Genomic DNA, 124246 nt, shown 5'->3' with positions numbered 1-124246 from the left:
TTTTAACACAGCAACATTACTATTTCATTGCAAGTATAAGCTATATAAGTATATAAACTACAAAAGACCATTGCCATTGAAGTGATCCCGATTTCAAAGAGTACACCGTTTCAGCCTCTCATAGCACCTTTACAAAACATTGTGAACAACCATGTGAATATTGTTAACTGTTATTTAGATCTAGGCTATTTCATGTCGAATGGAGATCTAGAAAAACTCTGCTACACAAGGTATCTTCTTCCAGTATTACCTCATGTAATTTACAAAATTAATTGGGAATGCACCGAAATATGCAAGTTAATCTGACGTAAATTTGCAAATTTGCTAGCAAAAAAATTTCAAAGCTATATTCCTGTTTTTGACCATATAGTCTAAAAATTATCAGGCTTTTCTTGTTGATTGATTTAGGTTGATGAGGGTTAAAAATGCATGCGTAAAAGTTGTCTTCAATTGGTTTATAAACTTTATTCCCAGTTTAATAAATTGTATGTTTCTACTTTCCTGCTTTATTTTTGAACAGTTTAATCAAACCAATAAAATTACTTTCACATAGCACACAAAGTTTTATATTGTCAATATTTGTATTGGATTCCACTGAGTAAGCACGAATGTAGTATCCAAAGCAAATTGTCAATTTTACAATTTTACCGTCAATGTCTATTACCATAGCACTCTCTACACTGGTAGTGCAACTCCATTGCTCCATTATGATATTGTATTGTTTGTCACGCCTGATAGCTTCTCCGCTAATTGCGTGATTTGGTGGATAAATCTCCTAGACTAGTAGTCTATTATATTTATCTCAACCTAGTGTAGTATTTATTAAATCAACATAAGAATAAAATGGAAAGTCAGACGGCAGATTGAGCGAGGTAGAATGGGAATTCATTCCTGAAGAAATTTTAAATGAGCTAATAAGCATAGATTTATCTTGTGAAACACTGTCTACTACTGTCAATGGAACCAGTGAAGTCAAGGTTGAGAAATCTAGGAATCTAGAGTGCGAATTTGAGATCCTATGAAAACCAATTTAGAAAAATTATCAGCTCCAAGATATTGGGAAAAAACAATTACAATTTGGATTAAGGATTTTGCGAAAACTAGAAATAAGGATAATCTTGTGATGCAATTCCCTGAAGTATGTTGTAACGCTGATACTTTTTTTGCCAATAATAATAATAAAGTTTATGCCTTAAAAAACTTTTAGATATTATTACAACCACATGTAAAGACAAAGTTTCGGAATCTACAAACACTGTCGGGGCAATAAAATCTTTTGAAAATGAAACTATCAAATATTTGGGGGGTTATGTGATACAAAAAGCTCAAAAAGCTTAAGAAGTTCAATTCAGTAGATGTTATTAATCAGTTACGTCAACTGTTCCCTAAAGGAAAACTTTTATTATGAAAAAAAATATGGTGCTTTACATTATCTATCTGAAAAATTTTTTAATTTTATTAAGTGGATTTACTTAAAATACAGTAGAGAAAGCTTCAAAGTTCCAACAATAATCAACTTTACTGGTGTTATTTCTGAAGTGCTCAGTTCTACTTATTATGTTAATTATGTGTCCAGTATATGTGCTGTACAGTGGAACTTTCTTCTGGTGGTGTAGAGGTAAACGTTATAATGCAATACATAGTGGATTTATTTGTTTTTTGTACAACTTGATCATTTCTTGTACAACTAATTCCTTAAAAACACCACAAATAACTGAAGCGATCTTTCTAAAAAAATAAAAAAGGAGACACTGATTTTTTTGAGTCTAGTATACAAGTGCACAACTAGATGACGTTATAATTGGAGTAATATACAAAGGTGTCCAGTGGTTGTGCACTTGTATACTAGACCCAAATAACTTACAACAACTACTTCAAATGGTATAAACTTACAATTCATGCTGTGAAGTATTTACAAAGTTTTTAAATAATTTAAAAAACAGTCAATAAACAATGAAACATCACAACAACCCTTCATATTAATCGACAAGTGCTTAGCGGATCGGTCAATATCTTCCATACACTTATATGTCGTACAGTTTTGTGAAAGACCCAATTGAACTGGTGCTTTTCTGGGTGCACAGCAATAACTATTCTTCTTTAGCAAATTCCTGCAAGGTTTTGCCTCTTTTCTCAGCTGGACACAACTACTATTTTTATCAACATCCTTTGGGTCAAAGTGTACTTCACAAATTGCAACCCTATTACACATTTAAGTTAGCATCTGGCCTAAACACAGTTAATCTTGTAAGACTGCCCTAGGCTAACCTAACTTAATCTAACCAATTAAAATTTCTTACATTTCCCTATGAAGCATTTCTTCTATTCTATCTTCCATTTTATGATCTCGCATAGATAATATAAAGTTTGCTAGTTCTTCACGATGCTGCCTTTCCTGGCCAGATCCGGTCGATAAATAGTGAATAATGCTCGCATTTCCCCTTGTTATTTTCTTTTTTGTGTGTCTATTTGCATAAACTACGCAACACTGTGTAGCAGGCATGATTATTTATTAATTAATTAACAAAACTGCAGTAAAAACAATTTTCAAGCGCACGGTTTGCAATTGAGATGTTGTCGAAAACAGGGAAATTACCAAATTCGAAACCTTTTCTTCACATTTCTGTATAGTACAGCATGTAAGAAACAAAAAAGCAAGAAAAGTTTTGATATACATGTGGCAGTTGGAACCATGTCACCATCAATTTTTTTTAATTTCTTTGTTTTGTTGAAATTTTACATTTTTTAGCTAATTAACGCTAATTATTTTGTTTTGTATAATTTCTGCTCACTGACAGTTCATTCATTTACTCAGTTATTTAGGTAGGTTATTATGAAGAGTATTATTTTCTGTGTTTGGGCCGATCTCTTAATGTTTTGGTAATGTTTATCCTTGGAATGGGGTGGTAAGCAAAAGAGCGTGTAACATTGTTGAACAACAGCCTGCTATTGCTTGTTGTTCGGTCACTTACAGGCTGCTATTGGTGACGTAACAACAAGCTGCTGTTCGTAACATATAATTAAATCAATGACAGTTTAGTTTTACAACTAATTGAGCGGCTGACGTGGATTCTCTTCAAAAAAAGTTTACATTGGTTTTTAGGAGATAATATCTTTTCATATTAGTTGTGCAGATAGAGATAGCGTAATTTATGTTCACGACCTGAACGAAACCCTTAATATATACAAGCAGCAAGCTGTCCAATTTTCAGCGCAAAGTTTTGTTTCAGCAATCACAGTATGCTATTTGTTATATCTCTATTAGCGGCCTGGCTGGCTCTCTTAGTCGGTCATTACCAAGTACATGACGTCCCCAATAACAGGGTGCTAAACGTGTAAAATAATGGTCTTTCTAAATTTATCGGAGTGTGTAGGTGTGCGGCCGGTTATAGGTTAGTTTTACTTTAGAAAAACAACAGTACCCAGTGCATTTTAAAACCAAGCAAATACGCAATGCAAATTAAATACTTGGAAAATTTAAACTTCAGCTAGGACAAACTTTATCTCTAAATTAGATGAACCTTTATTGTATTTTCGTTCCGTTGTGGTACAAAGCAGACTGTCAGAGAAAACTCGTACGGACCTTGGCCCATCTCTTAAATCTTGTCCTAAATCGATACGATCAGGTTTTTGCCTCATAGCACTTATAACTTTACATTCTTATACATAACAATACTGTGTTCATCAAATGGGTAGGAGTGTAAAAAAACTTTGAATAGACGACCTGTCATACTGTATTGTAGCTTAGTTTAAAGTTTGATAAACCTATTTAAGAAAGATTATTTAGTGATAACAAATCTGCAATAAAAATCGACCAACAAGTGCATATCAATTCAAGTGTTTTAAAAATAATCATGTACACTGGATTACTGGAAAATTAGTACTTGAATACCACAAAAATGGTGCTCGGATGAAGTATTTTTCTCGAGAAAATCAGTTCAGTGAGTGGCAGCGAAATATGTTAATTTCGAAAGGTTCAGCTTTTACCACTATAAACACCCTTGACGAAGGTATCAAACAAATTAGAAACTCTGAAGTTACAGGTTAACTTTTTATTTGGAAATGAGAGTTGTTGCTTGGTTCTGGTATGTTACTGCTCACGCGTTTGCATATATGCAAGAAAACACTATCCACAAAAAAATGCACTAAAACTTACGAAATACAACTGTAAGATTGCCTAAGTAAGGTTAAACTATAGTCTTAAGCTGGTGTGGTCAAATGATACCGCGTGATTACTATCTTAATAAATTAAGTGGTCCGAACAAACACGAGGCGAGCAAGGAAGAAAAGCGCGAAAAGTGAAATATACAAAAAAAGTGGGCAACGACATTAGCCAAACTGGAAGGTAAATCCTCCGGGGAATCCCCCACCGCTGCCGCCACCGAAATTGCTTCCGTCTGCAAAACACATGGTCGATGATAATAAGCCGATAGCGGAGCAGTATACAAGGTTGCCCTTCTGAATCGACGTCTCAAAGGCAGTGGTGGTCAAAGTAACTACATAAGTTACTTAAGTAGAAGTAATGTTACTCCCGAAAAGATCTACTCCACTACAAGTACAAGTAGGCCTATTGCTGTTTAAAACTACTGAAATGTGAGATAGGAAGAAGAACATTTTAAACTGCTCAAGTAAGTAATTTGAGTGGTAGCTAGAGCATTGTTATATGAAAATCAACTTGTAGACGGTATATAAACGCTTTGTGCCGATGTGATTGCAAATGGAAATTACCACAAATTATCTTCGAACTAAAACAGTGACTACTGTCTACTTCAGCATTTGGTAAACCTACTCCAGTAGGTTAGGCCTTAGGCTTAAAAACTACTTAAGTAGAAGTACCCATGAATAAAACTCCTTAAGTAGGCTAAGTAGAAGAAATCTACTTAAGTAGACCACCACTGCTCAAAGGGCTGTTGTAGAAAAAGTGTTAGTAACTTACGGGAGAATCCGGAGTGTCCCCCACCGCCTCCACCAAAAAACATTTGGAAGATATTGTTGGGGTCAAAGTCCATGGACGGGCCATCCAAGTCTTCACCGCGGTCGAATCGTCCCCTAAAACGCAGCAATGGCACAGGTTGATCACAAGAGGCCTAGATATTCTGACAGTAACTCATTCCCCAAACACAGCAACTAATAAGCGTCGAAATGAATTTAACACAATTCACCTCTTTTGCGCGTCAGACAGGACAGCGTATGCTTCGCCCACTTCCTTGAATTTATGCTCTGTGGCCTTTTTCTCCGCATCAGTTGCGTGTGCGTGGCGATCTACCAACAATTAAAGACAATTAAACATAAGTAACCAGGACAACTGTCCTCTTTACTTGCAGCGTTACTGAAGTGTTAAAATTCAAATGTTGTTGGCGCCAGTACAAGTTTCAAATGATTTCAGACTGGAGCTCAGTACAAGCATGAAGCCTTAAATTTAATTTGCATTCACAACTGATTTTACCAGGATGGTGGACCAGCGCTTGTTTCCGATAAGCTTTTTTTATCTGCTCATCAGTTGCATCTCGTGGAACTCCAAGGATCTTGTAGTAATTTTTTCTCTTGCTCCTCTTCAGAGCCGCTTCTGCTTCTCGTAACAACTCTTTATTTTCTGCACAATGCGAAGCATCGTTTTACACTCTTACACTCAATTTTTTACTATTTAAAATGTCTTTCAATTGCCATACAATAATAAATTCTGTAACCTCGAGTCTTTTCCATTTGAAAAGCTTTCTGACAGTCGTACACCGCCTCGTCATACTTTTCGATCTCCATGTAGCTGAGAGAAGACAAAAGTTAGACTAATAACTGATCATACAACCTTGTGGAGTGAATACACGGATAAAGCTCTTACCATTTTGCCCTCCTCTGATAGGCTTTGACATAATGTTCATCGAGCTCAATTGCTCTTGAGCAGTCTTCGGCTGAGACTTCGTATTTTCTGAGCTAATTAACAAAGTTATTCAAATGTGTTAATAACATGCAGTAATTGGGAGACTTGACAATATTAGGAATTATGTTCCACAATCAACCAGTAGAGTATCAGGTAAAAGTTTAACTCAACTCAGCATTAACATAGTATTTGAATTCAATACCTTGGTCCCAACCAGTGCTCTATTACAAAACAACTTGGCGTTGGTTTTTCTGTTATTGGGGTCGATTGCGAGGGCCTCGGTGTAAAGGTCATATGCCTTTTGCGTCTGACATCGCTTGAAAGCATCATTCCCTTCCGCTTTTTTCTTTGCCAGAAGTTTTGCTTTCTGGTTATAGCAAGACTCGTATTTAAAAAAGCATTAAGCTATTTAGGTAACATATTTTTAGACAAATTCAACTATAAACTGGAATAGGTAAAGTTTGCCATGAACTGCTATCTTTTTCAATTCTACTTATTTCAAATAACATAGTACCTTTACCAACCTTTAAAGTTATTCTTGCATTGTGATGATCTGGGGACAATTTAAGTGCTTGAGTAAAAAAGGTGACAGCTTTCTCGATGCTGTCATCGTAATAAAGACAAATTCCTCGAATATAAACGGCATCAGCATTCATTTTGTCAAACCGTAAAATATCACTGTAGACAAAAAATATGCACTCTTACAAAAAACACTTAACATATAGAACCGAAGTAGTTAGAATATTGTGATGATGATAGTGATCATTTTGCATTAAAGATATACCGAATCGAACACAAATCCAAATGTTACACAAACATTTTGAGCATTTTTGACACCCTCACAAATTTAAATTTTGCAAGTAGATTTGAACTAAATCTGATATTTTGCACAAAGTACAGGTTGATTTTCTTTGATTCACTAACAACATGACAAGTATAATCGCTTCTTTGTCTGGTAATTTGACAAAATAAAATAAGCACAGTCTGCAGAGCTGGATTTGATCTGCACCAATATCAAAATCTGTTACATAATCTCTGAAACAAAATCCACTTGCAATTTGGGACATCCCTAATCCCTATCCTGCAAATAGTCATCATAAAGTAGCCTTACTTACATAGCAATGTCTTGTGACTCTCCATATTTACCCATTAATGCAAGGTATTCGGCTCTCTTCAGCTTGTACGTAACACATGCTGGTGCAATTTCTAATGCTCTTCGCATGCAATACACCACCTGATAAAAATATTGCATATCATCAGCGATAGATAAGAGTAGAAGCATGGGGAATTTTCAAAACACGTCATCCAGTCATACATACCATAATAAACATGTTCACAAAAAGACAAATTAAGACAAAAAGATAAAATAGTCTTATGAGGCTTACTCCTCTATAATCCCTTTTTTCTGCAGCAACGTTTGCCCGATCTTCAAACTCTGCTAAACTGCTCGCTGCATGCACCTGCAAGAAACATGGATATTGTCAAATGCTTCATGAAATATATCAAACCATGCTAAGCAACACTAATTGTCATCTGTTGCTTCAGATTCATGACCTGCCTTAGTTCAATGTAGAAGAAAATTGTATTTATAAGGTGTTAAAGATTTATTGAATGCTAAACCTTTTCAGCTGGCTTACATCTGTAAGGATTGCTCGAAAAAAATACTGTTATTGCCATTTCACGTTTTACACATGCTGAAGTAAGACAAATGGTTTGCAAAATCATGCGTAAGAATACACTGCTTTACTTCAGAAAATGCTAATCCAGTTGGTCAAAGCATTTAGGTTAGAACTATGAGTAAAGGCGTTTCATATACAGATTCTGTATTACTACCATAAACAAACTTAGTATATAACAGTAAACAAAACATTCATTTATTGTTCAGGTTCATTTTAACCAACAAATTCTTCAGCAATCCGGTAGCGTCCATCTTTGCAACGAACCCACATTTTTTCTACAACTTTTTCACCTTTTCGCAAGAAAAGATTTTCATTGGGTTTCATACCCATTATTTTTCTTGCTTTTCTATCTGCAAAATTTGTTTCTATTTCCTTACGGACACGGTCCAGCTAATCAAGTCAGCTACAATATCTTTCACTTGTGCAAGAATTTCAGTGGCTGTGAGCTATAATAATGATTCCTATTCAATAATCTGAGGGAGAGTTCAACCTCAATGTGATGGTAAGTGGAACATTTATTGCTACTTTGTACATTTGTCAAACATCAAACACTTCAAACAAAATATTACAAGGTAAAACTTCAAGGTTCATGTTGGTCATTATTAACAATCTAATATGCAATAAAGTAAATCAAGATACCCTCTAGCAGTGTGTTATGACATAAGTCTAATACATACAATTGAACTACCAGAAAGTTCCTTCATAAATTTTTCTAGTTTTAACAGTTTAAGAATGTCAATACATAAAACTTAACCCATTATATTCATCTGCTTTTTTGCTTGACTCCATGTATACATTTTCCATGAATTTTAGCATGAAAAAGTTGCTTGCAAAGAGCTACCTTTCCTAAAAACTGAATGATATTTCCTGTGTGAATTTTTAATTATCTTTGATAATATTTTTACTGTACTTAAACAGTACCGGTAGCATCTGATCTTAAAGTCAACTGCATTTTTGCCTAGCTGTTGAATAGCAACAATTATATTTCACCAACCGATTGCAGAACCTAAATAAAGAAAATATGACATATAACCTGAACACAAAAATAGCAACATGGTTTCCCAGTTACATAAAATCTTTTAAACCAGAAGTGAGCATCGGCTTAAGCATATTAGAGGTTCTAACATGCTTAATAAAATAGTTCTTGTAAATGTATGTATACATAGGCAGAATATAAGAAACAGAATACGAAAATTTCTACTTCTCATTGCACCACTACAACAATACCAACTGTGGCCAAACCCAATTGTCAATATGTAAACACTGTAACTCACCTCAGCCATAACTGCTTTGTCACATGACGCATCTAGTTCTTTGGCTTTTTGTAATGAAAGTAGTGCCGCCTTGGAGTTTCCAAGTGCTATGTGACATTTTGCTTCACGCAAATATGCCTGCGAAATTAAAAGTTAACTATCAACAACTGGAACTTGCACAAATGATATTCCAACATACAAAGAGCTTTGACCTTATAAAGGCAGACAAAAGACCAATATATACTTATTTCTGTGATATATATAAATCCTTTGTACAAACTTTTGCGTAAAAGTTGTCAACTTTGATAGCAACTTGAGCATCCTCCAATGCCTCTTTGTATTTATTTTGCATCATTCGAGCAGCACTTCTGTTGCTGTAGTAGCTTGCATTTTGTGGCCATAAATCTATTTCAAACATATTCAACTATCACTAACTAAACCTGATTATTGTCTGTGTTATAATACTAAATTTTATCACTTTTTAACATCTAATGTTTAAATCAACATTAATTTTTAGTGAAGAAAAATGCCGTGGAAACAATAGTTAGAAATCAAAACCGGTGACAACATATCACAGTGGGCTTCAGTGATTGCATCAACACAAAACATATATATACACAACGTATTTATTTGTAAAAAAAATAACAAGTTGTACTTAAACTAACCTATTGCATTTGTGTAGTGCTCAATAGCATTATCGTACTCTTTGGCTTTGTAAAATTGATTTCCTTGATCTTTTTCTTTTTCAGCAGCTCTAAAACATATAAAACCTCATAATAGACAATCCAAATTATGCTGAAACGCTCTCAAAATAAAGAAAACAAACCATGAAACCAATGTTATTAACTACTTACACTTTGTCAAACTTATTCTTTGGATCATCAATTTCCATAGGTTCTAAATCTGATTTGCTGTTTAAATGATTCAAATGATTTTCAGTCATAATCGTACAGGCCATAACAAGACTACTTTGCTATTTAGGCATGTGCTATTGGCTGCCGATAAACAGAAAAGTTATGTCTAAATAGTTAAAACGTTGTGGTAAATCGGTATTAAAAGTATGGGATTTGCATAAATGTATCTTTTATGTGCACGCCATATGTTCACATCAGGCTACTAACTAACCAGGCTGAAAAGCAAGAAAATTTTCGTTAAGATCTCTGGGGTGCAAAACTGCACTAATTGGGGTGTACCAGGTGTAAGTTTGGAGTCTACCAGGCTTACGCTAAACGCAAGTCTTGTAGGCCTATTTTTTTAATGGTAAACTGCAACATTTAAACCATTTTCTTGATTGTCTCTGATCTTTTCTTCTACAAAAGCACAAAATTAGAAAGTTTAAAAATCAACATCTTGTTTAAATGCAAGTGCGGTGAATTGATTGAAAGGTTGCACTTTTCTCAGCCAAACCTAGACCAGTTGACATTGGGGTGCAGCAAGTACGCTTACAAAATAACTCAACCATTTCCACCACAGCCATATAACCTATTCTGTTATTGAAATGCTGTTTTAGAGATTGAATAAATATTTACTTCATCGGCTGCAGTTTACCGAAGTAAGAAAATACCAATTATGTACCTGGCCAGCCGTTTACCAAAGTACCTTTTTCCAAATTCGGTAACCAGCAGCCTGGTGAAATAGACACTGCTTAATGTATATCAATGATATGCCAAGAGCTGCTTGTTTGCCAGCAAAAAAGCAGTAAAACACAAATTCAAAACTTTTGACTTTTGAGAGCAAATTCTACAACAATTTATCGAAAAGAAGTGAAGAACACTAATTTACAGAAATAACTAAACTACTATAGTCTACACAAGTCACAATACAAATTTAACCTAAAATTTAACTAATACCAACAGACCCTCACTTTTCATGTCTACATTTCAGCCAAAAATTCCCTACTTTTACAGATTAGCAATGCTACTTCTGCCACAGATGATCAATCCCGGAAAACTGGCCACTAACAGTATACACTACCTTTTTGGTGTAACTTCACAAGAGCACATTAACTAAAGTCCATACGGGCCTACTTTACTTTTGCACTCCCATGCATATCAGGATCTTTGAGGAGTCATTACGTCATAAGTTTTCCAAGCATGTTACATTTAACCTTGTAGGCTTGTACAAACATGTACAATTTTTTCCAATAGGCTAGGCTTACTCCTCTCCAGCTTACCGCATTTACCACAAATGACCAGACTACATTCCCGATGATTCTATTTTTTTCTGCCTTTAGCCTACGTTTCTGAATAAAACCAGAGATCTTGTTGGAGAATGAAACATTTCTCACCTTTATTGAAACAGATGTTCATTTCGATAAAAAGGTAAATGAATTGACATTTTATTTCAGCGTAAATTCCATAATTTTTTTTCAAATTGCAATTTGAAATACAAAAATCTTCATAGAATCTTAACATTTTTTCATGCAGTTTGTTTATCACTGAGTGGTAATGGAAATCCACTCACGTTTTACAGAATGCCCAGCTTAGTGATATTTTACAGTTTAACCGTAGTGAAAATAGATGGCACTTTCTAGAAAACCCTTTGGCTCTGAAAACGCGTTAACACGTTGGTTAGGAATATACTGAGTCGGCGTAGAGCTATCCTGTCAGTCGCAGTTGTTGGTATAGTGACATGATATCAAAGGTAGTCTCCAAAAAACGGTTGGATGACAAGATTTTCGTTCCACGCGAATTTACTTTAACACTAAATACTGTACCAAACAAAATATCGATAACTAACCTACCGGTACCTGGTCTGCTTGCCCCACATGATTAAGTGTTTGCGAAATTGGTTATAGTAATAGGTGTGCAGAGACTGGATATTTTAGAAATATCACTAGACTCTTCTGCAAACAAAGTAGCACTGGTTTTTGTGGAATCAACTTTCGTTGTCTACCTTACCGTCACCATAGTGTGACGTTTTCTTGATAAATGATATTAAAATGCATAATTTTTTTAGCACGCAAACAACGTTTATTGACCACATTAGTTAAGTGTATTAAGATTTAAAGTTTCTTTGGAATTTTTGCTGATTACTTACGTATCCTACACATGTTTCTGATTAGGTGAAACTAGATACTCCAAGTAGGGGATTTCCCAATTTCAACCTACGTCCTACACTAGAGCTTCAGGAGTTTTTGGTCACAAATGTGAGCATACGCCATTGTGCAAGTTTAAGACCTAGACAACTCGTGCCACCAAAATAATTTATGTTCAACCAAAACATTCATGGTAAAATATCTTTAAAAACGAGTTAACTGTAATAAGTCACAATTATAATAAAATTGCTATGAAATGCACATCTGTTGTACCAAACAAGTCTGGTTTGCTTTTAAAATGGAGTGTAAATGCTAAAACGTAAAAGCTAAGTCCATAAAAGTGGGAAGACGTGTGCAATATATAAGGTTTCATCGTACATACAGAAACAGAACAATTTCAAAACATAAAATCATTAAAAACACCAAAAACTAATACAGAGTTAATTTAAACCAAAATACTGAGCTATATGCTGATTGTTACATTAAAGTCGTCAATCATAATTAATTCATCCACCATACATTCTACAGCAAAATATTGCTGCTAGCCTGCTACATTTGTAAAATTTGTATTTACCAGTATGTGATTTATTTCAATTTATCTAAAGTGTAATTTGTAAAGTCAAATTTGGTTTAACTTACTATTGGGGCCTAAAACCAAATGCAATCATTTATGGATAACTGATTTATCTGTAAATTTTAGAAGGATAATTTTCAGCAATGTTTGTTCAAATTGTTGTAAATATAATGACATTAGTTTTATCTGTCATAACGAATTTCATACGTGGCATAATAAAATTCACAGTGTTGAGATATAAACAAATATCTGATGCTAACTTTCATTTTGAATTGCACCATCCTGTTTTTTGGATTCTTCAGTTTTATTTTGTTGTTTCTTCAAGACTTTTCCACCCTAAAATATCAAATAATATTCACACATTAACAAGTTAAACTTAAAAAAAAGTGAAATATTTGTCATTAAAAATTGAAGTGTGCATTGCAGTATAGCCTACAGCCCTACACATTAGAACATTGAAGCACAACTTTTTCGCTATTGCCGGCCACATTATAGATTTTATTTTACTGACGGCCACCAGTGTGTCAAAGTTATTTTTTATGAATTATTTCTGATATAAAGGAATAGGATTTATGATTACAATTTGTCGTTATCACACTACACTACTGCAGCTTTTGATTCATTGCACGCCACTACTGCTTTGATATTCAACCATTTACTGCCTACATATTTATATTTATTATTATTCGTCTATTCATTCTGTAACACTTCCAGGTCACAATCCACATTGTTACGCTTTGTGTCGCCTAGCTTAAGGCCAACAGTTGGAGGCACATATCAGCTTTGCTTGTAATATAGAAACTTTGCTTCAGAAACTTGCATAGAAACTCTGCGTTCGGTCTTTCTAGACTAGTTTCAAAAGCTAAATATCCGCATACAGTAGCAAAAGAGTTTTTATCAATGCACAGTCATCACAACTTATATTTAAGTATACAAGTGCACGGACGCATAAGCTATTATCCACAGCAGCAAGCAAACAAACCTGATAGCCAAGGACAGTTCCTGTGACTCCGGCCACACCAATGCAACTGGTAACACTACCAAGCTTTAGTCCTACTGCAAAACCTAATGGACCACCCACCACGCCACCCACAACTGCTCCAACCACAGGAAACATGGCAGCCTGGAATGCAAGAAAAAAACAATTCACAGTTAATTGTTTACGTCAAAGTTTTATGTGATAATTTTCAAACTGATGGAAACAAAAACCCAAAAACATTCCAGTACCAGGCCAGGTAGCAATTATTCAGAACAGGTACTCGAGTACTTTATTGTAATATAAAAACTATGGAATAATTTTTTAATTCCTTCATTCTTAAACATAGTAGGCAACTATAATGGTCAAAGGGTAACAGTGTAAAAAAAAACTTCAGATGGAGAACCACTCATAACAGTGGGTGGTTTAAGCTTGTAGATTTATAACCTATTCAAGAAAGATTAATACCTGTATGCAATAAAAACTTAACTACAAAAATTGACAAACAAGTACCAATTGAAGTACAGCATTTCAAAAACAATCAAGTACACCCAAATCTCGGAAAATTAGTGTTTGAGTGCCATTTTTGTGGTACTCTACGTAACTCAAACAATATTTCTTACATAAGAAATCTGGTTTAATTAAATTGAGGGGCAACTCCAAAAACAAGTTGGCCTTAAATCAAAGAGAAGTTGTCAGTAAATATATTGGTCAAAGAATTTGTACTAGTATGAAGCGATTAAGCAGTTATTGCTATAAATAAGCGGAAAAAAGCAAATTCATCACTTAATTATGACGAAAATGGCTGTTCTTATTACGTCACAATAACAGAAACAACAGGGATGGCTCAGGTATTTGGATCAAGTATAAACAGAATGTTTTCTGCGACAGAGAAGTGAAAAGTAATATATATAATTATAGCATAGAGTATAACAGGAACATTGTGTGTTACATAAGCCTACACTAGCTTACTGTTGGTGTATTTGTGCTGGTTAATGTAAATGCTAACCTACAGTACAGGTCAGTCTTAGCCGTTGGCTCTAGCCTACTCAGGTACCGGTAACTGCGGTAAAATCAAAAATGCTTTACCAGTAACTGTCATCTATGGCATTCCTATGCTGAAAATAAACATTACCTGCTACTAACCATCTACCTATGAAGAAGTATTCCAAACAAAACGCGTCAAAAATACAACCCCAGTCACTAGGCACACTGTAACCTCATAATAATCGCTTTCTGGGTCATAAAAAGAAGCCAAATTTGTGATGCAATTTTGGCAATAACTACTTGACTATTACATAATATTAAAAATCCTTTCACAAGTATGTTTACTGGCAACTACTCTTCGACTTAAGGCCAATTTGGTTTTGGACTTGCTCCTCACTTTAAACTTAAATTTTAGTTAATTTGGAAGATAACTTCAGTGAAGTCAACCAATAAGTCCATGTACGTACAAGTGAGATCTTTTAAACTACGAGACACAAATGAAGTCATCACAAAACCTTAACCTGTGCTTTTCCATCATTAATTTTTTGATGGAATAATTTTGGACAACCATAACTATTATTTAAAATGTATGCTATGCTGAGTCTTGATGCTGATCTTCTGAAGCATTTTGGCAGCTAAATACAAGCAATCTGGGAAACAAGAACTTTACATAAGCCTCAAAGCTTTATACCAGGGTTATTTAACGAGGGCAATACTGTCCATCAAGGGGGCAATTGTGACAATTTTTGAAGCTGGGGGCGATTTCAAGTTGTGATTTTATGATTATGTATCTGTTATTTATCGCGCTATTATTGCATAAGATCATACTTGCTTTGTTTCTGATTATTCTTTCTTTTTTTTGATAATTTGAAAGCATATTGTACATCGCAAGAAGCAAATATATTCGTAGAAAAATAATCATAGGGGCAATTTTGACCCAGAACTCCGAAAAAGGGGTGATTTCACAAAAAAGGTTGAAGACCACTGCTTTATACAGTGTAAAAAGTGCACCATGTACTGAAATTATGACAAAACCTGCACTATACGGTACCTTAATAATAGCAGATTTTTTCAATGACTTCGTTCCTTCTGCAATATTTTCTTCAGCAGATTCAATGTTTTCAGCAATGCCATCAACAACTTCCCCTTGCTCTTGAACAACTTTATGAAGATTATTGATCAAAGCATGCAGGTCTACAAGATCCTAAAAATCGCAGAACTTATGGAGGATTTATTATGCACTAAGCATAACGATAATCAATATAATTACTTTGTTTAAACAAAGATGGTAACTGTCAGGGGTTGAAATGTGCATTAAGAAGTGGGCAGTATGCAAACACATATTATACATATTTCATACACACTTGACACAAACATATTTTTACATTTTATTTTACTGTTAACATTTATTCACTTTTAACATACTCTGTTCAACTTATCAAGTGAGGTTTCGGCTTCTTCATATTTATCAAAGTCTACTTGCTTCAACTCTTTCAAAGTTATCTCTTGAAATTCTGCTACAAACGCAAAAAAAGCAGCAGCAAGATTTAAAATTTAAAAACATTAAATATAAACCTAAACATTTTTAAACATTTACACTGGTAGGTTTTCACATTACTTTCTTCACTTGTACACTGGTCGCTACAATTTCCATTTTGATTGGAGTTGCTAGCATGTTCTTCATCTGACAAAAAACTAAGTAAATCCCTTGCTTTAAGGGACCGTGGCGATTCTGGAGTTTCTGGTAACAACAATCTGCTGGGTGTGGTTCCCAGAAAATGAATTATTGCATTGTTTATTTTGGTTTTGGTGGGCTGGATGCGAAGATCGAAATCATCCAAATCTTCATCATAAATGTGATCACGAAGGTTGTCCATTTCAACAACTTTCTGTTGTAATCCCTGAATATTAGTATTCAAAAATTAGTTTAGAACATAAGGATTACAATAACTGGAATGCATAACATTTCGCTGAATACTAACACTATATTGAATGATAAGAACTCCAACTTGCACCTGTAACCTATCGTATATATACGATATACTACTTACTTAGTAATATATTACTTACCAGTAACAAATTTATGATGCCCTAACATCAATCTTGAATAGAGACATTAAGACTTTGGATTATGCACAGTGTTTTGAAACCGTCATGAAACCCAAGTGAATTGTACTACTTACAAATAATGAATTTTGTATCATAACTCACATGAACTACTTTAATAGCATGATCACATCGCTCTGTTATTTGTTTTTTACATGAGTTTGCCTCCTTCAATGTCCTTATCTCTTCATGCAACCTGTAAAGAAAAAAAGCATTAAACATTTTTCAATGTGACATCCTTATCAGATATGTACCATCTAACTGCCACACAGCCTACAAACTAATCTTAATATTTCATGATGAAAAGTATATAATAAATATATCATATATATGCAGTTGAATTCATCTATAATGGCTTTGTTTACAATGTCAATTCACCTATGTTACATTTCACTCACATTTGTTCACAAATGTTCACATTTTGTTCGTTTATAACCACACTATAGGCCACCATCTCGGCCATGAACAGTCGTTATGTATTACATAATAAACAGTACTGCACAAATTACACTTCACTATACATTATTGTAACAAAATTTTCTTTGTTTACTGTATTTTCTGCATGATTTTTGCCAGTTTGGCGTTTTTTCATTATTGGCAGATGGAAAAAGCTGACTGCATTATACACTTTTTTGTTTAATTAAAGAACAACTTTAAAATGGTTTGTGGTATAAAATCGGTCTATATCTATATAAAAATCAAATAAAAATATGGTCTATATAAAATTGGTCCGATCGGTCTGCAGAGTTGGGCAAGGGTGCACTTAAGTGTTTTTTTCATTAAATTTGGTAGTGCACTTCTGGTGCATTTATGTGCACAAATATATATATAATAAGATGTATTTTAAATCGATTTAACATTGTAGACACATTTTTTATGCGTTTTTACTTGGTTTATTTAAAGTTTTATAAAAATCATCTAGTTCGTATATACAAAGACTTACTAAAACATCAAAACCGGCACCTGAAATCCTGTGAATGCACAACTGAAGTGCACTATTAGATCTTATCAAAAAAATGCAGTCTACGTTTGAGACAAGTTTGATTGTTTTAGCACTCACTCATGATAAAATATAAAAGTAATGCTTGCCCTTACACGAAAATCTGTAATGTCTGCATACAGGGTAACATTTTGTTGAATACAGCCATATTCCTGACTGAAAAGTATAACAGACTTCAACAAGAAATCCCGAGTGTAAAGGCGCAGATTTTGGCAGTTAGTGAAGTTTCAATTATTTGTTTATTTATTACAAATTGGCTTTCAAACAACCATTTGCTTTTCTTGTATTATGAATCAGCGTGAAGATAAATAAAATCAGCAGTCTGTGGGCCTATGCATTGATGAATCCCCTGCTTGCAACTGTCAAACTTTCCATTATTAGCGATAGGTTTTAATCTGGCCCAATACAATCAGATACTAACAATATTAATATAGACAGTATTGAAGACATTATTTTACTTGTAGACTTCTTCAATGCATTGTGGCACAATATCCTCTACAAATGCATCCACCATATATTCCACTTTTTCAAAGTGCACCTTTTGTCCTGGCTTGATGGATAGTTCAGTTAAAGCAACATCTTGGTGAACTGGTTTTCTCCAAAACACATTTGAAATAGTTTGTCTCATTGGTGGAAACTTCCATCCTTTAGTAATATTCATATCCTAGCCTACAATCAGCATAGTTACTAAACCACACCCAGTTGTTAGTAAACTATTTCACCACGGACTGAACTAGAACTTCACTCCGACATGTATGTTCACAAACAAAGTCAAAGGAGCGCAAATCGGCCTCGGGTAGGGAGTACTAATTTATGTCTACTATGTACTTTGTGTTTCCGCCAAGAAGAAAAAAATAAATCCCCTTCGTAAAAATTAGTAAACCTTTGTTTTGCTCATAGATATCTTACATAAATAGACATCGCTGTACATGCAATAACATATGATATCATAGGGTTGGGACCTCGTTTGAAAGGGGACATTTTCTCTCAAAATTTGAATAATTTTTATCATAGTTTATCACAATTTATACTGTATTCTGTAACTACCAACACATATTACTCCAAATTTATCCGCTGCTGCCATACATATTATATATTATTTTATATAGCCTACATATTATAGAGCAACGAAAGAGACTACGTACATACTATATACTACTACATATATGTTGTTCTTGGTCCACAATTGCGGCTAACTTAATATTATTTTATTGGCAAATAACATGTGCCAAAGCAAAGGCTTAACTTGACGTAAAGAGACGTCTCAGAAAGCGTCTGTGTGCCTCTTTGTCTTAAACACGACTGGCTCGTAAAGCGTACTGTGAATAAAAAGAAAAACACAATTACTTTATCCGCAAATAAAATTGGTGTTCCGCCGCTATTTAACGAACAGGGTGGCGAACACTACACTATAAAACATATATACTACTTTTATATAGCAGTAGGCCTATGTGATATAAAATATCTATAGTTGTCCTACGCCATTTGGTGGGTTCGGGTAAATTGATCAAAAATTGAAACAAAGCACTTACTCATTGGTGTTCACTAAAATTAATAGAAAAATGTTTTCAAACTGTTAAAGTTTTGCAAAATAATTCGTAGCTTTAAATACAGCTTGAGAAGAGCAAGCTACATACATTTCAAACTTTTAGTATTTGGGTTTCCTAGTTGTACGGACATGTAACGACGTTGTATTATGCTAATTGTCATAATTAGCCTTTATTTCTACGGAATTCTTGTGCAGATCTGATGATATTATAATGTTATTTGTGTTCTATTTCGTACTTGGTTTATCAACAAGCGCTTTATTATATTTTGGCCGTGTTTAGTATACAGTGTGTACTATTACACGACACGGTTTTCATTACTTCCGAATCGCGTCATTCGTACTGCAGCGCTTAATGCGTTAGTTCTGATATTGTCAGTCTGATATTAGATTCTGTGGTTTCACAGTCTACTGAATGCAGCTTTTTTCTGTGATCTGGAAACAGTAACCAATTCGTTGAGAACTTATAATAAATAATTATTCAAGACATAAACAGTTTGATTCTGGTACTGTGATGTTTAACTGGCTATCAGGGGTTAATGAATGCGCTACCAATGGGGTCAGATAGCTAACAATCGATCAAGCAATAACTAACAACAGTTCACAACCCCAACAATATGCCCAGTTAGCAGAGTATAATTTTTTTCCATTGACATTTGCAAAATCTATGGTGCTAATAAACTTTAATTTATTTCTATCAACTTTTACAAGCTTGAGCTTGCTTCTTCAGGTGACTATATGCAGAGGTGGGCAGTACCGCGGTACTATAGTACCGATTTACTGTACCGCGGTACTTTTTTAGTACCGATACCGATAGGCTACCGTCGAATCCCTGTGCGAAATTACTTCTTTCAAGAAATGTAAGTCGGTCCCGGTACTCGGTACTTTGAAAACGATTACTTCAAGGTTTTCAGAAGTATGTTTTATAAAAGTTCATTCTAATTACAGTAAAACTTAATTTCAACTTTAGCACTTTTTGTTATTTTTTAGTCTAAAAATGTCAAATAAAGTTGCATAGAGTGAGTTTACATATTTTTTTATCTAAAGTAATCTTTACCGGGCCCATAACATCAGCAACACTTGTAACAGGATCCGATGTACAAAATGTACCGGAACCGAGTGCCGGCAAGGTACCGAACTACTTTTTTAAAATAGTCCCGTTATAGTACCAGTAGTACTTTTTTGAAACAAGGGTTTAGCAATGAATTGTTACTGCTGTCGTACCTGCAGAAGATATAACATGCACCACCCTATTTATGACAGGCCCATTCTTACATCGTTTAACCTCATGAATAGCGATAAACTTAATGAACGTGAAAAATATCAAGTTTAGGTTTTGTTTGACTTGCATTTATCAACGGCATGTTTGTTTTGCAAAATTAAGTTTGTTTGAATCCTAATTTTTTAATGTCACTTGTTTTCTGCAAAATCAAACTTGGTTCATGGCTTTCATCTGGGGCGCGTTGTTGAACTGTATTAACTAATCAAACTGTACAAAACTTTCGTTCATAAGCGCTCACTCCAAAACATAGATTGCCGAGCAACATACCAAAAATTTAGCAAACAAATACCTTGGATTTTTAAAAAATTTATGTCAGGCTTATGTCGTCCAACAATGTACAACAATTAGTTGATCCCAATTAACCAAGGAACAATAAAAAATATTGCATTAGAGGTAATTCCCCTTAAGTGCAAACGCCGTTTAAATTCCTAAACCAATAATACAGGTATAGGCTAACTTAATTTGCCCATCTAAACAATCAAAATTTTTCATATGATTCATAGGGAACGTGTTGATTAAATATGTAAAAACGAGGAGTTTTTATTACATGTTTCGGGAAACGCTGCTTGTGAATATTTTGTATGCATTTTATTTTATGCTGATATTAAATGGTTGAGACAAAATCCCGCGTAGACATTTTGGTACCTTTTAGCCCACCCTTTCAGGCCCACCACGGTATTCATTCAGCTTTGATTACCGGTACCGATAAACGAGCGAACAACTTTATTGTAAAATACCGGAAACGTCGATAGCATGCAATTTTGGTCAAGCACCGGTAGGCTACTGTCGCTGACAGTACTTTCAAAATACCGACTACTTTCTCTGTTTTTTCTTGACGGAAACCGTGTGTGCCAAATCTTGATAACGTAACTTGATGATGCAGACCAGGATTTAGGGGAAGGCGCTACGCCCCCACTAATTCTTGGTCCTCACCAATTTTTTGGCCAGTTCCATTGTGTTACAAATTAGCAAAAAATAAACTGATGTATAATGCAAAAATATTTACCAAATTTAAAGTTTTGCCAAAATTTAACCATTAATTTTCCCAAAATTGCGTATACATTTCGTTATAATAATTTCAAACTGCTTCATTAATTTCAAACTTTTTTCTTAAACTAAAACTAATTGAAAGCCAGCTGCACACGTAGATGACTAAAAACGGACTTGCTAAGACTAAACTATTTACGGAGGAGACTATAACTGGAAAATAGCTCCCCTAAAACGGACTCAATTTTTGAAGACCATAAGTTTTTCCACGTCTTTTTGTTCATTGCTTTTTTCCTTTGCGACTCCTTATCAGCAATATCATTGCTATAATAACCACTGCAATACTGTATAAATATTAAGTAAGATGCTATGATAGGAAAGCTTCATATAGCATTGTTATAAATTAATAAAACAATGACCAAAGTTAAAAACGTAATTGGCTCATCGTGAAACACGACAGGTTGCTGGTCGTTCTGGTTATCAAGCATCGAGAGAAAGTTTCTAAAGAGCTTACTTCCAACAATGCAAATTACGCAATGCTGTTGCTGATACGGAATTGTCCACTGTTTGATCGAGTCGTAAAAGCAAAATAAGGTTACCAACGTTGTACAAAGTAGACGTTAGACGAAAATAGTATTACAAAACTCATTGTGAAGTGAGTACGGCTACGGTCCCTGCCCATTACAAGCTTCGTTGAGTATTACGCCTAGATTTTTTGTTAGCATGTAAGTGGTTCAGAAAGCATTAAAGTTTCGTTTATGTCGCTAATCGTGGTGTAGCCTACTATTGATTTGTATACTTTTGTCCCGTATATTTTTGGGACAAATCTATTTCAGCAGATTGACGTAAAAATACCGTTCAGAAGAACGTCAAAATCGTAAGACATTTTCAGAGATTCTGTTATTTACTCTCCCAAATACTATTTTTTGCTAACACTAGCGTATTGGGCCATACGCCCTTACGAACCTAACTTTTTTAACCATAGGCTTTTTTACGTTTTCAGTCTTGTTCGTTTAGTGCATTTCTTTGTTAGCGACTACATATCAGCTATAACTTACACAGAAAACCGTATAAGATTAATAGGCAGGTTTACGGCGTTTTAAAATCGATGTAGGCCTATACGTCTGTACAACTTGTGCACCTCGTCTCAAAAGTGTAAACTATAATTTGGTGGCTGTTATATTGCACACATAGATATAAAAATATATTTCGTTTAAGGCGTTTTAAAACGGTATTTAAAGCGCAGAAACACAAAATTTTTGCGCTTCGCGCATTCTGGCTGGGTAGGCAGGTTCGGGAATCAACGCAACCTTAAATTTGTCACTGCATACTAACTGTACACAGTTTCACTTGCTAACGCAACATTACAGTTATGGTTACCGCCTTACCGGTGTTTTTTTTACAGTGACGCTGCTAATTTAAGTATTGGCTAGTTGCGCAATTCTTTATCGATTGAACAATAACAGCAGCTAGCTAGTCTTTTTTGACCTAGGCTACAAAAAGGTGTTGGAGTTCATAAAACTACACTTGACTCATACGCGGTTAAATTGTAGAGGTTGGGGTCGTTTTAGGATGCCGAGGTTGATGCCGACAGATGCAGATACAAAAATTTATCGGTCTTAGCTTACGTTATTGACTTAGTTAACCTACTACATTAGTATCTGACTCTATTGTTGCGTGCGGTTAGAATTCTCTAACCTTTCTGACAGCCGAGCGTTCTTATTATATTATAACAAATACCGTTTGCCAGAAAAGGCTTTTATTGTAGGTGCTGTACACTTTCTCAATATTACAAATAACCAAGAACACAAGTCATACGACTGTTTACACTATGTCTACTGATTTGCGATCACCACGACTGCAGTAGTACTGTATTACATAGGTCTATAACTTCACGTCTGCGTCAGCGTTTGTGTCAAGGCTCTGAGGGAGTCTCGCGCAGAAGTTCAAGCTTATAAAACGTGCTGCGATGTGGCGGAAAGATATGACAAAAAAAGCATGAACATTTCAAAGCGTGTGAACGAGAAAAAAAGTGCGTTTGCAATGCAAATTACATTCGGTTAAATTGGAAACAGTTTCTTGGAAACGACTTGGTAACGTACAAATAAGGAGCTTTCACACGAAGTTATTCGTAGCAAGTTTTCAAATATACCAACGATAGTTTGCAGTGTTCTGAAAAAGTAAGTTTATGAACTCCAATTACTAGCTGGAAAACTCTTTCCTAAGAATGATGTGGCGGGACTGAAAGTTTAAAAACTCCAATTGTTCCGGAAAACCCATTTCTAAGAATGACGTAATGATTTTACAAAAGCCACCCAGGCCTCCACAAAATTATAATTTTCTTAATGAAAGTTCCTTTAGCAATGCTGGGCCCCAGAACACTTCAACATGTAAACCCGAGACTGACTGATGTGAAGGAACGTCCCCGAAGAGCATCTGTTTGCTTCCGAGAATAAATGGAGATGTTGCGAAATAAGAATTGTGAAAAAGGAATTCGACCATACACACATCGACCTTTTGCGGCAAATGAACTTTGTGTCCTGTCCCTAGCCCTCTACTTTGCAGTCAGTTTGACAAACATTAAATACTAGGCTAACGATTTTTTACGTTATATCTCAAAAATATGAGATGTGATTATAGTTTTTTACTGTAGTTGATTTGATTATAGTAGTTCTTAATCTTTGTTAATCTATCCATTACAATAATCACCGCCAGAAGTTGTTTATATGACGTAATTGTGTAACGTGGGAACCAGGAAGTCGTGACGCAGTTAAAAACGTCAATTGATCAAAAGCTTCTCTGGATCCAGTTGTGAATACTTGAATAGCGATAAGCTGAACTTTGAGATTGGTTGGTTCATTCTTGTAATTTTAATCAGTAAAAATGGTAAGTTTCCAGTTGAATTTGAAGTTTCTTCTGATAATAATAAAAATGTTGTAACTATGTTTGAAATAGGTCTTATATCGGTATAGGCCTAGTACCCGATGGTTGACTGGTTGCAAAAACCACAGGCCTATAAATGGAAAGTGTGGCAGCTGTACACTCAAGATTTGTCAACGTACAAGCCGAACTTCTTTATCTTCACGCCGATTTTTAATAAATAAACAAAGCATTAAAGTTTGTGTGTACGCCTTCACGCCAAAATTTGGGTTTTTGCAAGCACGATTTCTTGTCAAAAACTTGTATTTTCCAGTAGAGGCTGTAGGCCATAGTAGAAAGTGAGGTATTTACGCGAAAGAGATACATCAAAGTGCACGCCTATTTATAATAAATAATCAAAGAATTGAGGCTTCAGTGCACGACACAAAATCTGTGTATTTGCTGCTTTCTCATCAAAGTGCCACACTTTTGTCGGGGCCATAAGCCTACCCGATCTGCTGATACATCGTTTGTTCAAACAACTGTTGATCTCTAAGCATAAATTTCATTATCACATGAGATAGATGGAAAAAAAATTGTTATTTCACTGCTTCAAAGAGATCGCTTCGTGACAAAGTTTAAATTTTCTACACACTTGTATTTTTGTCTTTAGTCAAGGATGTAGATTGATGCCTGATTGTGCAGTTTGCCAACTGTGCGGGGGATAAAAATTGTTTATGTGTATAATGGCTATTGTTTCATCTTGATTGGGCCAGCGATTTCTCACCCAAAACAGCAAACTTTCCAATCTGAGATGTCTGCATAGATTGTATTGCCTTATTAAATTGTTATTTTATGCTTTTATGATAGCCACTTCCGTCGTCAAGCTCTACTAATGTTGGTGGAGGAGGCAGATCACCGGGTCGTGCAGCTACTGCAAGGTGAGAGTTCTTTGAAAAACTTGGTTCCCACAGCACTTAAGTCGTAACAAAAGAAACTTCTACAAATGTATCACTTGTAGAAATACTAAATTTACACTAAATGCGTTTTCTTTAGTTTTACAATTATGATGTATACAGGAAACCAGATGTTTTTGCTACTAAGCTGTAAATATCCGATCAGTTTACGACGTATAATTTTTGAGTCATTAACGAATGAAAATTTGTGTGCAGTGTCGGCCACACATAATAAAAATAGTAATGTCGCGCACCCGGTTTAAATAGGGTAAAACCAACATCAGCCAATATTAAAACCGTAAAATGAAGTGAAACTTAAATTTAGTATTTATTTAATAACCAGGTATTTTAGTAATTAAGCTAATTGTATTGACGCAAAATGAGTGGAAAAAAGAGAAAGTATGACCAAAATTATCGGAAGTATGGCTTTATAGATACCACAGTGAACGGAAAAGTCGTACCGCAATGTGTGATATGCTTAGAAAAGCTAAGCAACGACACTTTGAGACCAAGTCGTTTGCAGCGTCATCTTCATGAATATAAAGACAAAACCTAGGAACAAACTTGACTGTGAAGCCGACCTAAGATGTGCATTATCTTCTACAAAGCCTCGAATTAAACGTTTGGTTTCCCAAAAACAACTGCATCCTTCACATTAATGAAAGTTAATTGAAAATAAATTGTTGTTTTGTTTAATGCTTTTTATTTTGCAATGAGGTGGGGCGCGGATTTTTTAAGTACCGTCAAGGGGGGCGTGTGCCAAAAAGTTTAAGAACCCCTGACATAAACTGATGAAATTTTACGAATGTCCAAACTTAAGTAAAACGATAGAAATATTGGTAAAAATGAAGCAGGGTACTGTGTTGACATTTCATCAGCAACTTTACACTACACCACTTAGGCTCCACACCTATTTATGTGAACAGAAATGGCCACACTCGCAATGAACATGCAGCTGATCAGGTTTTTTTAACACGATGATGAGCCTTCATTTGACTCCAGTAAAGCTGCATGTTCTTTTTGGGTAGCAAAACTACTTCTTCACCGGAGCATGTTGGCCGATGAATAAAAAAACTTTATTTGCAAACTGATTAACATAACGTAAAATAAGGTGCTGAACCAAGTTGAGAACACAAAGGTATAAGGAAAAGTAATCAACGAAAGAATGTTAATTAAGGCAGAAAACAAGAACTTATAGGAAAATGTCCAAAGCGTGGCGCTTGAGATTTGAGTTACTGGGATATTCAATTATCCTTATTTTCATAGGCAGTTTTTTAATGAATGTGTTTCAAACTTTCAATTATCCAAAATTTCTTATTACAATAAATAAAGTTGAGTTAACATGCTTTCTCTGTATAAGTAAAGTCTATGTTCTAAATAGGTGTATAGCATAGGGAATTTAAAAAGTGAAGTTTGATGGATGAGAATGTTACGTTTGCACAGGCTGTTAATTTTACTAGCAGCTAAAATTCAACACCAAGTTTACTTTTGGTCATAAGCCAATAATTAATATTACTGATTTAGACCAGTTTTAGTTTTGTCTAGTTTTATTTCAAATTTAGCATGATGTATTATTTTTAGGTTCAATAACGCTTCATTAATATGTTTCAATCAAAGATAAATGTGTTTTTGGTGTCCAGAAATGTTTTTTTTTAAAAGCAACCTATTTTCTGTCAACTTTTTGTCCACATTACTACCCAGTACCACCACTACAATAAAATATTTTTGTTGAATAACATTCATGCTTAGTATATAATAAAAAGTAGAAAACTTGAAAGCACTCCAGGTTTATATTTTATTATTTTTTGACTCTAAAAATTCTCGATAAAAGTTCAAGTTGAAGTCAAGAGTGCTTTCAGTTTTCTGTGTAACATTTTATTACATTGTATATTGGGTTAACACTGTTCAGATACCATCGTCCATTAAGCCAAAGTAATTTTTGTAGCGTATATGTTTTATTCATCAAGACACAACAAATACATGCTTGTAATTTTTTTCTCCAAGTATAAAATCAGTTATCTCACGATGACGTGCTATTCAGTATTTCAAGCTACCGGTTCAACTTAGCTCCATGCATTTGGCTGAATTAATTATAAATTTATAACATCTATGTTTGCAAACTTCTTTACAACTTCACGTTGTAATTAGCCGATGTTTGGAATTAATTATTAACTTCCAGAAATTACTACTTGCTGTATTAATTTTATTTTGACTGATTTCGTTCGACTCTTGAGACTGAAACAATAAACACTTGTTTTCAGAGGTGGATCTGGTGGAGCAACAGTTCGTCAACGGAAGGCAACACCAACAACAAGGGCAAAGAGTACTCCTGGAGGTGGAACCAGCAGTGCAGGAGGAGCCATGTGGAGGTTTTACAGTGAAGACTCCCCAGGACTTAAAGTGTAAGTATTTGGCTGATGTTAAATTGGCTAATTTAATATTTTGTTTTGTTTTTTTCTACTTAGTGGAAACGGTAGCTTAATAATAGACAGCTAATAGTAGTACTATTGTTGCGGAACACTTTGCCTGTTCTAGAATGCAATTACATTTCAATGTTTTTATATTTTCAATGCATAACAGGGGCCCTGTCCCAGTCTTGGTGATGAGTCTCTTATTTATTGCATCAGTATTTATGCTTCACATTTGGGGAAAATACACCAAGTCCTAGTCGCCATGGTTGGAGTTGAATTGTGTTGATCATTACATTGCCTTGCGTTTTTATATTGTAAATTTGTGACTAGTACTTTTGTAGTACACGCTGCAATGATTTGTGGGCCTCCAGGCAAGTGTTTTATGTGCAAATTATGGTGAAATACAAAGTTTTCTTGTGGTATAAGAGTGTTTAATTGAAGACAACTGGTTGCGATTAGGGGTTCGTTATACAAGAAGTTTGACAACAATATAAAAGTACAGTAATAAAATGTTGAAAATTTTTCACTCTTGAAGCTGTCACTCTGGACCCTGAAACCAAAAAAAAATTATTTTAAATTGAATAGTAAAAATATCAAGTTATAAATAATTTGGACAAATGCTATCTTTATAAAATGTGTGAAGCCTAAAAAGTTGTAAAGGTTTTTGGTTCATAAATTCAAAACTACCACGGATTAGAAGATGTACGTTTTGAATCCACTATTAAAACTCAACAGAAACGCAAAAACAATCTAAACATGCTTCAGCTAAATTACTTAAAGTCAATGTTCCCTCTAATTAACAATGGCATAACAATGCAAAAAACTAGCATTGTACATTTTTCTTGTACCAATCTCACAGTGATTATGAATTTCTTTTGATAGCTGATATTTTGTTTGCTATGATGCAATAAACTTTGCTTAAAGTAACAGCAAGAAGATAATTCTTCAATCTGAAACAACTAAATCTGGGATGAAACTAATTGTTTCTTTGTAACCAAGAGCCAAATTGGAACTTAGTCTAACTATAAACAAAAATATATTTCTTGTAGCATGCAAAATTGTCGTGACAATTGGCTAAGCTCTCAGTGAAACCTAAATTAATTTACTGCTAACTGCAAAATGTCACGCAAAACCACATGGTTCACATTTAGGATTTTCTTGATGATGACGACGAGGATGAGGAAGATGAAGAGGAACGTCTTGAACTCTGAGCGGTATGCTCCTGTTCAAAATTACTTTTACTATCTCGGATTTGATAAAAAAAAGCCTAACAATCGAGGAAGACCTGATCTTAGTTTTTTTCAGCCGGAAAATAATATTTCCCTCACCTCTTCAGCTGTAGCAGATGTTTCTTCATTTTCTGAAGTGACGGCTGGTTCCTCCGTAGTTTCATTTTCAGATGGAGGTTCAGCTGCTTCATCTGTTGGTTTATCAAGTCTGCCAACGTTGGTAGATAAATTTAACCCAAACTAAAATCATAGTTACAAGTTACACATCAAAACAATAATTGACAACATCTGCATTTTATAGAGTGATTAAATAACACTTGGTTAAATCGAAACAGAAGAAGCTACAATTTGTAACTTTGGAGATATGAAATGATTTACTTTCCCCTGACGTCTTCCAGTGCTTTGGTGATTGCAACTACAGCAGCATCGTCTCTTTGTGACTTTGCTGTCTCCAAGGATTGCTCAAATGACTTCACGGCTGCTTCATATTCACCCAATTTAACTGTTATAAAAACAAAAGTTAATATATAGCCGCTATTGATAAATATAGTGATATTACAAAAAATCAAGCAGTATAACATGTCATATTTTTTAAGTATAATTATTCATGTATTCTGCTTGACAGGCACTGCAAACTGTTACTTTTCTTCATGTTTTTTGAGATAATATGGTCAGTGACCAAAACAATTTAGAGGTATTTTCCATGCAAGTTACCTTCAGCTTGAGCAATTAAGACGCCAGCATTTAGTTGCCAAACTTCATCTTCTGCGTTTTTGGCTTCATTTAAAGATTTTTGACCAAATTCCTTTGCTTTTTCACTTTCTCCAAGTTCTAAGTGACATCTACCAATCTCATGGAACAGCCAAGTGCTTTCAAGAGCTGACTTGCTAAGTGGAAGTTTCTCCTGCCAGCTAAAACAACACTTTTATTCTTAGACCAATAGATAAATCATATTTATGCCACATGAGCAAGTGTTTTATTGCATTTGCATTTCAATAAACATCAACATTCTAACACTATTGATGTGTAAACATTTTCAATTAATTAAGCACTTTAGTAATAATACCTTAACGGTACAATAACTTACCAACTGATGGCTTTCTGGTAATTTCCAGCTCTGGCATGAACTCTTCCCAGATTATCAAGTGCCCGAGACTTTGCATCTTGTAAATTACTGCAAAAAATACATAAATGAGATAAACCTTGAGATTAGGAAATACACAACTTTATCAAACCATCTATTACAATTTTTTGATCGCTGTAGTAATGTTGCAATTTGCAACACATGCACTACCTGACTTACAAACAAGTTACGATCCTAATGGCTGTTCAGAAATTTATGTGCAGAATGCTGTATTGGATACCTACAAAATTGGCAGTACAGAATAAGAACAGCAGACATTTTTCATACATCATGCATGTAACGCATAAGTGTTGTTCTCTTATTTAAAAGATGAAATGAAAATAAAAATGTTTATGCTTAAATTTTGGCGGGTCAATAATGTCTGTCTGGTTGAACAAGCTTTGCTGTGCAACCCTAAGGCTTGTAAAATGTAGCAGGATAACCATTCATTGGTATAGAATATCACTTCACTATGTGTGCACAAAACGTTCATTTCAAAGCACAGAACACAGAGGTACTGAAAGCAAATTTGCAAATATTTACAAATGCAACATATGTTGTTTGGACATGTTTGTAAGTAAGGAAGTGTCACCATAAAAATAGAGCACAATTTTTCACTCAATGGAGATGATAAATTTTGTAGAAACCCCTACTGTGCAGTAGTGACTATAACAATATTTCTTTCATGAAAATAAATATTAACAGGAACTAAATATGAACACACAAAGAACCTACTGTTTTTCAGCTATTTCAAGATCCTTTTGGTGATGGTCAAGTGCTTCATCAGTCTGTCCAAGATCAAGATAAGCATTGCCAATATAGCTGTGTAAGTTGGCAACTACGTCTTCTTTGTTTGGAATTTCGTGATCTGACAGTCGATTTACACCTCGTAATGTTGAAATTGCAAGTGATAAACCTTCTTTTAAGTCTTTAGTGCCTCTTCCATCAGCCAAATCTGTCAAAACAGTAATTTTCATGTAGTAAGATGCTGTAGTTAGTAAAATTTATATTTTTATTTATAAGCTGTGATAATGGAACATATTATGAATTAGCTCTCTTATTCGATATTAAAACTAAGAGCATGAACTGACGAGTTTGTTGGCATTGGTGTTTTTATTCCTAACAATAGCTAAATTTTTAATGTTTCATCAATGACTTACGCTGGTCAATTTCATCAAGATTTTTTAGTATAAACTTGGTGGGGTCAGATATCCTCTCTGTCTTCCTGTTTGACCATTTCTGTTGCATAAGCATACGATCACGCTTCCTTGCATACATTGGTTTCTGTTGACGCCAGAATTCTGTCCTGTTGAATTATAAGACGCAAATTTTGTATTTTTAATAAAAAAATGCATTTGAAATTTTTACGAAAATCATACTATTTGTACATGCAAATAGTCAGAATGACTTACCTGGTATCAAGATAGTTGATTCCTGAAGTTACGAGGTCATAAATGCTCATACCACCTGCACTGCCCTTCACAAGATCTAACAAATTTAGCACTTTGTTAACTGTTTACTTTCAAAAACTGGCTAACAGGAAACCATGATACATTTTATGTTACTGTGATTAATAGCTAAGTCAACTCAATTTAAACAATACAGTTTCAGTAAACAATAAAGTTTCAGTAAACAATACAGTACAATAACAATACAATACAGTTTCAGTATAATTAAGCAGTAAAATATCATGTTTACAATAATGCAAACACTTGATTATTTTCTTACCATCATCTTTTAGCAGTTTCTCTAAATATTCTTTATCTGCGTACAATTCACCAAGCAAAGCTTTGGCGGTTCGATGACTGGTTCCAGTGTGTGATTTCATTGTACGAGTTGCTTTTGCGGCTGGTTTTTGTGGTGGTCTGCTTAAGCAACAGACAAATCAACAATAGCTATTTGAATTTTCACTCGCACATTACAAAGCAACATTGATCAAAATCTTACCTATATGGTCCTCTTTGCTTGGCTTTTCCTTTTCCTTCATCCATCTTATTAAAAAATGACAAATCTCCTTTGTTCTCTAACTTGACTGATGATGGGCCTAGTCAGAAAAAACTATTATGAAATAAAAATTGCAGAAAGGCTTGAATTGCATATTATGTGTACTGTTGGTATTTATATGTTAATGAGTACAACATAAAGATTACATAATGAAGTAAAATTTGTAATACTCAATTGTCTTACTTCCCACACAGTTATCAATGGCTTCTTGTGCCTTCTGTATGCCGAGTCTAAACTCTTGTAACTCTGGTCTGAGTTTGTGCCCACGATGGTAAAAGACAAGTGCGTATTCAAAATCTCCCATTTGATACAAAGCTTCTGCTTTTTGATATAATCCCTGTAAAAAATCATAGTTTTTTTTAGAAAACTATAGCCTTTTTATTACAGAATCCTGTGGTTGGTGGTGAAATAGTGTTTGGTGTACAAATCTAGTTAAGTTTAGCAGCAATTTAAATGTGCTTTTTTTCGTTCTTTTTAATTAATTAATCAATATTAATAGCATTATTTCCATTCCCAATTCCCATTGAAATCAGTCAATTGAATATAATATAACACCATTTTAGCCACATCTGACAAAGCAGGCTTAGACCGTGAAAGCTGACATAAATAAATATACATAAACCTTAAAGGAACTACCATGTTCGGCTCATGCTTTTGTATAATAGCTTTAGTAATTTTACTTGTACATGTCAAGTAGGAATAGTATGTTTTACAAGTGAACATACGTCAATAAACTCTAGCAACAAATTCTTCGTTTAGCAAACAGCCAAATGTGCATCAAATACATGACATATAAATGTTCAATATTACTGAAATCAAGGCAACAAATAAAAGCGTTTTAGTTGAACTGAGTTTCACAAACACAGTAGTGAGTAGTTTATACGTTTCCATTGGCATTTACAAATTTGATCACCTTATGAAACTCTTTGTTCTCCATAAGTGAGGCTTCTGCATCTTGCAAGGCTAACTGAGCATCTCCGATTTGTAAATAGCATTTAGATCTTGCCACAAGTGCAGTATTATTTGAAGCTTCTAATTCCAAAGCCTATGATAAAAAGGTGCAAGTTTTAGAAGGACGATTTTAGCTGTTTCTTAGTGTTACATGAAACCAGATAAATCAAAATGTTAACATTGTACATGATGATAATTGTAATGCTGAGTGTATGAGCAATTCATTTACTACTTTACAAGTCTCTTTCCACATTTATTCTAGTAATTTTTCATTTTCTAGCAGTTTCCTCTGTTAAACAGATGTGTCAGAGTGTCATGTTAAAACTCTAGATAGATCTAACTACAGTGTCATATCAAACTCTGGTCAGACAACCATGACTTGACGTCCAAGATGAATGGTGGATAAAGTTGAAAATATCTGGCACGCTAAACGGTGACACATGAACTATGTGTTGTGCAAATGGGACAACCAATGCAGTTGTCTCATATGAGTGTTTATATGACTCCATGCTGGATTACAGGATTAAACCTTCATCCTGTAATATTGTTATGGAAATTAGATAATCTTATTTTGTAGCAAATATGTATAAACTGGTTTTTTCATTTCATGTTCTAATGTTTTTTTGAAACTTTATATCTAACATGATATCTTGGTTACACAAAATATCAACAAGACATGTTCATTTATTATTCATTTGCATTTTTTTAGTAACCAATAGGAAAAAAGAGTGCTAAATGACTTTAATATTTCAAATATATATAAAGTAAGTCTTCAAAATTGTTGGTATATTTCTATGAAACATTGTTGCTAATTAAAAAGCTCAGGCAGTTATAAACAAGTTTTTATTTGCAAATTGGTCTGATTTCACAAATTTACAACCGGTCTTCAACCAGGCATATAATATGAAATCATACAAATGAATATAGTAAAGTACTGCAATGCCCGACCGTGAGCTGACTTAAATATATAACGCAACGACACCTAAATAGATAAACAATATTTCATTTCCTTTCTATTCTAACATTGTGTATATATGTATTTTTTTGTAATTACATGTAAAATATACAAAATTTGTAACATTTGAAGCTTGTTGTGCTGAAGTTTTCTCCAACAAAACCAAAACAGAAAACTTGTCAATAGCCTATATTCTCAAACTATTTTGTTTGGAATCTGTAAGTTTCAATCCAAACTACTTGCGTTAAGTGTCAACTTTTAAGTCCTAAGTTTACAAAATTCTATAAACATCTGAACAGTCACAGTCTAATAGGCTCATTGTTTTGATAACAAAAGTAGTTAGCCTAGGCTAACATATTTGGGTATTCATAGAAGCTTATTAGCCTCAGTAAACAAGCTGTAAATCAACAATTTCTTTTTAAAATTCTGCAGGAGTTTAATAAAAAATGCAACCATTAGTTAGTAGATGCGTAGTGCAATAATTGTTGACTAACCGTTGTGTAACTTTCCAGAGCTTTTTGATATTCTCCTGCATTGTAAAGTTTGTCACCTTCTGCTAAATAGGTTGTAAAAGAACTTTTAGGGCCATCATCTCCGTCTTCGTCGTCATACATTTTAAAAAAATTAGTAAATTAATTAATTGCGAGAGTAACTATATGGTACAAAGAAACGATACCGTAAATCCAACAAACTCTAGCAAGATACAGACAAATCTTGGCTCAGGTTTAGCTTTGGTGTTATAACCATGGCAACTTTTATAAAATGCTGGTAACCGTCGTAAATCAAGCAAAACACTCATCGAAATCTTTTAGAGTTTAAAACCATTTGTTGTTGAAGAGTTGAAAGATACAGTATATTTATTTTACGAAGTGTCTATTTCACCGTATGTAGGTCACGCAGACTGCTGTTAAAGATAGGCGAGGCGTAGGTTCGGAGAATGGATATGCAAAAAGTTGATTTTAGCTAATCAAGATTTTATTGAAGTTAGATTTAGATTAGAAGGTATATTTGGTTAGGTTTAGGTTACTGTATTATAAATTTTAAGTTAGGTTAACAAGAATTTGCGAAAAAATAGCTTTGAACGTAAGACAGTGAAATAGATGGTGAAATGGTGGAAGCCTACATTTTATAATGTACTTTCAAACTGTGTCTTGTTAACCTTTTCTTTGAGAACCAAAATTGTTATAAAATGTAGAAACAGTGTTGCCACATATTGAAGCTTCAACATGGTCCAGTTAAACAATAGACTAATAATTCTAATAGGGGGTATAGGTATAGGACAATATCTCCAAAACTATATTAAATTTTCAGCGTCTCACCTTTGCTCGATGCATCACTACTGGAATATCCGTCACATTTACCGTTGTTGGGTGTGTCGCATCGCGACGTGAGACCGTGATCTTGGATAATTAATTCCGATATTTCTTCAACAAAAGCTTCATCAACAACACCAGCATCGAACATGAAAGCCACTCTTCTCAAACGCGCTCTGCCCTCTCTAACATCATCAGGAACTGTTGGTTTTTGAAAAAACGTAGTCTTGGCCTTAGGCCTACTACTTCGGGCAGGGGCGCTAAGGGTAGAAAACGCTCGTTTTTTTACAGCTAATTTGGTTTCTGTATTAAGTAAAGCATCAGGGGCAGTGACTGGCCTTGTTTTGGTCTTTCTTTCATCCTGACCACTGCTAGCTCTCCAAGGATACTTTGGCGTCGACAAACGCTTTATAGCCTCTGTCCTGGTCTCTCGTTTCTTCTTAAATCTAGTTTCCAAACTGCCAAACTGATTCATGCTGTTTGATTATGAAGCCAAAGAACGCGATATTATGGTCGTCACGGATTAATATGTCTCTTGGAGGGTCCTTGAAGGTTGCATCACAAACGCTTCTCTATTACGTCAACCGTGAATACCAATCAAACGCGTGGAAACAATAAATAGCGACAAAAGTTGAAGCACTTTATTACATACATTATACACGACGGTATATAAATAGAAACAAAAAAGCAGTTACAGTGAAGGTAGTGCTCGATCGGCTCAAAAACGTTCCATAATTCAGGAAATAACTGCTTGATTTCAACAAACTTTGAAGCCCTACTGCAATAATATTCAATCTAGCAAAGCTACTGGTAATAGAAGCTTCTAAAGAGACTGCTGGTCTAATATCTATAGCGACGTTACTGCCCTGATGGAAGAAATATCGTACCAGGTGAGGCTTCTAGCTAATGATCAGACGTCAACTACAAAAGCTGCTTTGTGCAAATTGGTGTTGAAGGTGGCAAGTTGTGTAATATTGACATTGGTCCATGTCCACAGTTGATTGACATTGTTATGGTTGCATTCGCGCGCGTAAACCTTCGACTCCCCTGGCGATGCTTCCAAGCATGACGACGACACAGAGTGGTATAATTGTCGGAGATCGTACTGGATAAGTAAAGATGACATAATGATGATGATGTATTAGCAATTGAACGTTCAAACGAACAAGTAAAATTTAGACAATGAAGGTTTATCTCATTCATATCGATTCTTTACTTTTTTTACAAAGGAAAAATCAGTAAAACACCACACCCACTCTTATGCAACATTCATAAAAAGCTGATGATAGGGCAGAAACTTATTTATTTAAAGAAAAATTTCGTTAAAACAAAGAAGCATAGTTTACATACGGGAATCATCCCTATATCACTTACAATATACTTCCAAAGTTGGTTTCCTTGCATGTGATGACATTCCCAAAAAGAAGCCACGTTATCTCGACCAACACAGTCAAGGCAAACTTTTCTGGCATGGTCAGGGCTACCAATGCCTGGTCTTATATCCTCATGCCACGTCAACCACCAATTCTAACAAATTAACAACTAACTTTAGCTGACTGTGCAAATGAATATTGATATCTACAACTAAAATTTGGTAACGTTTTTTGTTAGTATGGAAAAACTGGAAAACCGTAAAAAAGTATTTAATATTGGCATTTATTTAACGAAACCAGACAATCACCCTCATTGTCGTGACACTATGATTTCAAGTAAAACACTTGCTAGGACAAAAGTAGATAGAAATAAAATAGTTTAAGTTTCAGGTTTTACCATAAGATAAACGATGCGAAACAACTTTGAACAGAGCACCGTGTTATTACTTGCAGTTAGAAGTGCCACACCCGGAGTGCCTGTGACATTGCGCTCAAAGGTGATTCAAACATGATAGGGCAACTTTTGCAGTACAGTATTTATGCAACTAGATTCACCATGTGTAGCAGCATATTGCGCACTGACGCTAATCTAATTGAACGCATGTTGTTTTTTACTTTTGTAATTTAAACAAAACATGGAGTAGGTTTAAATAAAATGAGATAATGAAAGGTATGGTGGATTGAAATGTACACTGCTTCATGTTTCAATCTTAAGGTGAAGTAATGCTTGAAAATTGAATTAAAAATGACATGGAACTGCATACAAACTTAAGCATGCAAAGGAACCTCCACAGTGCATTGTGAAGCTCGATTTTAGAAACTAGTAAGCCGGAAATCATACACCAGCAGTTTATTTACAGCGGTAAACAATCATATACATGGGGGTGTAGATTCTCAAAGATAAGCTTACCAGTTCACCTCCAGCCTTGTCACAATCACTGACATATATCGGAGAACCGGAACCACCATTTTTTCCATCCAAACATTTATTTGTTCCAATATTTTTCAACTGACCAGATGCACCACTAGGTGGCTCAACTAACGGGAAATGCCTGCGAAAAGAATGAATTTCTCAAGTGCAATTCTACTTTTTTACAACTATGTTTTTAAACAATATACTGAAATTGATAACTAACATTAACGTTAGCATTAGGTAATAGTTACTAACATTAGTGTTACTAAATCGTACTAGTACTAACGTAATACTGAAATTGAATATAGATGCTGTAAGACACATTATACATCTTTTATATATATAAAGTCTTCGCTGATATTCTTAAACAACTAACAATAAAAAAAGTGATGGATTTTGAATTAAAAGTTCAAAAAAATCAATCTATCTGACCAAATGATAAAAATAATGGTAAAAAACTATGTCATGAATTTTACTTTGGTATATCGTAAGCAATTTCCTTCATGAACCAGTCAAACGAACGACATTGTAATGTCTGCCGAATTGCTTTTTGTTTCGTTAAATCACCTGTGTCGATTCTTTTCACTTCCGGACGTCTCCTGAAAATAAAAAGAAGAAAAACTTTGTAGTTAAGTAGTTACTTTGTTGTAAGAGATACTTTGTAGTTTTCATGTATTTATCACCACATAGTATATATAATTACATACACACCGTCTACGAAGCTGATGGTGGCTGAACTGTGTTAACCCAGCATATAGTAATATTTATCAATGTAGAGCAAAACGGATTTTGTTACAAAATAACAACAGATATAATCAGCGGAAATAATTTCAAGTTGATATATAAAACTTACATATAAAAATATTGGCTGTATTCATCCCACCAAGTTTCAATGACTCGCTTGTAGTTCTAAAAATGAAACATAATTTTAAACAATCGCGAGCAAAGCACAGAATCGCTTGATTGATAAAATTATTACATTTATATGCAAGTTTGTCAAAGTAAAAAGCTTTAGTGATTTCATCTTCAAAGTTCTGATAAAAAGCATTTAAATGACAAATGATTAAATGGCCAGATCTTGTAGGAAGAGATTTACCCTGAGGACAGCATCTTTAGCCACATAAGCAGGCGGGGGATTACCATTCCAGCCTGGAAGCCGATAAACGTGACCAACCCTGCTGCAGGGGACAAACAAAAGTTGACCGCCACACATCCATACCTAAAACATAACAACCCTAATGTTGCTGTAGAAATTGCTAATGACACGTTCTCTGATCTCGTTCTTACAAAACAACTAATTAAGCTTATTTTTAAATATTGTGTAAATAAATACACAGTTTTACTTACAAAAAATTTTATACCATACATTTAGTTATTGAGGAGAACATTTATGTTTGAATGGAGCATTTTAGCTACACTTGTACAAGAACATAGAAACTGTACTCTTGGAACATCAAGAGACATTTTCAAATTACCATAATCATATCTTTCTACTTTTTTCCTCATGTTATTAGCACTACAGAAGACCAACCTTGTAAGAGAGCTCAAAGTTTTCACCACCCCAAATTTCAAGTCCATCATCGTAAAGCCCAATCTCAAAAAAGAAATCTCTATCGATTGCAAATAATCCTCCAGCCATAGCAGGTGATCTAAATTACATTTTTGCCATTATTTGGCATTTTGTTTGCCTGTTTATAGCATCAACTTACAAATCTGATGTTGTGTTAAAGCTGTAAGGTATAAATCCAAAAATATAATGCAACCAACCTGTATGGCTGAGTTAACTGCTTTCTATTTGCTTTTTCGACTTTAGTAAGTGGAATTCTCTTCCATTGAAAACTCCAGTCCCATGCACCCCTAGCAAGCCCATCAGAATCTCCGCCTGCTTGCTCAGTGAAAGTGTATTTATTTCCATCAATCACATCTATCAAGGGGACCGTGCACGCTCGGCGGTCATTCAAAATTGGGGTAATAAGCGGAGGTAGCCAGTTGGGCTCTGCTTCACAATGCGCATCCAAGTAGATGAGAATCTGCATGAGTATAGGAGAATGTTATCTTAGAGGTTGGAGTCTAAGAATACATATTTTTGCCTGAGGGTGTGTGGAAAGTGGACCTTAAAGCTAAGTTCACATTTTAGATCACATACTACAGAATATATACTGTATATATATATATATATACATAAAAAATATATATATATATTTTATTTTTAACTTTAATGAAAAATAAAATAAGTAAACATTAACATTTAACAACTGAACAAATACGAAATACTAAAATGATAGACTGCACTTTTATCCCCTACTAACATTGACAACTCACAAATTTGGAATGACATTTTATGGCTAATTGTTTATGTATTGTAAAGTGTGGGTACTGGTTATCATGTAAAGTGCTGCAAGATGTGTATTGTAACATACCTCTTGCATTTAAAACGTTTATTATAAATAAAAAAAAACGAGCCAAAAACCCATACACAAACATATGACTGAATTTAATCACACATAAAACACCATGTAGCTGTTGCATGACAAAGGAAAAGAAAATAAAAGTTCTACCTCTCCTGTAGATTTCTTAGCACCAATACTTCTTGCTCTAATCAGACCTTCTCTTCTTGAGTTACGATAAAGTTTGACCAAACCATTAAATTTGATAATGTATTCATCCAATTTTGAGCCGAGGTGATCTATAAATAAATTATAATTGTACAGAAAGTGTTTACCAAGCTGTTACATTCACTTATTTATACAAAATATAATATATGATGCATAGCAACATATAGGTTATCAACTATAAGCTGAATGCAAAATTGTTATTACATGGAAAGCACTGGAATACAGATAGTAAAATTAGATAAAAAAAAGTAGTAAACAATTTACTAAATATGATAAAAAATTTGCAGTACTGAACTTGATGCTGCATTACTATATACCATATTACTTTGAAAACAATACACACCACACTACCGATAAAAAGATAGATAAGTGATAAAATTAGTACATTAGCCCCAACCTGTAACTGTGCCAATCTACTAACCTTTGTGGCTGCCATCATCAATCATAACGATTTCATGCAAGTATTCCTTTGGCGTGTAGTTGATAACATTGTGTACAGTTCGCATCAGTGGTGACCATGCTTCATTATGAAATACGATCACAACACTAACTGTGGTAAGGCGAGGCGGATAATCCCAATGCTTACACCTAGATGACAATGCATGTTAAATGGGAACAGATGCTCTGCAATTCACCTTAAATACACAAATGAAATAAAATATACGCAAACAAACATAATTTAAAACATGGAAAACATTCTTACTGGGTATGGCGGAGATCTTTTGGTGCCCGATCAAGCGAAACTCTGTCGCTTGCAATTGTGTTAAACCCAAACTCAGCAATGACACCCTTCACTGCAGTTTCTAACGATGCGTCCAGCAATACTTCTTCACCATATTCGCCAGCTCCAGCCCGTCTGTTGTGTTATGATAACAGTTATGACATGTGGGTAAACGTAAAGGAAACAAATGTCAGATCACAATGAATGAATCAACCTACTTCTGATCTGGGGTTTGCGACTCATAGTTGCCCAATCGATCAGGAACGTACTTTGGATAGTCAAAATCACCAGGCCCCTACTAACAAACTATTAATTAATACTAACACAAACAGTAAAAAGTTAAATTAACTTAACTAAACTGATCAAAGTCAATAATAACCACATAGATGTGAAAGTATTTTTTAATTCTATGCCATTTAGTTATTATATTGCTTATACGTCACAATAAAAAACAAACGTTTTATCGGCTTATAAAGCGAAATTTGATATGCACATAATAAAAATGAGATGGTTATAAATGTGGTATCATTAGCATAGAGAATTACATTGACTCTGGGCAAGAACTTAGCTTCCAATTAACAATCAAAACTTTATATAACATCTGCACTTAAGTAACAAAAGTCATATATAAATCATTTCAAAAGCTAAATATGAAAAAACATAACAAGTCAAACTTCAAATACAACAGAAGACAAGTAGGTGAGAAATTAGATTAACTAAAACTAAAAAGGATGCTTACCCTTTTTTCCCAACTGAAAGGTAAAGCATCTTTTCCAACAGGTAACAATTGATCGTTTGGAAAATTTTTATGACCAGCATCATTATGGTATTCCTGCAAAACATAATCGTAAGATATGGTTTTCAAATCGTTGCATGACAAAAAATATTTGATAGAAACCGTTTAATCAACTGCAATTTTATTTGATTTTATTTACCTCTTTTTGTGCGCGTACGTTTTCATGATAGTCAAATTGGTCTGGTCTATTACGACTTGTGTGTTTCGTTGCTTCATCTTGATGAAACATGAAGAAATAATAAGCAAAGGAAACACAGGAAAGTAGGAGCACAATTTTGATTAAATTCTTTGCACGCCACCTCATGATTGGGGTTATCTTATTATTCTAATTGAGCCTTTGAGGACTATAGAAGACAAGCTATTGCCACTACGAATACAAGCAAAATGTGACAATGACTGCTTGCCTGATTAAGTAGAAAGTAATTATTTCACCTTAAGTAAGTCACGCCTTTTGTTAAAGATAAGCGGTTAGGTTAGGAGAATGGGTATAAAAAAGTTGATTTTAGGTATTTAGGGCCTATATCACGCTAGATTTAGGTTAAGTTTATTCTCTGCTATTACATTTAAGTTAAGTTAACAAGAAACTGTAAAAATTACATCAAACGTACAATTTATCCCAGTGAAATAGTGGCAGCCAATTAGTTAATAATGGCAGAAATGCAGAATACCAAGTAAGTGCCATATTGTGTTAAATCCAAAATTTTGTTTTCAAACAAAATTAGAAGTAATTATTCAAATCAAACGTAAGATAGCAAGTACACAAAACCTAATCAATTTACGTAAGATACACTAGGTAAAAACCAGGGCTTTGGAGCAGGAGCAAGGAGCCGTGCATTTTCAACGGAGCTGGAGCTCTAGGAGAAATTCAAATGGAGCTGGAGCCAGTTGTTTGAAAAATAGCTCCGGCTCCGATGTATTTCGTAAGATTTAAGATGCTCGATGAAAAAAGACTTGATAGAGGCAATATTATTCCTTCAAACGAATGGTTTTTGAACACTTCTTTGTGCAGAATCAAATATTTTGTGTTCATTGATTGTGTTATTTTGTTTGTGATTATTTTTAAACGCTAGATATTCCAAATTGAGCGTTTATCCTTAAACCTCAGTTTTTGACGTAATGGAGCCGGAGCAGTGGTATCAATGAGCTCCGAAGCTGGAGCTGGAGCAATTTAACACTTATGCCAGCTTCAAAGCCCTGGGTAAAACAAAAGTTTAAAAATAAAGGTAAATATATGCTATACTGAAAAAAACAAGTGCAAAACAACACAGAGTAAATGTAGAACTTGTCAAAAATGCTCGAAGTATGTAGGCCTATATTAACTATTGGGTCCAGTATACAAGTGCACAACCAGATGACGTCACAATTTGAATACCTGGGGTCTGGTATACAAAAAGGCATCTTGTGGTTATGCATTTGTAAAGTAGACCCGAATAAATGAATAGACCATTTCCGAGTTACCGACGCCATTTTTTGTGGGTAGCAAGATTTTTTCGATCGTTTATACTTAACAATGGAAATTTTCGATCCACTTTGTAACGCACAAACGTTCTGGGCATTGGATTGTAAAGATTTCGCACAGCTGAGTAGCATATGAATTCCTTTGATTCCTAAAATAAGAACTAGGCAACATACTTTCAAACATTTTTTTATCGCTTAAAGGAATTCATATGCAACTCACCTTTTGAAATCTTTTACATCCAATGGCCAGAACGTTTGTACTTTACAAAGTGGATCAAAAATTTCCATTGTTAAGTATAGACGATCGAAAAAATCTTGCCATCCAGAAAATAACTCGGAAAGGGCCATTTCGGCAATGGTGGTACAACAACTAGGGCTATTCAATAAGCTATAAACCTACTAACACCCTGCGGACCACCAGCCTTCTCAGGCTTCAAATATGCCTACGTCAGTACGTCAAGCGCGATCACACATCAGTGATCGCAAGTCAAAAATAACAACTGCCAACTCGTCAACAATATCTTCCGGTAGCTGGAGATAGTGAGTTGTAATCATAGATATCCCATACTGCATACCCAAATCAAGATGTTAAACCAAAGATCACTAAGATATCTGAAATATATGAAAATAAAATATTGGAGAATATCTGAAAGGTTCCATTCACAGTTTAATTTATCTAGAGCGGCATATTAATAATTTGGATTAGATGTTGTTATTTTTGATCAGAGATCAGCTAGGCCTATGTGCGAGTTTTTGCAGCGCGATCAATGATCTGATTCATGATCTGATCTGTGATCCGACATTCTGCATAAAAAGTTTATAACCAAAGTATAGTAAAACATATAATATTTTATGTTGCAGACATTATCTTTTTGTATACTATGCTATAACCCTTTTTGTCCGTACACGAAAGATAGAAATCTGATAGATCACGGTGCAAACCTACTGTAGGCTTATCTACCGGTTTAAACAGGTGCAGGTGCCAGGTGGCTTGCAAGATATGCCAAAAGTTTTTCGATAAGTATAATGCCGCAAGGGTGTTCTGCAGTTTTATTGAAGGGACCAAACAGAAGTGCTTTCGCGTTACAGGTATGAAAAGTGCGAAAGCCGAACAATCTATTACTATTAGGCTAATTGGAAATGTGGGCTACGCCCAGCACACAGCGACACGGTCGCCCAAGCCGCGCAGTTACTAATTGGCACTTGACCTATGTCAAGATATTGCAAATATTAATTTAAAGTGAGAAAATACTGAACTATGTTATTCCAACTGTTGCAGTGATTGGTATTGCATCGCGATACTAAGGGTATAGTTAGTAAAAGCTGGAGGTCCGTAGATGAGATTAGATATAGCCAAAAATGCTTTTTAATTGAACATGCTTATGCCCAGGTTTTGCTCAATTTACATTTGAGCACAAGAACAGTGTTAAGTGTAGAAAACTGAAAGTAAGGAAACCTAAAGACCAGCAGACTGCAGAATCCCGTATGGAAAGAAAGAGTTGTGCACCGGACATGTCCGATGCACAACATAGCTATCTGGTGCAAAAAATGGGTCAAAAACGCTACTTTGTATAAGCTAACTAATTCCCAAACTGGATCATCTGGTGCGCATTCGCACATACCGGTGCACACTTTTTGTTGTCTACTAGTGCACACCAGTCTTTGAAAATTACGCTACCCGGTGCACAAAAAACTTACATTTCGTACTGGTGCGTTTGTTACTTTGGCATAGGTGCACTCAATATTGCTTTTGATGAGCTTCAGTGCCGCACTTAAGGTGCGTTATTTTTCACTTTATATCGTGGACAAAACTTCTGTGCACTCAGTTCTCAATTGATTTAAAAATTAAATAAGTCAAACTGTGTAATTACACGCTTCAGTGCACACTTGCATTGCGTCTGAGCAGTTTTGCGTACAGCACTTTTCATTTCTGTTTTTTTAGCACACCCAAGATTTTGCCGAAAACGGTCGTACTTGGGCTAGACTAGCTTTTAGCTACCTGTGGCAGATCCGGACATCCGTGATTTACTATGCACCGATACTAAGCGTAAAAGTCAGTACTCAAACTCCTCCTATATCGCTGTGCACCATAGTGAAAAGTAAGGCACTTGCACGCCAAACTTTTTTATCTTCACTCCAATTTACCATAGTGTTGTAGTGATTGGGCTCGCCTGCCACTTGGCAATATCCAAAGAGATGCAGTCGGCTCACACCTCGGTAGTTATTAGCAATGGCCTCTGATAACAATCTCAAACTGTCTCAAACATTGTAATTTACCATTGAAATAGTTTGATACTTTATTCCGTCATTTCTTGCTTTTGTTTCTTACCATAGTTGTGAGGGACAAAATATTGTACTGAGGATTACGGTTGATACCAACATATTAGCAACAATCACAACTTTTCATAATAGAGCTTTCCATTACCTTGAATGTGAGCTTTTCAATAAAATAAAAATAGATCACCGATATAGAAATCACTAGAGTTAAAAATTTTCTCTTTCAAACTCTTATGTTTGATTGTTTCCTGTTTATTAAATACTTTCTGCAATCATTGCAATGGAATCTCATTAATCCAAACAATTTTCACACCTGAGTATTGAGTTGCTTAAGTGAGGTTTCCAAAATAATGAAGGTTTAAATAAAAATCGTAACTTATGGTGATGGTGGATGATCACAACTTATGGTTTCAGATAAATGACTTCTGGAATAATGAGATTCTGAAACTTTTTTGTTTTTCATTTGCGCTGTTTTAGGCAGTATATTATATATATGGGTGCAAGTATGATTAATATAGTTTTATAATTTTATCATTGTGTCCATAGATGAAACTGTATTTAGCACTTTAATGCAGCAATTCAAATGTCACAAAGTAAGCTAATGTGATAAAATTAGTTTGTTATTTGATGAAATGTTAGAACAGAAGTTTCTGCTTTTAAAGATGATACGTTGGCATCATGCAATGACTGCAATACCTGTGAAATATTTATGGGGATACTCACAATGTCGGAGTTCTATGCCACAAAGTAGAATCATTGCATGTTGCAGGCATTCGTTACCTCAAGCACAAGAAAGTTCTTACACTGTCTGGCCTCTTCACAAGCAGCTGGATTTTAAATACGGTATACCTCTGACTCTTTTACCAAATGACAACTCTGTGAAATGTTATAAATCAAAACGCTCCAAATCTGCAAGCAAAGACCACCGTCCTCAAAATTTAATGTGCTTGAATGACTTGTCTTCAACCCATGCTGCGATTCTGCAATCATTAAGAAACACTCAAGTCCCTTCTGACAAGCAATTACTACATGCAACAGAATATGGCATACATGATTGTGACTTTCTCCATGAACATATCAATAGCCTTTTTAGTGAAAGCATAATTTCAACATGTATAAAAACTGTTAACAAAGCAGATGAAGCAAAAGATTATCGAATGACATCTTTTTCTACTTCAGCATCAATTAATTCGAAGGAAAAAGGTAAGCGCTCGGTAAAAAGGGTACCCGTGATATGTGCCAGTGCTGAATAAGTTTGTGTTTATGTCCTGCACTTTTTATGATAACTTCATTTGCTACTTTCTCTGTACTACATTACAGTGCACCTGATAAAGCAAGCTGAACTATGCAAGAGCTCATGTTGAGTTACAAACAAAACTTAGCGAAGTTAATAACTGAAGTTAACAAAGTTCAGCCGCCATTAATTTCGTCTGCTACTGTTTGAATGTTTTTTGTAATTAAGCTAAAGTGATTACAAGATTTATATAAGTGGTACCAGTAAACAGAGGAAAACCTTAATACTTGTTGTTTTTACAGCTAAAGAACCTGCTGATGACCCAAAGCAGAAGCTTTTAATGCTTACTGAAAAAATAAGATCTGAGGTAAGATCTTTAATTTGAAAGCGGTGTTTGTTTGTAATTTAATTTTGTTTCAATTAAGTTGCTTGACTACTGAGCCAAGCTTGGTAATGACTAGCGCAGACAATGAAGCTAAAGATTTTCGATCCGGATTGATTTTCAATACCGGTAATTCGTAATTACAATCGTTTCAGGTACCAGGCATTTTTGACAAAGCGAGGGATTATCATGATTTTTCGATGTATACGAAACACTTAGAGTTATATGTAACCTTGAAGAAATACAAGTTCTCTACCAGGTAAGACAAGCTTTTTCCACTAATTCACAGCCCTAATTTCATTAAAGGTCAACGTTTAATAATTGAATTTAAGTATAAATGAATGACAGCAACTGTATCTCGTTTACAGTGGTCTATATAAGTACAAATTTGTGGTGTCCTTGTTTCGGAGATTACATCTTCTTTATCTGAGTAAGGCTGATGTAGAGCTTTTAAGCATTCTTCCAAATGAGGAGCAGAATACAGTTGAAGTAAGATGGAGAGTTACTGGATGGCCTCCTGTAGCAGTTCTCGCTACTTTGCTCTTTCGCTTACCGGCTAATCAAAGGTATAATATAGAGATATTTTAATTGACTTACATTGACCACGTAAACGAAGTTAAACATATTTATACTTGTTTTTGTTAGCAGTATTTGGTTCTGTGGACTTTTCCAATGAATCTGAATTTGCAAATCTTTATTATTTTTAGATATTACGATTATGTGTCCACATTGTTTGTCACAAATGATGGCCTCATTTGGCGGCATGATGTTACCAAGGTTGTACCACTATGGATAGTTATTCAAGTTTATGAAAATTGATTCCTTTTTTGTCGTGTTTTGTGCATACAAAACGTAACTTAACTGTTTTGTATATGACTGATACAAGTAGATTTGTTTTTGCCGAAGTCATTATTTTAAATGCTAAAATTTTATTTAGATAAGACGACTTTCCGATGGTGTTCCATTTCGCACAAGAGTAGAAGCTCTCAGGCAAAGAACAATAGGGGCCGTAGCAAGTTGCATTTTGCCCCATGCGTCCAGCAACTTTCGCTATAAACATCGCTTATCAAACAAAAACGTTCAAACGTAAAGTTCAGTGTTGATATCTTGCATTACTTTATTCGTCATTTTTTATTCATTCACTTCGATGTGCTACCTAAATGTGTTTAAATCTGAATGAAAATTCTGCACAGCTGTTGGTTAAGATACAGAATGTTCTGCTGCAAAAGTTTCTAACATCCTCAAAAGAGCTCTTAGTTTTCAACCTATGATGACACATTTACAATAAATGATTTATTTCCTTTAATTCTTTTTAGGTGTTGAATTTATACTTGTTGCAAGCTATGTTTGATGTCCTTGTCAGAGTCTTATGCCAGTTTTTCTATGGTTTATTTTGCAAATAAACAGATTTAAAAAATTGTCGAATTTAAAGTTAACACTGCTAATTAATGTTCCATAATCCATGCACGTTGTTGTCATAGTTTTGTGAATAACACGCTTTCTGCTTATGTATAAATACGCAAACAAATTTCTATCATCAAAACCTAATTTTGCTGTTGGCTTTTTCAATAGTATAGTATATCCTTAACAATTACTACATTTTTATTGAATTCTTTATCTACGCAATAATTTATTAGCATAGCTTGCTGTGTTGCTCCATCTGTTTCTTTTTCTCTGCAGGTATAGTTGTAAATATGTGTACATAGGTTTATACTTGCTAACAGCTGGTCTTCCAATGCACCATTGTTATGTTTGTAAATATTTTGGAAAGCATGTGAAGCCCTACAACAATGGCTTTGTTGCTGAATAATTGTACTAACGCAAAGTGGAATGTCATTATTGCTTATTTTATTAGCCTTGCTGGAGTTTTGATATTTGCAAAGGTGCGTTTACCTACCATTATGCCAACATGTACATTATACTTTAACCAAAGTTTCATAATCAATCGAAAATGTGTTACTAATCAGTAAAAACTAACTTTTGTGACTATGATTACGCAGGGTTTCTTCCCAATTAAAATCTCAACGCCAGGTCATGCTGATTACAGTGACGTTCCTCCTGTTCCTCTAGGATCTGAAGTTATCAGCAAATTACTAGAGGAGGATTTTAGCAATTTTCAAACAAGCAAATTGAGTAAGTCGAAAACTGTCATTTTGTGGTCTTCTGACGTTAGCCACTGCATTATATATTTGGCGATTTTAGCTTTCATTATTTTTTTGAAATTTATTGCTTTCTAAGTGCCAGGCAGTATTAAATAAATAAATATGTACTGTTTACCCCAAAAATTTGACTGTTGTTTTCCAGGACAAGGACAGCCCACTTACCAACAAGCACATTACAATAAATTGGTCCTTGTTGTGATTGATGCCATGAGGAGCGACTTTATTAGTGATGCTCCATACAAAAAAAACATGCCGTTTCTACAAAAGACACTTAGCAATGGAAATGCGATGGTCTTCACTGCCAATGCCAAAGCCCCCACTGTCACCATGCCTAGGTTAAAGGTTAATCATCAGCTTTTCTCTAATTTGCTTTTCTACTTCAATAAATCAGGTTTGTTGGTAGATGATGATAGATCAATAATACTAACTTGAATTGGTTACCAGGCACTTACCACTGGAAGCATTCCTGGTTATATTGATGTCATTTTTAACATGGATCAGTCGGTGGAATTAAAATCCGACAATCTAATTTCTGGACTTAAGAGAGCTGGCAAAACCATTGTTTTCTACGGAGATGATACTTGGATTCGACTTTTTCCAAACAGCTTTGCAAGATATGATGGCACTACCTCATTTTTTGTCACTGATTATACTGAGGTATTACTAAGAGGTTATATACATGAGAGGCACTAAAATCAAGTTTTAAGATTGCAATTGAAGTATGCTATATGCACATGATTATACCAAACTTTGACAATGGCCTACTATACTGCATTACGAACATGATTGTGTTCTTCGACAGGTGGATAATAATGTAACACGTCACATCGATGATGAACTGAACAAGAACAAAGACTGGGATGTGATGATATTGCACTACCTTGGATTGGACCACATTGGTCACTTAGCTGGTCCAACTTCTCCGCTAATGCCTTCTAAGTTGAAGGAGATGGATTTGGTTGTAGAAAAAGTATACTCGGCTTTGGAAAAAGAAGTAATTTTGGTTTAAATAATCTATTATTATTCTACTGGTTTATGGCTTGATCTTGTTTTACATTGCAGCAAAAATTTATTGGAAAATTTTTTTATCAGTATATAATTGCCCCTAAAAATTGACCATGGTCCACAAATCAAATATATATGTTATGATATGACTTAGTGTATAACTTGCCTTGTAGGTTTATTATTTGTTCTGATCGAAATAGTTTGATTCATTCTCAAATATAACATAATAAGTATAACAGATTGTAAAATGTTGCTGTCTAAGTTTATCAGTTATTTAAGCATTATAACTTATCAGATCACATTCTATTATCACATTCTATTTCTACGTCTTTTTAATCCATTAATTAATTATTATTTTAAGAAGATTTGGATGGTAACATCTGCTTATATACAAACCACAAATGCTAGATTGTTTTTTAACTTCAAATTTAAATGAAACAAAGTGTTAGTTGTTGCTCAGTTTTTCCCTGTATGTTCTGATTGTGAACACTGTAGGTGTAAAGTGAGCATATAACCACTCACAGCTTTCTGCTTAGGTACCAATTTGTAAATGATTGGCCACCTCAATATGGCTGTGGACAGTATGCTTGAATTTGCCAAATTTATAAAATTTGTTTCACCAAATGACCATAACATATCTTAATGTTGTTTGTATTTAGGACAAGCCTTTGCTGGTAATCACCAGCGATCACGGCATGAGTAGCCAAGGAAGCCATGGAGGGACGACCCATCCTGAAACTGCCACACCTCTTGTGTTTCTCAGCCCCAAAATTAACGAAATGGGGTGATTTATAAAGCTAGTTTAAGTAGTTTCAATTTTGCATAGTGACAGTATTCATCCATGAAAGATGATCAAGGTGCTATTGCTCCTGTTAGTTGCTTTTTTCTTATGTTATTAATTTACTTTGCACTATAGTATTCACAATAATACAAAGACAAATGACGTCGAACAAGTTGACTTCGTTTCAACCATCTCCCTCTCGATGGGTTTACCTATACCACGTGACTCCATGGGAAAACTTATTCCAGATGTTTTGCAGGTAAAATAGCTGACTGGTCAATGTCAAAATTTGCAGTAGTACCAGACCAGTTGTTTGTACTAAACGTTAGTTTGTAAACATATCTGGATATTCTTGTATATTTTCAGTTCATGGAACAAGAAGAACTTCTTCATGCAATGCAGTACAATTGTCATCAGCTGTTATCATATGCTCATAGATCGGGTAAGTTGCCTGATCCTGAGGACACTGAAAAGAATGATCCTGCTAACTTGTACAGGTAAGCTACATTGGTACTTTTCACATATAAAAGAAACTGAACAATGAAATGGTTGCTTTTTTAACTGCCTTTTACTGCCCCTAAACAATGCTACATACAACTATCAGTCTGTTAGAGAAGGGATTTTAACAATGTGGTTATAAAGTATCTTCACTGAAGATCTAAATTATTGTATATTACAGAAATGGAGTACAATTTCATAGTGTGTTTTTGTCACAAAATAAATCTGGCGTGTTTGGTGTTGCAAAGGATTATTACCAGAAATGCCAGCAAGTTACTTCGAACAAGCTCACTTCAAAGCTGGCTTCATACAATTACTTTGAAATGTTTTCAGGCTTTATTATTCTTCTGATTGTAAGTATGTAAACCTGCTGTATTATCCATGCTACTTCGCCCTGCACGAGTTTTAAACATTGTTCTGGTCTGTGAAGCAAGCAGAACCAAAGTAGCTTGGTTCATCGGCAATACTTGTTATAGGGCCTTTGTTGTGTGTTGGGGTTATGGATGGAAGCACTCCTGCAGTCTCGACATAGAACCAATGGCAATACACCATCGGCACGAAGAATAACCAGAGCAATGGTTGCTTTGGCAGTGGGTTTTTTCCTTTTCATAGCAACGTTGCCAGGAAGTAGTTTTGTTGAAGAAGAACACCAAACCTGGTACTTTCTCTCAATCTCGATGAGTTTGGGCTTGTTCATTGCGCTACTGAGGACCATCGCTAGAGTAGAGAGTAGTTCAAAGCCGGCTGCTCTCAAGACTTCAAGCTTGTACGATGCTCAGATACGAGAGGGAGATGTAGCCTTGAGGATGAGAAAAGTTGCCTCCTCAAAAACTAGAGCGTGGCATTTGGTGCAGGAAGACTCTTCTGTAGATACTGCTCACCTCCTGGAAAACGAGTCTTCCAGAGACAAGGACTTCACGGAGGATGAGAAAATAGAAGAAGAAAAGCAGCATACGGTGATAGAGCACTCTCATCGGAAATACGTAATTGCCGCTTTTGTGTTTCTCATCATCCACAGATTGTTGAGGTCGTGGAATCAGAGTGGAATCAAATATGCCACTGACCCCGATATAGGTGAACCTACAATCGCCACATTTGTCTTTGTAAAATGCGTTAAAAGTTTGCTGGCTGTAAGATGCTTTGCGGATGACTGTAAAAACCTGAGTATTTTTATAGGAGATTGGTTGAATATTCCTCAAAACAAGGTCCTTCTCTCTGGAACATCTTTCATATCACTAATGGCAGTTTTTCTTTTACTGCAACTACTTTGCTCTACAAAGGACATAGTTCGTACAATTTTGTTCGCGTTTGGAATTTGCGGAGTGTACATGTACAGACTGGCCATTGGCACTGTGTCATTTCCATGGTATTACAACACTTCAAATATGTAAGTATTTACCAGCAGGTTTTCATCGCAGGCAATTAGAATGTTTGGCTGATGCATTGAAGATTTTTTCAGCAATGCTGGAACACTCTTAAAGAACGGCCATTGCTTGCTTTAGCGATGTTTTTTTTGTTTGATAGGGGTTTAAATGAAGCGCAGATCGTTTATCTTACCATTGGCCTTCTACTCATTAAGATGCTTTATCACTGTCTCTTTCAAATTTGTGATCCGAGCCGAAAGCGCACTAGAACTCATTCCTGCACGGTGCCCGGAATCTGCCCGTGCCTGCCGCCAAAATCCAATGGAAAGTCTTTAGATTGTCTTCAGTGCGCAGTTGTTATACTGTCGGCTTTATTGCTTCGTCCGCATAATCACTGTGCTTTGGCCTTTATCTTGGCTCTGTACTGGGTCATGTTTAGGTTATTGTGGCCTCTTGTTATCGAAAATAACTTGAATATCTTGGAGCAACCGCTGTTGAAATTGAGCAGCGTCCAAAAAGATTATTTTCTTTCTCCAATTCATCTTGTGGCCCGTGTTGTTCTCTCCCATTGGTTTGGACAGATGGCTCACTATGCACTGGTATGTGAACTGCGGTTGTAGCTATTTAGTAATAGTAGTAGTACTAACTATGTAGTAGCACACGCTGAAACGTTAGATTTGAGACAAGTTTAATATCTACACTCCCACAGATGATAAAATCAGTGTCACTAAACTTTCTTTATTTCAAATGTTTATGAAGTATACAGACCAAACTTCAATATACAAACTATTAGTTAGTTATCTTATTATTTTTAGCCATGTCCAGTAAAATATTTAGTATATCACGCATTGCGCTTTGACCAAGAGTTACTGGGTTTAGGGCAATTCTAACAGCTTGGCCAGCGTCGACGTATCAGCTGCTTACGTTGGTTTGTCCGGAAGCGACGGTTGGTTTCACTTTATATGTGCTGGGATTTTGGGCGTGTATTCAACGTATGTCGGTCCAATTTTGTGGACGACTTTGTCCATGTTGGACATAATAAATTTAAATATGAACGGTGAGTATTTATTAATCCTTAGCGTCGTGTTCTTTTTTGTGCTGAATGATATTGCGTGAAATTTGTATATTAAGATTATGACCGGCGTGTTACTTCCAGGCGTAATTGCACCCATGGATGTGTTTTGTTTGTGTGGAAAAATTCTTTAACTGGTTTAGTTTCAATTATTATCTTGTAAGGCCAATTATGATTTGTTATCAAAAGTAAAAGTTTCACAATTGTTGAGTTGGGATTTAAATTTCGGATGGGTGCAATTGCACCTTGGTCCAGTTCCAAGGGATCGGTTAACATGTGATGAAAATTCTGAAAGACATAACCTTAAATAAAGCGCATGTTATGCACAACCTAATACGTGAGTAGTTTCGCGCAAAACCGAGAGAATCAAACGGCAACGAGCCCACAAAAATAATTTTTTCCATTTATGCAGAGTTCGCCGACGCAACTTACAGCCCTGGCACGGTTTCTTCAGTTAACGTGGCCATCAGCACGTTTGCGGCTCTCAGATTATTCACTCTCGCGGTCTACGTGGCAGTCGCAACCGGACACCGTTACCATCTCTTCGTGTGGAGCGTATTCTCACCAAAGTTGCTTTACGAGCTCGTGAGCACTGCTCTTAATGGCTTCCTTCTCGTTGGATTTGTCTTGTTATTGTGATTTTGAGCGTTTTTGTGGTTGATTTACGCAGTTTCGACCTATTTCGCTGTTGTAATTTGTTTTGAGGCGCAACCTTGCGGAAGTTGCCCTAGAAATGTTTGCACCTTTTTTCGCCCGATATAGCTAAAAAGTGTCCTTTTTTAGATGTAACGTATTTGCATTAGAAAGTAATTTTGCAATAAATGTTATGTTTGTTATTTTATGTCATGTTTTTTTATGTTTGTGGTTGGCAATTTATGTTACACCCAAATATGATTTGGGAATTTTTTATGGTAAAATTAATTGACAGCTTTTTTATGTGCATATGTTCACGCATATTAATTCGTTAGGTTTAGTAGGTAAGTCGGCACCATAAAATTACACGTATTTTAAGCCGCTATTATTCTCCTCCATTACTGTTTTCAGATTTCCTTTGTGCTAAAAGAGTTTCTCATGCGTTCAAACACAATAAAAGTCCCAAATGTCTACCAACTTAACTTCCATCTGACTCTTTCCATTGCTATTGCATTGGTTCCAATTGCTTCCGCCCGGCTGGGTCTAAGTCATATCCTGTGCCCGATCAAACTTGCTGGATTACACCTGAATGCTTTACGTCAATCGTGGGCAAGTGTTGGAATTCCGCCGGCCTTGGCTGGCAGGGGTGCGCTGTCGCAAAAAAAAAACTGGATCACGTGATCTTGTCAGATTCCCACGAGTTGCTTTTTTTCTTTTGAAGTAGATAACTACCGCAACAAAATGTATGTCGGCATTTCAGTTGTGTTTCAGTCTAATTGATAGATCTAAATTCTGTAATTGTGTGAAATGTACCTAGACACGATGTTCTGGTATTCAGGCCTCGTTTTAACGGCTATTTGGGGAGCAGCGATCGGCACTTCAGAAGGTAAATTTGACAATCGATGCTCAACCAGTTAGATACCTTGGTTGGTATAAACACCGTTTTAATAAAGGCTCCCAGAATGATGAAAAATTTATGTTAGTAGCCTATTGTTTGATACCAAATTCCCAAAAGAAAAGTGTAGCCTGCAACTTTGATTTTAGACATTTGCGAGAGAATGCAGATTATGATAGGCCTGACGTCCGAAGGAGAAGGAATTATCGTCCATTTTCCCGCAGCCAACGTTGGTCAGACTTCCGAATCTCTGGAGAAATGTGAGAAAACAGGTAACAAGTTAACAATTGTACATTTTACGGTATTGGTTTGTTTAAACGCATCAAAAACAAACTACTACTTACTTTCAGGTCTTCCTCTGGCTAAGGTTAAATGCATCAAGCTACGGAACTGGGTAGTGTACGACACTTTTAATCTTACAACGAAACCTTGCAATGGCTCAGTAATAAAGGTATCAAACGTAAGTTTTGATGCGTTGTTAAGTTTGATCAACTTGGGATTTTATTATAATCCCTTCTGTAATTATAGTATGAGTATCTTTCTAGAAACCAAACGGTTCTACTACGACGGCACCGGCTCCAGCGCCAGAAGTTACAATGCAGGTTAGAAATTCTTGATCGCAAGAGTGTGTCGTTTACTTCAGTTCTTAAAACTATCGTGTTTTTAGGAAGTAAAACCAACAAGCGGCACAGCTTCAAGCAACGAAACACAGAAATTGGTTGAAGGTTTATTGAAAGAAATGATGAACATTAAACAAAATCAATCCATGGTAACTCTTTGTTTCGTTTTAATAGCTTAATAGGTGGTTTTACAGATCGCTATTTGTTGAAGAGGTTTTCAAAAGCTCTTCATATTGTCAAATGATCGGGTGCGTTGGCATAACAATAGCATTAACATCTGCAATGCATTTCGTGATGTATCATAGCCGTACATTATTTAACCACGTTTAGCGCTTTGTGAGGTCCTACAAGTACTTTCACACCATCATCATGGAAGTTCAACAATTTCCTGATAGGCGATTTGCTTGATATTTTTCTGGTAAACAAACTAGTATTAAAACCCCAAATGAACCTTTTCTTAAACACCTTAACAATAGATTTCTCCCATCGAATTCCATGACGTTACCGCCAAAGCCGATAACCTAATGACGTCATTGTCTGCGACGTCAAACTCGGGCGTCCGACAAGCAAGTGAGCAATTCCTCTCAGCCATAGTGGACACCATAGATGTCTTGGTGGATAAAGTTCAGCTACCTGCGTCTGGAAGTTTAAACGTCACGACTTCTAACTTCGTGGTGGAAGTCCATGACGTCAAAATGAACGAAAACGGTAAATTAAAAAACTTAATTTTTAGCTGATCAAATTTTGCAAACAAGGTCACTTGTGTGACAGCATTTTGTAAATTTAAAACACTGTGCTGCTGTTTGTCTTAATTGTACCAGGTCTTTTTACGGAAAACTACGACATATTACGCAATTACAAATTAAATGACAATTATATAGTAGATTCTTTTTGACGCAATATGCTTTTTCTTGGAATGAAATTCTAAATTAAACAAAGGTTAATGATTGTTAATATTAAGGTATAATAAAAATAACACAGACGGCAGGTTGTTGTAGGAAGTAGTATTGCATTTCTGACCTACATCATCGTTTACGCCAAAATGTAAATTTTGTTGTTTAACTGCCGACTTGATCGTTTTGAGAATAGGCTTTTCACACCCTCCCGGTCTACTACAGCAGTCTACGTTTATCCAGTTCGCACGCTTTGCTGTTACGTAGCATGAGAATCTATTTTCATCTCCCTCAATTCCTGGCAATCTTTAGCTTTGCGGTTTTGTTTTAAGTGCCAGGGAGGTAGAATGTGGCTTTAGGTTTTCTTTGCTTTTCTTTAAAAAATCGCCATCGCCTGTAATCCGAGTTGTCATTTTGTCATTATGCGATTCGCAATATATCATCACTTTGATGACTGCGCGTTGTTTTCAATAATTGTAACTTCAAAATCGTTTAATGCAACCAATTGATTATTATTTATTTATGGACCGATGCATAGTTTGTAATTCACCTTGCTATATTTATAACAATTAACGAAATTTGGGTTTAAAACTTTACATTGCTTCCTAAATAAGAGCAATGCTTCCGCAATCAGTCAAGTTCAGACTGAGAAAAAATTGCTTTTGACTTCAAATATTCACCACCGCATTAAACCTTCCATTTTGTCTTTGATAGGTCCCCTTTTAAACCAAAGTCTTTCCTTTGTCGACAAAGAATCCTCCCTGTCATTTGACATCCCGATTTCATCTATCCAGGGCGTAACAAGCAAACACAATAGATCACACGCCAGAGTCGGGTTTGTTCTTCACAAGACCAGTTTCCTATTCCGTTCGTCAACTTTCCGAACAGACCAGGTGTGAACTGTAACCATCTGGGGGAATACTTTAAAACATTTTAGAGCAAATTGTAGCAAATCATCAGCTTTGTAACTATTCCCTGCGAGTGTTTGTGATATACATATTGCTGCTGACATTTGTAGGTCATATCCGCCAGTATTTCGGGATTAAAAGAACACACTAAGCTTGCTGAACCAATATCCTTCAAAATGAACAAAAGTGATATTCAGGTGAATTTACGAATTTTGTGATCGATTCTCTGTTGGAAAACGAGGAAAGCGTTGTCGATTCTTAACTATATTACTTAAACTTACTGTATAGTTTGATAATGCCACCGAGCACTTGACTTGCGGGTTTTGGGACTTCAGTTCCAGCGACTGGTCTGAACAAGGATGTAAGTTACAACAAGATGGGGAAGATACTTTTGTGTGTCGATGCTCTCATCTTACTAACTTTGCCATTCTCGTGGTGAGTACCATTCTTTCTCATTAACTTTACATTTTGGTAGAAGCTAGTATATGCTGCAGCTTGCAGGCCGTATAACGTGACAAAGATACTTTCAAATCCGCAGAGAAAATTTGGGTGTTTTGGAAAAAAAATAATCTCTGTGAAATAATGTACATAATTCGCCACTTCTAAGTTTCGTGGGGCTTGGCCTTGCTGCCGCCAGGTTTGGCCACAAAGGAAGTACAGAAATATACTATTGCTATTTTCATATTTCCATGTTGGGAGTTTGTTGTATTTTTTATTGAGGTCAATAACATACTCAGAGGTGCCGTTACTCTGTGTAGCCTTGCCAAGAGAGTCGCCATTTTAGTGTAAATATGTGGACATTTGGTGAAAAAATATAAAATCGTTTTCAACGCATTGGGCGCTTTCCAACATTGGAACTTTTTAAACCAAATATGGAAACCGTAGATTATTCCAGGAACTTCAAACGGTTGCAACAGCTCTTTTCATGTCCGCTGTGTCTGGCATGTGCGCCAAAGTTCCTATACTAGTGTATTTATATAATTTCTATGATGGTCAAAACATGAATCCGTGAATCATAAACCCTGGTGTTTGGAAACTGTGGCTACATCGAGGCCATTTTGGAAACGCCTCCAAACCAGTATGGCATTGATCCAATAACTGATTTCACCAAATCTTTTATTGAAAAACAGGATTTACATCGTCAAGAAGCAGGAAATAAAGCAAATGAGTTTAAAGAATCGGACACCATGCAATTTTTTCACAAGAATTTGATCGGGATTGTCAGTGACGTTGGTTGCCTTCTTTCAATTTTAGGACTTTTTCTTACAATCGTTATACACATGTCGTTCAAGTGAGTTGGAGGGTGTTGGCACGGGGATAATTAGATGACACTTGCGTTAAGGGGCATTAAATTGTTGCAGCAATTAATCACCATTTAAAAGCAATTCGCGACCTACAACTTTTGTACGGTCATATTCTGCCATGGCGTTGCAGATGCGCCAGATGTGACTCTGCTTTTTAATTTTGCAGCAATCTTAGACAACGCAAGCCACAGAAAGTCCTAATCAATTTGTCCCTTTCGTTACTCTTCGCTTACTCGATCTTCTTGATGGGCGTTCGAGCCACCGAGCACTTCCTGATATGTGCCTTTGCAGCTGCATTCCTGCATTACTTCTGGCTCTGTGCTTGGTGCTGGATGGCGGTAGAAGGATACACCATGTACGGTCTGCTTGTTAAAGGTCGGTGCTCCATTTCATTTATTTGAATGTTATGGAAGCAAGTCACTTTTCACCTAAGTAGCTTGTTTTCAGCAAATGAATCAGTCGAAACGAGAATAAGTAAATAAACAATTAAATGTAATTTCGCACGTACAACAATGTTTCTAAAATTCCAATATTTTTTCTTTTATATTAAAGTAATGGACTCAAGAACCGTAAATAATTACACAAAGAAAGCATCATTGTTTGCATACGGAGCACCGGCACTGATAGTGTTGATCTCGGCAGGACTATCGCTGTTCTATCTGGACATCGACTTGAGTCGCAACTTTGCTAGGTGATATTTTGCACAATTTTCTCACATTTTTTTACTCAACAGACATGTATAGATATACGTTGTGGGAACGTGTATTACTTTATAGATTTTTCCCGATATTCTTAAAAAGTATATTTTTGTCAATTTAAAGATATAATCTGTTGCTAGAAACGGAAGTCTCTATTTTTTCTCTCATAAAAGCAACGAAAGGACCTTGTGGCATTTGAATGTCACCGTTCAGGCTGTAAATAACCATTCAACGCATTACGACATTGGTATGTGCTGATTTGTCCAAAATGGTGATAGGCATACTTTAATGGCGTTACCAAATTCAGACCTAAAACATTGCAATGTTCTATAGATTGGCAGTCGACTTATGTTGGATCAGATGCCTGCTGGCCATGGGGAAATGCTTTTTATTATGGGTTTCTTTTACCTGTTGGTCTCATATTCGTCTTCAATTGTCTCTCCTTCTGTTTCGTGCTTTTTGCAATAACTAAAGGTCGAAGCAAGGTAAAACGTCCAAGCGCGAGCTCATAGCAGTCAGTAAAATATTTGATTTGTGAGGTCAATGCCTTTGCTTGTGGTCGGTTACTAGTAATTGCCATTGTCGTGTCTTTTAGATACAGTCGACTGCCAGAAAACAAAGTGCAAAGCGGCAATTGAACAACGCCGTCACCATGACAGCACTTCTCGGTATTTCCTGGACATTCGGTTTCTTGGCCATGATAAGCACTGACCCTGTCTTTCTTACCGTCATGCAAGGATTGCATGCCATTTTCAACTCAACACAAGTAAGCAAAACTTCGCTTGTTTTTGGCCAGACTTCAATTGTAGAAGGGTTATTGTTTTTGTTGGCATAAAGTGTCTGTCTCAAAATAATCAAAATTCAAATTTTTGGTAGTGATAGAGATATTTTCTTGATATTTTTCACTGCCAAATATCCTCATTTCAAGTTAACTTGGTATAATACATGGTATGTGATAAAGAACTTGACGACAAACGGTTTAGTGAACAATGCATTGTAGTCTACCTTGTAACCACTAAGCCAGCGAATGATTGGTTCTAGACTTCTTGAAAGGCTTAAATGTCGTTTCAAACAAATTTGAGCAAGACTACCGAATCAGTGCTACAAATTTTTTCTCTTCTCGTATTCTTGCGTGATTACATCCGTAAAACGACGACACCTAAATCCACGTCCAGTGAGAGACTTGCTTCAATGTCAATTGGTCACATAGTGTGTGTTTTTTATATTTCAGGGTTTCTCTATATTTGTTATATTTTGTGTGCGTCATCGCACAGTCAGAACGACGTGGATGAACGCCCTACGTCGTCGTCTGCGTTGCTGCCGGACGAAAAACACCTCCAGCTCCATCTCGCGGATGACGCCAGGCGCTAAAGACAAGCGTATGAAACATGTAAACGGGTCAAAGCTTCGTCCGACTAGCAGTGGAACAACAAAAGAATCAGATCTTTCATCGTCACGCAGCGGACTTTCAGTAAAACGGGCTCCTTCCGTCTTCAAATGACCTTGAGTGGATGTACAGATTTTGTCTTTCTACTGGATGATGCAAATTTCACTGCCATTTTTATGTTTCGTGACTATAGTGCTGCCTGTGTAAGTGTTGCTGTATGAAAGAATTTGTTGCAAAATGTAATAATTTTTAAAAGGGAAATCTACCTGCCTTAGTTTTTGCTTTTCATGACTCCCATTCCTAAAGATAAAAAAGCAAGCAGGGACATATTGAAACGTTCATGTTTTTAAAAGGCGTAATTAGTTATGCCAGCAGATATAAACGACAGTAACAAAAGCTAAAACATCGATAAAATGTTGTGAGTTACGCATATAATGGAGCGTTGAAGAAATAAGAAAATATTTATCAAAACACAACAACTGAACGTCATTAAAAAGATAAACGGACAAAAGCACTGTGAACTCGCCATTTGTTCACTGATTGTCACTTTAATTTGAGACATGAAACCAACCTGCAACCCCAGAAAATTTACATTGTTTGGGGTGAGTGAACAAAACCAAGGGTTCTTCCCATAGAAACCAGTTTTGATTCAGTCGGTATAAACAAAATGCCCGATCTGGGCCGGTTATACGGTCAAAAAAGAAACAAACTAAACTGATAGTAAATCGGCAACATAAAATTTTATACAAACATGATATCATTCTACCGAGAAACTACAAAGTAAACTATTAACATTACTATAAATCTAGGTGCGCGTCGGTGCTTCGATGCTCGATCGAAAAAATGCATCAAAGCTTGAACAAGAAAAGAATGAACCGATTGCAAAACAAAAAAAGAAAAATGTAAGTTTTGGGATTCTACAGAAAGCGGTTGGCCGAGCATATGAAGAACCTCTATTGCGTCACAAGTGGCAAGAAATACTGATGGTGCAAGCCAAGAGTGCAAATTATCAAGGTGTTGCTTATCTATCGACAACAAAACTAATATTAGCAGCCAAAACCAAGTCATCAAACGATAACCTGTTCAAGTTACTGAATAGCCTACATTCCAACGTGACGTGAAGAAAATAACACAACAAATATTGGGGTAATGAAAAAAATTAAAACATCAATCAAATTGGTACTTTCAAAACGTTTGCTTCATTGAATTTACCAAAGCAATCTGTAAACCCTGTTCCTGTAGCAAAATTATCTAAAACATCAGACCAAAAAATAGAAAAAATAGACCAAAGAAAGGCTAACACTACGTGATAATAAAACCGTCTTGCAATGGCAGTTGATCCAGTATGCGCCCTGTTGTTATTTGCGAATTAACTGTTGCTTATGAAAACACAAGTTGTGTAAATGCCTGAGAATTCTATGATTCTTGTGTGTGTGCTAGGGTGTACAAAATAATACGGTTGAAGGAGAGAATGGGTGAGTACAACACCTTATACGCCATATTGGAATGAACAAAACTGAAAACAAAATTCGCATAAGCGAAAAGAAATCATCATTAACGGAGTAAAAAGGTTTCCAAAATATCATTCTAATACACCGTACTAATACAAATGAAGAAACATAATAATTGTTGGCGCACCGTAACCGCGAGGTGACGCAGCGGTGAAAGCAACAGATAAATATGAACCGATTCAAAGTGACTACTTGGTCTCTATATGCAAGATCTATTAATTATCTTTGCGTGATATTTAACACTAGCGGGGCTCACAAGCCTGTGAGTCAAGGAGGTAGGTCTTCAAAGCGGCCAGAGAAACCTGTCATGATGGGCCATACTTGCTTATTCTGCGGGAGATTGTTCGCCACCGGGGGCCATCCACTTAAAATCGATTTATTTGCCGAAAATATCAATCTCTTTGTTTGCGGGGGCACAGATGTGACAATTTGCGAGTGCATTGAAGTGTAATGTTTGGCCGAAATAATAGACAGCCATATGCCAGAGCTCTGAACCGACGGTTAAAGGTGTACAGTCCATACTTTAACCTGATTTTTCTCTGAGTCTAAGATTGTGGTCGTTTTTATAAATTTTCCGTTTGCTTTGGGAAGCGAAACAGATGTGTTTGTCTTTAGCGTCACCATTTTAAATGTTGGGCAATCTGTGGTGAGTTGGAAATTTGTGACGTAATTGTGAACCAAGCCCGTCTTTTCCGTGGGACTTTTGATCCGGAGCCGGAGACGAAGAATTGGAGAGAGGATTTCCGGTAAGCATGGGTAACAGGTTCTAGGAAAAAAATAGAAGAACTCAAAAAGTCGTTTATGAAAATATTTTCTGTTATCAAATATCACAATCACACAGCAGTATCCTTTAAACTGCTCTATATCACGAAGCAAAACGAGATATGAGAAAAGATAAAAATCTGGTATACTTCGACTATGATAAACGTTAAATACACAAAAACACCAAGACAAGAAGAAAAAAAAACAACGGACGGAAGTTTGAATCTGTCGTCAGCACACAAAAGCACACAAAAACAACAGCGTACAAATCGCTAAAATGTAACCCAACGCAGAATGTACATAGTTATAAGGTTATAATTGTTTACAAATCCAAAGCAAATACCCACAGGCGGTAACAAAATCAAAAAAGAAAAATTTAATCGTAGGCTGAATTTGCGTTTCCATTGAAAAATCTGTTTGTAATACAGCTAGATTTAAAGATAGACGCCTGTGTTCTGCAAAACGGAGTTTATTGTAATCACAACAACACAAAATGTATAGCTAAAGTCGCGGTATGTTTGAAGAGTTCAGAAAACTTTTGAAACAAACTCCGATATTCAAATCGCAATATCACTAATTGTACTTCGAATCTTGGTTTTCATCTCGCTAATTTGTTTGATTTTGATTCCACCAAATTTGCTTAAGGTCTACGCTTCAATTTTAACAATGCCTTTTTTCAGATCAAAAAGATCTTTTATTGCGCAAATAATGAGAGCTGGCTGTTGCCATGGGGTCTCCGTATCTAAAATTCAGTTACGGTCATGAGTCAAGGTGACGTCGACGCCTTAACAACGATAAAAATAAGAGCAAATTACCAGGTTTTAGCGAGAGAAATTCATTATAACTTGTGCTCGTTCAATTCTAAATCATTGTCGCGGTCGCCGTTAAATAAAAATGATAAGAAATATCACGATATCGCAGGTGCCAAAAAATCAACAGAGACAACTGTATAGTTGCGCACAATTGTCAAAAAGTAATAAAGTCAGCGGCGGGCTCCAAAAATACCGCAAGTCATCTCCTGAGACCAGCATACTTAACGGGAATCCAAGCTGGTAATACAGTACTTGTAATATCGTTTGCAACTCTAACAATTTACTGGAAAGAATGTAACATATTGGGCGGTAGGATAGAAAAAATCATACATACGCAATGTGGTTGTTTCGCCTGATCTATACCTGAGAACCCACGAGATATTAAACGCTTATATCAACAATAGCGTGAATAAATCTATTAACAGCCAAAGCTTTCAATACCATTATTTTGCACTAACCACAGTGTCTACTAATATGATAACCGGGTTACTGTGACATCAGTGAAAACCACAATACCCAAGCGAGGTGCTGGGTCAGCTGAAACCCATTAACTCCTCACGCAACTTTTTCAAAAAGCGAATATTTGTTACCTGTGGAAACGGTAAACGGGTCATGGATGAGATTGTTATTATGGGACGACGACTCGGCGCGCATACGGCAAATGCACTTAAGTGGATCCTTTAAGCGCACATAGCTTTCAAAAACAGGCCGCAAAGCTCGACAGATATCACTTTGTTAAACCTACCTACGTCAATCCGCTTGGTAAGTAACGATTACCAAGCGATTAAAGATTAAACGATTTCGTGGTTGTAACAAATTTTTAAATGTAATCTTAAGCGACAGTATATACATTATATCAAAGTGATTAAGTGTATTACAAACTATTAACATTGGTGGAATTTTCAAAACTCCGCGTTTTACTTGGCCTTAGAATCCATTATTTACCTTCAGCTAATCTTGTGGTAAGATCGTTGACCTATTCATAAGACCCACGTTTCGTTTTTGATAAAAACAAACGGTGACGCAAACAAGCAAGAAAAAGGGTGCGCGACACGCATTTAAACAGGAGTGACTTACAATTGAGCAAGCACCAAATATTTGCGGGCAGACCCATGAAAAGCATTACATACTGCAACTGGCACGATTCATCCGGTGCTCGTTGTTGTATGACAACAAGGGCATTTTGCTGGGGCAAACGAGTACACAATAGCTTAAAATAGCAAATAACTTTCGAAAAGCAATGTTGGCTTGCTATTTTGAATACCATGGTTACTATGGCTCACATTGCCGTTTACCCGTTCATATTTGCAAAAGTTCAGACAAACGCCGACATGAAATAGCGATTTAGCATTTGTGTCAGGTTATACAACAAGACATTTATGACACAGGCTAGCTAGGCGTCGCGGGAGCTACCAGGCGAAATCTTGGGTATTAGTTGTTCTTTGTCTGATGTGGCTGATATGTACACACTATAGCGCGGCTTTTTTGACGTACGAAGATAATCCAGGCCGAATGACAGTTGTCAACACCTTTCGACAGTTTCCAGCACCGTTAAGTGGACAATTTCTTCTCGGTTATATTGCATCGCAAATACTAGCTCGGTGGGGATAAGTCGACATATACCCCTTGACAACGCGTGTTTATCGCAATGTGACATCGGTTACTAGGAACTAACCAGCTGAGAGGCACAAATGCTACGATGTCGAGTACGGTAAGAGATATATCGCTCTTCACCAGCATCATAAAACTAGCCATTGTTATTAATATTGGTAGGAGAGAGTGGCGTGCCGAATGGGCGTGTACTTCTTGAATGTCCGATCTGGTTTGAATGGTTAAAAGTAATATCCGGCGTAAATTATAAACTGTTTGATGGATACTGTTGCTACTACAGAATCACAACTTTGGAGTACTGTAGCGTTACGAAAGAGTTAGCACCATTTTTTCAAAATGTGATTGTAAATTCAGAAATTGGCTTTCATAGAAACCCACATCACCACTCAATAACTTTTTGTGCACTCAAAACAATAATATTAGTACGAAAAGGATAAACTAATCAGTTTCCATTTGTGACTCGTAAGCATGTTAACATTTTGGCCTCTATAAAACGGAGGTAAATCCAGAGACAAATAAACAACAAAGTCACAGCACACAAGCAAAGCAATACTACTTGGTCCGTAAACAAGGGATACTCAATAACGTTCGGCGATCCATTGCTCACGGTGCTTGAGATCTCTGATCTAAGCCAACATTCCACACAATACACTTTCGGCACATTGTGACATAACAAAAGAGCCTACGTCGAAACGTATTGTTAGCTCACATATGTTCAACACAGAGCTTTTCTTTATCTTTGCCAGTTATCGAAAATGGCCTGATATTTTAATGCCGTTTGTGGTAAAATAGCGGTATAATAGAGCAGATCCCTTCAAATTAACCCACAACCCTGAGCAAATATACATTGACTAAAGCAAAGCGATATAATTCACTCAAGGGTCCACAGTTACGATAACCATCAAATAAATATAATTAAAAGTTGATTGCTTTATCACAAAAGTCAAACTGAGGACCGCCTCAGTCATTATTAAATTAAGGGCTTAAATGAAACTCTGAACATTCCTTTAAAGAAATAATGGCACAGGGACAAGTCATAGCAGAGCAAGCAACTTTTGATAAATTACCTAAAAATTATCCAATAAATCAATTACTATCCTACGATATATAAATTCTGGCTTTTAAAACTACCCTGAGGCCTAAAAACAAACATAACCTAGCTTTTATATGAAGTTAACTATTAGCAAAAGTAGATAATGCCTTGATCAGTTGTCAGCTACATTAGTATTCACAGCACTCACTGGAAAGTGGCTAAAGTGGTTATGCGAGGGCACAGTTACCCCTGGATTTCTGTGATTTCTTCTTCTTCCTCCCTTGTGAGGGCGATGATGATGAATATGCTGCTGTTGCTGCTGTTCCTTGATCTCCTCACGGAACGTGTCGAAGTAGGGATGATCAAGGAGCTCCTCGCAAGTCAATCTTGCATTCGGATCCATCTGAAGACAAGCCTGTAAGACAAAATAATCAAAATTAAATATTCATGAAAATCATGGTTGCAGTATACTCATACCGATTACCTATTAAATGTCACCTCTTTTGATTAATTACCAACTATTAATCTTATTTAATAAAATTAAATTAGATAGCGTGATGAATTATATTGCACAACTTTATTGCCGATTTAAGGCCTAAAACAGAATATATTTTTCTACCTTCATGAAACTCAATGCCTGAGGATTGACATTTGGATGCCGCATTTCGAGAGGTTCCTGTAATTGAAATGAATAATTCATCATTATTAAGAGTACCACATTCCTTGAGCTGTTTAACTCTTTATGTTCCGAATATAGAATTAGATCTCAAGATTATGTCACAAGGAATTTTAAACTTAAACTAGCTTTGAAAGATTAACAAGGAATTTGTTAGTACTTTCAAACATCACATGTCCTGGTAAATCGATTTCAACATCAACAGATGAAAGTGTTTCATGTGCTCTCTTATACAGGGTTTAAATTAATCTTTCCAAATAAACTCCATAATATCTCAAACAATATTGAAAAAAACATGTTTGTTTTGGTGACAGTTCTGGCCGAAAAACAAATCATAAAAATATTTTCAGCTTTTAAGTAATTTAGCAAACAGTTTTAAAACATCAGCGCCCCTTTGTTGTTGACACAAGCATGAGCAGATTAAAGACCTCTTTTCAAACTGGACCAGACTGCAATACAAGTTAGAATTTTGACCCCACTTGAAATCACCACTCAAAATATTAATCATTTTTGACTCAAGCAGAACCAACATTTGGGACTCTTGACTTCAAAATTCGTTTTATACCTACCAGAAACTAACAAACACGAGAAAGAAATATCAAATAAAAGTTAATATTTAAATATACAAAACAAATCCCGGTAATTATTTTCTGGGAAAGTTGAAGGTGATCTTCAATTATTATTATCAATGTCCTAGCCAGTGATGAAGAAAAAGCAGTTATTTCATGACAAGGAGAAATGGTGTTATAAGTCACTATGTATTATAAAACTTGAAATTGCTATAACACACCAGTGACAATGTGACACAGAGACAGTAATAAACTTTTCTTTTACAACTTGGCTGTTAACAACTTACTCTAGTGTCAGGTTCAGGTAGTGTCAAACCATGAAAAAACTGATTGGTACTAAATATCTGCTTGTGCCTTGGTATCAGGTCACCTAGAAAAGAGAAAAAGTACATTTTTGAAGGAAATTGTCACTTTACTTTTTTATAACAATGAAGTAAATAAGCTGGCTGGGTTAACTTGTTTGAAATCACATGTCAGTCGTGATTTAATATGATCATTACAAAAGAGCAAATACTATGAGCCACCATTTTCAAACAATAACCCACAATCCTTCTTCAAGAATTCAGGGCACTCTAAGTGCAGTTTATAAGAATACGAGTTTTAATAAATTATACCCAATGTTCTTTGGATTAAGTATAGTTGATCAACGTCTGATTTTCCTGGCCAAAGAGCTTGACCATTAAGTAGTTCAGCAAAAACGCATCCAATGGCCCACACATCAACTGGAGGCCCATACTGTGTGTCGCCTACTAATAATTCAGGAGCTCTGTACCATCTGGTTGCAACATAGTCAGTGTAGTCATCTCCAGGCCCAGCTGTATAAAACAATTTTCGCAATGTATCAGCGGTACTAACCAATTCAGTTTAGATTTCCAACAACGTTATAGTTCTTGTCAACACATTAACATTAAAGGCACTATCAAAAAGAATTCGTTAATCAAATGCAATTAGACATCTCGTCTTATAAGGACTCTGACAAAAACTTACACTATTAAGTATCTATTTACACACATTCGTTAATCTTATCATTGCTATTTAGTGAAATTGCTCTAAAGTAAAATAAAATTCTTTTAAAATACATACTTAAAATTCTTGCAAATCCAAAATCACAAAGTTTTATCACCCCTTGCTTAGTGATTAAAATGTTTTCTGGTTTGACATCACGGTGAATACACTGTGAAAAAGAAAGAAAAATAAAATGAACAACAGCACAGTGCGAAAAATGTATAAACCAAAACAATATGTTAGAAGGACAATAAGCAACAATAAGCCGGCAAGAAGAATCAATAAAGAAAACTTACATTATGTTGGTGACAAAAATGTACAGCTTGCAAGACCTGCCATACAATTCTTTTCACATGCAGCTCTGGTACACTGCATACATAAACAAGTTAAATCAGAAAACTATACTTCACCGAACAAAAATGCCATGTACGGGAGATGATCAGGGAAGTTATGATAATTACGGCAAGTATTTTAACTTCAATAAAATTCTATGACAATGAGGCTCCAAATGAAATGGTGACACGGCCCTTAAAGGAGTAACCTGATATTTCTCTGGCACCAGTCATGATATTTGATCTCTTAAACAACAACAACGGTGATTTCCACCATAGAAGAATCCTTGTGGAACAACGTTTAAAAAATTATAACTATTATTATCAGTCATGTCATCAATATTATGTAGTTTTTTTGAGGATTATATACAATTTACATGTACCTTAACAATTACATGTTATACAGTAACTGGAGTTGGGTAAACTTTAAATAACCATACGTTCTGTGACGAAATAATTGAAAAGAAAACTGAGTACACGTTAAACGATGTATCTCCCCAGAATAGCACAACGACTATATATCACAAAAATCTAGATTATTACTAGTTTGTTAACATAATTTTTCCTCAAACTTCAACTTTATTGCATGAAACTACACAAAGATTTGTTGATTTATTAATCTGAATTGGCAATGTATGAATAAATTTTACATGACTTTTTGCAGCAAGATGTTAGACATAAGATTGACAGATTGTAAGACAAACTTACCCCCTTGTGTGTTTATCAAGTTCATTTAAAACTGTGTGATCACAATATTCAAATACGAGGTGAAGCTTTCTCTTTCTTCGGAATACTTCTATTAAGTTTACCAAGTTGTTGTGCTTGAGTTGCTGAAGTAAAAAATATCACATTTTATTTATTTTTTATCATTTTTATATTTGTATATCAAGAATATCTTGCTGCATGTACAAATATTAAGGTAGGCCTACTTGAAGGATACACATTATAGCAATAGTACAAACTACCTTTAACATTCGTATCTCCCTCAATGCAATTTTCTTAATGAGTGGATCATCTTCGGATTCCACAAATTTTTTAATTGCAACGATTTGTCCTGAATCTCGATTTCGACATTTGAATACAATTCCATAGGATCCTTCACCAATTTTACTAATTTTTTCGTATTTTTCCATAATGTACATTGGATAATGTTGGTGTTACAAAACTACCGCTACTGTTAAAAATACATTGGCTCAAAATGAAATATTAAGCTTCAATTTGATTTATTCTGTTCAAATAATTGTTATTTTAATATTTTTATAATCACATCTTATTTTCTAATGCTACTTGAAGTTTTTAATAAACAAAAGTTCACTGATGTTAATGGTTAGTTTTGCCCTGTGCACTAAGATATGTCTATCTATTTTACCTATAAAATGAAAGCATACATACTTTAACACACACATGCACATACATGTATGTACATGTTTATATGGTATCATAGTTTAACAAAAATATTACATATATATATACTTCAGTTTCAAACATACTGCATTGCATAAAGGCAAACTTATATCAAGAAGACAAAAGACACATTGCTCATGAGACATGAAACTAATTACAGTCTTTGTCTGAAGTCATATCAAGTTTCAAATCTCTGCTATATTTTGAATCCAAATGTCTCCAGTTGCCGAGGTCTCATAACCCTTTTCAAACCCTCTCATCTATGAGCCACTCATGTTCGTTGCTAAATGAGCACACTGACAAAAGAAGAGAATCAAAACAAGGAGATTTTATATCGTGAGAAATCTCAAAACACCTGCTCACGCTAATGAACACTTGCCAAACAAAAAGATCCAACACTATTCAGGTCATGTAATAAACTTTAAATGTTTTGTTTTTTCCTATTAAATATAAACTCTAATTAATCATTTTAAGGGTGTATATTGCTTTATGTCATAACCAATTCCTCAGTAATATCTAGAATCTGGGAGTCATACCGTTATAGTTATATTTAACAATTTAAGTTCTCAAATCAAATGTATTTATTCCATTTGCATTCATGCTGATAACTTGATATTTGATCTATACTGTAGATATTATTGACGTTTAGACTAAAAGGTCTTGACTTAGCCTTTTATTACTTGTTATTACTAACAGCTTAATTGAATTTCTCATGTGCAGCTTGCACTAAAATTTTAAGTAACTATTTTACAAGTATTGGTAGTAGTACAAGTAGACTTTATTTTGACCCTAGAACTTTCTGCATTATTAGACGACAAATTTGTGATTTTTAGCGTTAAATAAGTAAAGATTATATAGTTAAACAAAATATGAAACCTTTATTGAGTCAGTTTTTTTCTTAACAGTTAAACAGAAAACAACATGTCAGTGAGGCTAAAAGCGAGAAGATTTAAAAGAGGAGATATTGAAAAACTGAATCTAGTGTAGAAGTGCACAACCACTGGATTCATTTGTATACTAGACCCCAGCTATTCAAACTGTGATGTTATCTGACTTTATGCTTCTGCACTAGATCCAAAAATCTGGTCAAACACAATAACAGATGAATGAAAGTTGCAACCAAATGTTATTTTCTTATCTAAATTGGAACATTTTGGTAGGATTGGTAGGTAGATAGCTATTCAAACTGTGATGTTATAGAATAGTAGAATTATAGTAGAATAGAATAGTAGAATAAATTATAGAAGATACGAATTAGGCCTAGGCCTATAGTAAAAAATAAACTGTAACATTCTGACCTGCATGTAACACTGAATCAGCTTAAAGTTGCAAATTATTCGACTACACCTACTGACCTAGGCCTACGTTGAAAAACAGAAAGGCACCAAATTAATATGTTCCATAGTGTGCTTGTGTCACTCAGTTGTTACTATCGTAGTGTCATGGCGTTCAAAAGTCTAATATCCTACGCATGTACTTTTGCAAACTTCTACTTTGATTTAGCAGTTTTGGATGTACCGTTACTGCTTGCCTCGCAGACTAGGCTATTAGTTTACTTGTTTGCGTAAGGTACTTCTAAATTCGGTAAAGAAAAAAGGTTGAAGCTTTTCAGACACAATGATGCCCAGTATCGTTTTTCATGAGTACCTCTTGTCGCCTAGCAACAGATTTAGGATACTGTTCAATAGCGCTGCTAGTGGTTAATTTTAAAACCTCGCGCAAATCACGAAAATTTGTGGTGCCTACTGCCTACATATTGCATGGGTCTGCGTCCCCAAACGGCAGCACAGTCACAATAACAAAATCGCAAGGAAACGCATCCGTAGGTGATGCCAACTAGGCTACGTGGTAAAAGGATGTAGCCTACAAAGCTGATGATACAATCGAAATGTAAAGTTAAGAAAAATGAAACTGTGGTGTTTGGCACCATGTCACTAACGATATAATTATATCGTTGATGTCACCCTCACAGCATGAACAATTCCTTGTATTTGTTTTTTTTCCGAAATCTGTACATTCCAGTAATTAACTTTGATTACTTTACTTTATATTTCGTTCATCGTTTGTCAATTCATTCTCTCGTTCATTTGTTTCTTACGTTCATTACCAATTCAATACAATTTCATTCTCTGACGTTTTGGCCAATTAATCTCTATAGAAGTGCAGCCGAAAAAGATATGCAGCTACATAAGGAGTTAAGATGAGTTTTTTCGTGCTATCAGATTTGAGTCGCTTTTGCTCTAGGTTTTGATGACGGTCAAGGAAGCTTTGTCAGCCATCGTCTCAGTTGGCTAACACAATAGAAGACTGTTCGTTGGGAGAACGTACGGTGAGCATCTGCAGAGACCGCCAAAAATTACATTAAAAACGACGTCTGAAACTTTTAAATGGATGAAACACCATGGTCTAAGAAACTGATGTTGATAAAACTTATGATCTTTTTATTACCTAATACAAAACTTGTTTTGATAAAAGTTTTCCCTTAATACAAACAAAAAAGAGAAAAAATAAAATTTGGTACAATGAGGCGCTTCGTGAAATATAAATGTGAATGAAAGAAAACCACCAAACGATACTCCACCTATAAGGCCTAGCAGAGATCAGAATCCGGTTTTTGTATTGAGGATTAATGCACTGTTGTATTGAGGTACGCAAGCTCAAAAAAGCATGCCAATAAACGAGAAACTTTAAAACAGGGATTCCCAATCAGTGAAATCTAGTGAAGGCCAATTACTTTTAAGTTTTAAGTTTTGGAATCCCTGCTTTAAAACAAAGTATTTTTCAACCTTCCCGAAAACACAATTTATAGGCTATAGTCCTAGGTTTATTTATATATCTTAAGATTATTTTGTAGACAACATTTGAGGATGTTCCGAAGAACAGGAGTACCTAACTTGACCAAGAAGAAATATTTCTAAAGAGTATCTGTGTTTCTCCATCTCCAAACGACGACTTATACAAAACACAAACAGTGAAAAAGTAAAAACACAATGTTTTTTTCGGAAACAGAACGTGGTGCTCTGCCGCTAGCTAGCGCTGAAGATTTCGAGTTTAACAAAATATCTTCCATAATACCTTACTGGCCAAACGCGGAAGTAATTAAAGGTCATGGCCAGGGCCGGATTAAGACCCTCAGAGGCCCGAAATACTAAAAATAATTTGGTCCACCTATACAAGGGTAATGGAAAAATGAACAACGATGAACCAATACAATTAATTGATCGAAAACTCAGAATTAGAAGAGTCTGTCTTACTGCATGTAACCTAAGCAAAAATACTTACATTTAGTGATTAAATAGATTTTTTCTTTTTTTTTCAAGTAAAGTGTGATTCTTTTCTAGTATCTAATAAAATTTATACTAATTTTAATTTGTAATTATAATATGTGATTTATTTCAGATTTGAAAAAAATTTCGAAGTTATTTAAAATTATATTAAAAATTTGTAGTAACAAAGTAGTTCTCAAGTAGTCTATTTAAGTAAATTTCTTCTTCTTTGGCAACTAACTTAAGTAGTTTTGTTCATGGGTACTTCTACTTTTACTTGAATGGTTTTTAGGTCAACGTGACGTAAGCCTATAGCTTACTTGAGTAGGTTACTAAATGCTGATGTAGAAAGTAGTCAGTGTTTTAGTTCGAAGGTAATTTGCATTGATTTTCATATGCTATCACATCTGCACAAAACTTTTATATACAGTCTGCAACTTGATTTTCACGTATTTCACGTAACAATACTCTGACGAACAACAAAAGTATGACTGAAACCATCTAGTTTCATAACAGTATGTACTTCCCTGCAGTTGTATTGCTTTTAGCAAGATCTTAGTACTTTGTGCTTTCACAACCTCATATTTTAGATCGATAACTACTTCCCAAACTACTTCTTACTTGAGTATAGTATAAAATATGTTACTTTCTACTTCATATTTGAGTAGTTTTAAATAGCAACACTTCTACTGGTAATGAAGTAGATTTTTCGGAAGTAGCAATACTTCTAGTTAAGTAACTTTTGTGGTTACTTTGATCACCACTGCCCGCTGCGTATTTGCATTGTGATTAACTGACTCCATCGTCATTAATGTGACGAGTAAGGCATGGTATGGTATGATATTTTTTATCCTCTGTCCAAAAAACTGTTTGCACGACTAAAACCTGGCAAAAGCTTAATTCCTCATCACTCGAGCCCCAGCTGTTACGAAGGTAATCCTTGTGAAAGTTATGATCGTTACGCAGTTTTTTATTAATTTTTTTTATTGGATTACCCGAATTTAAAACTGTTCAACTTCACAAGGCTCACTGAATAGGAGCAAACGTCGTTAATGCCTTGCCCAAGGTCCAATGATATTACATCAACGGCACCACCGGATATCGGACAACGGAACGGACAACAACTTCTACCTAGCCGACAAGTACTCGTGCTTAACTCGACCGAATAAACAATTTCGAGTCCGAGAAATTATGTTTTTGTCTCATCTGTACACTAAAACCCGCGTTTCTACGACTCTAATCTTGCATGCAAAAAACTGCAAAATTTAGGAAATAATCCATTTTTTTATTTTTCGTTCCCCACAGTCAATGGCGAAAAATAAACGATAAGATATGATGTGACATCAGCGCTTGCAGTAATGCTACAGTTACACACCATTGGCTCATAAACAAAGACGCAGAAACGTTTAAATTTAAAGTCTTATGGATGGCGCATATAAGTGCATTGGTATAAGCACATTATTTGCGCAATTTATGGTGATTGTATAGTGTTTCTCTAATAGCTAGTCAAGTCGGTCGTACTCCGCTTTATGCTGACCAATAAAGTTAACGTGCCATAGTTCACATAAACATTGTCTGGCGCGTTCCCGCCATGTTTGTGGCTCATGTTATTTTGTGAGACACTGGGCGTAAAACAATGGCTCAAAGCTGCACAGATGAGCGATGACCATATAAACCGCTAATTGTTAAGGTGTAAAGTAAGTGCGCTAGGACGCTAGGTTACACTTTTTACAGGCTCTGCATTGTTCATGCACTTTCATAATGTCCTTGTGTTCCAGTGTACCATATTCGGTAAAGCATACCATGAATACCAGTTGTTCGACTGTCATGCCAAAGATTACTAAGAATTCTTACAGAGAAATTTTTGGTCAGTCTGCTATTAGCCTAATTTACGAAGTAGGCTAATGCATGATGAATATCAAATGTAATTCGGTTCAGCCGTAGGCTAATTTAGTACGTTATATCGATTTCTCTACGATAATCTAGAATCTGCATTATCAGAAGATCATCTATCAGTCCATCAGAAACTTGGATGTAAACGATTTTTACAAAAGCTTTTTGGCCAGTATGGAATGTATGATACGTTTTTTTTGTGAACCGGACAGCGTAATTTTAAAAGACTGGTGTGCACCACGAGGTTTAGCAGCAAATATTGTGCACAAAATATCGCTGTTTGGGAATTAATTAGCTTACAAAGTAGCCTAGCTTTTTGACCCATTTTGTGCACCAGATAATTATATATCACCAGATATATATACTAGACAATCGGCAAACTGCAGTTTTGTTTATTAATTTGTGTCCAACTTTTACCTGGTAAGCCAGGTGGGTACTGCTTCATTGCTTCAGGTTTTGCCATTGTGTCCGAAGTAACAAGTAAAGTTAATTTTGTTAAATGCATTTTCGCTTTGCCTAGTGACTGGTATATTGATTGGTAAATTTTTTTATGCAAATTTGTTGTTCTTTTGCACTTTGCCTTGAAAGCTGGAATGGAAAGGAGCTATGAGTTAATAGGCTAGTAAAAAAATTATGATCTAATAATTCCTCATTACTCGATCTTGATATAGGGAGTGCAAAAGCAATAAGATATTCAAAACATGATAGGCTGAATGACTATACCCTTAAGGAAAGCTTTTTCTGCAGATATTGCATAGCCAATGAACAAGTGAATAAGGTTATTTTCAGACATATAAATATACTAAGGTGTTGATTTAATTTTTTTGATGTGTGGTAAGTACTGGTAGACGGTTGTTTTATGATCTAATTGTTATTAGCTTGGTTGCTGGATGCATTTACGAAAGCATACTTCTTTGTACCTCTGTGATATTGATATCAGAACAACAAAAATAGTTCAAGTTTTTGCTGACTTCTATTTGACTGGGTTAAGGTTTTAAGGTCATGGTTTTCATTGTGAGATTGTTACAAGCATGTTCATATGATTACATTTTTCGTAGTGACTGTTTCACCTTCATTAGAGACCACAGCCCATTGTTAAAGATAGAAGATGTGGTTAGAAGAATGAGTATGCAAAAAGTTGATTTAAGCTATTTACGGTTTAATTGAAGTTAGATTTTGGTTAAAATTAAGTTTTAGAATAGTTTTAGGTTACAATGTTATATCACTCTAGTTAGCTTGACAACTATGAAAGATAGCATTGAACGTACCTTTTTTTTCCGGTGAAATAGTGACTGTATATATTTTTGGGAGTATTGATTTCACCGTAATGACATTACCCGCATTTAATTTAAGTATTGTGATTGTGAACAGACCATAGATAGTACAATCAGAACCATTAATTTTTTGGCTTTCATTAATTTGTGGATAGTGGACTTATTGGATATATATATGTTTATGAATAATGTGGGATTTGGTGTACAGGAAAATATTATGTGTAAATGACTTCCTGTATTACTCTTCTATTGATCATGATTGAAGCTGTTTTGTTGTTGGCATAAATAGGCTATATATACAGTATATATATAGATAACATAGTAAAGTTAAATGTAACTATCATTACATCTGCAGGAATTAAAAACTCCTTATTTTTTGTAAGTTCAGAACACCTCACTACAGTCAAATTGTTACCAAGTATTGTTGATTTTCTGTTTTTTCTCTGACATGTGGTGCGTCTCGTGGTGTTTATATATATTGCAGTTAGTATTCTTGCCATGATTTACTACCAGCTTCCTGTAACTTTTCAATTTTATTGTTATTGATTAGCCTACCTTGCTGTCTTGTTGACACTCATGTAGTGTAGTTGAAATTTACTGCAATTTATCTACACAAATTCCAAAACGTAATCCTTGTTCCTGTAGAATATCTAAACGTTTATTTTTTACTTGTTTGTATGTTTTTATTAGGTATGTAGTGACTTACATTGTGTTGAAAGTACATTTTGTAGCTGGTATTCTTGCCATGATTTATTAGAAGAACTTGCACCAAGTGTACAAACCATAATGAGGAGGGGTGTGAAACTATTGTATGCCGTCATATGGTGTTTATTGACCGGTCACATATCTATTGCAGGTAAGAGACATGTCGGTTTTAGTTGTTTTTAATAGATGTTGATTGACAGGAATTTGGAAATATCTTTTGGACTTTAAGTTCTAATTTTGCGTTACTGATAAATTAAGCTAAACAAATGGTAATTTATTAGTATTGCTGAATAACTATTTTATGATTTTTACTTTGCAGTACCCGATGTTTCTAATTTCTTAACAAATTCAAGAAATTGTAGTGTGTTTACCCATTCGTGTGGAGGAAAACAAAAACACTGCATACCACTCAGCTGGGTGTGTGATGGGGAATCGGACTGTGATGATGGCAGTGATGAGACTGATTGCCGTGAGTAATCTCACTTCTGTGACCTGTGCATAACAGTTAAATAAAATATTTTTATTCTTTGGTTTTTGAGCTTCATTCTATTTGACTGGAACTTTCACTTTTGTAAAATCAAAAATGATGATCTGAGAATTACCGCTGGAAATTGTTTTTAGCTAGGTGTAACGAAAATGAAATGAAGTGTACTCATGAGTGTGTTGCGCTTGGCTGGACATGTGATGGTGATGAGGATTGTTTAGATGGCGCTGATGAAAATCCTGCAATTTGTAAGCTATGGCACTTTTAATGTTTGTCAGTTGCATGGTTTTTCAGGGTAGTTATTTTTTCTAATATTGTCATGATTTACGAAAAATTAAAAAAAGCTAATCATAAATATTATATAATAGGTTTAAAAAATGAGAATTGTGAATATTTTGGTGCACCATGCCTCAATAATCCCTACATCTGTATCAACTTTACGAGTCTCTGTGATGGTGTAGTTGATTGTCCTGACCTCTCAGATGAAGGAAGTCATTGTAAAGGTAGCATAACTTTCCAATCCACCTTAACTCTAATTCCCAATATTGCAAGGCTCCAAAATCATGCATAAAATGTTTTCGACAATGGATTTTTGATATCTATTTGCAGAACTAGTTCCTGGATATCGTGGTCAGTCCTTGTGTGAAGAAATGCGTTGTGAATATAGTTGCACAATATCGCCGGCCAAAACAGCTTTGTGTTATTGTCAAGAGGGCTTTATGATTAATGACGCTGACAACCGAACTTGCACAAGTATACTGCTAACTATGGATTGATAATTGCTGCATCATAGTGGCACTGACATACTTTTATGAACTACTCTCAGGGTTCATTTTTATTCATGAAACTTAATCGTATAATACTGCATTTTATATGTATATGAGTATGTTGGTCATATGTGATAGTTTATCAAACAATTGTTAATTACTCTTACATATGAGTCATATGTCATCTCAGATCCCAGCATCCCAAGTTGAAGATTATAATTATAACTTATGTCTCTTGCAGGGGTACCAGTGTGTGATATTTTAACTCCATGTGAACAACATTGTCATTCGGATGGAAAGGGATGGTCCTATACATGTTCTTGCGATGCTCAATTTGTACAAAATCCCCAACATTCAAACCTCTGTGACCCTTCGACTCTTCTTGACGATCCATATCTTTTGGTTTCCACTAAGAATTTTTTTCAGGTGTGTTTATTTATCCATACTTTGTCTTGTAAGTGACTTTGTGAACATATTTGTTTGTGATAAAGCAAGTGGATGCAAATGGAAGGATTGAATCAACGTTCGCCAAACCCAGGGCAACTTGGACAATAGATTACAACTGGAAAAAGAAGGAAGCCTGTTGGATAAAATATTTTGACACACCTCCGTCACCAGCCATCTTGCTTTGTGCTGACATAAGCAATTTTGCAGCGCCTCGCAGCTTTCCAGTAATGCACGACGTGCACGGTAAGTGCGGTCTCTTCATGTTTCTATGATCATTTTGTTGACTTTTCACTTAAGAGGTTGCTAGTGTGTTGCTATTAGCAACATTGTGTTATATGTACTTTTAAATACTTTTTGCGCTGTTACATAGAATCAGAACCTTTTAAATTTTGTGCGCTTTATTTTTCAGCTGCACCTCAAATAGCAATTGACTGGGTTACTGGAAACGTCTACTTTTTAAATTCAGATTTTCAAAACATTTTTGTATGCAATGTAACTGAAATTCCTGTTTGCGTTACCATCTTACAACAACCTACGCTTTCTATGTTGTATGGTCTTGCTTTGGACCCTTTGGTTGGGTATGCGTAAAATATGTTGATTCTACTATTCCATAATCTACGTTGGTACATACTGACTATCACATGTTGATTGACATACACGTGTGAGTGCTTTAATGAACTAAATTGCCAACACAATTCATCCATCGCCATAAATTGATCCTAGTGCATCAATGTTTCTTATCTTTTTGTTTGACAAAGTATTTCCTTCATAACATATATTGGCTGTGGAACAATTAGCATTTACACAAAACTTACGTGACTGCGTTTTAAAGTTTCTTTTTTCTTTTAGTTTAATGTTTTTCAATGACTATGGCAAGTATCCTAAAATGTTACGAGCAAGCATGGATGGGCAAAACAAAATCGCAATCGTAACCCGCAGGATTGTCAGACCGATGGCGCTTAGCTTAGACATTTACGGGAAACGTATTTACTTTTCCGATGGTGACATAGGTAATGTAAAACAGCTTTTTGCTCGCATGTAACTGGCCCAACCACGTTATTTAGTTTCCTTCAAGCCTTTTTGTTGGGCGATAACCATTCATTAAATGTTATGCACTGCACCCTTTATTAGGTATCATTGATTCTGTTGATTATAATGGACGTCACAGAAACAACATTCTCAGCTCACAACAAAATCGAATTCTGTCGTCGGCATATTTTGACGGTAAACAATTACGCAATTCTTTAATGCAGCTTTATGACTTTTCATCACTTTATGAGCTGTTTACTGCATTGGAGCTTACAAACTTCCATTAAGTTCACTAAAAGCGCAAAACATATTTTTGATAGGTTTTCTGTACTTTGCCGATATTACAAATGGTGCCATTGTACGTGCTGACGCCTGGAATATTACGGACAGACCCGCCGTGGTTATTAAAGGGAATTTAACAGATCTTCACGCTGTACGTTTTGTCCAGCCTCTTATGCAAAAGCCAGGTTTGTTTGCGCCAGTGTGCCGTCGATTTACAAATGAATAGTTTGCTACACGACAAACAGGGCAAGATGCGCAGTTGGACAATTAAAAACTACTTGACTTGCTATTGTACCTTGACAGATGACAACAACGGTTGCGCAAGACTCATTTGCAGTCAGATTTGCCTTCTTGGTTCAAGCCACTCGGGGCCAACGTCTGGAACATGTTTTTGCCGCCCTGGCTTTACACTTGCCGATGATGGTCAAACATGCAATCGTAAGATAATTGCTCAAACTAATTTACTCTAATTAGACAAAATTTTCTGCTTTCTGGCGTAGTGTATGAATTGACCGCGACACCTGTGGCATGTTGTTAAAATAGAAGCATATTTTGATGCGTTGCGACCTAATAGCAATGTAATTAACTAGCTTAATATTTTCGGAATTTCCTTTTCCTCGGTTATTTTATGTTTTTGCAGAACCAGAACACCAGGATACTTTTTTGGTCTACAGCAAGGAAAATGCGGGCGAAATAAAAGGCACTTCCTTGTATCCAATCGGCAGTAAGCAGACAACGCCACCCTTTATTCCCGTTGAAAACCTGCAGATACCTAGAGCGTTTGATTTTTATAGGTTAGCGTTATGTATAAATCCCAATTACTGTATATTACGCAATAATCGCGTACTAGTCATTTAAGAACGTTACATAACACTTGTCATGTGAATGGACGAGCAGGGATCGAAACAGACAAGACCGACTCGTATTCTATCAAGCCGACGACTATGAAACACTGCACGAGGTGAGTGATTTGTTTGGTTTTGTTTAAAAATTGTCTGATGCCTGAAACCTCCCGCAGTTTATGTTAGTCCGCCGTGACGTGAAATTTAATCTTTATTAGACTTGAGATAATCTGTAAGCTGAAATCATCGTTTAAGTCATGATCTTTGCGTCGTCTAATTAATATCATGATTAACACCTATCTTTTAACAGCAGGGGCACTTTTCTGTTCGGAAATTTATTTCATTTTTTTTACAGCCAGCGTTATTAGGCGGCACGATGCACTCATGTAACGGATTAGCCATTGACTGGACTACCGACAATGTCTACTGGACGGACTACGTTTACCGTACAATTAACGTCGCTAATTTCAGCAACGCCCAAGCAATTGATGGCTCGACCCGCCTGGACAATTACCCTCGCATAAGTCGTTTCGAACCGCCTAAAACGAACCGAAAAATCGTCTTCCAAGAACAGGGCTTACCACGGTCGATAGTTCTTCACCCGTCTGAAGGGTATGTCGATATTGCAGAGTAGCCGCATAAGTGCCTTTATAAGTTGTACGACGTCTTTTAAGGTTGATGTTTTGGAGCGTGGTGATGAGAGCGCCACACTCGGGCGGCATTAGAAGTGCTTGGATGAACGGCAATAACGTGACCACTCTTACACTTGGCGACGGCGAGTTCATTCGCTCTATTTGTCTATGCATCTTGGTTATGTGCTCTGTAACTGAGTCGGCTTTTAATAAAGATCTGTTTGCATTTAAACTGGATGTATCGTATGTTAGATGCGCGTATGGTGTTATGAACGTGTATTTTTATTTCATTTGTTCAGGTATCGACGTAGTGTGGCCAAATGGTTTAGCCATTGATCGCACGAGAAGCATGCTGTACTGGGTGGAAGCTTACCACGATAGGATTGAATGCATTCACACAAATGGCAGCAACAGAATGGTACTTAATCCTTTCAGATTTTTTAAAACTTTAACTGCAAGTCTTTCTATAATTTTCACATTTTTAAAAGAAAATATTTAAGTAGTCAAATAATTTTTTCACCGAATTCTACAGGTGCTGTTGACCAGTACCACGTCTGGCTTCCTTGGTTACGTCAGCAATCCTTTTGCCGTCACTTTTTTCGAAGGAGATTTAGACAACGACGATCAACCTGGGCCATTAATACGTTACCTGTACTGGTCGGAATACAGGACCGGCGACATATACCGTCTAAATATCGATCTCGCCATGAAAAATACATCCCATCCACCGAGTGGAACTGTTGAGCATGTTATGCACGATGGTCCACCTATTTTAAATGTGAGTTAATTAATTAGTCATTTATCAGTTGAGTTATTATCATGGCATCTTTAAATTTTATACCAAGTTATTGCGTTTACAAGTCAAACAGTTAGGATTTTTGTATTTTGTTTGTAAGAAATATTATCGCTGCCTAATTTATATTTTCGAATGCTGTCGTGGTTCGGTACAAACACGATATTATTTTGTAGTGATTATATTGAATGCCTGCCGTGGTAGTTGCTAATTGCCGTACGTATATTACCGTGGCGATGATCATACAATAAGATATGTAAACAATAACAGTTTAATCATAAGCATTTCCAATTAATTACAATCGCATTTCTAGGTTGTCGCATTTAACCCGTCGGCACAGACTCCTTCCAACAGTTGCGTGAATTCACGATGTACAGAAATTTGTGTTCCGATACCAGTCGAACCGTTTTATGCGTGCTTGTGTCCGGAAAACAAGTTACCAACCATAGACGGATTTTCTTGCATTGGTAAATACGTTAAAGTTTCAGAAAAATTGGTGATGTAATTCTATATTAAGCGGACAGAATTACCCAAAAATTGTTTAAGTCTGAGACTATGTTTCTGATGCAAATGCATTATAACAAAAAAAAATACAAATCTTAATCCCGTCAATTTTAAGTTTGCTGTTCAGTCTGTGCGTTTTGGTTAAACAAGCCAACTTATAAATATCATTTTACAGAAAAAATCAACTACACGTCTCCTTCCCATTGCGGAACAGATTACTTTGAATGCGACAACGGTCACTGCATATCGAACAAATGGCTCTGTGACCGCGACAATGACTGCAAGGACAACAGTGATGAATCGCCAGCGCTATGCAGTGAGTAAATTTACTTCTAGTATTTCAGTAAACATACGCCGTTGGAACTTGAACGTGTTGGCAACAATTTTTATCATAAGGTTTGTATTGGTTTCACTAACACTGTGCTAATCTTCTATTTATAAACAGTTTGCCTACATTCTCTCTTTCGCTTTCTAAACTATGTGAAGCTTGTGCAAATACGACCTCCTATATATTGTAAATAATGTTACACATAAGACTTATTTGCGAAAATATAGTTTGGATTAAGAAAAATTTTCTGTATATTTTGAGTGATTGTACACTTAGAAGATGATTAAACAAATTTCTTCCTCTGAATCTTCCAGCTACCTCCACATGCGGAGAGGATCGTTTTCGATGCAACGCATCCGGAATGTGCATCTCATCACGGTGGGTGTGCGACAGAGAAAAAGACTGCATAGATGGTGAAGATGAATCCGACGAAACATGCGCAGGTAATCGCGGGATTTTATCCATCTCTTCTGTTATCCTTCGTGTATTGATCGGTACCACAAATACCAGTCAATATTGAAAGCGTTATAAACTGCAAATTTGCAGCAATCCTTGTTTAAAGCAAAGTGAAAAAACTTGGAATGTTTGATAACTTTTTCCTGAGCTCCATTGAGCTCAAAGTTTTCATGAAAACTAAAAGAATTTCTACTCCGAAACTCTCATCCAATAAGGATTATTGTGTGCTAAAGAAAGGGGAAATTCAGTTCAATGAAATTTGAATAGCGCTTGCAAGCTAACCATCGTCGTCGTTTTATTTTCAGACCGCACCTGCCCAGCCGGCCACTATGCGTGTCGAACTGGCTACTGTATACCGGATAGTTGGCGTTGTGACGCGGACAATGATTGCAGCGACGGGTCTGACGAAATTGACAACTGCAGTAAGTAAAATATTTCCAAGCCGTCCCTTTTGCCGAAACGTACGTTAAGGCAGTGTTTCGCAACCTTTTTCTGGTCAAGGCCCCCCACATAGATTAGATTCCGAAAACTCATTTAGTTTTCGAATTTTGCGGGTTGTGATACAGCAATCTATGACCTATCCACTGTCTATGGAGCCCAGATCAATGTTAAAGTTATTCTTCTTTTAACAGCTTACACTAAATGCAGCGAGTCTGAGTTCTCGTGTAAGAAGGGAGCATGTATTTTACCCCAGTGGGTCTGCGACAGCGAAGATGACTGCGGTAAGCGAATTATTTAATTCAAAGTTTTAAAAAGTAAAAAATAAACAAACTTTATCAAAAACAAACTACGTTCGAACCTAAGACAACCTGATACCCTGTTTTCATCCAATTTTGAAAAGTGAGTGAATGTTTAAGGTGATGGGTCAGACGAGGTCAACTGCGGGCTAGTCACCCCGTCGACTGCCCCAGCTCGTTGCGTTAACCCAAACGAGACCCCATGTGGAAATGGCACCAAAGCCGACGCTCGATGTATCCCAAGAAGCTGGTATTGCGATGGAGACATAGATTGCCCAGATAGAAGCGACGAAGAAAATTGCACAAGTAAGTTCACGTAATGACTGGAAAATTTAACAACTTGTTTAATATTTTTCCGTTTTTTTAACTTATGCTTTTCTGAATACCTTTACTATAATTGAATTAATGAAATAAGGAATTAAAATACGGACGAAAATGGTTATTATTTAATGCGCTGGAAAAGGATTTCATAAATGGCTAGCTTTAAATCATGATATACTTTACCGTGTGTCCATGTTCTTGTATTGTTATAACCAAAGTCAACAATCTTAATTAACCTTAATCCTTTATAATCATCAACCTCATGCAACAATAACAGACTCCAACCCATAGTTAAATACTCCCTGAACGATCAACTTCCTCTAATTTTCTCAGAGACAACATGCCCGCCCCACCAGCGCTTGTGTGCATCGGGTCGACAATGTATCTATCAATCGTGGTGGTGCGATGGCGAAGACGAATGCAATGATAAATCTGATGAAACCAATTGCTCATGTCCTACTGTTGGTGGTTATAAACAGGTTCGTTTAACCACGTTAGTGTTACCGTAGGTTACAGTTGGGAGAATTGCCTCACAAGTGTGAGAATTTGCCAAGCAGTTTTAAGCCAGTACGGAACGTGAAAACAAGGGAAGATTAACTCTTCTGCTTTCAACATCGGTTGTGGTAAAACGAAAAAAATATTTGGTTGATACATTTCTTTAAAATCTTTCAAAGGAGCCATGAATCACCTATTTATTTTTTAACAGCGGATTACTTAAGTTATAACAATACTTTATAGTTAATTAGAAACAAAATAATAATTTGGACAATAACTTAAGACAAATTAATTTCTATTCACAAGATCCGTTGTTTAACTCGTGCCTTCTACGCGGCCAATGTGTGCGTTAAGCGCTGTGACGGCAGAAAGGAATGTCTAAACGAAATGGACGAATTCAACTGCAGTAAGTCGGCACCTGTGTAAGCTTATAGTCATATTTGGAGTAAATCAAACGAAAGTTTACATTTTATCAACGCCCACCTGTACGTAAATATTCCGAGGTCTTCTTCTGGTCAGAATATTACGTCACGACTTATGTAGTCACCACATGTTAAAACGATATTAATTTTGACGCAGCGTCGCACGGTACTTGCGAAGATGCCGGATGTAGCCACACTTGTACTGAGACCGATGTCGGCTTTGTCTGTTCCTGTCCTAAGGGCAAAGAACTGGCGGACGACGAACGAACTTGCCAATGTAATTACAATCAGTTTGAACTTTGAAGACTTATTGTAAATGTAGAAAAGTAAATGTTTTAAAATAGATCTATAATAATAATTTATCGAAGGTTAAATGCTTAGTTAATTTCCAGTTTATCTGTATAATTGTTTTGCCATCGTGCAACTCTTCCAACCATGACACATTAATAACAGCCCCTGCTCTTTCGCGCATAAAAACATCAAAGATGAAGAAATTTCAATGATCAAAAATATTTATCACAGATATCCAGTATTGCTCTAAACGAGGAAGGTGCAGTCAAAATTGTACCGCCGAGCTGTCATCATATCGCTGTAGTTGTTATGATGGTTGGCACCTCGACCAATCTTATCCTGATAGGTCTATCTGCGCTTTTGATAAGCCGGATCCCCCACCATTTCTATTATACTGCAGCCGACATACCATAAAGTAGTAAGTTCAGCGCCCGTGCTCTACTGTATTGTGTTTAATTTACCTTCACGAAACTTACTATTACGAAGTTAATATCATTAAAGCTGTTAAGCGTAAATGTAGCTTGGTCTCGTTAATGGTTGGCTATTACAGTTTATAACCTTAATTTATTAAACCTTATTATTACCTTCATTTATCACCCAACATTCATGCAATTTAATCAACCACTATTACCGCAAGTAGAAAGTGTGTATTCATCAATTTAAATTGTCATGTTGTTGTACCACAGCACGGTCTTGAAAACGAGTCGTGTGTTGGATTCAAGTGACGCAAAACAGAAGTCCGAGATACTTGTGGGTGGCGCCAGACACATTCTTGCGCTTGATTTTCACTACGAGAAAAACTACCTATTTTACACCGACGTTCTACAAGACACTATCACCAGGGCAAACATTTCATACAATGCAAACGGTGAATTTCTTTAACAAGTTTTCCAGTTACTTATGTCTGATTTTTACAACGCTGTTAACTTACTGGTTTTATTTTACCACTTTTATAAACTATTTGTACTTTCTGTATTTTCAGTATCACTGTTAGTAAAACATTATATACTTTATGGATGGCCAGGGTGTGTTATAGGTCAGTTATAAACAAACTTAACAACAGAACATTGTTACTTGTTGCAGACAAAACCTTACAAGTGAACGCAAGTCGTGTTATCATATCGAGAGGTCTGGCAACTCCAGAGGGCATAGCCGTCGACTGGATTGCCGACCGGATATATTTCGTTGATGCAGACTTGGACCACATCGAGGTGGCCGATCTGGACGGGCGGGACCGGAGCGTCCTGATCGCCGGGGACGTGGATAGCCCCAGGGCGATAGCAGTTGACCCCAGATTTGGGTCAGTAGGGAGTGATACCCAATAGGGGGAAATTTTACGCAATTGCAACTTTGTTATGGTATAACTTAATTAACAAAGAACAATAAATAAATCAGTTGTTAAAAACTCTGAAATGTGTCTATCCACAACATTTTGCAAACAAAGTCCATTTTAAGCTTACATTTAACAAGTCCAAAACCATATACTGTATCACAATCACTATGCATACGGTACCGTGTTATTAACCACAAATTTCACCCATGCAGGCTCATGTTCTGGACCGACTGGGAAGCGGACAATGCACGGGTGGAGCGGGCAACCATGGCTGGGACCAACCGCACCATTCTCTGGAAGCCAGGGCCGGATAAGAGCGGTTGGCCAAATGGTCTCACAATCGACTACCTTGAAAACCGAATATACTGGGGAGACGCCAAGTGAGATTTTCAAACTAATTTTATTGAATTGAATTGAACAACTCTGTTATTACAACTTGCAGTTATGTTATGTGCGCTTTGGCCAGGCAATTTTTTTGCCTCTTATTTCTTTTATTCAAGCAGTTAGTACAGGTTCATAATTCTAGTAGACTGCTTGTCGGTAAGTAATAAGTCTTTCAAATATTACCAGGATTGACATGATATGGTCTGCCAAATATGACGGTAGTGACCAGTTCGTCGCCGTATATCACGTGGACTGGCTGTCCCACCCTTTTGGCATCACAACCTTCGCCCATCAGCTCATTTGGACTGAGTGGCGCACGACTGTCATAGCGTCAGCTAGCAAATGGCCTGGCCGAAACGCCACTGTACTGGAACTTTCCTTTAACAAACCTTTCGACATCAAGGCGTACCATGAAAGCAGACAGCCGTTGCGAGACTCACAGAGTGGAATCGGTGAGATTGAAATTTTTCTTTTTGGCCGAACAGCTTCTGGATGGTCGTTTGAAATGCAGTTTTGCGTTTGCATTGCGACTGTAATATTTAAACAAAAGGCCTATCACCTTCGGCTGCAACTTAACATGATTATTATCATCTCTGTTTGCAGCTCCCGCGAACCCTTGTTCGGAAAACCCCTGCCACGGTTTGTGCTTGATCATACCCGGGGATTCCCCGCTTTCGCTATCGTACAAGTGCTCGTGCCCGTACATCGCCCGGCTCGCCCCGGACGGCCGCACCTGCATCTCAATCGACACCTTTTTGCTCTTGTCCCAGAAATACGAGGTCAGTTCGTCGTTGCGTGCGAGTGAAATGTGCACGTATAGCTTACTATGAGGGTTTAAATGTTTCGTCCTAAATGGCTTTTCAGATTCGTGGTCTTTCGCTTGATAATTTAAACTACAGCGCCACTTACTCTCTGTCCAAGCCGTATCTTTCAGTCGCAACCCGATTGGCCTACCAAGCCTCACGTGACCAAATTTACTGGAGTGACGACGAACGGCAAGAGATAAGACGATGTTATTTGAATGGGACCGGGGTGGAAACCGTTGTTGGAAGCGGTTTGTTTATGTTGTTATTTTCTTGCTAATAAAATTAATGTTTAGTGCGTTATGCGTTTGGTAAATTGGTTACTGAGTCTTGGCCCGTAGTGAACAACATCAAGACATCAACATCAATAACATTTATAGCTTACATAAACACATGTAAGCTATAAAATGCTGTGCACCATATTTCAATACTTTCGTTTCATTAAACACATCTAACACTTCACACTTGTTTCAGATTCACCAAAGATTTCCGGTCTAGCTGTTGACTGGTTACGCGACAAGGTGTTCTGGACCTCCCAAGAAGAGTCGACGTCATCGGCTCGCATCAGTGTCGTGTCAATGGACGGCAGGTGACCTATTTCGTGTTAAATTAAGTTGCCAGCTTTTGCTTTGGCTGTTCTGCGGAAAATCCCGGGTGATTGCTTGAAATCCCTGTATTGGTAGGGCCATGTAGTGGTAATGGGGTTTAATACAGCCGCGATTTGGGATAAACCGCTGATACCTGTTTCACAAGACAAGAACGCGGAAAGCAACATCACCTCTTGTTGCTGTCTTTATGCGCATACGTTACAAGCAAATTTGCTTCAAACAAGTGAGATTCAGACAACAGTTTACTTGTGTTCGCAGATTCAAGTACAGACTTGAAAACCGAACTACAGGCTCGGATTGGAGTCGTGTTCGTAAACCACGTGATCTTACCATTGACGTACCTGGTGGCTTGCTGTACTTTGCTGCGGATGACGGCATTTACTCCGTGCATATGGACGGCAGCCTTTTGACAAAAGTAAGTATTGAAATTGTTTCTTTTTCTATGCCATACACAGCAGCGTTAAGTAACATGTTTGACACTAGTTCATAGTCAATCTGTTTCTGTCGCTAGTTTTATATTAATTGGGCTTAGTATTGATTTCATGTTAGAGTGTTTAATTTTTTGTCTTAATGACATGTCCAGGTATCTGCTTTCAATGTCACTGGCCTACAGTTTTTCGATGATTTTCTCTACTGCATTTACAACGCTTCACTGTTCAGAATTGACAATAGCGATGGATCGACCCAAGACCTTCATCTAGCGGCGACAGAATTTGCCGTCGCTTCTCACGATAAAGTTTGGATTTACAAGGCAAAACAAGGTCAGCTCACTGTCATATCCACCCGCTTTGTTTCATGAAAAGAGTAACACGATACGTTGTTGAACATCGGCATCGCAATATTCAAAAACGTTTATGCTAATTTATTGTGCCTCCTCGTAATTAAATTTATGATTGATTGAATAGGTGCGATATATCTCGCTACTAGAGAAACACCATCAAACACTGACTGGCAGGTCGCGTTGAAGAGGACAAAAACCGTACAACCCACAGACATGCTGATATTTGATCCTGCTCTGCAAAATATCACCGACTTATGGAACGAGTAACACGTCTTTTTGTTTTATTTTCCATTTCGTTTATATATTTATATAATAAAACCATCTGGTTTTTGATTAGCCATTTAACTTTGTTGATAGAGATGAAATACTGTTGATTTTCGTAATAGTCGTCTATGCCAAGAAATTTAGCAATATTTCACAAACTTTTACTAATTTCTTCGAACTGTTTCTAATCGTGTGACCGCAATGCTCTGTCGTTTCTAGTCCGTGTTACGTTGGAAATGGAGGTTGTGAGCACTTGTGTCTTCCGGTTCCTGACGATTCTAGTCGAACAACTTGCAAATGCACCATCGGGTACAAGCCTAGCCTGAACAACTTCAGCGAGTGCGAAGGTACTGGACTTGCTATACGCGCTGTTTTTCTTTATGATAGAGCCGGCTCTTTGTAAATTTGATACAATATGTTTTTTATAAGGCCTGGAAGAATTTCTAATTTACTCCAACGACCATTCGTTAATGGGAATTCACCTAAACGGAGACGAGGATGCCTTGGTTCCCATAACAGATCTGTCTCTTCCGAATGGAGTCGATTTTTATGCAGGTTAGATCGTATTATCAATGCGTCCTTATTCTAACCGAAAAGCCTACATTCAAATTTCGCTAAATATTACCGCTGTGCACTTTTCTTTTAAACTTATTACAACTTGTTCCCATTGCAGAAAACCACACTATCATTTGGATCGACGCTGGCACCAGTTCGATCCACGCATCAACACGTGATCATACGTCACAATGGCTAGTTTATTCCCCTTACGGCAGTGACGAGCAGTCCAGTTCCGCCAGGTTGCTCTCAATAATTCCACGTTGCTTGACCGCCGACCATCTCCAGACAGTTTATAATTACTCTCCGTGTTGTGTAACGCAGGTTAATGGACGAGCGATTTGAAGGCATTGCCGTGGACTGGATTGCTAGAAACATTTACTGGACCGACTCAGGCTTAGATCTTATAAAGGTATCGCTAATTTTTTATTACTTTCTGAAAATTTTGCACTGTCGACTATATGGCCAAGACTTTTAATCGGTTACAGCTATCAACTAAGGCATTGTAATATATTCTTCAAGTTGCTTCTGTTTTGTAACATACTAAAGCTTGTTCTTGTGTGATAAGGTGGTTCGTATGGATGGCAAGTTCGCATACACCATCAAACGTGTCGGGGAGAAACTGCGCGCGATTGCTGTTCATCCGTCACTTGGATTCCTCTTCGTAAGCGACTGGGGTTCCGACGCCTCCATCTATCGTATGCTGTTGGATGGCTCGAATTCGACTCAGATTCTGAAGGACCTGGGATGGCCTAATGGGCTCACCATTGACCACAAGGTCTGCCGCTGTATTTCTATATCTAAAGGGATTGTTTGTTTAAAGTTAATACGACTTAAATTTTGAGGAAATTGTGGTAAGCCGTGTTTTGAACTCGTCTGCTTGCAGGGTCATAAACTGTTCTGGTCTGATGCCAGGTCAGATAAAATATATTCGTCCGATCTGAATGGAAACCGGCAAACCACAATTGTGCACTCCGGTCAATCGAGGACGTACGGTATCAGTTTCTATGATGGTTCCTTGTACTGGGCTGACAGGTTAGCTGTGTACAGTCGACTTTTGATTAAAAAAAAATCGAGCATATGCCAACACTACCACGTTCTGCGAAACATCATATATTTTACTTTACACTGCACTAAACGTATGTACAGATACATAACAATAGCATCGGCCAAACAGTTATGTAAAAATGTAAACACGGTATAAAAAATAACTCCAAAGTTGGGTGAAACAAACACTACAAACGAAGCTTATCTTCTCATCAACGCTAATATTTTTTAAAATATAATCTAAATTAGACGGTAGTAAAGCTTGGACTCAACTCGCAAATTACAATTCGTCTTTCAGTCACTACGAAGGTGGTTCTATATCGACGTGCGACTTGAGAAATGACTGCGGCTCCTCTAACCTTCTTGCCAGAGGACTGTCCCAGGACATCAAAAACATCGTCGTGTACAGCTCCAAACGTCAACCTCCGCTGATGCTCGGAAGAACGAAGATCTGTGCTCACGATAACGGTACGAAAGCGTATTGTTAAAGTTATTTTAGTTTCGTTTGCTGAACTGTTGTCCTGAGAAAATACTCAAGCGTTTAGTGTCGTCGGCAAAGTTTTATGTGAGTAAATTTATCGTGCAATCGGTCTTGCAGTTTTGCGTCATAAACTCATTGATCGTCACCGATTTTTTATTAACTTTGACAATGTCTTTTATAAATATCGTAATCTACACGTTTTGTATTGTCTAAAGGCGGCTGTGAACATTTGTGTTTCGATCTACCAAATGCCGGCCGTGTGAAGCGCAATGCCACATGCAAGTGTGTGCATAGTATTTCGGATGGTCCATCTTGTAAACGTAAGCAGAACCATCTGTTAAACTTACTAATATTTACACTTTAATTCGTTTTTAACTTTAGCCCCATGGCTCAAGTAGTTGTGGTGCTTGAGAATTATTAATCCCCCAAATAGATAAGAAACAAGTGTTTTGCAGCGTTCGAGCGTTACATCGTATTCTCGGTACGCACCGTCCTACATAGCATCAACGTTGATAACCCACAAGACTTGAACGAACCGCTGCCGCCGATTGAGGTATCAAGGTTTAGAAATTATATGTCGTTTGAAATAATGTGACATGTAGCTTAGTTTAAAATCATCGCATCTTTTTTATCCAGTATCGAATTTAAGCCGCTATTTCATCCTTCATTAAATCCAAGTTATTTGCTTAAATTGAGTTGTTTTGCACGGCAGGCAGCGATGAAGTCTGTCGTGGTAATGGCGAACGATTACAAAGGCAAGCGCATATTCTTCAGCGATATGCTTCAAGGCAATATCTATTCCTTCAATACAACCTACACCGGCTTCAACATACCGGCGCCTCGTCTTGTTGTGAAAGGTAACGCTTTGTTTCAGATAGCATGTACACATGCTGGTCGGTCTATTTAACCCACGGTCGATTAGATTAAACACAGAACAATTCGACCCAACTACAATTCAATCCACAGATGTTGGTCGCGTCGTGCAGGGTTGAATCGTACCGTGTGTTCAATAGACCTGGGACCAGTCTTTGAAGACCTTGGTTGTGGTCCCATTTCAGTCAGCAATCTCTTAAACTTTTTTTTAATCCAAGGTGTACGTATCGTGGAGGGACTCGCCTATCACCGCGGAAGCGATGCTTTATACTGGACCAGCTACAACCACAAGTCCATCATGCGTTACTATCTTTCACACCCTTATGCTGGTCCACCCCGCGTTGTGGTCCAGCGCCAGTCCGCCAAAGACCGTCTTCGAGCCCTCGTGCTGTATGAATGCAAAAGGTGAACTTGATTTTTTCTGTTAAATCTGGTTTTAGTTATATGTTGATTGCGTTGGTTTATCGTCGATTACGGTTTGCTTTCAAGTCGTTATGTAACGGCCACAGCACCGATTTGGAACCGTTTGAATTTTTCATCGTTGTGTGAGCTGTGATATGTAGAACAGCGGCATGTACGAATTCCCTGGCAGTAAGGGAAATGTCCCGGAAGATACACATTATTTTTCGTAGATTTTAACCGTTTTGGTATGAACTTACTAATTTAATAGCAGATCTTTACTTTGAATAAAACTACCTTTAAGCTGTATGATATATAGGGTTCATGTAAATAAGTAACTTGAGAGGTTTAGAATATTAACATAAAAGTAAGAAATTACCAATATACATCACACGCGCTACGTTACAAAAATTATGGTCGGCGAATTACAGCGAACGAAGTCCCAGTTATGTCGATCTCATGTCGCGCAATAGTAGTATAGAATAAGCCAATGTTATGCCAGTGTCTTTGCATCGGTTGGGGAGAGTTATCACGTACGCACTGTGGTCTGTTGATCAAGGACTGTTAATTGCTTGGTACTTCTCTTGTTCAGCTGCTGAAAGACTTTTCAGCCATTTCAGTTTGTATTCTCTGAACACGGTAACTGCAAACAACGAAAAACGCCTTACCGGGGTTTACTTTTCTGTTATCTAAATTACCTTGTAAGCTAACGACTGAAAACAAGTTTGTGCTATTTCGGTTAAATTGTCATGTAAACTTGTAATAGTATATTATGTCTTTTACCGGTTGGCGTTGGTCGGACTACGACAGTTGGCTTGTAAGGTTTTGCGCTTTCCTTCGGTATTGTAAGGTGGCAAGTATGCAATCTTTCCATATCTTCCCCAGTGCATCTTGTACAGAAATCAATTGCTCCTTTGATAACTGCCTCGTCGCAGTTGGTGTAAGACTCGTCTGTTGCCTCAAGTTGGAACTGAAATGAAGATTTCAATTGTTAAGGCTCTACGAAGATGCGTTGCAATGTCACTTGTGTTACAGGATCCTCTTCGATAAGATGTTGCGGATTCTTTTTTCTGATGTTCTCACCACGGTTTGGATGAAAATAAGAATAAACCGCATGGTCTCTCAGTTTTAACTATACCACTAACCTGGTACCCTTGCCATCTCCTGCTGTTAAATTGAACCTCTGGCTCCATCTGATTTGTAGTGAGTTTGAGTCCATCCCGGAAGACCAAATCAAGAAAATCCCTTTCTTTCATCCTGATCTTCTTGTTTGGTGAATTGAGATCGGTAGGTTTCCATTCTCCTTTCTTCTCCATCGCTGAAGAGATTAAAGATGCTGCTGCTTCTGGTACCACATGAACACCTGAACATAAACACGTGTCAATGAGCAAGCTTCCTGTGTTGGAATTGGCTTTGTACACACGAATTGCTTTGTTATATTTTTCAAGCCGAGTAAACTGGCCAAAACCAGTTGCAGACGTTTTTCTTTATCTACGTTCTAACTTATTATTTCTGGCTTGGCCACCCTCTGATGAACCATCAGAACTGCATTGAAGGTATTGTTGTTTAGTAGTAGAGACTCGCAGACTTCGCTGAGCTCTTTGCTGCTTCCTGTTGCTTTTTGGCTGTTTTCGTCGAACACCAAGACTAGAAATTGGCCTGGTACATCGGCACTTACACCCACCGCATCTCCGTTTTGTATCGAAACAGGATGGAGTAAAAGTTTTTGTTCCGCCGTAATATCTTCCCAAAAACCCGGCAAAACGCTGCCTTTTCTTCCGTACTCATCACCCCAGGCCATCTTCGCCCTCTGCATTATTTTAACGGTTGGTTTCTTCCACAGATTCTTGCTGTCGTTGTCTGACATGCCAGGCGTCTTAAGCGCCGTCGTGACTGGCATATTGACTCTAACTTTGGCCGGCAGTGTACTTCCATCCGGCAGCAAACCAGATCTTCCCATTATTTCTTTGCTTACCTCCACAATTGGGCTGGATGCGACCAACTGCCCCGGTACATCTGCCAAAAAATGATTTCAAGCCGTAGTTTTCGTCGTAAAGTAGATAAATACAGGTCATATCATTGCTAAAACACACCAACGTGACTTTTACTAGTTGTTACCTGCGATTAATCAAGTTACCGTAACATTTCGTTAACCTGTTATGTTCTGACATTCCAAGCTTGTTTTGGTGACCGCTTCCTGTCTTGACTGAGCCACAGACATTTCGACTATGTGGGCAATATCTTTAACTGACCCTTCTTCCAAATTAATGCTGACGTGAGGTAGTATCGTGGATGGGAAAGTACCCCCTGCTGACGTCATGACGAATCGATCCAGTCTCGGTGATGTAATAACTGCAAACTTTCCTGGAGATGATCAATCAATTAACTGGTTGATAACATAGTGAAGAACGAAACACTTAATCAGCTTCATAAGCCTGTAGTAAACGGTAGTTGATCAACTGAGTGACAGTTCATTTGAGTGACACATTGGTAAGTACTGTTCAAACAACAGTAATGGGTTAGGGTGAGGGTAAGGGTTTTTTATGTCACTCGAATGAATAATTTATGTCATAATTATGTCACTCAAATACTGTCACTCAGATGATATACACCTGTAGTAGACATACCTAAGTACTGAGTCTTGGCAACCGCATAAAAATGCCTATCACCATTCACTTCCTTGACTTCGATCTCTGTTGGAATTCTGTTCCAGTTGAAATGTCGCGCCGAAACTACATAGGCGTCTTCATGTCTGGTTACCACAGCCAATGGTACATTAAGTGTTTTTAAGAAGTTACTGCACCAATAAGTTAATTGTATTAACTTAAACTACCAACTTGTTGATGCATTCTTCCAAAATTCGAAGTCTCACAGTCGCTTCCTGATGGAGATTATATGTCGTCGGGTTCATATTTACATCCACGACATAGCTGCATAATTTGTCCGTCTCCGACAAACTTAGTTTCGTCCTGTTGAAGAGAACATAAGTTTAAGTCTACACCATGTATGATTGTGACCCCAGTAGAGTACTACTAGGTTTGAACCGTGTGAGGCTTGAGTACGTGAATGTGGTGTTAGTGACGTCATTTTTGTTTTTGTCGTACTTGTACCAACGTCACAATATTTCACCAATGTGGTGATTTTATCACAATAACCTCGTGTTTTGTGTGAACTAAGTTCCGTAGTGTATAACATCTGTCTGAGATATACTTGCTGCAGCAGCAACATGCCGTACCAAGTATTCCAATTTCGATCGTATTTACTCTAATCAGTGTAATGTAACCTGCCAGCATAAATTAGAGAAAATAAAAGCACATTACTAAGCTTACTTCTCGTATGCTTGCGTTTCGAATTTCATGATGACGTCACCAAGCAAAGCGCCATCCGGGATATCAACTTGCAAGTAAAACGGGGTCTTCACGTCGCCCCCTTCTTTAGGTACCCTTGTCACCCATATGTTTGGACGCATGGGTTCGGGGTTTTGAGGGTCTTTGTCAATACTCGATGGTGGTAACTTTGGCTTTGTTTTGAATTGCGGCGGTCTCTTGGAAAGACCAAGGCGCGCGAAATCTGCATCTCTGAAAAGTAATGCTGGTGTGAGCAATTAATACGCAATTAGTTAATTTTACATAACTATTTTTACTGGATAAGAATTTTGTTATCTAATTACGCTACTTCTTTTTCGGATCACGAATATCTAATTCATTTTCTCCGATCACGTCAAGTTTGTCAAACAGTTGCGATTTAAATCTCTGCGATAGGCTTGTGACCTCATCATCTTGGCCATTCAGGTGTATATTCATCTTACCTTATCCTGTTTTGCTTCTTTTTACTCTTTCTTCGTTTGTCATTGTTTTCCTGTCCAACGGGTTCTTCCCTGGTCATATCTGTGAATGAATGCAAGTCTTTTGCTGGCTCGAGTTTTTCCTGAGAAGTTTTTCGTTTTAGATCTGACAGAGGGCTTGTTTGTTTTTCCCGAGTCAAGCAGTTTGCCTCTAACTCCCCACTCTCGGACCTTTGTTCTGGAGTGGTCGGAGGCGGCTCCGGAATCTTCATGATTGTGTCGATGTCATCACTTTGTACGGCCATATCCACCTTTGTCGGCTTCAACTGAAACTCGGTCAGGTAAGTAGGTTGAGATGATGGACGGTTGCTCTTTGCTCTCCGTTTCTGCCGCCTTCCAGCACTCTTGGATCTAGTAGGAGGAGGCGAGAGCTTCTCTGGAAGTGGAGTTGACTTTCTTGTTGGCGAAGGTGATCCGATTGGTGACCCCACAACCATAGGCAAATGAGGTTCAGCTGATTTCTGAGTGTTCTGTTATAACATCAAAAAGTTGCAGTTAAACTCAACTCAAAACTGCACAGGCTCTCCTATGTTAAACAAGAATACATTTCTCATAACCGTCAAGCTTCAAACTACGCTTCAAAGTATGTTCCTAATAATCCAATTTAGATATTGAAAGGCTATTTTTCTGCATTGTAAACGTTGCTCTGGCTTATCTAGCTTACTGTGGGCGTTTGTTGTACAAAGTTCACTTCGCGTCGCCGGCCACCTTGGCAACCGTTTAAATGTTCAAATAAAGGTGTTAAGTAAACATCGAGTAAGACTCGAACACAGCCGATCCTAAAACGCGCTTATCTCGGCTTGAGCGCTATTATTATAATATTTCTGTTGTTCAGCGTATGACACTGGATACCATGTTTTCAAATGCTAGCTTGTATGAAGTTAGCGACCCATAGCCCTATGTTACATATTTAGTACATGCCGGTCGTGAATGTTTTACGAACCTTTGGCGATGACTTTCTAGGCCGTGGTCGTGCATATTGGCTTGTCAGGACAAAGCCTTTTCCGTGTCTTTTTGTCTTCTCAAGAACCGCCTATCAAAGCAAATTTTTTTTTTTATTAAAATAAGCTGTGGTTTTTATTGGTCGATATTAAAATATGATTTTGTGATATGCATACCTCTATCTTCTTGACGTTGTTTCCGGTGATTGCTCTCATGAGCATCTGAGCTTGCTCCTCCTCTTCAACTTCTCGCCGTGTCATCGACATCTCTTCGACGTGACTCGGATATATAGTAAAGTAAAACAACTTTTTGTCACCTTTGAAAGATCGTTTATTCAAAATTTCCTGTGTTAATAATAAATCTAATCTCAGCATTTGACATTCTCAGCCAAGCACAAACGTCACAACCTACTTTGTTTGACTGGGTTATGTACGATTTGCAGTGATCTGTTGCTGCTTAGCATTACACTCTAATGTAATGATACAACTTCATCTCCAACCCCTACATAATCTCTCACCTTTAACGTTTAACTATACGAGAAGGTCAGTACCTCATCATAAGTAAATCCTACGAATAACAAAACTCTAATTGCGATGCGACGCTGTAAAACATCGCTCCTACTTGGGCCATCTCTTATATAAAACTATCCCTTTAATTTTAAAAAGCCGTCTTTTGCGCTTGTACTCCCGTATTAAATTACAAATGGCGCATACCCTGAACACAGTTCGCTTTCATACCCGATGAAATACCGCGTGCCCATTGTAATAGTTTTATAGAGTTACTTTTGACAAAAGGCAAGCACGAAACACGCCTATTGTGGATTTTCATACGTCACAGCTTCATAACCAGCCGAGCATAGTCATCTTCCCTCGATATTGTTGATATTGAGTTTCGCGGTTGTTGGTTGGGGCAACCGATCGTTAATCTTATTTTTCATTACCACAACTATCCTTGTGCGACTTGTTTTCAACTATGACAGCTCTCAAGATCTTAATTAACGTATTTTTTCTTTTTAGTGCGGGTTGACCGGTTTTCTAGTTGACAATCTTTTAATAACTGGGATATATTCTACGTTTACTTGCATTGATAACACTGGAGCAGCATAATTTTTATAAACTGTTGAACGTTCTTTTATGACTTTGTAAACCACGCGCCACACTTCTATTGTCTTCGCTCACCCTCAAACTCAACTTTGTTAAAATTTTGACATTTTAAGTTGGTTAATGCGGATAAGTTTTGTAGTTTGGGCAGTATTCCTTTGCAACAGTGATCGAATCATGGTTAAGCGTTTCAAAGGGACATCATTGCTTTTATGGAAGAACTTCCTGACTGTTTTTTTTTCTACGATGTAGACCGAACTTGATCTTTTGGACAAACTGGAACGATGAAGGGCCAACCATCTTGCGAGCGACTACTGACGGCCAAAATATCACGAAGATAATAACCACTAGGGTGACAACTCCGAACGGGCTAGCAATTGATGCGATTGTGGAACAATTGTATTGGGCTGATGCCGCCCTCGACAAAATAGAAAGTTGTGATTTCGACGGTAGAAATCGTAAGGTAATTTTTACAGCATAACGGTAAAAATGATATAAAGATTAGTTTTTTCATTGCTAAATTTTAATGTTTACTTCAGTTAACAGCTATAATAGAAAAACAATACGTTGACGTGTTTGTAATCTGTATCCAGGTTATACTATCTGAAGGGTTGCAGCACGTGTTTTCGCTCGCTGTTTTGGGGAAGTACCTTTATTGGAGCGATTGGCGTCGAGACGAAGTATTGCGTGTGAATAAGTTTACAGGAAGCAACCCGGAAATATTACGTAACTACAGTTCGTTGAATCCGATGGGAATTGTGGCAGTTTTTGATGATACATGTAAGCCTTTGCAATGTCATCCCTACTAATAGTTTACTTCAATTCGTCCGACATGTTATACCGAGTTTGACGTTGAATTTACGTCTTTCAAAAACTGTTGTTTTATGAAGGTGTGCCGAATCCTTGCCGCTCTGCTAATATTCACTGCCAGTATCAGTGTGTTGTGTCCGACGAAGGAAAAGCAGTGTGCATGTGCCCGAATGGCACCATAGCTGATCACTGTGAAGGTATCCATAGTTAAGCATAATTTTTTCAGTCACAGACTGTACCATATTCCATTTAAAAACATTGCCAGTTGCATTTACAATTCGGCGATTCGTTTCCAAAAAACTGACAGCTTTTTACCAAATAGGTATACCTAAGCATTTAATTTCCAGTATATCTAAGATATTTCCCTGCAGATCTAATAGCTGGACAATTTTGTCATCTCTAGATTTATAAAACCGCATGATTAAACAAACCATGCCTTGTGTTCTTAAAGAACATTGAATTGACACAGAACAACCAAACAGTAGTCTCCGGCGGTGTTTTTACACACATATTTTTACCAAACATTTTACGTAGGTGACGAATTAACTTGTGGACCGGACCACTTTACATGCGCTGATTCGTCCCAGGCTGAAGGACGACCCTTCTGCATCCATTACGAGTTATCTTGCGATGGACAACCTCAGTGTCCGCGCGGCGAGGACGAAGACCCGACTCATTGTAACCAAAGAACGTGCAAGTATGTGATCGTTGGAAACCATTTACTTTAGTATTTATCAGCTTTCTTAACTGATTGCACCGGCGGAGAAATCGTTTGAAGTATTTACAATCCACTTAGCATTAAGGTACCTAGAAAATTACAATTAAACAATTAGTGGTCGCTCCCGTACAGTTAACTACTCCTTCACAGGGAGGAATATTGGCGGTGTGCCAACAACAAGTGCATTCACACTGACCTAGTATGCGACCAGACCCAGGACTGTTCGGATGGAAGCGACGAGATAAACTGCAGTGGTACAAAACGTAAGTCTAACATGTTTTTATAAACCCAAATCTGTCACCACAATCAACCACACTTGGTACGTTACAGCGCCATGCAAGACTGGTATGTTTACCTGCAACAACGGCGTCTGTATACCGATGAGTTGGAAGTGTGATCGCGAAAACGACTGTGGCGACAACTCTGATGAAAGTTGCAGTAAGTCGCTTTTTGTCTGCTTTGTTAATTGTTTCTCGTAACTGTGCAACCGCTATTAATGTTTGTTTAGACGAAACCTGCCCCCGTGGGACTTTCCAATGCTCTGACAGTGGTATCTGCCATCCACTCGCTTATAAATGCGACTCTGAAAGCGATTGTGCCGATGGTAGCGATGAAAAAGATTGCGGTGAGTTTCGCTTTGAATTTCTGAGCTAGAAGTTATTTGCATCATATTGCAATATTTTAACACAATGTAGGATTGCCCGGTGAAAGCTATACTGAGAAAAAGGTTAGGTTATAATGGCTAGGTAATATTATTGAAAATGTCACAATACATGTAACATCAAAATCCCAACCTTTCCAAAAAGCTGCTTGTTAAACCAAACGGTAGGCCTACTGTCTCCGTTTCGAAATTAGACTTTGTAGGTTTCGATATGCTTGTTAAGTGGAATTTTTGTTTATTACATTGAATGTTACGTGCTAGCACTTGGAAGTAAGTTGATCCGTGCGACTCTCAACTTTTTGTGAATTGACTTTGATCCGCATCTTCGCAGGGGATCGGGACTGTTTGGAAAATTTCTTCGCTTGTCTCAGTGACGGACACTGTGTTCCTCTCGGATGGATTTGTGATGGCGACAGAGATTGTTCCGATGGATCAGACGAACATTCCTGCGGTAAATTAAACATGCCCATAAATTTATTGGTAGATTATGTAGAACGTGTACGGTATACTGTTTGTATAACTGATGTTATCCGTAGTTGTATTTGATTAACAGCCACCCGACGGTTTGAAACCTGATATTTCTATCTTGTGTTCATTGTCTTTGCGGTCTTGGTTTTTGACAAAAACGTTTATGTTATTAATAGCTCACAATGATTTAAAACTGAAACATTAAATCATTTTAATCATTATCATGTACATTGAGCACATCATTTAAAACAACGTACCTCTAACCTCTACCCATGCCACACATTAAAGTTTGAAAAATTTATCACAGATCACAATGACCAGTGTGAGGGAGACCAGTTGCTATGCAAGCCAACCGGAAGGTGTCTAGACCCAAGCTGGGTGTGCGATCACGATCGCGACTGCCCCGACGGCAGCGATGAAGCCGATTGTGGTGAGACTTTGTACTTTAAACTATTCGAATAACTCAGAACTTGCTATAAACAGTAGCCAGGGTGAGATTGTCGTTGAGAAAAGTCGTTTGTTGTTTTCTTTACTGCTTTAGTGACCAATCATTTGTCAGTTACAATTTCGAAACGACGTTTTTGGTCGAGTCTTAGTCAAACTGAGTCAGTCAAATGTACGAGTCAATGTTTTCTGAGATGAAAGCAACGAGTCAAGTTTGTTCTGTGAAGAGCAACAAGTGAGGATAAGCCATTAGCCCAAGTTGAGTCAGACTAGAGTCAAGCCAAAGACTCGTATATTACCAAGTCATTTTAAAAATCTCATGAAATTCAGGGTAACAGAAAATCGTGGTCAAACAAACACTCTAAATTTTCCAGAATATCCACAATGCGACAACATAACCCACTTCAGCTGCCCCAACGACAAACACTGTCTCCCACGGGACTGGATTTGCGATGGGGACAAGGACTGCATTGGTGGATATGACGAGAAAAACTGCGGCCAAGGAATATCTTGCAACCTCACAACACACCTGCAGTGCTTGAATGGTTGGTAAAACCCCTATATTGATAAGTTTGTTAAAACAGTTTGATCGGTTTAAGTTTGCAGTCTGCTATATCATGTAGCTGTGTTGTGCTATAAGTTAACGAGTTTGTTTATGAAACTATTTCAACTGAATCCAATGACACAGCGCCGATTTTTTTACATATACGTCACTTAAGTAATTTACAATAATGTCTAAGGTTTTCAAATACGTTTTGTAAATATTACATCGACATCGGTTTTAATCGACGAGTTGTTCTTGTTTAGGTGAATGCTTACCATTAAGCAAAGCATGTGACGGTGTAACGGACTGCAAAGACGGAAAGCGTACAGACGAGATAGGCTGTAACATTGCTGAATGTGCTTCACGACATCATTGCCAGCAGATATGCGTCGAAAGAATATATAGGTCTGTTTAGGTCGAGCCTAATATCAGGTTTATTTTTAAAAAGAAAGCTCGTTTTCGAGGTCTCTCAACCTTTTGCAGGTATACCTGTGCCTGTATGCCCGGTTATCGCTTGGACAGTAAAGGCTACGCTTGTACCGACATAAATGAATGTGAAGAATCTGATCCATACCCACCTTGTTCCCAGGTTAATTCCATTTAGTCCGCATATGTAGAAAATAGTTGTGGACGTTTAGTTGAAACTTAAAATACTGTTCCTGCGGTCCAATTAACTAAAGATGTGTTGTTTGTAGTGCTATTACTTGCCGTAGTAAGTTTGCTACGTTAAAATTCTTATATTTTCACAGTCACTTTACCACAGGTAATGTTTGATGTAATGTAATTGTTATGTGTAATGTTTGTCCACTTTCCCTTCTATTTTTCTGCAGAGCTGCTTCAATAGAAGAGGAACTTATGCATGTTCTTGTGCGCCAGGTTACTATAAAGATCCACAAGATCCTTCCAGCTGCGTAGCAAGAAAGTCTGATAAAGCGACAATTGTGTTCGCTAACAAGTAAGTCAGGTTCATTGTCGCCTTCTCGTAACTACTGGTACTGTAGTTATCCAACAATGTGTATATTGCATGCATATGTCTACCGCAAACTAGTGGTAATTATAAAAGGAAAGCTGAACAATGATGCATAATTTTCATTAAAGTACTATGCCTATGATCTACTCTAAAGTTCAACAACTTTGGACTTCAAAGTTTAGACAGTAAATGTTATTACCTGGGATAGCCAAGTTTTACCGCATGTATACGCCCAAAAAAAACTTCGACCAGGAATCATACTCGCGAAAAACTTGTGATCCCACAGATATTACCTGAGGGAGATGCCTCTGGATGGCTCGTCAACCAAACTTCTGGTCTCGCATCTACGTCACGCGGTCGCTGTCGACTTCGACTGGCCTGGTCAAAAACTTTACTGGACGGACGTGACAAGCGAACGCAGTGTCATACAGAGGATGGACTTAAACAGGAGTGCTGCCCTTAACGTCACAGATAGCATTGAGACAATACACAAAGCCCTTGTACATAGCGCTCATGGTATTGCTGTGGATTGGGTGGCTAGGAACTTATATTGGAGCGATAAAGGTACGCCTTGTGTGATAATTTTTTTGTCGTCTAAGTCGTAATGTTAGTTCTGTTACGAATCCTGCCATTTAAACGCGGCAAGTAATGAAATATTTTATTTTTTATTTGGAATTAAAGAAAGACTTGTTTGAATTAGATTAGTAACAACTGTTGTAATCTGATAGGTCTAGACACGATTGAAGTTTCGAAGCTTGATGGCAGGTACCGCAAGACATTAATTCGTTCCGGTTTAGACGAGCCGAGAGCGTTGGCCCTAAACCCGAGAAGAGGGTGAGGACGAGATATTGTCTTTTTACTGATATATCTTTTTGCCCATATTTCTCACCCCCCTGTCTCGTACACCTAGTGATAGTGACGATGACTTCGTTGTGTTTTTCTAGCTACCTTTACTGGTCAGATTGGGGCACGGATCCGCACATTGGCCGCATTGGAATGGACGGCGCTAACCGCAGCATTATTCTACACAGCCATGCGTCAGGTATAGCACAAGACTTGTGTCAAAACCGAATTTTTATGTCAGATGTGTTCACCGCCATAAGCCCAACTATGAACTGCCTTTATTGCCTCGTAATTGATCGGGATATGTTGTCGTAGGAAACGTTACTCACCGTTTACCAGGTAAGAAGTTAGGTTGGCCCAATGCCATCACGATTGATTACGCGTCACGAAAACTTTTCTGGGCCGATGCGAAGGAAGATTACGTCGCTTATTGTAATTTTGACGGGAGCCAGGCTAGAGTCCGTAAGTGTTGAGCCAACCTATATATCGAATTTAAACTATAGCTTTAATTTCTTAAGTCTTTAATTTTATAAGCGAGTTGTTGTTTAAATATATATTGCCAATTACTATCGATATGTTTAAACAATTAAAAATAAATTTAAAAATTTGTCTTACACAATATTAAACAAATGAAATTCTCTGTTGCAATACCAGTATAACAATTAACTCGCTGGTTACTTTGTCAGTTTTAGAAAGAACTGGGAATGGCATATTGGCCGCCCACGTGTTCTCCATGTCCATGTTCGAGGACCGGATATACTGGACGGACTGGCACGACCAGTCCATACATTCAGTCCACAAGTTTCGTGCCCTGGACGGCAAGAACGACACTGTGTTGGGTAGGAGCTTCATCCACAGACCGATGGATTTAAAAGTAATCCACCCCCTCCGTCAACCTATGCCAAGTAATTAATTTAATTGTTGATTTATCTAAGTAATTACTTATTTGTAAATGAAAGGATTGGGAACAAAAAAAGGAAGCAGTGGATTAACTCTGGGGTATGGTATCTCATTAATGTTGCTACGCAATGGCGAAGATACTCTTGCCCGTGAAAGTTCACAGATCTTAAAATTTGCGTTCGGATGTTGCAGCAGTTAAAACCTGACAATTGATGGCTTGTCTTCCTCCTAGTTACTCCACATCCGTGCACCGTGAACAACGGAGAGTGCCAGGATCTCTGCTTGATATCTCCCGGAGGAAAATATCGCTGTGGTTGTCCGAACAACTTTTACCTGACCAATGATAACCGTTCATGCAAGAGCAACTGTAGCTACAGCGAAGTGCGTTTTTGACGTCACAATGACGTTGTTATGACTTTTCATGGTCATCAAAACAACATGCAATGTAATGTACCTGAGTGCTTACATCATTTTTAATGTTTCCATAGTTCGTTTGCAAGAATCACAAATGTATTCCCTTCTGGTGGAAATGCGATGGTGTAAACGACTGTGGCGACCACTCCGACGAACCAGCTAATTGCGGTATCAACCGGTTCTATGTTAATAAGAAAAAATTAATCAGCGTTTGATATGTACTTTTTTCCATAAACTCTCTTAACCTATGCTTTCGTCCAGGTCCGTATTTCTGCCGACCAGGCCAATACCAATGTGCCAACAGCACGGCTGACAGCTCTGTGTGTATCAGCCCATCTGGTATATGCGATGGTGACCCCGAGTGCCCAGATCGGTCGGACGAGAGAAACTGCGGTAAGTTGAGAAACTTTTCGGTTTCATTTTGTTCTCATGCACAGTTTCGATGAGGATCATACTAAAACGTTTGTTGTATGTGGTGCGGAGGAATGTGTAAACACACGTGAACAATTGAACATATTGCACGGAATACCATTCCAATAGCTGAACGATATTTTGAATTGACAATGTTCCACGATATGCGAGTTTCGCATTTCAATCATCCCATATCTCCATTCAGATACATACGTTTGCCTGAGCACGCAGTTTAAATGCAGACGTTCCACACCACCCCGCTGCATACCAGACTTCCAGAGATGCGACGGCATTCATCAGTGCGATAGTGATGAAGACGAATTCGACTGTCGTAAGTAGAAAAAATTCTATTGGTTGCAGTTGTTAAGGTAAATCTGAGATGACAGGCGGTCGTATTGTTAGAGGCGGCTTACGCTATACTTTATTATATGATAGACGCAATCATTTCAAGGTTAATTTAATTGCGTTAAGTGCTCTGCGTAGTTTAACTGGCCTTTATAATCACAATGGTTGGTTGTTAACAGTTTACCCATTTGCACGATCCTAGCAAAACCTTGGAGCTGTAAGGAGAAGAAACTTGCAAATCTGTATTATAACCAGGGTATACCTTGCTGTGTAGTTGTTTTGTCAACGTAATGTCCGTGCTTGGTGTAACAATGATCACTGTTTGCATTTCACGTAGTTAAGCAAGCCTTTCTTTCTTTCTTTTCGTTTCGTTCTTGTTTACTAAATATCGCATACTTTACTTCTTGTATTGCGATGAAATTGACCATTTGTGCGTAAATATTTCGAGTTGACTAACATATCATCTCTAGCTAGAAGTTTTCATTGACAATTTTCAGCTGTCGAAACCTGCAAGTCAAACGAATTTCGATGCGAGAGCCTTTCAACCAGTTCAAACCGATCGGAACCGGTAGTTCACCAGTGTCGTCCGCGAGCCTGGCTGTGTGATGGAGATAGTGATTGTGTTAACGGCGTGGACGAGAAAAATTGCTCACAGCATACTTGTAACGTGAGTGTTCGACGTATATTGCGTTAAGTTGCATTGTATGCGTTGCCTCAGATATGAGAACGCGTTTTCTTTCATAATACAAAAATTTTTAGCTTTTTCAGTTAGAATTACGTAATTATGACGTGTGAACTGTCAAATTTGTTTGCAGTCCGACGAGTTCCGTTGCGCCTCTAGCGGACGTTGTTTGCCCAAGAAATGGACGTGCGATGGCGAAACAGATTGTGCCGACGGGAGCGATGAGAACGACAAACTGTGCAGTAAGCCGTTGCCAGATAAAAACGTGTTTATTGTGATGACAGTGTCGCGTTAAAGTCAAACTATTGGAAATAGAGTCGGCGGTAACACTTTAAAGATTAACTATGAGCTGCTGCCTACTAGACTCTTCCATCACATTGTACCTCAATCTAAATATAATTGTCCCTGTTTGAATCGTTTCCAGACGCCACCTGCGACCACCTGGAGTTCCAGTGTAAGAGCGGTGACTGCATATCCGCCAGATTTCGATGCGACAACGATGAAGATTGTTATGACGGCAGCGACGAAATAAACTGTAGTAAGACCATACTTTCGTTGTTACACAAATCTAACGCGGTGAATGTGAGCACCATAAGTTAGCCAATTAGGGCAAACGGTTGTGTGAAACAACAATTCATATTTATAGTCAAAACCTCAATTTCAAGATGTAGTAATTAGTGTGAACAGTTACTAAAAATGGCGCGCAACCGGTTGAAAGCTGTTGAATGATTTTGTTCAGTTCCATCCTATACTGCCATTGAAATGTTATCGGTCAACCAACGATATTGAATGATGCCAACCATGTGAATGGTATTGATGTCTTTTGTGTTGCAATCAATGCATTCACCAATCTCTAACACAATAACTGCCAATAACAAGAAAACAACAGCGACAATAACAGTTATAATCCATCGTCCGAGTAAACAATACTGTCCAAGAACGTTTCCTTATTGCTGTAATGTAGAACACCTTTGTCCTATTCTTAGCACCGCGAAATTGCACTGAAAGCGAGTTTCGTTGTGTGGGAGACGAACGCTGCATTCCTAATGAATTTCATTGCGATCACGAGGAAGATTGCGGGGACGGAAGCGATGAATTTGATTGTAAGGTCTCGTGCGACAGTAACCAGTTCAGGTTCGATTCGAAGTTTTGGGAATTTCGAAAAGTTTTTTCTCATTTTAAGATAATAATTCTGAATACTACCCTAGGTGTGAAAACCCGCCTTCGTGTATTCCGCGCCAGTTCGTGTGCAACGGGAACCCTGATTGTTTTAATGCTACCGACGAAGGAAACTGCACGGGTGAGCGCTTGCAAATTTCCGCTGTTTATCATCAAACCCCCAAATCCACTCGTGAAAAACAATTCAATATCCATATAATATTCAGGTGACCACCAAAAGCCACAATGTCCAGGCTACATGTACCAATGCATGGACGGAGCATGTGTCCCAAAGCACTGGCTTTGTGACGGACAGTTTGACTGCCCGGACTCGAGCGACGAAGGTCCAGCTTGTCACAACTTCGTTTGTCCTGTGGACAGGCCTTACAGGTGCCTTAGTCACCCCAAGTGGGTTAAATTTAACTGGAGGTGGATACGGTTGAAAGCTCTGAACTTACATGAGGAAATACGAATCCAATTTGTCATAGTTACAAGTGTAGCTCGAACAAGTGTTGGTACAGGCTCTTATTCATTGCGGTAACGCTGAACGTGTTTATAGATGCAAAAACCACGATATCTGCCTTCCTTTCAAGAAACTATGCGACGGGAAGGTCGACTGCTTTGATGAAAATGATGACGAATCGCCGAAAATCTGCATCTCCTATCAAATAAATCATGGTTAGTGAAAGCTCGCCCGAGTATTACTCACTTCCGCTATGCCACTAAGGGAATTTTTCTGTTACAGTATTTGTAATCGTAGGTTTAAATGTTTAAATATTTCCTTCATTTGTTGTTACTGTTTTTCAAGGTTATTTCCAAACATTTCTCAAAATTTTTTAAATGAACGGTTTGAAATCAGCCATAAAACGCCAATCAAAACCAAACACAACGTTGATAACGAACACAACGTCATCCGTCCAACTTTTTATGTTAAGCTCATCCACGTCTAAAACGTCCCAATAAATTTTTCCGTGTTTTCAGGCCACACAAGTAATTCATCCCACTGTGTTCTATGGCGGAAGCAACCCATCGCAAGCAATACCGGTACATCTCATAACAACGTAACTAATGGTTATTTGTGTATGGACAATAGCTGCACCCCCCTTACCACTTTATGCGACGGTGTGAGGGAATGCAAAGCCGGAGAAGACGAGCACGTGTGTTTGACAGGTGAGGAATTTGCGCTGTGTCGATTATAATCTTCAGTCCGCTTGAACTAGCGCGTTTGACCCACGCGAGTCGAGGCGTTTTACTCGACAAGTTTTTTTCATTATCATGGCGGACATGAGTGAAACGTGACACATATCACGCTTGACAGAAAACCATTTAGATGAAATGATATAGTTTGTTGTCTTTATATAACCAAGGTATTGAAGGTCCTTGGGTAACAAAAGTTAATTTTGAACCTTAATTAAGCTTACCAGTGTGGTAGTTAAAATCACAATGATCGATCCTAAACTTGATATTCCTCCTTGTTAACCGATTTACTCTTTCAGAAACGTGCTCTTCCAAATCCTGCTCGAAAATCGAAGGGTCCATCTGCCGTACACTTCCGCGCCAAGCTTCGCATGGCAAATATCAAGCATACTGCGCATGCGCGCCGGGCACACAGTTGCGAATGTCGTCAACAAAGTTCTTGTACTGCGCCGACGCGAAAGAATGCCTGTCAATGGCACCATGCTCGCAGATGTGTTATGACACAATACGCGGCTATCATTGCGGTTGCAAGCTGGGATGGAGAAAAACGGTGAGTGTTATTAGTAACAACAAAATCTCGCTTAAAGATCTCTGATTCGGTCACTGCAAAAAAGTCCTCTACCTTTTATCTCACTGCTTATCTTTTTCTACATGCGTATCGTATCGGTTATTTTTCATCATTGCTTGTGGGGCAACGAAATACAAGGTGCCCACCATTATAAAATCAGCAAAGCCTGTGGTTTAAGGCGTGCAGGATTTATGAATAAATAATCGATTTATGATTCGATGAAAATGAATAATCCTTGGCACCGCCACTAAACCCAACACACAAGTTTCACAAATAAGCAAATAGGATAAAAAACGAAGCAATAGATAAAACAAAACTATGCCGATTTACACAGAAAAACGCGGAATATTTTTTTCCAAGTAGATACTGAGGCAGTGTGCTAATTACAGATTTCACGCAGTGCAATGTGCCAATAAACTGATAAAACGGGGCAGGTAAAAACGTAAGTCGCGGCAATAAAGACTATGTGGAGTGAGATTTAGTGTATCTGGGTCGTGAAAAGGAACCTGATTACTACTTATTTAACTAAATCTATCCTTATTTAAATATTGTTTTGTTGCTTGTGTTTACAACCGCAACAGTATTTACCAACCATTAATAATAGCCATTTTCAGTTAACAACAGACCAGCGTAATCTTATTTTTTCAACCCAGAGTGTTTCGTTTTGTCAAACCGATCGTGGTGAAGAAAAACCAAAAGAACCGATTCTGTTCATCGCATCCGGTTCCCCGCTGCTCCTGCGGAAATACTCTCAAATTGAAAGTATTCCATACCCCACTGAATTGGGATTCTTGGGCCGCCTTACCGACACTGTATCTATTGGCAGGTATGCGCACAGTTTGCATAGTAATAGTCATGCCACTGTCGGGCTTAAATGGCGTGTCATGTTTTATCTTTGGTGAGATGGTTGGCAGTAACATGTCTTGATTCCAAGAAATACTTGTTTGTCAGGGTTGCTGCCGCGCCTGTTGACGACCATGTTTTCTGGATCGACGCCAAATTGGGCTCCATCTTTGAATATAAGAATAAGGCGGCCTCCACGGTAACCGTAATTTAGAATTTCTTTCCAAAATTTTAAATTCGAAAGTTTAGTGAAATCAAAAACACTGAACCAAATTCGCCGCAAACTGCAGGTATGGGCTGTCGTGCCTGGTACAATGCTCACTGGGATCGCTTTCAACTGGAAAACGAACACTTTGTTTTGGACCGATGCTGGACATGGGTCAGTGAGCATCTTGCAACTCACCACGGAAGAAAGTTCGAGAAAACGTCGTAGCACGCCTGTCAAAGACATTGTTTTACTTGATTCGAAAAATTCAAAGCTTGTTTGGCCTCTGGACGTGGCTTTGTGTTTGGAGACAGGTTAGTCTTAAATTAACATCAAGCTTTTGTGTGCTGGCAAACACAAGCGCGAGATGATTTTCGGGTAAAGCAATTTCCATTTTGTGACGGCTGCGGCTCGGAATTCCGTCTTATTTCAGCGAAAGAACAATTCCGATTTCTGCGCTGTGTGCACAATACCGTGATGCACTTCCGCGTTTTTCCCATTGTGCTGAGTACCACGAACTTATGTTAAGTCAGCAGTTTTTCAAAAGCAATAGAAACCGCGTTAAGTTGCTGGTCAGCATCAAAGAAAGCGATCCCGACCGTTTCGAAAGTTTATTTTCACGAAACCAATCTCTTTTACTTTCGCGCAGATATTATGTTCGTAGCTGACGGAGGAAACAACGAAACCGGCCCATTCATCCTACGATACGACATTATTAGTTCCAGCACTCGGACAGTTATCAAAGCATCGGAGGGCGTGGAATGGCCCATCAGTTTGGCGGTTGACAGCCTAGCTCGCCGGTTGTACTGGACCGACCTCAAGTTGGGCTCAATCTTTAGCATCAACTATGACGGCTCCAATAAACGGCTTGTTCGCCAATTTGATGGCGTTCGTCCTTCTACCATACAGCTCTACGGCGACTACTTATTCTGCACAACATATTTAACCAATGAGGTTTATCGTATTAATAAATTGTCCCATGTCTTATCCCCGGGGCCCGAAATCGTGCCTCTGGATCTCATTTCTGATTCGGCGATACCAGACGAGTCGACGCGCCGTAAGGATTTTTACAGAATCAGTCAATCTTCGACGAACGTAGCCGTTGCCGTCCTGGACACGAAAACGTACAAGGAAGTTGCTGCCATTCAAAGCAAGGCTAAAGAGGACTGCCAATGGTGTTTGGATGCAAACTCTCCCGGTATATGCATGTCGCACACTTCGAAGTCGTACAGCTGCATGTGCCCGTCTTACATCCTTCCTTTACCTGCAAATAACACACGCTTGGTTCCATGCCCTTGCAATGAGTGCAAAGCGGATCAGGTGTGCAAGTACGGAAAGTGCTACACAAAATCAAGCAAGATCATGGCCTCTAGTCCCGTTGTACCGGTCGTTGTTGGTATATTGGCAGCAGTTGTAATTGTTATTGCGGGCATCATCATTTACAAGAACAGGAACTTAATGCCAGGGTAAGTTGTTGCCAAGAATATGACATCATCGTTGTTTCCTTTAAACCGGGTCATTACCAGAGTGAGAATATATTTTAAAATGAAACTAGATTTTTAACAGCAAAAGTGTTCAGATGCATATTCTCAGTTTCATGAGCTTCACTATGACATAAATTCGACCGTTTCTTTCATTTTTTGCGAACCTCTAAAAACACCTGTTTACAAAATTTTCTGTTTTGACACTCTTTCAATCCCAGGTGGAAACATCGTCGGCCTACATCCGGTACCGACACAAACGGTGTCACCTACCAGGAACTAAAAGCCAATGACGCGGAAATTACGGGAGCGCTTACGTCACCAGGATCGTCTCTTGACCGCGACTCGAACGAGATTTCACCGAGTCCCGAAAAGAAATTCCCAGATCACGAAAACGGGATTGATAACACAATGGTGACTTTACTGATTTCAGTGCGATATTTTTAACCTTCTGACGTCAGTCTCTTTCAAACTCAATCTTTAATTGGTTTATTTAGTGAAAGATCGACACCACTATAAACAGTTGTCGAAATTATTCTACGCAGGGTAACGGGAAATCCCCGGCCTACGACCGCATCTTTTTCACCCCCGGCACCGAGACCCACTGTGAGCGCGCCCAGCTTTTGCTGGAGGATGAATTGAGTCCCCAGGAGCACTACGGAGAAGATGAAGATGATCCTTCCGTACCGAAGGAAGCGAAAAAGGAATCTGACGTCGTATGACGTTAATATTTGACCGCGAAGATCATTTATAACAATAAGTGAGTTCGTGGCTGTGATTTTATTCAAGTACCGTCAACGATATCTTCAACTTTTGCTGTATCGAGGGTGGCGACTATGCAGGTCTCTTCTTATCAAGGTTGAAAAGAAATGGTGCCAAGACACATGTTTTAATGCTGACACGTCTCATTTTTTGTTCGGGTCTTTAACGTAATTGCCATAACTTTCTCCTGTCAATGTCCACAGTGTACGCAATACACATCGCACTTTTTTACGCCCGCTTCGTTATCTATTTTACCTTATATACTTAACCACTTTTTACTCTTTAATTTTTTTTGTACAACTCTGCTTTTAGCTTTGGGATTTCAGTATTTCACGCGTCGACAAACTTTTTTCTCATTTTTATCGGTTCAGCGCTCGCCTTGTTTTGCCTTTTTGTTTTTACACACGTCGTTGTTTATCAGTTGTGGCAGTATACAGCAATGCAGTAAGTTCCTGAATACCGTAGTATGAATTTTTTCCGCGCATAAAATCGAATTGCTGAAGCCATTGCCATATCAATTGGTACTGTTTTGTGGTATGCGGAATCGTCAACAATCACTAGTAAATATTTGCTAATTTACAGCGTTCTATTTGAGTAGCGATAATTTTCCCAATAGGTTACCCACCAGTGCAAAATCACTTGCTTCGACACCCAATACTTCTGTTTGGTATTTTCCCCATTGTTGTGAGACGATTGTTAAATAGTACTGTTCCTTTTTATTACGTAATACGCGCGCAAAAGTACACACTTTTATTTTGTTCTCGTGTTTTGATCATTTTAACTAGATCAAAGCTATTTTTATCCGTTGTTATATCTCCATACATATGCGCTTGGATATATTGCAGTTTTAAAAATAAATACATGAAGCAAACCATGTTTGGCAATTTAACGTTGAAGTACAGTATATTTGGATTATGGAGAAAATACATGATAGCGTTCGGGAGGATGCAGAATATAAGTAAGAAAAAAGAAAAAACACTGACTGCTGTTGGAAAAACACTTTAGGTTGAAACTCGTTGTGACATCATACGTTAAACTATGGTCTGGTCTTTCATGGTTTTCTAAGAAGGATTGGTTTACAGCAACAGCGAAATTAGTTTTGTTCAACTAATCTAAATAGACAAACAAGGCCTTCCATAACAATTTGTTTGAAAGCATCTCACAGACAAGCAAAGACTGGGTAGTAGCAGCAGCATGTAGATGAAAATCTGTCGCCTTTACCGCTCACGGGGGTAACTCTCCTACGCTTGGCCTCAAGTCATAATGAAATTGTAGCCAAGATATTTTGTGGAATGTCACGCTTCAGTACACTTGACTTGATTTGGAGAATTGTCGATAAGAAATCGGAGAAAAACGAAGCACTTGCGCCTGAGGTTTGCGTGGTACGTCAGCAGCAGTTTTACATCTGCCCAGTGAGTTGTTGAATCAGCAATTCTTTCTCACTGGTGGTGTAACCTGGTTGTTAACTTAGCTTTGTCAGAAACTGCATATAGGCAGTTTACGATCTAATAGATCGATTGATGACTGACACATGTGATAGAGTTAGGCCTACGTAGGTTGTACCTAATACTTTAAGCAAATGTTGCTTGTTTTGAAATCCAGATGATTTTCCTGTTGAAGTGGTCTGTCTTGAAATTGAAGGTCTTTCATAGCTTAGTTGTATTGGTAGGTCATCAAAATTTATGTTCATGATCATGAGGGCTTTTGCGAGGTTACTTTACACAATTCTACAAATACTGTTAAGTGTCAACGATAAGGAAGTTTTTATAACCCCAAAACTACCCCTTGCCTACGCTAAAGATAAGTCTACTAAGTGTAAGTAGCTAAATGTTCACATGTTTGCTGAAAGCATAATAAGCGCTTTGACTGAGACTATGTTATCAAGAATCTTTTGAGTTTTAACAATAGACCACATGTTTGTTATAAGAAGAAATGCTTTACTTTGCCTTTGTTTTTCTTAGACTTTTGATAAATTATTATTAGCGAACAGAAACTGTAATATGACTTCCGTGGAGAAAAAGGACACCTTTGTTAACGTCCATGAAACGGATACCGTTGTCAAAATGGACGGTCCATCCGAACCACTCTTATCTACATCCACTCTACCAGTGAGTATTTCAACCTTAAAATTTTCATAATACTGTATTTGAATGAACGAGGTTGCATTAAAGACATTAAGATACCATTGTTTTGTTTTCCTTAGGAGAAATTGAAAGACTCCGCAAAACGGAGAAAAGTTTTTCTTGTTGTAGCAATACTAGCTGTCTTAATCAGCGGCCTAGCTGTGTGTCTTGCCATCTTTCTACCAAAATTGGTTGCCCCATCTACCAACGTAAGTTTAACTGCTTAGGCTTTGAAAACTTATATAATGAAGGATTTTACCATGGATTAATGGTGATTTTGTGGAGGTCTTGTAAATATCGAATAGTTACTGGAATATTTAGATAGCCTTTAGTAGGCTATGTAACTATAAGCCCTATGCAAGTTTGAAGTAACAACACAAACATTTTACGCAGCATCGTATCAATTTTTTAATTTCAACTTGATTTTCAGCGTTACATCGGACCTTTTCAATGCGGCACCATTAATGTAGAATTTGAAGAGGACGACGCTGTAGAAATCACGAGTTACAACGACACTGTGGTTGTGACAGACGGAATGGTGAGAAAAACACCAATTTCACCTCGTATGAATTTGTGTTTGCTGTCGAAATGGAACAGATCCAGTTACCAAATGCCAATTGCAAAGACCATGCGCTATGTTTGCATTGGTTGAACACTTATTAAAATTTCCCGCATGATCGGTTTTCGATCGAGCGAGCGATTTTCTGTGTTTATCGAATTCTTTTATCTGATAACACCCATGGAATTTGTTTTTGCTTGTAACACGTCTTAACAGTATGCGTGACTGAGCTAAAACACTTTCCGGTACACTTCCGTTATAAATAACGCTTTTCTCACGATACCTTTCGAAGTTTGTTATTTGGTGATTCGTTTAATTGTGAGCAGGACGCCATATCTGCTATGCGTGTGAAAGTCCCTTCTGACGATAGTGTCCGGTATATTTGTCTTATCCGGTACGATGACAAATACGGTACGTCGGGACCGCCTGTGCTGCCCAGGAAGGACATTTTGGAACAGATGATGTTAGGAGCGGAGGTAAAAGATCATCTAGTTTTGCCCGACTTTGAAAGGATGGTTGTTTATCGTTTTTTATCATCTGTTTTCACATGTTTTGTCTGCCACGCGTACTGCTGCCATGCATAATATTCGTTTATTAATTTGCTTTAACCAAACACAATTCTATTTAAACCATTTCCACCGCATCAACGGTTTTCACCGTTTTATAGAAGGAACCGATGGAGACGGTCATGGATGACCGTTCGTGGGTTCAGGATGAGAACGTTGTCGTTGACATTAACATTCTTCCGAAACGGATACAAAGATTATGCCGTGGTTTGAAGGTTTACGAGATACGACTTCTTACCGACTCGGACCTCACGGAGAAAGAAGATGGGGAAAAGAACCCGAGCTATGTTCCGTCCGAGGAAATCGTTGACGAATATATTGAATACGGTTCTGCGATTGAGTCGGAAGACGAAATGCCATTTGATCTTAGTTATAGCGGTGATGGAGGTTTTGAAGACGATACTGAAGATGACTTCAGTGGCGACATCAGTGATGATCCTCAGTCCATCTTTGACGATTTTCTGGACGCAGATAAAGTTGATTCTTTTGAACTTGGAAAGATGCCGATTTTGTCTGACATCGGAGACGATTTTTCTGATCCAAAAGATAGAGTTCCGTTACCGAATGATGATATTGAAAGAGCCAAGCGCGGGGTAGGACTTAATACAGTCAGCGATTAGCCCTAATTCTATTACACCCTTGAAAGCATCGTATATTTAGTCATACTCGGTGGGTTTTTTACTTTATAAAGGTAACATCCGATGAAGATACGGCGTCTGAAAATACTTCTGAAAACGAGGAAAACAACTCAAACGCGCCATCTACCGGATTAGGAGAACCCCGGTCCGACCATAATCTGGGTTGCTGTAATCACTGCAGAACACCTTATCCAATGTGTCACAGGTTCATAATTGTACTTGTATTATCGTCTGTTTTTCATTCTTCGACATAAGGTGCTAGGTGATTTCAGAAAGTTTCAGATTTAATGTTGTTTTAAAATGCGCTTGAGGGTAATTAAAGCACCCCAGGCAAATGAAAGTGATCTTGGCGTTATGTGGGACTAGTTTATGTTTCCCTCGAGTAACATGTAGGCCTAGCGTGCTGCTTGCAACAGTCTAACTCTAAGGCAATTAAAACCATCCCAAAGAAGTGAAAACCGATCCTTTTTAAAACTTTTGTTTTCGCGCCATAAGGTGGTAGGTTGAGAATGAAAAATGTTTTCACTAGGTGGAAGCAAAGTTTTAGTTTTAGGATAGTTTTGAAACTTCTTGGAACCTCAAATAATAGTTTCTTTTTTATTTTGCAGGGTTTGCTTGAGGCTGCCTACCAACACCTACCCGTACTTTTACCGTAATTGCGGCATTAACTTATGTCAATTGGTTCTACCTTGCGCATATATCGTGGGTTAACAAGCTCGTGGAAATCTTGTTTGATCCGATTCAATGATGTAGCATTGTATTCTCCATACTTGTACATATCCTGCCACTACTTTCTCAATGCTGATGTGTATATTACGTTTTTGTCATTATCCTTTGATTTTTTATCCTGGAGGCATTTCAGCCGGTCTAAACTTGTTGATTCTGGTTCCTTCAACGACCAGTTATAGAGACAGATGCGAACTTTGTAAGCCGTATTGCTTTATTCCCTTCGATAATTCCGTGTTGCTTTTTATTTTTAGCTTCAAGTGTTTTAGCGTGTTTGTACAAAATCGACGACACAGAAATCGTTTCTTACATTGATTTTGCCCGGTAGCTGACAGGGACAAAACATTTCTAATGAAATTCGCAACCGAAACAAAATCCATTTTTGCAGTATTTTGGTCGTTATCTGTTACTCGGCAGTGGAAAAAGACGAACTCATTTCACAATGCGTGAAATATTTTCACTATTTAGCTGCAAATTTTTAAGACTTGTGCTTAATGATTCAACACCACCGGTAGTTTTAGTTTGCCAATAAATGTGCAAGAGTTAAATAATTCTCGAAACGTACTTCGCTATAATGCAATAGCATACATCTCCTGGCTTTGCACTTTTGTTGTTTCAAGATAACTTGGTAACAATATGCAACAGTTATACAGCGCCTTAACCAATAAACAAAGCTAAAAGACTCTGTACAATCTCAAAGGTAGAATGGACAGGTACAATTAAGACTTAGTATAAAACCGCAAAACGTTGCATGATTTACACAGACAAACAGAGCTAGAAAGTCTTCTCAGGAATATTTGACCAAAGTCAAGTTGACCGTGTCACACAAATCCCGCGATAGATCTTTTTTGTCCCTGGTAACAGCTTTGCAAAACACATTGCGTCTTCTTACATCGTTACGGTCCGACATGGCCGAACGTAATGACAAGCAAAAGTGTTCATCCTTCTGTTCAAGATGGGAACACATCTTTAGAAATGCCTGGTCCTGTTCCTCATCCTTCGGTCGCCCAGATTTTCGACGTTTTGCCTCAGGTACTCTGCCGTATTGCAAGGGTACGTTAAATCCATATCTAAAATTAACACTACAAGAATGATGGTATAAACAGTCTGCAGCATGCAAATCGCCCCCGTAATATTCAATACGACCTTTCACGGCGAATGACCAATCGTCAGAACGTCTCTCACAACACTCTAATATAGTCCTTTGCAAAAACATCTGTTTCAACGAAACTAAAGCCAGGTCTGTCCGAAACTTGCTAAAGTAAATTATTAAAAAACAAAATGCTGAAAAACACAAGATCATTTTTTTTTAATAAAAAATGTCAAAAATATTTTTCTTTCTCCTAAATTTTTAATATGTTATTCTTGATGATAAATACTACAAAAAACCGTTGAAAAACCTTCTTTAGGATTTTTTTTGGGGTTCAAGCCATATATTTCATATATTGACCTTACTATTAGTAACGAATTAATCGTTGAAGTCGTTCTTGATACTTTTTCGTCTAGATAAATCAAATTTCATTTAGTGCCTTGTTCCTATATATACCTATCGTAAACTGATTCTTATCTTTTTCACTCACAAGGCGAAAAACAAGTTAAGTTGCTTTTGGTCTTCGACAAAACTTTTTCGGGCATACTACCGGTATAAGCCATATGATTGTTCCCAATGATGGTTTGTACATAGGTTGACGAGTCGTTATATGCACCGGGCAATCTTGTATCTCACGCGATTCGAACGACTGTATAACTTAAGGTAAGCCTATACTGTTATTTTGAATAAATTGTGTAGTAAATACAACAGAAAATTACATCATTTTAAAAGTCTATAATTCTGAAATCATTGCTTGCCCGAATGGTTTGGCATAAATGCTCCGGCTGTATAAACTTCTGGGTTAGTATGCAAGCTTACCTCCCATAAATGGAAGTTCGTGGCTTGGCAGATACATAAGCAGATCATTTCTCTGCTTTATTTTAATAGAATATATGAGACGTTCGATTAGAGTTATTGTTAAGTTGTCACTAATAGCTTGGTAGGTTATAGGGCAGTGGGCACGGTCGACTTTGTAAGGTCGATCAGTTACGGAAATTTGAACAAATACAGGAATTGTTAGTTGGTCGACTGCTTAACTGAGATGTATTCAAATATTTGGCGTGTTTGCTGTAACTTCGTAAGCCTTACTTATGTTTTTTGTTGGTGATTTTCCGAAACCGTGAGACTTAATACCATTCATGGTTGATAGATATTACAAAAATTAAAAAGGATTTTAATGATATAGAGATATTTCAGTTTCTCCGTTCTATAAGTTATAAGTTCTGCCGCTTGAATGTACGTGACGACGACATTTAGGATGTCTTTGTATATTTGAACCCTTGGATAGACATCTTGGCAAAGCTTACATTAACATGACAGGCAGCAACAAGACGGATGTTGTGACAAATTTTGATGGAAATTTTGAGGGTTTATTACCATCTGATCTGGTTCGTTTTATCGTGGTTTTTGCTTTGAACAGCCATTTTTTATCGACATTTTACAAAGCAAAAACATCCCTTTAAAGACATTTTAATGATATTAAATTAAATTTTATGATTATAGAAAAGCGAGAACCACGTATTTCATTCCAGCAGAAAGAAGATATTCTGCTTTCTGTGCTGTTTAATTTTATTCTTTCTGGTATTCCTCGGTGTTTGGTTTGGATTTGTAAGTATTGGCTGTAAGCTTTTACGGTTCAACACACATTCATATTCGTTCATACGTTGGATTGCCGGCTTTATCTCCTTTTCTAACAACTGGATTATTGCAACTGCACCACATATAGGTTATTTTGCATGTTCAGTGCGCTTTTATTATTTTTAATAACCTGTTGACTGTTTTATTACTTGTATATTTCTAACTCCAAAGTTGATGATTGTGAAGGCTTTTCGTTTGCTTTTTTATTCTATTTCGTACATCTTTCATTTGCGAAACAGAACAGACAATTTACGAGTATAAAAATCAGTGTGGTATAATTTATATATAGGCCTATATGCCGTTTACTGTATATTCATATTTATATATATACTTCAATTTGATTTTTCTTGCCATGCATATACCACGCTTAGGCGTTTTTCAAAATTAACGCAAACCGAACTAAACTTTAAAAGCCTATACTGCCAAGTCAATACGTTTTTTATAGAGAACTTGAACTTATCAAAGCCCAACCTCTTCGCACGGATCAGACTTGAGCAATCTCTTTGATTTACTACAACAAGATGGAGTTGAAGTTTATGAATCAAACGACCTGATGGCGCTTCCTCAAAATATACGAGAATTATGCGCCGGTTTAGCCACCCACGAAATGCGTCCAGTTAGGGTTTCCAAATACGGTCGGGACAGAACTCCCACAGAACCGGTTCAATCACCGCTACATGTTGATTATTACGATGGCCACGACATGCCAAGTGATCTTTTTTCTATGCTTTCTTCCTCTGAAAGCAGCATTACGTCAGAACTTGATGATAATCTCGACTTGGATGATATTTACAAAGGCAACAGGCAAAAACGTCAGGTACAACCTGTAAAATAGAGCTGACATATATGCAAAGAATGTTTCAGTTTAATCTTCAAGTTTTGAAGTCGTGCTAATTCAGTTCTAATTACTAAAACAAACTTCAAACGAGTTTTCAAAAAGTGTAATTGCTCATGCCAGTTATTCCCAATTACATGACGTTGTGTTTAATGGTTTATAATGGCGTTGTAAAAGGAACAAAAAATTACCTCTGCAGTTACCGAGAAGAAGAAAGGTAAAGAAGGCACCCAGTAACCTGGATGTAGAAAACGATGAAGAGGATTCAAGAGCTCCTGATCCTGATTATCTGAATCAATAAAAAAGCACAGACGACAACCTTTCCTGTTGCCATCATTGTCATAGACCGTATCTCCGTTGCTACAAGTAAAACAATGACTTCAGTTTGCAAAATGTATTTATCACATATATAGGGAACGCACAATCGATTTAGCAATAAGCAAAAAAATTACCGGGTTATATTTTTATAGTGTGGTATTGTTATACTCAGACGAGTATAAATGCATGTTTATGTTTTGTTTTTTGGAAATTTTAATATCCAAATGTTAATCAGTCGAAAACCTAATTTCTTGTCAACTTAGTTTTATTGGATAATTGTTATTACATTCTTGTTTACAACATAACATAGTTGGTTATCACGTTTTTTCGTGATGAAATACATGTTTGATATACCATAGGTAATTTTAATATTGCTTGCAATTACTTATTATACTTTAACAAAACTGCTAAAACGTTTTTAGAATATGCGTCAACACCGAGCTTCACATCTACCCTTACTTCTATAAAACTGCAACTACATCCAATGTCTGGTTGTTTTTCCGTGCACTTGGTGGCGGGCAAGAGCATTCGGTTATGTGTAAGTCCAGCGAGCTGTCGGTTGGATGAAACATTTTCTCTTTAATATTTTTTGACAAGCGACTTGACTCTCTGAACTCTTTAATTATGTCACAATTAAAAGCTTCGCACGCACGACTTTAGTGCACGCGGCTTCAAACAGGCTTATTAGTCACGCAATATTCTTGAGCACGGCATGAAATTGATATAAACGAGGGATATGTTATATCGGAAAATATGCAAAGTCGTATAGTCTAATGATTTTAAAATATTATTTTAATTTTTCAGCGGTTGTAAAATGTGGCGTGTCACGTTATTATTTAATTACCGGCGCAAAAGCTTTAATAGGATTAAACATGATTGCTTACTGTGTTGTTTGAGTAGAATCGATGTGCACCTAAATGAATGTTCAACTCATCAACGTGCACGAAAATGTAAATAATTTTGCTTGAACAATATTGTGAACTGCCCCGAGAAAATATACCAACCTCCAAGTCGCTTTCACCTGTAATAACGTAAAGATGAATTTTTGTGGGTTGACTCCACAGGATACTTAACGACACATATTGTGCTGTGAAACATGTTATTATCGGATTAACTCCGGTAGCTTAAGTTATCAAAACA

The 124246-nt window shown here is 37.1% G+C and overlaps 12 protein-coding genes across 20 annotated transcripts; 6 read left to right on the top strand and 6 right to left on the bottom strand.

The window, feature by feature from the left end:
- Nucleotides 1-4037: 4037 nt before the first annotated feature.
- On the bottom strand, nucleotides 4038-9824 carry LOC143469359 (dnaJ homolog subfamily C member 7-like). The gene is made up of 14 exons (XM_076967027.1): nucleotides 9662-9824; nucleotides 9473-9561; nucleotides 9088-9212; nucleotides 8829-8945; nucleotides 7261-7335; nucleotides 6991-7109; nucleotides 6400-6553; nucleotides 6078-6242; nucleotides 5837-5928; nucleotides 5688-5761; nucleotides 5447-5593; nucleotides 5163-5262; nucleotides 4937-5049; nucleotides 4038-4397 (listed from the first exon to the last, which is right to left on the bottom strand). Exons 1-14 carry the CDS (start codon nucleotides 9763-9765, stop codon nucleotides 4330-4332), a joined length of 1542 nt encoding a protein of 513 aa, XP_076823142.1. The 5' UTR covers nucleotides 9766-9824; the 3' UTR covers nucleotides 4038-4329.
- Nucleotides 9825-11998: 2174 nt separating this feature from the next.
- Nucleotides 11999-18321, bottom strand: LOC143469597 (uncharacterized). 2 transcript variants are annotated; one of them, XM_076967344.1, is made up of 7 exons: nucleotides 17946-18321; nucleotides 16593-16683; nucleotides 16000-16282; nucleotides 15807-15898; nucleotides 15433-15585; nucleotides 13401-13541; nucleotides 11999-12754 (listed from the first exon to the last, which is right to left on the bottom strand). In XM_076967344.1, the coding sequence occupies exons 1-7, from the start codon at nucleotides 18146-18148 to the stop codon at nucleotides 12674-12676; spliced, it is 1044 nt and encodes a 347-aa protein (XP_076823459.1). In that variant the 5' UTR covers nucleotides 18149-18321; the 3' UTR covers nucleotides 11999-12673. The 2 variants fall into 2 exon arrangements, with proteins under 2 accessions (XP_076823459.1, XP_076823460.1); XM_076967345.1 differs by having other exon boundaries at nucleotides 15807-15895.
- A 5716-nt stretch (nucleotides 18322-24037) lies between these two features.
- Nucleotides 24038-27953, top strand: LOC143469197 (uncharacterized). Its single transcript, XM_076966804.1, has 4 exons — nucleotides 24038-24188; nucleotides 25032-25102; nucleotides 27379-27519; nucleotides 27698-27953. The coding sequence occupies exons 1-4, from the start codon at nucleotides 24186-24188 to the stop codon at nucleotides 27783-27785; spliced, it is 303 nt and encodes a 100-aa protein (XP_076822919.1). The 5' UTR covers nucleotides 24038-24185; the 3' UTR covers nucleotides 27786-27953.
- Nucleotides 27938-34509, bottom strand: LOC143469196 (outer dynein arm-docking complex subunit 4-like). Of its 2 annotated transcripts, XM_076966801.1 has the most exons (14): nucleotides 34285-34509; nucleotides 32798-32929; nucleotides 32068-32221; nucleotides 31828-31924; nucleotides 31609-31745; nucleotides 31293-31368; nucleotides 31041-31186; nucleotides 30616-30835; nucleotides 29845-29931; nucleotides 29472-29668; nucleotides 29136-29259; nucleotides 28857-28965; nucleotides 28674-28750; nucleotides 27938-28078 (listed from the first exon to the last, which is right to left on the bottom strand). In XM_076966801.1, the coding sequence occupies exons 1-13, from the start codon at nucleotides 34402-34404 to the stop codon at nucleotides 28676-28678; spliced, it is 1674 nt and encodes a 557-aa protein (XP_076822916.1). In that variant the 5' UTR covers nucleotides 34405-34509; the 3' UTR covers nucleotides 27938-28078; nucleotides 28674-28675. The 2 variants fall into 2 exon arrangements, with proteins under 2 accessions (XP_076822916.1, XP_076822917.1); XM_076966802.1 differs by lacking the exon at nucleotides 28674-28750 and having other exon boundaries at nucleotides 34285-34508.
- Nucleotides 34510-35722: 1213 nt separating this feature from the next.
- LOC143469268 (N-acetylgalactosaminyltransferase 7-like) lies at nucleotides 35723-43007 on the bottom strand. Its single transcript, XM_076966909.1, has 14 exons — nucleotides 41661-43007; nucleotides 41465-41557; nucleotides 40944-41020; nucleotides 40708-40860; nucleotides 40426-40592; nucleotides 39948-40075; nucleotides 39157-39419; nucleotides 38921-39038; nucleotides 38486-38608; nucleotides 38243-38298; nucleotides 37866-37988; nucleotides 37387-37528; nucleotides 36478-36630; nucleotides 35723-36208 (listed from the first exon to the last, which is right to left on the bottom strand). The coding sequence occupies exons 1-14, from the start codon at nucleotides 41823-41825 to the stop codon at nucleotides 36014-36016; spliced, it is 1956 nt and encodes a 651-aa protein (XP_076823024.1). The 5' UTR covers nucleotides 41826-43007; the 3' UTR covers nucleotides 35723-36013.
- Nucleotides 43008-45783: 2776 nt separating this feature from the next.
- Nucleotides 45784-48552, top strand: LOC143469901 (uncharacterized). The gene is made up of 6 exons (XM_076967788.1): nucleotides 45784-46459; nucleotides 46793-46857; nucleotides 47028-47131; nucleotides 47241-47438; nucleotides 47580-47649; nucleotides 47810-48552. The coding sequence occupies exons 1-6, from the start codon at nucleotides 45889-45891 to the stop codon at nucleotides 47960-47962; spliced, it is 1161 nt and encodes a 386-aa protein (XP_076823903.1). The 5' UTR covers nucleotides 45784-45888; the 3' UTR covers nucleotides 47963-48552.
- Nucleotides 48553-48619: 67 nt separating this feature from the next.
- On the top strand, nucleotides 48620-54869 carry LOC143469897 (GPI ethanolamine phosphate transferase 2, catalytic subunit-like). Of its 2 annotated transcripts, XM_076967781.1 has the most exons (14): nucleotides 48620-48755; nucleotides 48873-49005; nucleotides 49177-49376; nucleotides 49479-49691; nucleotides 49837-50028; nucleotides 50699-50823; nucleotides 50956-51079; nucleotides 51187-51317; nucleotides 51500-51671; nucleotides 51795-52392; nucleotides 52495-52705; nucleotides 52843-53281; nucleotides 53562-53739; nucleotides 54167-54869. In XM_076967781.1, exons 1-14 carry the CDS (start codon nucleotides 48663-48665, stop codon nucleotides 54391-54393), a joined length of 3036 nt encoding a protein of 1011 aa, XP_076823896.1. In that variant the 5' UTR covers nucleotides 48620-48662; the 3' UTR covers nucleotides 54394-54869. The 2 variants fall into 2 exon arrangements, with proteins under 2 accessions (XP_076823896.1, XP_076823897.1); XM_076967782.1 differs by lacking the exons at nucleotides 48620-48755; nucleotides 48873-49005 and having other exon boundaries at nucleotides 49228-49369.
- A 137-nt stretch (nucleotides 54870-55006) lies between these two features.
- LOC143469898 (adhesion G-protein coupled receptor G6-like) lies at nucleotides 55007-61401 on the top strand. 2 transcript variants are annotated; one of them, XM_076967784.1, is made up of 16 exons: nucleotides 55007-55273; nucleotides 55432-55554; nucleotides 55633-55733; nucleotides 55828-55884; nucleotides 55950-56051; nucleotides 56379-56610; nucleotides 57510-57688; nucleotides 57814-57900; nucleotides 57992-58138; nucleotides 58834-58994; nucleotides 59174-59382; nucleotides 59560-59698; nucleotides 59846-59952; nucleotides 60039-60190; nucleotides 60301-60471; nucleotides 60937-61401. In XM_076967784.1, exons 1-16 carry the CDS (start codon nucleotides 55195-55197, stop codon nucleotides 61204-61206), a joined length of 2316 nt encoding a protein of 771 aa, XP_076823899.1. In that variant the 5' UTR covers nucleotides 55007-55194; the 3' UTR covers nucleotides 61207-61401. The 2 variants fall into 2 exon arrangements, with proteins under 2 accessions (XP_076823899.1, XP_076823898.1); XM_076967783.1 differs by having other exon boundaries at nucleotides 55633-55742; nucleotides 60937-61399.
- Nucleotides 61402-61417: 16 nt separating this feature from the next.
- Nucleotides 61418-72330, bottom strand: LOC143469899 (cyclin-dependent kinase-like 1). 3 transcript variants are annotated; one of them, XM_076967787.1, is made up of 9 exons: nucleotides 70369-72321; nucleotides 70112-70233; nucleotides 69368-69440; nucleotides 69150-69240; nucleotides 68681-68881; nucleotides 68354-68436; nucleotides 67441-67497; nucleotides 67069-67236; nucleotides 61418-63369 (listed from the first exon to the last, which is right to left on the bottom strand). In XM_076967787.1, the coding sequence occupies exons 1-9, from the start codon at nucleotides 70543-70545 to the stop codon at nucleotides 63229-63231; spliced, it is 1113 nt and encodes a 370-aa protein (XP_076823902.1). In that variant the 5' UTR covers nucleotides 70546-72321; the 3' UTR covers nucleotides 61418-63228. The 3 variants fall into 3 exon arrangements, with proteins under 3 accessions (XP_076823902.1, XP_076823901.1, XP_076823900.1); XM_076967786.1 differs by having other exon boundaries at nucleotides 67030-67236; nucleotides 70369-72320; XM_076967785.1 differs by lacking the exon at nucleotides 61418-63369 and adding an exon at nucleotides 63376-66470 and having other exon boundaries at nucleotides 67030-67236; nucleotides 70369-72330.
- A 3359-nt stretch (nucleotides 72331-75689) lies between these two features.
- On the top strand, nucleotides 75690-115489 carry LOC143469547 (prolow-density lipoprotein receptor-related protein 1-like). 3 transcript variants are annotated; one of them, XM_076967284.1, is made up of 86 exons: nucleotides 75690-78096; nucleotides 78265-78414; nucleotides 78567-78677; nucleotides 78798-78932; nucleotides 79039-79182; nucleotides 79438-79622; nucleotides 79688-79886; nucleotides 80053-80221; nucleotides 80493-80653; nucleotides 80775-80867; nucleotides 80993-81139; nucleotides 81258-81392; nucleotides 81595-81748; nucleotides 81852-81915; nucleotides 82152-82408; nucleotides 82471-82571; nucleotides 82728-82846; nucleotides 82961-83206; nucleotides 83535-83688; nucleotides 83901-84041; nucleotides 84368-84496; nucleotides 84815-84931; nucleotides 85142-85231; nucleotides 85367-85552; nucleotides 85901-86046; nucleotides 86369-86468; nucleotides 86642-86761; nucleotides 87007-87193; nucleotides 87462-87643; nucleotides 87859-88075; nucleotides 88321-88488; nucleotides 88679-88944; nucleotides 89096-89271; nucleotides 89357-89546; nucleotides 89770-89884; nucleotides 90162-90318; nucleotides 90487-90664; nucleotides 90809-90947; nucleotides 91168-91295; nucleotides 91378-91503; nucleotides 91622-91745; nucleotides 91828-91915; nucleotides 92072-92281; nucleotides 92390-92538; nucleotides 92849-93018; nucleotides 93247-93351; nucleotides 93487-93584; nucleotides 93744-93888; nucleotides 94123-94309; nucleotides 100442-100652; nucleotides 100783-100969; nucleotides 101080-101196; nucleotides 101534-101696; nucleotides 101868-101980; nucleotides 102048-102155; nucleotides 102226-102342; nucleotides 102710-102829; nucleotides 103154-103276; nucleotides 103665-103835; nucleotides 104098-104239; nucleotides 104318-104423; nucleotides 104665-104789; nucleotides 105091-105368; nucleotides 105533-105638; nucleotides 105749-105846; nucleotides 105963-106109; nucleotides 106334-106552; nucleotides 106780-106928; nucleotides 107036-107129; nucleotides 107223-107354; nucleotides 107578-107703; nucleotides 108215-108384; nucleotides 108533-108641; nucleotides 108824-108937; nucleotides 109386-109533; nucleotides 109608-109699; nucleotides 109785-109947; nucleotides 110117-110235; nucleotides 110539-110727; nucleotides 111054-111304; nucleotides 111976-112148; nucleotides 112274-112364; nucleotides 112456-112684; nucleotides 113020-113836; nucleotides 114073-114265; nucleotides 114397-115489. In XM_076967284.1, exons 1-86 carry the CDS (start codon nucleotides 78027-78029, stop codon nucleotides 114571-114573), a joined length of 13515 nt encoding a protein of 4504 aa, XP_076823399.1. In that variant the 5' UTR covers nucleotides 75690-78026; the 3' UTR covers nucleotides 114574-115489. The 3 variants fall into 3 exon arrangements, with proteins under 3 accessions (XP_076823399.1, XP_076823398.1, XP_076823400.1); XM_076967283.1 differs by having other exon boundaries at nucleotides 91622-91748; XM_076967285.1 differs by lacking the exon at nucleotides 75690-78096 and having other exon boundaries at nucleotides 78293-78414; nucleotides 78571-78677; nucleotides 91622-91748.
- LOC143469548 (uncharacterized) lies at nucleotides 94303-99478 on the bottom strand. The gene is made up of 11 exons (XM_076967286.1): nucleotides 99266-99478; nucleotides 99091-99180; nucleotides 98112-98617; nucleotides 97633-97881; nucleotides 97141-97272; nucleotides 96931-97055; nucleotides 96458-96667; nucleotides 95807-96319; nucleotides 95449-95666; nucleotides 95087-95273; nucleotides 94303-94946 (listed from the first exon to the last, which is right to left on the bottom strand). Exons 1-11 carry the CDS (start codon nucleotides 99461-99463, stop codon nucleotides 94858-94860), a joined length of 2517 nt encoding a protein of 838 aa, XP_076823401.1. The 5' UTR covers nucleotides 99464-99478; the 3' UTR covers nucleotides 94303-94857.
- Nucleotides 115490-116557: 1068 nt separating the features above from the next.
- On the top strand, nucleotides 116558-119780 carry LOC143469491 (uncharacterized). The gene is made up of 7 exons (XM_076967204.1): nucleotides 116558-116721; nucleotides 116817-116945; nucleotides 117167-117274; nucleotides 117622-117771; nucleotides 117963-118454; nucleotides 118553-118704; nucleotides 119108-119780. Exons 1-7 carry the CDS (start codon nucleotides 116614-116616, stop codon nucleotides 119208-119210), a joined length of 1242 nt encoding a protein of 413 aa, XP_076823319.1. The 5' UTR covers nucleotides 116558-116613; the 3' UTR covers nucleotides 119211-119780.
- The last annotated feature ends 4466 nt before the right edge of the window (nucleotides 119781-124246 follow it).

This window comes from Clavelina lepadiformis, chromosome 8 (genome assembly GCF_947623445.1).
Source record: "Clavelina lepadiformis chromosome 8, kaClaLepa1.1, whole genome shotgun sequence".
Lineage (NCBI taxonomy): Eukaryota > Metazoa > Chordata > Ascidiacea > Aplousobranchia > Clavelinidae > Clavelina > Clavelina lepadiformis.
Note: the sequence above shows the minus strand (reverse complement) of the source record. Positions and strands in the feature narration are given on the sequence as shown.

What these genes read in the sequence shown, in the direction of transcription:
- LOC143469899 (XM_076967785.1), bottom strand. Translation starts at nt 70,545, where the DNA reads ATGTACATTATGGAAAAATACGAAAAAATTAGTAAAATTGGTGAAGGA. An exon ending in CTTAATCCAAAGAACATTGG is followed by an intron (nt 68,437 to 68,680) that starts GTATAATTTATT and finishes TCTCTTTTCTAG; the next exon opens with GTGACCTGATACCAAGGCAC. An exon ending in AGGCATTGAGTTTCATGAAG is followed by an intron (nt 67,237 to 67,440) that starts GTAGAAAAATAT and finishes TTTGTCTTACAG; the next exon opens with GCTTGTCTTCAGATGGATCC.
- LOC143469547 (XM_076967283.1), top strand. Translation starts at nt 78,027, where the DNA reads ATGAGGAGGGGTGTGAAACTATTGTATGCCGTCATATGGTGTTTATTG. An exon ending in GGCTCACCATTGACCACAAG is followed by an intron (nt 92,282 to 92,389) that starts GTCTGCCGCTGT and finishes GTCTGCTTGCAG; the next exon opens with GGTCATAAACTGTTCTGGTC. An exon ending in GCCCTAAACCCGAGAAGAGG is followed by an intron (nt 105,639 to 105,748) that starts GTGAGGACGAGA and finishes GTGTTTTTCTAG; the next exon opens with CTACCTTTACTGGTCAGATT.
- LOC143469901 (XM_076967788.1), top strand. Translation starts at nt 45,889, where the DNA reads ATGTTAGAACAGAAGTTTCTGCTTTTAAAGATGATACGTTGGCATCAT. An exon ending in AATTAATTCGAAGGAAAAAG is followed by an intron (nt 46,460 to 46,792) that starts GTAAGCGCTCGG and finishes TTGTTTTTACAG; the next exon opens with CTAAAGAACCTGCTGATGAC. An exon ending in CTGAAAAAATAAGATCTGAG is followed by an intron (nt 46,858 to 47,027) that starts GTAAGATCTTTA and finishes CAATCGTTTCAG; the next exon opens with GTACCAGGCATTTTTGACAA.
- LOC143469196 (XM_076966801.1), bottom strand. Translation starts at nt 34,404, where the DNA reads ATGTATGACGACGAAGACGGAGATGATGGCCCTAAAAGTTCTTTTACA. An exon ending in AAGCAAAGAGGACCATATAG is followed by an intron (nt 31,746 to 31,827) that starts GTAAGATTTTGA and finishes TTGCTTAAGCAG; the next exon opens with ACCACCACAAAAACCAGCCG. An exon ending in CATCTGCTACAGCTGAAGAG is followed by an intron (nt 28,751 to 28,856) that starts GTGAGGGAAATA and finishes AATTTTGAACAG; the next exon opens with GAGCATACCGCTCAGAGTTC.
- LOC143469597 (XM_076967344.1), bottom strand. Translation starts at nt 18,148, where the DNA reads ATGAATATTACTAAAGGATGGAAGTTTCCACCAATGAGACAAACTATT. An exon ending in CACTTGATAAGTTGAACAGA is followed by an intron (nt 15,586 to 15,806) that starts GTATGTTAAAAG and finishes TGCGATTTTTAG; the next exon opens with GATCTTGTAGACCTGCATGC. An exon ending in AAAAATCTGCTATTATTAAG is followed by an intron (nt 13,542 to 15,432) that starts GTACCGTATAGT and finishes CTTGCATTCCAG; the next exon opens with GCTGCCATGTTTCCTGTGGT.
- LOC143469268 (XM_076966909.1), bottom strand. Translation starts at nt 41,825, where the DNA reads ATGAGGTGGCGTGCAAAGAATTTAATCAAAATTGTGCTCCTACTTTCC. An exon ending in TCGCAAACCCCAGATCAGAA is followed by an intron (nt 40,861 to 40,943) that starts GTAGGTTGATTC and finishes ATAACACAACAG; the next exon opens with ACGGGCTGGAGCTGGCGAAT. An exon ending in ACCAACTTTGGAAGTATATT is followed by an intron (nt 36,209 to 36,477) that starts GTAAGTGATATA and finishes TTACTTATCCAG; the next exon opens with TACGATCTCCGACAATTATA.
- LOC143469359 (XM_076967027.1), bottom strand. Translation starts at nt 9,765, where the DNA reads ATGGCCTGTACGATTATGACTGAAAATCATTTGAATCATTTAAACAGC. An exon ending in AAAAAAGGGATTATAGAGGA is followed by an intron (nt 7,110 to 7,260) that starts GTAAGCCTCATA and finishes TATTTTTATCAG; the next exon opens with GTGGTGTATTGCATGCGAAG. An exon ending in TCAAATGGAAAAGACTCGAG is followed by an intron (nt 5,594 to 5,687) that starts GTTACAGAATTT and finishes CGCATTGTGCAG; the next exon opens with AAAATAAAGAGTTGTTACGA.
- LOC143469548 (XM_076967286.1), bottom strand. Translation starts at nt 99,463, where the DNA reads ATGCTGAGATTAGATTTATTATTAACACAGGAAATTTTGAATAAACGA. An exon ending in TGCCAAGACTCAGTACTTAG is followed by an intron (nt 96,668 to 96,930) that starts GTATGTCTACTA and finishes GATCATCTCCAG; the next exon opens with GAAAGTTTGCAGTTATTACA. An exon ending in AGTCCGACCAACGCCAACCG is followed by an intron (nt 94,947 to 95,086) that starts GTAAAAGACATA and finishes CGTTGTTTGCAG; the next exon opens with TTACCGTGTTCAGAGAATAC.
- LOC143469898 (XM_076967783.1), top strand. Translation starts at nt 55,195, where the DNA reads ATGTACCTAGACACGATGTTCTGGTATTCAGGCCTCGTTTTAACGGCT. An exon ending in CAGTAATAAAGGTATCAAAC is followed by an intron (nt 55,743 to 55,827) that starts GTAAGTTTTGAT and finishes GTATCTTTCTAG; the next exon opens with AAACCAAACGGTTCTACTAC. An exon ending in CGTCAAAATGAACGAAAACG is followed by an intron (nt 56,611 to 57,509) that starts GTAAATTAAAAA and finishes TGTCTTTGATAG; the next exon opens with GTCCCCTTTTAAACCAAAGT.
- LOC143469491 (XM_076967204.1), top strand. Translation starts at nt 116,614, where the DNA reads ATGACTTCCGTGGAGAAAAAGGACACCTTTGTTAACGTCCATGAAACG. An exon ending in TGGTTGTGACAGACGGAATG is followed by an intron (nt 117,275 to 117,621) that starts GTGAGAAAAACA and finishes AATTGTGAGCAG; the next exon opens with GACGCCATATCTGCTATGCG. An exon ending in CCTTATCCAATGTGTCACAG is followed by an intron (nt 118,705 to 119,107) that starts GTTCATAATTGT and finishes TTTATTTTGCAG; the next exon opens with GGTTTGCTTGAGGCTGCCTA.
- LOC143469897 (XM_076967781.1), top strand. Translation starts at nt 48,663, where the DNA reads ATGGCTTTGTTGCTGAATAATTGTACTAACGCAAAGTGGAATGTCATT. An exon ending in GAGTTTTGATATTTGCAAAG is followed by an intron (nt 48,756 to 48,872) that starts GTGCGTTTACCT and finishes ATGATTACGCAG; the next exon opens with GGTTTCTTCCCAATTAAAAT. An exon ending in TATTACAACACTTCAAATAT is followed by an intron (nt 52,706 to 52,842) that starts GTAAGTATTTAC and finishes TTTGTTTGATAG; the next exon opens with GGGTTTAAATGAAGCGCAGA.
- LOC143469197 (XM_076966804.1), top strand. An exon ending in GGTCGTGCAGCTACTGCAAG is followed by an intron (nt 25,103 to 27,378) that starts GTGAGAGTTCTT and finishes ACTTGTTTTCAG; the next exon opens with AGGTGGATCTGGTGGAGCAA. An exon ending in GACTCCCCAGGACTTAAAGT is followed by an intron (nt 27,520 to 27,697) that starts GTAAGTATTTGG and finishes AATGCATAACAG; the next exon opens with GGGCCCTGTCCCAGTCTTGG.